The sequence below is a fragment of the Desmodus rotundus genome, chromosome X (genome assembly GCF_022682495.2).
Source record: "Desmodus rotundus isolate HL8 chromosome X, HLdesRot8A.1, whole genome shotgun sequence".
Classification (NCBI taxonomy): Eukaryota; Metazoa; Chordata; class Mammalia; order Chiroptera; family Phyllostomidae; genus Desmodus; species Desmodus rotundus.
This window is the reverse complement of record NC_071400.1, coordinates 27,382,502-27,526,680: the sequence shown is the minus strand read 5'-3', so window position 1 is coordinate 27,526,680 and position 144,179 is coordinate 27,382,502.

Genomic DNA, 144,179 nt, shown 5'->3' with positions numbered 1-144,179 from the left:
GCAACCAGAAAGAATATTAAGTTCTAGAGGTAACTTCCTATGGGCAATTAATGTGGTAGCAGATTACATCCTGTTTGGAAAACAAGCTTGAGCTGAAAAAGAAAGCTTTTAAGATTTGAAATACCATTTTTGTCAGAATGATTAGGGCAGGCAATTTGGGCCTCAAGTCCCTTCTCTGTATTGTATGTCTTGTGGTTGTAACATTAACAAGCCCTGCTTTAAATATTTTAGTTAAGGAAAGGAAGGAAATCAACATATATTAATCGCCTACTTGAACCAGGTACTGCGCTGCTTTTACATATAAACTCACAATAATCATGGCAGGTGGGAATCAATAGTCCAATTTTTAAAGACAAGAACAAACATAAGGGAAGTTAAGTATCTTATGCAGGATCACACAGCTGTTAGGTGCCAGAGCCAAGATTTGAATTCAGCTCCAAATTCCAATTGGCAAAAATAAGGTCATGTTCAAAGGCAAGCACATGTTTTTGGAGGGTGGACACATTTACATGTGGAAAATGTTTGAATTTCATTCTGATTTACTTGGCGCTGAAGTAGTTGTGTCCTGCGTAACAGCTTGTGGTGCTTAAGGTTAATCACTGTATTACACAGCCATAAATTCCCTTTACAAAGAGCTGTCTCAGTGGATTTGCCAATCTTATCAATCCTTTCTAGCCACTACTTAATCAGGTCATGAACACAGTAGCCAAGACCAGGGCCAAACAGAAACATGTCAAAATGTTTTGACTGTCTTAACATGACTGAAGCACGTGTGCAGTGAAACATTTTGAGAATATCCACGGCTGTCAAAGTACCAGGTTAGTGTGATTTCAAACCCTCCTTACTCTCATTCCCACACCTACATTTCCAACATGTTTCGGGCTATTGTACAGGCTGTGTTACTGGAGTGGAAAAGGCTTTTAAAGAAAAGGCTGTGCATAAAGGTGACTCACTGACAGCCAATTAGGAGACTTCTGCTGGAGGTCTGAGCTGGACTGACAGCAAAGCTGTAAATCCAGAGTAATCTGGCCAGGTTGAAACATTCCCCTAGGGACACTCAAAATAAGCTTTGGGTGGTGGTGGGGGGTAACCCAAATTGTAGAAAGTTCAGTTGGTTAGTTTTTGTTTTAAGTAGAAAAGAAGAGGCAAGGAAAGGGGATTTCATGATTTCTTACCTCTGCTTACATCATTCTCTTTCTAGATGGAATATTTATTTGCTCTTATAAAGAAACACCACTTCTCCATGATGCCTCCCTCCACATATAGACATAGCCTCATTTAGGACTTCTTCATATGATGAGAGGTGAATACCTACTTTGAACACATGCTTATTTTATGGGAGGTAGTGTCAACAATTAGTCATAGAATGTCTTCTGATTAAGATTGGTTGTCTTCTCTTGAAGTTAAGAACAATGTAACAATAGCAAGGGCGGGGGTGGGGGGTGGGGGCGGGGACAGTGGGTACAGGGGATTACAGGAACTACTATAAAGGACACATGAACAAATCCAAGGGGGAGGGTGGAGAGGGGGGAGGGAAGTGGGTTCACCTGGGGTGGGGTGAAGGGATGGGGAGAAAAGGCATACAACTGTAATTAAATAACAATAAAAAAAAAAAGATTGGTTGTCTTCTCTACATTATAAATCATAATCCCATGACATTTATCATAGTCATCACTCTACACCTGGAGCAGAGAAAGATATTTGAGAGAGGCCAAGTGACTCTTTCAGAATAGAGAATCCTTTTGTCTCAATAATAGAAATAGTATTAGAGCAGCTATTTCCAGGACAAGAAAAAGGAAAAAATATGATGATGATGATGATGATGGTGGTGGTGATGATGGTGATGATATTAACAATGATAATTATGTCCTTACCTTTCTAGCCCCCATATATTCAAGAAGAAATTTCTTTAGAGAAGTTCCTTTTTTAAATTTTATTTATTTATTTATTTTTATTGTTCAATTACAGTTGTCTGCATTTTCTCCCCACCCCTCCACCCCACCCCAGCCAAACACACCTCCCTCCCCTGTCTCCACCCTCCTCCTTGGTTTAGTCCATGTGTCCTTTATAGTAGTTCCTGAAAACCTCTCTCACCACTGTCCCCTCCCCACTCCCTTCTGGCTATTGTTAGATTGTTCTTAACTTAAATGTCTCTGGTTATATTTTGTTTACTTTCTTCTTCTGTTGATTATGTTCCAGTTAAAGGTGAGATCATATGGTATTTGTCCCTCACCTCCTGGCTTATTTCACTTAGCATAATGCTCTCCAGTTCCATCCATGCTGTTGCAAAGGGTATCAGCTCCTTCTTTCTCTCTGCTGCATAGAATTCCATTGTGTAAATGTACCATAGTTTTTTGATCCACTCCTTTACTGATGGGCACTGAGGTTGCTTCCAGTACTTGGCTATTGTAAATTGTGCTGCTATGAACATTGGGGTGCATAGGTTCTTTTGGATTGGTGTTTCAGGGTTCTTAGGGTATAATCCCAGCAGTGGAATTGCTGGGTCAAAGGGCAGATCCATTTTTAGTTTTCTGAGGAAATTCCATACTGTTTTCCACAGTGTCCGCACCAGTCTGCATTCTCACCAACAATGTACTAGTGTTCCCTTTTCTCTGCATCCTCTCCAACATTTGTTTGTGGATTTGTTTATGTTGGCCACTCTGGTGTGAGACGGTACCTCATTGTGGTTTTAATTTGCATCTCTCTGATGGCTAGTGATGCTGAGCATCTTTTCATATGTCTCTGGGCCCTCTGTATGTCTTCCTTGGAGAAGTGTCTGTTCAAGTCCTTCGCCCATCTTTTAATTGGGTTGTTTGCCTTCCTGGAGTAGAGTCTTGGGATTTCTTGATATATTTTAGAGATCAGACCCTTTTCAGAGGTATCATTGGCAAATATGTTTTCCCATACTGTTGGTTCTCTTTGTATTTTAGTGCTTTTTTCTTTAGCCATACAGAAGCTTTTTATTTTGATGAGGTCCCATTTGTTTATTCTTTCCTTTATGTCCCTTGCTCTAGGGGACATATTGATGAAAATATTGCTGCTTGGAATATCTAAGATTTTCCTGCCTATGTTCTCCGCTAGGACTTTTATGGTGTTACGATTTATATTTAAGTCTTTTACCCACCTTGAATTTATTTTTGTGTATGGTGTAAGTTGGTGATCGAGTTTCATTTTTTTGCATGTAGCTGTCCAGATATCCCAACACCATTTGTTGAAGAGGCTGTTTTTGCTCCATTTTATGCTCCTGCCTCCTTTTTCAAATATTAATTGACCATAGAGACTTGGGTCTATTTCTGGGCTCTCTGTTCTGTTCCCTTGGTCTATGTGCCTGTTTTTATACCAGTACCAAGCTGTTTTGATTACAGAGGCCTTGTAATACAATTTAATATCAGGTATTGTGATCCCTCCTGCTTTGCTCTTCTTTCTCAAAATTGCTGCAGCTATTCAGAGTTGTTTATGGTTCCATATAAATTTCTGAAATGTTTGTTCTGTATCTGTGAAATATGTCATGGGTACTCTAATAGGGATTGCATTCAATCTATAAATCACTCAATCTATAAATCTATAACACCATTTTGATGATGTTAATTCTTCCAATCCATGTGCATGGTACATGCTTCCATTTGTTTGTGTCTTCCTTAATTTCTTTCTTCATTGTTTTGTAGTTTTCTGAGTTACACATCTTTTACCTGCTTGGTTAGGTTTATTCCTAGGTACTTTATTTTCCTTGTTGCTATATCAAATGGGATTTTTTTTTCTTGATTTCTCTTTCTGATGTTTCATTGTTGGTGTACAAGAATGCCTTTGATTTCTGAGTATTGACTTTGTATATGGCTGTTTTGCCAAATTCATTTATTAGGTTGAGTAGTTTTTTGGTGGAGTCTATAGGATCTTCCATGTACACTACCATGTCATCTGCAAACAGTGACAGTTTCATTTCCTCCTTTCCAATTTGGATGCCTTTTATTTCTATTTTTTTTTTTTTGTCTGATTGCTGTGTCTAGGACTTCCAACACTATGTTGAATAGGAGTGGTGAGAGAGAGCATCTTTGTTTTGTTCCTGATCTTAGTGGGAAAGCTCTAAGTTTTTGTCCATTGAGTATAATGTTGGCTGTAGGTCTCTCATATATGGTCTTTATTATGTTGAGGAATGCTCCCTTTATTCCCACTTTGCTGAGTGTTTTTATCAGAAATGGGTGCTGTATCTTATCAAATGCTTTTTCCACATCTATTGATGTGATCATGTGGTTTTTGTCTTTGCTTTTGTTTATGTGGTGTATTATGTTTATTGATTTGTTAATATTGTACCATTTTTACATCCTTGGGATGAATGCCACTTGATCATAGTGTATGATCTTTTTAATGTATTGCTGGATGCAGTTTGCCAATATTTTCTTGAGGATTTTAGCATCTATGTTCATCAGCAATATTGGCCTGAAGTTTTCTTTCTTTGTTATGTCTTTATCCATTTTGGGGATTAGGATGATTTTGGCTTCATAAAATGAGTTTGGGAGTCTTCCATCTTCTTGAATTTTTTGAAGTAATCTGTGGAGGATGGGAGTTAGCTTTCCCTTAAATGCTCTGTAGAATTTAGAGAAGTTCCTTTAAAGATGGAACTTCATATCAATTTTTCCCACTTATTTTCTTGTCGTGGCAGAAAGGACTGCTCACTGCTTATTTGTATCATTTACCAACTCTATTTTACATAGAGTAAAAGGAAAGTACTGCTAACTGCCAAAATTGAACTGACTGCCCCAGACCCCTCCTGGCCCACTAAATGTTGAAGGTGGTCAATATCTCAGCAAACCTATAACCTTTACACACACATTAAAAAGCTGTCCAATCTAGACAATAGTTGAAAAAGATCATCCTCCTGATTCAGACCCACATAAGTTTTTCCAAGCAACCCAATATACATACATCTTAAACTACCTTAGAGATCATCATTAATAAGTTGACAATGTCTTCAATTTACTAAGTTTAGTTGAAGCGGCTTTGTCTTTTTTCCTATTGAGTGCTATGGTTATTGGCATCTTGAAGGTCCTTGAGAACCCTATGTAAATAGTTTGCTACACTAATTGTATAAAGATAATGTGACAAGCTCCTCATTCAGTCAGAAAGGTGAACCGTCTAAGTTATTCTCCTAGGAACAGGATGGGTTTTCCCTGATCCAGCTATTCTCTCTCTAAGGGACTTATGAGATATCAGGTGAAAATGGGAGTACAGACTCTTACAACAGAAAAATCAGCTAGTCTTTGTTCATACTGTCTCCTCTGGCAAAAGTTTCTTTTTTCCTTTTCTCCATTCTGGAAATAGCTACTCTAAACTTAGGCCCGATCTACTTCAAGAAATTTTTCTTAGTCACTACTATACTATGTATATTCTATCACAGTATTTATCACACCATGTAGTAGATGTCTCTCACTGATGTCCTCTACATTGTGAGCTCCAAAAGGATTGTACATACCCTCTCCCGAGGTTCCCAGCTTAGTCAGAAAAAAAAAGTTGATAAAAGTTAGTTGATATATGAACTAACCCATATAGAGATCAGAGTTCACAACGTTGGATTTATTTATATCATTTACCAACTCAAAATGAGAATACAAACTATTGGGTCGGCCAAACAGTTTGTTTGATTTTTTTTCCTGTAAGATGACTCTAGTAGCTCTTGTTGTCTTTAACTTCATTGGAAACAATTTTGTTAGATTTTATTGTGACAGCTGTCATATCACCATGCAATAAAAAACATCAAAATTGGTAAATTTTTTCTGTAGCCATTTTAATATCGAAGACAGAGAAAATATGCAACATTTATGGCATATTATGCTTTATTATTTCAAGAAAGGCAAAAATACAACTGAAATGCAAAAATAAAGATTTGTGCAAGTGTATGGAAAAAGTTCTCTGACTGATGGTACATGTCAAGAGTGCTTTGAGAAGTTTCGTCCTAGAAACCTAAGTGCCGTCAGTAAACGAATGGATCAAAAAACTATGATACATCGGAACCAAGATGGCGGCGTAGGTAGACACACTGCGCCTCCTCGCACAACCAGAACTGACAGAGAATCAAACAGCAAGGGGGACCAACACCAAGAAAATAGAAAATAAACATTCATCCAGACTGGTAGGAGGGGCGGAGACGGGCACCGGGGCGGAGAGGACTCTCGTGGCTGTGGCGGGACTGAGACTGGCAGAGTGTGGGACAAATGGCGCAGGCAGTCTGAGCACTAGCAGACCCTGTGGTGTTCCCCGGACCGGCCCCACATTTGCACAGATAAACCCAGAGGGCCGGACTCAGAGTGGCGGAGAACGGGGCAGGCAGAGCAGCGGGTAGCACCCCGAGGCACCACATTCGCCCACAGATAAACCGGGTGAACGGCAGGGAGCGAAGCAGACCGAGTAACCCAGGGCTCCAACTCAGGGAAATAAAGCCTCAAACCTCTGATTGAAAACACCCGTGGGGGTTGGGGCGGCAGCAGGAGAGACTCACAGCCTCACAGGAGAGGGCGTTGGAGAGACCCACAGGGGCCTAGAGTGTGCACAGGCCCACTTACTCGGGAACCAGCACCAGAGTGGCCCAGTTTGATTGTGGGTAGAGGAGTGAAAGATTGAAATCCAGAGGAGAGTGAGGCGGGCGCCATTGCTCCTACTTGGCCCCTCCCCCATGTACAGCATCACAGCACTGAGACCAGCATTACCCCGCCCTGGTGAACACCTAAGGCTCCGCCCCTTAAAGTAACAGACACGCCAAGACAAAAAAAAAAAAATGGCCCAAGTGACAGAACACTTCAAAGCTCCAGAAAAAATACAATTAAGCGAGGAAGAGATAGCCAACCTATCGGATGCACACTTCAAAGCACTGGTTATCAATATGCTCACAGATTTGGTTGAATCTATTCGAAAAACAGATGAAAAAAATGAAGCCTATGCTTAGCGAAACAAAGGAAAATGTACAGGGAACCAATAGTGATGAGAAGGAAATTGGGACTCAAATCAATGGTGTGGACCAGAAGGAAGAAAGAAACATCCAACCAGAAAAGAATGAAGAAACAAGAACTTGGAAAAATGAGGAGAGGCTTAGGAACCTCCCAGCCGCCTTGAAACGTTCCAACATCCGAATTATAGGGGTGCCAGAAGGAGAAGAGGAAGAACAAAAAATTGAAAACTTATTTGAACAAATAATGAAGGAGAACTTCCCTAATCTGGCAAAGGGAATAGTCTTCCGGGAAGTCCAGGAAGCTCAGAGAGTCCCAAAGAAGCTGGACCCAAGGAGGAACACACCAAGGCACATCATAATTACATTACCCAAGATTAAACGCAAGGACCTACATCCAAGATTACTGTATCCAGCAAAGCTATCACTTAGAATGGAAGGGAAGATAAAGTGCTTCTCAGATAAGGTCAAGTTAAAGAATTTCATCATCACCAAGCCCTTATTATATGAAATGTTAAAGGGAGTTACCTAAGAAAAGGAAGATCAAAAATAGGAACAGTAAAAATGACAGCAAACTCACAGTTATTAACGGCCACACATAAAACAAAAACGAGAGCAAACTAGGCAAACAACTAGAACATGAGGGTTGTCATTAAGGGAGTGGGAGGGGGAGAGGGGGGAAAAGGTACAGAGAATAAGTAGCATAGATGATAGGTGGAAAATAGACAGGGGGAGGGTAAAAATAGTGTAGGAAATGTAGAAGCCAAAGAACTTATAAGTATGACCTATGGACATGAACTATAGGGGGGGAATGTGGGAGGGAGGGGGGTGGGCAGGATGGAGTGGAGTGGGGGGGAAATGGGACAACTGTAATAGCATAATCAATAAATATATTAAAAAAAAAACTATGATACATGTACACAATGGAATACCATACAGCAGAAAGAAAGAAGGAGCTCCTACCCTTTGCAACAGCATGGATGGAACTGGAGGGCAATATACTAAGTGAAATAAGCCAGGTGGTGAGGGACAAATACCATATGACATCACCTTTAACTGGAACATAATCAACAAAACAAACAAGCAAGTAAAATATAACCAGACATATTGAAATTAAGAACAATCTGACAGTAATCAGAGGTGTGGTGGGAAGGCATAATGTGGGTAAAGGGGGAAGGGTTTTCAGGAACAATTATAAAGGCCACATGGACAAAACCAAGGGGGGGTGAAAGCAGGGGAGGGAGGCGAGGATGGCTTGGGTTGGGGAGAGTGGTGGGAGGTAAATTCAGACAACTAATTGAACAACAATTTTAAAAAAAAAGAACTTTCATGCCAGAGATTTCTCACTGGACAATGCTCCACAATCAATTAATGTTATAGTACATGGGAGATAGCCAAAATACTCAAAATATCCAATCCAATAAAGTTATTGGTGAAAATGAAAAATGTGTCTTTTATGGAAAAAAACTAAATGAGCTTTTTGGCCAACCCAATACTATGTAGCAAGTGCTTCTTTTGTGTCAGATGCTTTATGCATATTATGTCACATGTCCCCTCCCCCAACAAGATGAGATGGTGTTACTAGTCCCATATTATAAGAAGCTTAGGAGAAGGGGTAAGTGACTTACCAAAGGGAAATGGTGAGGACAATGTTTCAAACTTAGTTCTGGCAGACTCCAAACACATTGCTTTTATCCATTCAACCTCAGTATTTTTTTCCAAATTGTTTATTCCTAACTGGTCCATTGGTACAGAGCAGACACTTTAATAGGCAGGGCATTGTCACACATTGTAGTTTGGTATTATGGGGAATTATGATTATGTATTATAATTATCCAAAGATGAAACTGCTGCAGTAAGGCAAAGAGGCTCAAAGTATTTTTGAAAACTGCCTGGTGAAGAATGGGTAGAAGGATAAAACCCAACACATATTATCTCATTTAATAGTCACAATAACTCTGTGAGATAGGTACTATTATAACTCCCAATTTAGAGATGAGAAAACAGAAGTTAGGAAAATCCAAGATGACAGAAATTATAAGAACACTTTATTTTAATGTCTCCAGTTATGTTTTGCTTGCTTGTTTGTTTTGTTGATTAGGTTCCACTTATAGGTGAGATCATATGGTATTTGTCTTTCATCACCTGGTTTATTTCACTTAGCATAATGCTCTCCAGATCCAAACTGACAGTAACCACAGGGGAGTGGGGAGAGGAATAATGGGGGAAAATAGGGGAGGGGTCATTAAGGAACATGTATAAAGGACACATGGACAAAACCAAAGGTGGTAAGATAGAGGGCAGGAAGCAGGGATGGGTGGGGTGGGGAGAAAATGGAAACAACTGTACTTGAGCAACAATAAAAATTAAAAAGTAAATAAATAAATAATTGGAAAAAAATTTATACTTTTTGTTTTCCAAATTCATTTTATAAACTTTAAAAGATCAGAGAGGGAAGCTACTTTTATTAAAGTCACACAGCTAAGTATCAGAATCAAGACCTTAACCCTTCTAACTCTAAATCTAGTGCTCTACCAACTATTTCAAGCTCTTTTCTTCTCCACCATAACCTAATCCCTCTACCTCAAATATGTCCCTTTACTCTTTATCTCCAATTTGTCTGTAGAATGTTATTTAATATTTTTAGCTTATATTCATTCATTTATTCAAATAGCATTTATTGAGTGTCAGGACTGTGATAGGCAATGGAGCCTAGAAAAAGGAATAAAGTGCACAGGACAAAATTCTAGTTCTGTTAGCATATAAAGTCTACTGAGCAACACGGGCATTAAAGAAATGATCAACAGAGACATAACTACCAATTATGAATGCATTTAAGGAGTATTAAAGGGTATGAAAGTATATAACAAGGGGAATAATTTGGTTTTGTATGTTCAGAAAGGCCCTTTCAGAGGAAATGAATATTAAGCATAAATTAGAAATAAGTAAATGTTGTTCAATCAGAGTTTAGTATTACCACTTTGTGCTCTAATGTGTTTGAGGTTTAATTCATTTGATCAAATGTAGTTTTTATCCAATTAAATATCTTTATGTGGAAGAAATCATTTCATTTTTAGCCATCTAGTATCAGGTTATGATCAATCAGATGCTTCAGAATAGTGTTCTGATAGTAATTATGGAAAAGAGTCAATCTCAAAGAGAGCAAGTGAATGATTATCTCAAACACTGATCAGTTAGCTTTACCTAAAGAATTATTGGCAAACAATTTACAAACTGCCTTTCAAGTAAGGTCATGACTTGAACAAAGGCACTAAAGTGTTCCTTCACAACTTCCAACTGAAATGACCAAACAAGTCTATATAATGGAATTCCTAACAATCTCAATTGCCTTCCCATATATTTCTGCCAAATGAATAATGGCACTAATTTAAACTTATATCTATTAGCCATTCAGGTTAAAGTATGATAAGATCATCATAAAAGCACACAGCTAAATAAAAAACACAAAAGGAATCTACCCACATGTTTGAGTGGCATATATCAAGCTGAGACAAATCCTTATCTTTCAAAAATGACTTCAATGGTCTTGAAATCAACATAGGGTCAATGAAATACTGCTACAGCATAAAAAGAAATAGGTGAAAAAAGTGAAACAAGTGGTGGAAGAGGACCATACTTTTGTAAAAAATAACAATAAAAATTAAAAAGTAAATAAATAATTGGAAAAAAAAATTATACTTTTTGTTTTCCAAATTCATTTTATAAACTTTAAAAGATCAGAGAGGGAAGCTACTTTTATTAAAGTCACACAGCTAAGTATCAGAATCAAGAAAGAAACAGAAATTAATTTAAAATAGTATCTTCTTTGTATAGAATAAAATCCAAGGAAATTTTAACTCTTATTGCAGACTGGTAAAAAGACAAAGCAATTAGATTTAAAAAGGGCATTAGCTGACCCAAAGAATATAAGGAAGGAAATAATGCTACAACAGATTTCTAAGGGTGATATTAGATTTTCTTTTGACATTTAATAATTAATCTCCTCTTAAATATCATTTACATTACTTCCATAAAGATATGAATGCAACAAAAACAAAAACCCTAAAACTAAATAAGGATACTTTTCTTGACTAGCAAGAAAATGTGCAAATGTATATACCAGTTGGGGAAATGATAATAATATCTGTGAGATCATTGTCAGTGGGTTAAGTACTAAAAGATTGACAGCAATTTTAATACCTTTTAACAAACATAATGACATAATCATTGTCATTAAAATTATCCCAAGGTTAGAAGTTACATTTCATAGGTGATAAGACCAATCTTTTCAAGGTAAAATATTTAAGAAGAGCTCTGCACAAATAAACTAATCAAGAATACAATTTTATGGTAACAAGATACAAGTTAGGCACTGATTTAACATTAGTTAGTCCTTTATCACACCCAGCTAATACATTTTTATTTCTTATACCTGATTTATAAATATAATCTAGTTAGACCTTATTTTTATAACAAATAATGATATGTGTCCCAGCTCTTAGCATTCTTAAGAACTCTTTTGCCACAACCTTATAAAAAATAGGAAAGAGAAATAAGTCAGTTCATACAAAAAAAGCACATGCTCCTGAAACATTTGAAATATAAAAAATGAAAATTAAAACCAATCAAACTGTCAAAAATACAAAAGTTTAGTAACATCATTCTGTTGGTGGGATTATAGGAAAGCAGACACTCTTATACATGGTTAATGAGATTGCAAGATGATACACCTCCTATAGAAGGAAATTTGGTAATATTTAGGAAAAAATACACATATATTTACTGTTTGACACAGCAATCCCACCTCTAGGAGTCTACCTTAAAGATATGTCATTAAAAATATAAGATGATATATACTGAAAGCTATTCAATGAAAGACTACAGTTGACTCTTGAACAACATATGAGTTAGGGGCACTGACACACACAGTCAAAAATCCAAAAATTTTGACTCCCCCCAAAATTTAAGTTATCCCTTAGTATTCATAGGAAATTGGTTTTAGGACCCTTGTAGATACCATAATCTTAGAGTTTAAGTCCTCTCTATAAATGGTATATATCAATGAATACAGTAAGCCTATCACCCCATATCTCTACATAGGCTTCCAACACTGGTTGGAAAACTACAGGGATTTATTGAAAAAAATCCACATATAACTGGAATTCATGAAGTTCAAACCCCTGTTGTTCAAGGACTAGCTGTATTTTTAATAACAAAAGATGGGGTAAACCACAAATGTGTATTAGTAAAGAACTATTTTAATTAACCTGAACATCCACACAATGGAGTTTCTGCAGCCATAAGAAAAAATGAGGCAGAGCCCCTTATGATACTATGAAGCAATCTCAAGAATATATTGTTTTGTAAAAACAGAACTGCATGTTATAGTATGTTTATATAAGAAAGTGAGAAAAGTTTTAAATTGTAGACCATTATATTTATATATTTTAAAAGTGAACACTGGAAAAATAAGCCCAAAATTATTTTTAAACATGTTTATCTATAACAGGGAGAGAAGGAACAGGATGGCAGGGAGAGGAAGAGAAACTAGATATTTCTTTTAATATAACTTCCTTTTTTACATTGGAAACATGTAAATGTTTTCAATAACTAAAAAAAATAAATGAAAAAGCAATTATTAAGAAAGAAAATAATCAGACAAGAAAGACAAATGAAAGGCATTGGAATTAGAAAGGAAGAAGTAAAACTGTCACTGTTTTTTCACATGATACGATAGTGTACATAGAAAACCCCATAGACTCCATCAAGAAACTGCTTGACCTAATAAGTGAATTTGCAAAAGAGCAGGGTTCAAAATCAATATTCAGATTTCAAAGGCATTTTTATACACCAACAATGAAAGATCAGAATCAGAAATCAGTAAGAAAATCTCATTTGCTATAGTAACAAAAAAATAAATAAAGCACATAGGAATAAACCTAACCCACAAAGTGAAACGACTGTACTCAGAAAACTACACAACTATGAAGAAAGAAATTAAGGAAGACACAAACAAATGGAAGCATATACGTGTTCATGGATTAGAAGAATTAACATCATCAAAATGTCCATATTACCCAAAGCAATTTATAGATTCAACACAATCTCCACTAAAATACCAATATGAAATATTTCATAGATATAAAACAAACATTTCAACAATTTATATGGAAGCATAAATGACCCCAAATAGCTGCAGCAATTTTGAGAAAGAAGAACAAACAGGAGGGACCACCATACCTGACATCAAACTATATTCAAAGGCCACAGTAATCAAAACAGTCTGATACTGACATAAGAACAGACACATAGGTCCAGGGAACAGAATAGAGGGCCCAGAAATAAACCCAAGTCTGTATGGTCAATTAATATTCAACAAGGTGAGCAGAAGCATAGCCTTTTTAACAAATGGTGTTGGAACATCTGGACAGCTATATGCAAAAAATTGAACTTTGACCACCAACTTACACCACACACAAAAATAAATTCAAGGTGGATAAAAAGACTTAAATATCAGTTGTGATACCATAAAAGTCCTAGAGGAAAACATCGGCAGGAAAATCTCAGATACTTCACGCAGCAGTATTTTCACCAATGTGTCCTGCAGAGCAGGGGATATAAAGGAAGGAATAAACAAATGGGACTTCATCAAAATAAAATGCTTCGGCCATGGCTGTTGTGGCTCAGTGGATTGAGCACCACTCTGTGAATCAAAGGGTCACTGGTTCAATTCCCAGTCAGGACACATACCTGGGTTGTGAGCCAGGTCCCCAGTTGGGGACATGAAAGAGGCAGCCACACATTTATGTCTTTCTCTTTCTCTTTCTCCCTCCCTTCCCATTTCTTTAAAAATAAATTAAAAAAATATTTTTTAAATTAAAAACTTTTGCACAGCTAAAGAAAACATCAAAATGAAACGGGAACCAATTATATGGCAAAATATATTTGCCAATAATATCTTGGACAAGGGTTTGATCTTCAAATATATAAAGAACTCACATGACTCCACAGCAGGAAGAGAAACTAATTAAAAAATAGGCAAGAGACATGAACAGACACTTCTCCAAGGAAGACATACAGAGAGCCCAGAGACATATGAAAGGATGCTGAGCATCACTAGCCACCAGACAGATGCAAATTAAACCCACAATGAGGTATGACTTCACACCAGTCAGAATGGCCAACATAAACAAATCAAGAAACAATAAGTGCTGGCAAGGTTGTGGAGAAAAGGGAACCCCAGTGCATTGTTAGTGTGAATGAAGACTGGTGCAGCCACTGTGGAAAACAGTATGGAATTTCCTTAAAAAACTAAAAATGGAACCACCTTTTGACACAGCAATTCCACTGCTGGGATTATACCCTAAGGATCCTGAAACACTAATTCAAAAGAGCCTATGAAACCCAATGTTCATAGCAGCACAACTTACAATAGCCAAGTGCTGGAAGCCACCTAGGGGTCCATCAGTAAATGCATGGATCAAAAAACTGTTGTACATTTACACAATCAAATACTATGCAGCAGAAAGAAAGAAGGAGCTCTTACCCTTCGTGATAGCATGGATGGAACTGGAGAGCATTATGCTAAGTGAAACAAAGCCAGGAGGTGAAAGACAAATACCATATGATCTCACCTATAAATTGAACCTAATTAACAAAACAAACAAGCAAGCAAAATATAACCAGAGACATAGAAATTAAGAGTAAATTGACAGTAACCAGAGGGGTGAGGGGAGGGAAATGATGGGGGAAAGATGGGAAAGTCTCATCAATGAACATGTACAAAGGACCCATGGACAAAGCCAAAGAGGGGCAGTATTGAGAGAGGAGGTGGGGGTGGGTACAGCAGGGGAAAGTGGAAGTGGCAAAATGGAGACAAATGTATTTGAACAACAATAAAAAATGTTTATTAAAAAGGCCTTTTAACATTTCTTGTAATACTGGTTTTTTGGTACAAACATCTTTAGGTTTTTTTTCTTCTAGGTTTAGTTTCTAGGGAAACTATTTGTCTATCACTTTTAAATGATAGCCTTCCTGGGTAAAATAGACTTGGTTGTAGGTCCTTGATTTTCATCACTTTGAATATTTAATGCCATCCCTTCTAGATTGAACTGTTTCTATTGAGAAATCAGATGAATTTCTAATGGGAGTTCTCTTGTAGGTGACTAATTGTTTTTCTTTTGTAGCTTTAAGATTTTTTTATTGTCTTTAACTTTTGTCTTTTTAATTATGATGTGTCTTGGTAGTGGGCCTTTTTGAGTCCTTCTTGTTTGGTACTCCCTGCATTTCCCAGACTTGTGTGTCTTTTCCTTCACTAGGTTAGGGAAGTTTTCAGTCATTTTTTCTTCAAATAAGTTCTTGATCCTTTGCTCTCTTTCTTCTTCTTCTGGTACCCCTATGATATGGATGTTGTTATGCTTCATGTTAACCCAAAAGTCCCTTAAACTATTGTCATTTTTTAAAATTATTTTTCTTTTTCCTGCTTTGATTTTATTTTTTCTGCCTTGTCTTGTAAATCACTCATTCGACCTTCTTCTTCAACCTACAGTTTATTCCTTCCAGTTTATTTCTCATTTCAGATACTGTATTTTTCACTCCTGATTAGTCTTATTTTATATTTTCTATGTCCTTTTACATGCTGTTAAACATCCTTAAAACCATTACCTTGAATCTATCTCTGATAAGTTGCCTCCAATTAATTCAGTTGTTTTTTTTTTTTTCTGGAGATTTCTTCTGTTTTTTTTTTTTTTTTTTAATTTTGGTCCTGTTTTGTTGTCTCCACTTTTTGGTTGCCTCTGTTTGTTTGTTCCTATTTACTGGATAGATATGCTGTGACCTCCAGTCTTCATAGGATGGCCTTATGGAGTAGTTGTCCTGTGTGTGTGGGTCCAGTGGTGCATTCTCCTAGATCACCTGAACTGGGTGCTCAGAAATTGTCACTTGTGAGGGTTATGTGGGCCTTTTTGTTGTAATTGAGTTTTGATTGCTATTGGCCCATTTGTCTGTAGGATTGACCCTCAGGCTGGCTGACTGTGAGCCTGAACCTTGACCATCACACATAAGTTCCTATGCAGGAGCTGATCACATGAAGAGAAATTCTCTTCAACAGGTTTTGGTGCCTGCCGAGATCTCCCTTTGGATATGCTGCTTCTGAAGCTTATTGGATCCTGCTCTTTTTTTTTTTTTTTTTTTTTTTTCTTCTGAAGCTGGCCACTGAGTGTGTTGGGACTGGGCATTTTGGGAGGGACTCTGCTGCAAAACAGTGCTATACGTTGCCTGTGACTGGTCCTGGACAACCTGTTTGGAGCTACAAGTGATCCCGTTTGTGGCTGCCTCTTCTGGGCCTGAGTGTGCATGGGAAGAATCAAACTACACACCAAGACTGGTTTTAACATCGGGCCTGGAGTCAGTTCAGCATAAGTTCAAAGTCACCCTCAGATTTTCCTCTGCCTGTCTTTGTCTGCCAGCTGCCTGCTAGGCTCAGTCACAGAAAGAACTTCTAGCTGTACTCTTTAGCAAGGCAGAAGCCCCACAAGGTGAAGTGAGATGGAGTCCAGAGGATGGGACTATTGCTTTTCCCCAGGCTGGTGCCACGTGGAGGATAGTGCTAAACCCAAGAAATATGGTATCTGTGAATATGACAATTTGAAAATCCTTTGCAGATTAAAAAATATTTTGCTCTTAGACTGCATACCACTGGGGATATATAATCAAACTACTGAAAGAGTATTTTTTAGTTATACCAATACTTGATATATGATTAAGTTACATTTTTTATTTCATTTTTCTTTTTCTATTGTTGTTCAAGTACAGTTGTCTCCATTTTCACCCTACCTATCCTCACCTCCCACCCTCAAACATACCTCCATAGCTTTGTCCTATGTCCTTTATACATTTTCCTTGATGTCCCTTGCTCTATTATCCCCTATTATCCTACTCCTCCCTCCTTTCTGGTTATTGTCAGTTTGTTCTTTATTTTAATGTCTCTGGTTCTATTTTGCTTGCTTGTTTGTTTCATTGATTGGGTTCCACTTTCAGGTGAGATCATATGGTACTTGTCTTTCAATGTCTTTCACTTAGCATAATGTTCTCCAGTTCATCCATGCTGTCATGAGGGGTAGGGGCTCCTTCTTTCTTTCTGCTGCATAGTATTCCATTGTGTAAATGTACCACAGTTTTTTGATCCACTCACTTACTGGTGGGCCCCTATGCTGCTTCCAGCACTTGGCTATTGTAAATTGTGCTGCTATGAACATTGGGGTGCATAGGCTCTTTTGAATTAGTGTTTCAAGATCATTAGGGTATAATCCCAGCAGTGGTATTGCTGGCTCAAAAAGCATTTCCATTTTTAGTTTTCTGAGGAAATTCCATACTGGTTTCCAAAATCCTGCACCAGTCTCCATTCCCACCAACAGTGCACTGGGATTCCTTTTTCTCCCCAACCTCTTCAAAACTTGTTGTTTGTTGAATTTTTTATAATGGCCATTCTGACCAGTGTGAAGTGGTATCTCATCGTGGTTTTAATTTGTATCTCTCTGATGTGTAGTGATGCTGAGCAGGTTTTCATTTGTCTCTGTATGTCCTCTTTGGAGAAGTGTTTGTTCAGGTCCTTTGCCCATTTTTTAATTGTGTTGTTTCTCTTCCTGGAGTGGAGTCCTGTGAGCCCTTTACATATTATGGTGGTCAAACCCTTGTCCAAGGTATCATTTGCAAATATATTTTCCCATTCAGTTGGTTCTCTTTGCATTTTAATGCTGTTTTCTTTAGCCATGAAGAAGCTTTTTATATTGATGAGGTCCCATTTGTTTACTCTTTCCTTTATGTCCCTTGCTGTAGGGGACATATCGGTGAAAATAATGCATGGAATATCTGAGATTCTCCTACCTATGTTCTCCTCCAGGACTTTTATGGTGTCGTGACTTATATTTAAGTCTTTTATCCATCTTAAATTTATTTCTGTGTATGGTGTAAGATGGTGGTCAAGATTCTTTTTTTTTTCCTTGCATGTAGCTGTACAAATGTCCTAACACCATTTGTTGAACAAGCTATTTTTACTTGTTTTTATGATTCTGCCCCCTTTGTTGAATATTAATTGACCATAAAAACTTGGGTTTATTTCTGGGCTCTCTATTCTGGTCCATTGACCTGTGTGTCAGTTCCTTTGCCAACACTATACTATTTTGGTTATCATGGCCTTTTAATATAGTTTGATGTCAGGTATTGTGATCCTTCCTACTTTGTTGTTCTTTCTCAAAATTGCTGTGGTACCTGAGGTCATTTATAGTTCCATATAAAGTTTTGAAATGTTTGTTCTATAACTGAAATATATCATTAGTATTTTAACAGGGATTGTGTTGAATCTATAAATTGCTTTGCGTAATATGGACATTTTGATGATGTTAATTCTTCCAATCCATGAACACAGTATATGCTTCCATTTGTTTGTGTCTTACTCAATTTCTTTCTTCATACTTGTGTAGTTTTCTGAGAACAGGTTTTTTACCTCCTTGGTTTGGTTTATTCCTAGGTACTTTATTTTTCTTGTTGCTATAGGAACTGGGATTTTCGTCCTGATTTCTGTTCCTAATATTTCATTGTTGTACAAAAATGCTTTTGGTTTCTGAATATTGACTCTGTATACCTCTGTTTTGCCAAATTCACTCATTAGGTCAAATAGTTTTTTGGTGGAGTCTATAGGGTTTTCTATGTACAGTATCATGTCATGTGCAAACAATGTCTGTTTTACTTCCTCCTTTCCAATATGTATGCCTTTTATTTCTTCTCTTATCTGATTGCTGTTCTAGGACTTCCAATACTATATTGAATAGAAGCAGTGAAAACAGGCTTCCTTGTTTTATTCCTGTTCATAGTGGTAAACTTTTAGGTTTTTCTCTGTTTAGTATGATGTTGGCTGTAAGTTTTTCATATACAGCCTTTATTATATTGAGGTATGCTCCCTCTATTCCCACTTTGCTGAGTGTTTTTATCATAAATCGGTGCTGTATCTTATCAAATGCTTTTCTTGCATCAATTGATATGATCATGTGATTTCTGTGTTTTGTTTATGTGATGTATTACTTTTATTGATTTGTGAATGTTGTACATACAATACTTGCATCCCTAGGATGAAGCCAACTTGGTCATGGTGTATGATCTTTTTGATGTATTGCTGGATGTAGTTTGCCAGTACTTTGTTGAGAATTTTCGTGTCTATGTTCATCAGTAATATTAGCCTGTAGTTTTCTTTCTTTGGTGCGTCTTTTTCTGGTGTGGAGATTAAGATGGTGCTGGCCTCATAAAAAGAGTTTGGGAGTCTTCCCTTTTCTTGGATATTTTGGAGTAGTCTGAGAAGTATACGGGTTATCTCTTCCTTAAATGTTTTGTAAAATTCTCCTGTGAAACTGTCTGGTCCAGGGCTTTTCTGTGCCAGGAGTTTTTAATTACTGCTTCCATTTCATCAGCTCTTATCAGTCTCTTCAGGCTTTCCTCTCCTCTTCATTCAGTTTTGGAAGATTATATTTTCCTAGAAATTTGTCCATTTTACCCTGGTTTTCAAATTTTCTGGTATATAGTTTGTTCATAGGAATTTCTTACAGTTCTTTGTATTTCAGTGGTATCAGTTGTAATCTCTCCTCTTTCATTTCTGATTTTGTTTATTTGGATCCTTTCTCTTTTTCTCTTGATGAGTCTGTTTAAATGCTTGTCGATTTTGTTTGTCTCCTCAAAGAACCAGCTCCTGGACTTACTGATCCTTTGAATTGTTGTTTTAGTCTCTATGCCATTTAATTCTGCTCTGATCTTGGTTATTTCCTTCCTTCTACTTGCTCTGGGCTTCATTTGTGGTTGTTCCTCCATTTCTTTTAGATGTAGGGTTATGATGATCATTTCAAATATTTCTGTGTTTTTTAGGCAGGCCTGTATTGCTATGAACTTCCCTCTCAGTATTGCCTTTGCTGTGTCCCATAGGTTTGGGGCTGTTGGGTGTTCATTTTCATTTGTTTCCAGAAACTTTTTGATTTCTTCCTTAATCTCATTATTAACCCATTTATTGTTTATAGCATTCTACTAAATTTCCTTGATTTTTAATGTTTTGAATTTTTTTCTTTAGGTTGGTTTCTACTTTCAAACCCTTGTGGTCTGAGAAAATGCTTGTATGATTTCAATTTTCTTGAATTTGTTGGGGTTGATTTTGTGTCTTATCATGTGGTCTATCTTTGAAAATGTTCCATGTGCACTTGAAAAGAATGTGTATTTTGCTTCTTTGGGATGAAAGGTTGTATATATATAATCAGTCAAGTCCACTTGATCTGGGCTGCAATATCAGCCCAATACTGCAATATCTTTGTTGATATTTTGTTTGGAAGTTCTATCCATTTTTGACAGTCAGGTATTAAAATCCCCTGGTATATGTATATGTATGTTGCTATTTATACCTTTCTTTAAGTCCTTCAAGATATTCCTTATATATTTGAGTGCTCCTATGTTGGGTACACATATGTTTATAATGTGTATGTCTTCTTGGTGGATTCTTCCCTTGAATATTATGAAATGTCTTTTTGTGTCTCTTTTTATGCCCTTTATTTTGAAGTTTAATTTGTCAGATATATATATTGCTACCCTGGTTTTTTTTTCCTGTCCATTCACTTGGAATATTTTTTTCCAACCCTTCACTTTCAGTCTGTGTAGGTCTCTTGTTCTGAGGTGGGTCTCTTGTATGCAGAATATGTGCAGGTCATGTTTTCTTATCCATTCAGCTACCCTATGTCTTTTGATTGGAGCATTTCATCCATTTACATTTAAAGTTATTATTGATAGGTACTTATTCATTGTAAAAGGCCTTCTTTTTTTTTTGCTTTGTATTTTTAAAATTTTTATTGTTATTCAATTACAGTTGTATGCCTTTTCTCCCTATCCCTCCACCCCACCCCAGCTGAACACATCTCCCTCCCCCACCTCCACCATCCCCCTTGATTTTGTCCATGTGTCCTTTATAGTAGTTCCTGTAATCCCCTCTCCTCATTGTCCCCTCCCCACTGCCCCCTGGCTATTGTTAGATTGTTCTTAGCTTCAATGTCTCTGGTTATATTTTGTTTGCTTTTTTCTTCTGTTGATTATGTTCCAGTTAAAGGTGAGATCATATGGTATTTGTCCCTCACCGCCTCTTCTCCTTCTGGCACCCCTATAATTCGGATGTTGGAATGCTTAAAGATGTCCTGGAGGTTCCTAAGCCTCTCCTCGTTTTTCCGAATTCTTGTTTCTTCATTCTTTTTTGGTTGGATGTTTCTTTCTTCCTTCTGGTCCACACTGTCGATTTGAGTCCCAGTTTCCTTCGCATCACTATTGGTTCTCTGTACATTTTCCTTTGTCTCTCTTAGCATAGCCTTCATTTTTTCATCTAGTTTGCGACCAAATTCAGCCAATTCTGTGAGGATCCTAATTACCAGTGTTTTGAACTGCACATCTGATAGGTTGGCTTTCTGTTCACTGCTTAGTTGAATTATTTCTGGAGCTTTGAAGTGTTCTGTCATTTGGGCCATTTTTTTTTTCTTGTCGCATCTGTTACTTAAAAAGGCGGAGCTTTAGGTGTTCACCGGGGTGGGGTAATGCTGGTCGCTGCACTGTGATGCTCTACCTGGGGGGGGGTCCGAGAGGGAGCAACAGCGCTTGCTACACTCTCCACCGGATTTCAATCACTGCCTCTGCTACCCACAATCAAATTGGGCCCCTCTGGTACCGATTCCCAAATGGGTGGGCTTGTGCACGCTCTAGGCCCCCGTGGGTCTCTCCAAGGACCTCCCCTGTGAGGCTGGGTGTTTCTCCTGCTGCCACCCTGACCCCCATGGGCATTTTCAATGAGAGGTTTGAGGCTTTATTTCCCCGCAATGGAGCCCTGGCTTGTGTGTTCTGCTTCGCTCCCCCACTGATCGTCCTCGTTTATCTATGTGCGAATGTGGGGCCGCGGGGTGCTACCCTTGCTCTGCCTGCCCCATTCTCTGCCACACTGAGTCTGGCTCTCTCGGTTTATCTGTGCATGAATGTAGGGCCACAGGGTCTGCTAGTAGTCAGACTGCCTGCCAGTTCATCCCACACTCCACCAGTCTCGGTTCCGCAATGGCCAAGCGAGTCCTCTCCGCCAGGGCCACCTGTCTCTGTCCCTCCTACTGGTCTGGATGAATGTTTCTTTTTTATCAACTTGGTGTCGGACTTCCTTGCTGTTCAATTTTCTGTCAATTCTGGTTGTGCGAGGAGGCGCAGTGTCTCTACCTACGCCTCCATCTTGGTTCTCCAGGAATGTATGTTGAGGCTTGTTTTGTGTCCTATCATGTGGCCTATCTTTGAAAGTGTTCCATGTGCATTTGAAAAGAATGTGTATTTTTCTTCTTTGGGATGAAATGCTCTCTCTATATATATCAGTTAAGTCCATTTCATCTAGGGCTGTTCAATGCCACAATATCTTTGTGGATATTTTGTTTGGAAGATCTGTCCATCTTTGACCGCGGGGTATCAAAATCCCCTACTATATTTTTGTTGCTATCAATCTTGTTCTTGAAGTCCTCCAAGATTTTCTGTATATATTTGGGTGCTCCTAATTTGATTGCATATATATTTACAATGTTTATGTCTTCTTGGTGGATTCTTCCTTTGAGTATTATGAAGTGACCTTCTAAGTCTCTCTTTATGGCCCTTAATTTGAAGTTTATTTTGTCTGATATGAATATTGCTACCCTGGCTTTTTTTTTCCTGTCCATTTTCTTGGAAAATTTGTTTCCAGCCCTTCACTTTCAGTCTGTGTAGGTCTTTTTTCCTGAGGTGGGTCTCTTGTAAGCAGCATATGTGTGGTCATGTTTTCTTATCCATTCAGCTATTCTATGTCTTTTGATTGGAGCATTTCATCCATTAATGTTTAAGGTTACTATTGATAGGTATTTATTCATTGCCATTTTTTTCATACCTGTATTCCTCTCTCTTTCTCTCTCTCTTTTCCTTCCTTTCCTTAAAGCAGTCCCTTTAGCATCTCTTGCAGGGCTGGTTTGGTGGAAGTGTATTCTTTTAGACTTCTTTTGTCTGAGAAACTCCTTATTTGGCCTTCCATTTTAATTGAGAACCTTGCTGGGTAATCCTGGTTGCAGGCCTCTGGTTCTTATTACTTGGAATATTTCTTGCCATTCTCTTCTGGTTTGGAGTATTTCCATTGTGAAGTCAACTGCTAACCTTATCAGGGCTCCCTTTTATGTTACTTCTTGTTTGTCCCTTGCTGCCTTTAAGATCCTCTCTTTGTCTTGGAATTTTGCCATTTTAATGATGATGTGTCTTGAAGTGGGCTTCTTTGGGTTCCTGTTGATTGGGACTCTCTGTGTTTCCTGGATTTGTGTGACTTTTTCCTCTCATCAAATTAGGGAAGTTTTCCATCATTACTTTTTCAAACAGGTTTTCTATTCCTTGCTCTTCTTCTTTTCCTTCTGGTATCCCTATTATATGGATATTATTACATTTGATGTTGTCCTGCTTTCCCCTTAGTCCCTCTTCATTCTTTCTGAGCCTCTTTTCCTTTTCTTACTCTTTCTGGGTATTTTTTTCTACCTTGTCCTCCATCTCACTGATCCAATCCTCTGGTTCATTGATCCTGCTTTTGATTCCTTCTACTGTGTTCTTCAGTTTAGAAATTGTATTCTTCATTTCCTCTTGGCTAATGTTGATAGTTTCTATTTCCTTTTTCATATTGATATAGTTTGCAGTGAGTTCGTTGGAGTTTCCCTGTAGTTTCTGGTAATTCTCTGTGAGCTCATTGAGCTTCCTGATAACCATTGCTTTGATTATGGTTAACCACTCATTATCTGATAGTTGACTTGCCTCTGTTTCATTTAGCATTCTTTCTGAAGCTTCCTCCTTTCCTTTCATTTGGGGATTGTTTCTTTGTTTCCCTATTGTTTGTAAAACTCTTCTTGTTAGTCTCTGCTTCTTAAATTGATCTGTTCTCACTCCCTTGGTCTGGTGTGAACTTCTATGGTAGAAAACCTGTGAGATTCAGTGGTGCAGTCTCCTTGATCTCCTGAGCTTGCTGGTCTTCGGCTGTGGTTTATGTTGGCCCTCTGTATGTCTTTGGGTTTTGATTGTTGGGTCATTTTTTGGTGGGTCCTTCCCTCCAAGTGGTTAACTGAGAGTCACACCCTCCACCACTTCTTCTATTCTGTTGTGTGAGTGTGGACAGGTTGTATTGAACCTGGTTCTTCTGTCTGTATGAGGTTTTGAAGCTTCTGTCTCGCTACTGTTTAGTTGTTTGTTGTGGGTAATTTCTCCACCACTTAGTTGTATTTCCAGATCAGTCCTGGGTGGAGGTTAGTGTGGCTTCTACTCCCTCCTTCACCTTCTTCCTGTCTTATCTGTTGATGGGTTTCCTCTTCCAGCAGGTATACTGGTGTTCACGGCTCCCACCTACTCTTTTTTGTGATCAGATGTAGGGGGATGGCAAAATGGTTTAAGGCAGCATTATTGTATTCTAAGGTATTTAAAGTACCAACCTGTTGAGAAGAGATAGGAACTCCTTTGGATATGTTTATTGTTAGCCATGATATTTCACCCAACTAGCCACTTTTTAGAAAGGGTCTAAAAAATATAAGACTCTTGTTAGGGTGGGGGAAGGATTGTGAGTTGGATCTATAAAGCAGTGAGCTTGTGGCAGTCAGATTATGAGGTGAAGTGAGAGTAAAGGGTAGAAAATAGGTGTAGTATGTGAGAGAATAGAGTTAACCACAACAGTAATAAAGGTCCAGAAACAGTGAGGTAAACTAAGATTCGGGAGGGGTGCTGTGTAGTATTTACAATTTTATGGAACAGCAATTATTTCCAACTATCATATGACAGAATCTATGTGGTCTAAATGACATGAATAGGAAGTACAGGACCTAGAGTAGTGTGCTATTGGAACACAAGTAAACTGAAAGATAGAAAATTAAAAATACACTATGAAATAGAGAACAAGGGAAACCAGTGAAACAATGCAATTTAACAAACCAAGTGAAGAAGACTAAACAGAAAGAAGAGAAGTACAAAAATACTAATAAAATAAAAGATGTAAGAATAATGAAAAAATAATTATAAAACAAATATACAATAACTTGCAAGTTCTCCGGAGTAGCAAAGTGAAGTCTGTCTCACTATCTCAGTTGTTGCAATGACCCCTCTTTGGGTTTTATTGTCTCACTTGTGGGAATTGAAAAAAAAGGGATGGAAGGATGAAGGAAGGAAAGATGGAAGAAAGAAAGAAAGAAAGAAAGAAAGAAAGAAAGAAAGAAAGAAAGAAAGAAAGAAAAAGAAAGAAGGAAAGAAAGAAAGGAAGAAGGGATTAAAGAAAAGAAGAAGAAACCTCCTGCTGACTTTAAACACTCCAAGCAATTTCCACTGGTCTTCCTGGCTGCAGCAGGCTGAGGGGGGATGGTTTTGCTTTTCTCCCTTTCTGTGGTTTTGCAGGGATGGGGGCCAGGTCTGAACCGCATTCTTGGGAGTTGCCCAGCCTCCAGCCCAGTTCCTCAGTTTGCTGCCAGGCTCCCAGCGCCATTCTGCACCCGGCCTTCACCTTCAGTCCACTGGTTGTGCTGTCCTTGAGGTGCACCAATTAAGAGCAACTCATACACCACTCTCTTACTCTTTGCTGTCCTAAATGCTAGGGACTTTCAGGGTCTCTTCAGGGTAGGTAGTTCAGACCCTCCACTGAATTAAGTCTTTATGGGGATTGCTGACTCCCTGAGCCCTGCTGCTCTCCTCTGCGGGGGCATATCCACCGTCCTCTTAGAGAGCCAGTTGGCCCTGTAAGGTCAGGTGCTGCTGTGGCTGCCATGGTGAATACAGACATGTGCCTCCTTTGCTGCTGTGCCAGGGATGGTGGGATTGGGTGCGAGGTTCCTCTGGGTGGTGGGGTCAAGTGTGCTCCATTCCCCGAGGCTGTGGGTATGAGTGCTCCGCCTTGCTGCTGGGGTAGGAAAGGCAGCTGCTGGACCACTGGGTCAGGTGTGCACCATCCCTGGGGCTGCGGTCATGATCACTCCGCCTCTGATGCTGGGGTTGGATTGGCAGCCTCTGGGCCACAGGTTCATGTGCGCACCATCCCCAGGGCTTCAGGTATGAGCATTTGGCCTCCACTGCTGTGGTGGCCAGGGCAGCAGGGTCAGGAGATTTCTGCCCCCAGGGCTGTGGGCATGAGGGCTCGGCCTCTGCTGTTGCAGGGGGAATGCAGTCACAGGGCAGCAGTGTCATGCATGCCTGCCTCCACTGCCTTGGTGGCAGTCGCTGTGAGGTGGGGGGCAGCTAGGTATGTGGTGCACCACTGGTGTCGTGGAGCAGTTGAGCACCATCTGCCGCTTTAGCCGGAAGTAGGGGTGCAGTCATGGTCCTGGCATCAGAGGTGGGTCCACTGCTGAGGCAGCTGAGGCTGTAGAGGCTGCACGTGCTGGGGGAGTCAAGGGAGGCTTCTGCAGGAGAATTCCCCAAGCAGCCACTGAGTGCCTCTTTTTATTTTTGAAAAATTCCTCCTATTCAAGCCTGCCACTCCAAAAAAGTGCCTGGCCTCTCACACAACCCAACTCTCCAACCATACTGGAGACTATTGGGATCAGGGTCCATCACAGCCCAACTCTTCCCAGCCCTGTCCACAGTCTCAGCGGGTGCACACCACCCCTGTGTGTTTGCCACTTTGCCCTTATTTCCCCCAGACACTTCAAGCATCCAGGCCCATCCTGGTGCTGCTCAAACTTCCCTGTTTGGCAAGGGAGGGAGCTGTTGACCTGGGTCTCTCCCAAGAATTCTGTGGCAGACCCAGTGGGCGCTGGGCCTGGGGCTACAGGTGCCCTGGTCCCTGCACTGGTCACAGGGACCTTATTGACCCAAAGCACTCTCCTACTGTCTGATTTTTCAATGGCCTCTACCGTTATGGCCTCCAATCTTCATATATGCTGGGATAACATTGGCTGTTCACTCTGTTCCTCAGAAGGTCAGCTAGGTGTTCCACCCATCCACAGGGGGAAGTGGACTCTGCTCCCACCTATCTTGCTGCCATCTTCCCCTTCTCCTCATAATTTTTTAGATAACAACCAATTTAAAAACAATAAATAACCACAACGACCAGAAAATCAAACTGCGTGGAACTCTGACAACCAAGAAGTTAAAGAAACATTCATCCAGACTGGTAGTAGGGATCAAGCCAGGAAGCCGGGCAGAGGGGATGCAAGAGGACACAGGGCAAGGTGGTGGCTGGAGGACCAAGTGGGTGAGGCAGGGATGGATGACTGGGAAACTAAAGACTCAAAAACTCTAGTTGTACAATACTATGGGGGTTGCAATGGTGGGAGAAACTCCCAGTCTCACAGGAGAGTTCCTTGGAAAGTGGGGCTAGAGTGGAGCTAGCAAATGGCATTGTTCCCTCTGTGGCCCTCCCTCACAGACAGTGCCACAATGCAGCAAAGAGAGTTGCCCCACCCTAGCAAATACCTCCGACACAGCTCCCTTACAATATAACAAGTGCACCAAATCAAAGAAATATAGCCCAAATGAAAGAACAGATCAAAACTCCAGAAAAAGAGCTAAGCGACAAGGAGAGATACAACCTATCTGATGCAAAGTTCAAAACACTGGCAATCAGGATGCTCACAGAAATGGCAGAGCTCAGTGCAAAACCAAGGAAGAAATGAAGGCTATACAAAGTGAAATTTAAGAAAGTATACAGGAAACCAAGAGTGGAGGGAAGGAAACTGGGCCTTGAGTCAACGATTTGGAACAAAAGAAGAAATAAACATCCAAAAGAACAAAATGAAGAAACAAGAATTCAAAAAAATGAAGAGAGGCTTAGGGACTTCTGGGACAACTTTCAGCATTCCAGAATGCGAATCATAGTGGTGCCAGATGGAGAAGAACAACAGCAAGAAATTGAAAACTTTTTTGAAAAAATAATGAAGGAGAACTTCCCCAGTCTCGCAAAGGAAATAGACTTCCAGGAAGTCCAGGAAGCTCAGAGAGTCCCAAAGAACCTGGACCCAAGGAGGAGCACACCAAGGCACATCATCATTACATTCGCCAAGATTACACAGAAGGAAAGAATCTTAGAAGCAGCAAGAGAAAAGGACACAGTTACCTATAAAGGAGTTCCCACAAGACTGTCAGCTGATTTCTCAAAAGAGACCTTACAGTCAAGAAGGGGCTGGCAAGAAGTATTCCAAGTCACGAAAGGCAAGAGCCTACATCCAAGATTACTGTATCCAACAAAGCTATCATTTAGAATGGAAGGGCAGATGAAGTGCTTCTCAGATAAGGTGAAGTTCAAGGAGTTCATCATCACCAAGCCCTTATTATATGAAATGTTAAAGGGAGTTACCTAAGAAAAAGAAGATAAAAAATATGAACAGTAAAAATGACAGCAAACTCACAGTTATTAACAACCACACCTAAAACCAAAACAAAAGCAAACTAAGCAAACAACTAGAACAGGAACAGAACCACAGAAATGGAGATCACAAGGAGGGTTATCAATAGGGGATTGGGAGGGGGAGACAGGGGAAAAAGGTACAGAGAATAAACAGCATAAATGAGAGGTGGAAAACAGACTGGGGGAGGGTAAGAATAGTATAGGAAATGTAGAAACCAAAGAACGTATAAGTATGACCCATAGATATTAACTATAGGGGGGAATGTGGGAGGGAGGGGGTGGGCATGATGGAGTTGAGTGAAGGGGGATAATGGGACAACTGTAATAGTATAATCAATAAATATATTTTTAAAAAACACAAAACAAGCCTCAACAAATTCAAGAAAATTGAAATCATATCAAGCATTTTCTGTGACCACAAAGAATTGAAACTAGAACCCAACCCCAAGGAAAAAAACCCAAAACACTCAAAATCGTGGAGATTGAATAGCATGCTATAAAACAAAGAATGGGTGAAGAATGAGATTAGGCAAGAAATCAAAAAGTTTCTGGAAACAAATGAAAATGAACTCACAAAAATCAAAAACTCATGGGACACAGCAAAGGCAATCCTGAGAGGGAAGGTCACAGCAATACAGGCCTACCTATAAAAGATAGAAATACTTCAAACAAACAGCTTAACCGTATGCCTACAAGAACTCGAGGAACAACAACAAAGACAGCCCAGAGTAAGTAGAAGGAAGGAAATAACTAAGATCAGAGCACAGTTAAATGACATAGAGACTAAAAGCACAATTCAAAGGATCAATGAATCCAGGAGCTGGTTCTTTGAAAAGATAACCAAAATTGAGAAGCCTTTAAGTAGGCTCATGAAGAAAAAAAGAGAGAGGATCCAAATAAACACAATCAGAAATGAAAGAGGAGAGATTACAACTGATACCACAGAAATACAAAGGATTGTAAAAAATTACTATGAAAAACTGTCTGCCAAGAAATTTGAAACCTACATGAAATGGACAAATTCTTGAAAAACATAATTGTCCAAAACTCAATGAAGAAGAAGCAGAGCCTGAACAGGCCAATAATGCTGATGAAATTGAAGCAGTAATAAAAAAAATAAAGCTTATGACAAACAAAAGCCATGGACTGGACAGTTTCACAGGAAAATTTTACAAAGCATTTAACAAAGAGCTAATCCTTATTCTTCACAGATTATTCCAAAAAATTCAAGAAGGTGGAAGACTCCCAAACTCTTTTTATGAAGCCAGCATCATCGTAATCCCAAACCAGATAAAGACATAACAAAGAAAGAAAACTTCAGGCCAATATCACTGATCAGCATAGACACTAAAATCCTCGACGAAATGTTGGCAAACAACATCCAGCAATACATTAAAAAGATCATACACCATGATCAAATGGGATTCATCCCAGGGATTCAAGGATGGTATAATATTCCCAAATGAACAAATGTAATATGTCACATAAAATGAAAGTCAAAAATTACATGATAATATCAGTAGATGTGGAAAAAGCATTTGATAAGGTACAGCACCCATTTACGTTAAAAAACACTTAACTAAGTGGGAATAGAGGGAGCATTCCTCAACAAAATAAAGACCATATATGAGAGACCTGCAGCCAACATCATACTCAATGGGCAAAAACTTAGAAGTTTCCCACTAAGATCAGGAACAACATAAGGATGCCCTCTCTCACCACTCCTATTCAACACAGTATCAGAAGTAGTAGACAGAGCAACCAGACAAGAAAAAGAAATAAAAGGCATCCAAATTGGAAAGGATGAAGCCAAACTGTCATTGTTGCAGATGACATTGTAGTGTACATAGAAAATCCTATGGACTCCACCAAAAAACTGCTTGACCTAATAAGTGAATTTGACAAAACAGCCATATATAAAGTCAATATTCAGAAATCAGAGACATATTTGCACACCAACAATGAAATATCAGAAACAGAAATCAAGAAAAAAATCCCATTTGATATAGCAAAAAGAAAAATAAAATACCTAGGAATAAACCTAACCAAGCAGGTAAAATATGTGTAACTCAGAAAACTACACAACAATGAAGAAAGAAATTAAGGAAGACACAAATAAATGAGAGCATGTACCATGCTCATGGATTGGAAGAATTAACATCATCAAAATGGCCATACAACCAAGGCAATTTATACACTCAATGCAATCCCTATTAAAATACCAATGATATATTTCACAGATATAGAACAAACATTCCAGAAATTTATATGGAACCATAAACGACCCTGAATAGCTACAGCAATTTTGAAAAAGTAGAACAAACTAGGAGGGATCACAATACCTGATACCAAACTGTATTACAAGGCCACTGTAATCAAAAACACCTGGTACTGGCATAAGAACAGACACATAGACCAATGGAACAGAATAAAGAGCCCAGGAATAAACCAAAGTCTCTATGGTCAATTAATATTTGACAAAGGCAGAAGAAGCATAAAATGGAGTGAAAATAGCCTATTTAACAAATCGTGCTGGGAGATCTAGACAGCTACGTGCAAAAAATTAAATTCTATTTCCAACATACACTATACACAAAAATAAATTCAAGGTGGATAAAAGACTTAAATATAAGGCATGACATCATAAAAGTTCTAGAGGAAAACATCGGAAGGAAAATCTCAGACATTCCATGCAGCAACATGTTCACTTATATGTCCCCTAAAGCAAGGAACATAAAAGGAAGAATAAACAAATGGGACCTCATCAAAATAAAAAGCTTCGGCATGGCTAAGGGAAACAGCATTAAAATAAAAAGAGAATCAACTGTAAAGGAAAACATATTTGCCAATGATACTTCGGACAAAGGTTTAATCTCCAAAATATATAGGGAACTCACACGACTTCACTCCAGGAAGACAAAAAAAAACAATGAAAAAATGGGGAAAAGCCCTGAACAGACACTTGTCCAAAGAGGACATACAGAGGACCCTGAGACATATCAAAAGATGTTCACCATCACTTCCCATCAGAGAGATGCAAATTAAAACCCAATGAGATACCACTTCACACCTGTCAGAATGGCCAACATAAACAAATCAACAAACAAGTGCTGGCCAGGTTGTGGGGACAAGGGAACCCTAGTGCACCGTTGGTGGGAATGCAGACTGGTGAGGCCACTGTGGAAAACAGTATGGAATTTCCTCAGAAAACTAAAAATGGAACTGCCCTTTGACCCAGCAATTCCGCTGCTGGAATTATACCCTAAGAACCCTGAAACACCAATCCAAAAGAACCTGTGCACCACAATGTTCATAGTAGCACAATTTACAATAGCCAAGTGGCCAAAGCAACCTAAGCACCCATTAGTAAATGAGTGTATCAAAAAAACATGGTACATTTACACAATGTAATACTATGCAGCAGAGAGAAAGAAGGAGCTTATACCTTTGCAACAGCATGGATGGAACTGGAGAGCATTGTGCTGAGTGAAATAAGCCATGTGGTGAGGGGCAAATACCATATGATGTCACCTCTAACTGGAACATAATAAACAAAAGAAAAATGTAACCAGAGACACTGAAACTAAGAACAATCTGACATTAACCAGAGGGCAGGTGGGAAGGGATAATCAGGGGAAGTGTTTTCAGTAACTACTATGTAGGACAAACAGACAAAACCAATAGGGAGGGTGGAAGGGAGGGAGGGGATTTTGGCTGGGTTGGAGGATAGCAGTGGGGGGAAAATACAGATAACTGTAATTGAACAACAATAAAATAATTTTAAAAATAAATAAACTGCTTATCCTTGTTTTGGTTGTGCGAGGAAGCAAAGTGTTTCTACCTATGCCTCCATCTTGGCTGGAACTCCTCCTGACATTCTTTATTACAGTCCTTTCAGTGATTTTAACAGCTTTTCATTCCATGGATCACTCTCTATTTGTACTTCTCTTAATATGCAAAATACCCAAATGGCTTTTTCTTTTTTGAATTGACAGTGATTGATACATGATTTAGTATCAGGGTATGATGATACATGCCTGCCAAGAGATGCCAAAACCAACAGAATTTACTAAAAGTGATTGTACATTACTGTGTGGGCTAACATTCAATTTTTCTTTAAGTACTTCATTAGCAGTACCTGTGTTCCTCTATGTCAAGAGCTCTGTATGAGCATCTGTAAAGAAATAAAAATTATCTGCACTAATCAACCGTATGCACTTCAAAACAACCCACCCAGCAGACATGTACCTAGATAGCAATGTTGAATTTGAGTGTCTTTGGGACTCTGCTGAGGAAAAATTGGTCTTAATCCACTGAGGCTTGCAGTGAACAGATCTGGCTTGTTTTTACAATAATTATCATTGTTATTATTTGTAAACAGCTTTTTAAAAACAGACTTAAATTGAAGATAAGATTGAGCAGAATTCCAACTAAGTCAAGTTGAAAGACTAGAAAAAAAGGGCCAAAAGGGAACAGCAGTGAGAGATCGTAATAATAATAATACCTTGGATTTATATAGCTCTCATCCTCCCACTCCCAGAAGCACAATGTGAATGTGGACAGCATATATAAGTGAATAAAGAAGTAAATGCAGTTTTGGTTTTTCAAGTATGGATTTAAAAAACTGTGGTTGAAGAGACTAGCAAATCAAGAATCAAGATCTTCACACCAATTTGGAAAAGTTCCTCATGGAAACACATTTCTTTTTTTTAATATATTTATTGATTATGTTATTACAGTTGTCCCATTTCCTGCCCCCCTCACTCCACTCCATCCTTCCCACCCCCTCCCCCCCACATTCCCCCCCTATAGTTCATGTCCATGGGTCGTACTTATAAGTTCTTTGGCTTCTACATTTCCTACACTATTCTTACCCCCCCCTGTCTATTTTCCACCTATCATCTATGCTACTTATTCTCTGTACCTTTCCCCCCCTCTCCCCCTCCCACTCCCCTATTGACAACCTTCCATGTGATCTCCATCTCTATGGTTCTGTTCCTGTTCTAGTTGTTTGCTTAGTTTGCTTTTGTTTTTGTTTTAGGTGTGGTTGTTAATAACTGTGAGTTTGCTGTCATTTTTACTGTTCATATTTTTTATCTTCTTTTTCTTAGGTAACTCCCTTTAACATTTCATATAATAAGGGCTTGGTGATGATGAACTTCTTTAACTTGACCTTATCTGAGAAGCACTTTATCTTCCCTTCCATTCTAAATGATAGCTTTGCTGGATACAGTAATCTTGGATGTAGGTCCTTGCCTTTCATGACTTTGAATACTTCTTGCCAGTCCCTTCTTGCCTGTAAGGTCTCTTTTGAGAAATCAGCTGACAGTCTTATGGGAACTCCTTTGTAGGTAACTGTCCCCTTTTCTCTTGCTGCTTCTAAGATTCTCTCCTGTTTAATCTTAGGTAAACACATTTCAAAAATTATTCTATTTCTGTTAAAGGGACAGCATTCTCAAAATAAAGCCAAGACTTATGTGTCAAAGAGAATGGAATCAAAAGAAATGAACAGATAAGAGAGACTAATCAGTAAGTGTCCTTCCGTTATGACAATTAAAATACTACCTTGTTCAGGAAATTTTCCTAAATGTCCTGAGCTACAAGTGATCTCTGAACTCCTAAAAGGGTTTTGCTTAGGTTTAATGGGCCCACACTTAGCACATTCTACTTTTGTTGGGGTTATTTATATATACTCCTATCTCATCAGTCCACTATTCATAAATTTAGTGTTCTTTAAAATTACAGTAGAAATGAATTAAAATCTAGTTTTGGGGGCCTTATTCTCAGAGATTCATATTTAGTGAGTTGAGTCTTGGGTAACCCTTGAAACTGGCATTTTTAATATGCACTTTTGGTATTCTGGTGTGGGTGCTTGATGCCTAGACTATGACTTCTTTGAGGGCAGGGACTTCATTCCACATGAAATACATCTGGAAATTATTGAAGCATTTTATATAATGTTCTGCACATAATAGGTTGCTCTATGATTATTTGTAAAATGGAGGAATGAACCTGAAATAACTAAATGTACCAGGTTATCTATTTAAAGGATAAAAGAAGTGGTATAGTTTTTAAGTGCTATGAAGCTCAGAAAGAGGTAATCTTATGGGTTAAACTGACAAAAGTTTTCCTGGAGGTAGGGGTATCTTAAGTGGGTTGCTCAAGAAAATAAGGTATTTAGAACTGGAAAAGAAGGAATGGAAGGCAGTAAAAATAGCAATGCTACAAAAATAAGAATATATGGAGTATGTTTAGAAAATAGTTATTAAAAATTACAGGCTATATTTCTTCTTTTTTTCAAAGTCAGAGGTTATAGATTCCTTTATTTTAATGCATAATCAACAGATTTTTACCTGTGCTTTCATAAGAGTTAAGTTACTTCTCTTCCACTTAAACATCTCAACTTCTTAGCATGTCATACATAGGCTTTCAGGATCTAGTCATTTCACATATTTACCCTCCTGAACACACACAAATGCCGCCAATATGCACATTGCGTCTTTTTCAATTTTGCCAGACTGCCTTCAGTTCTGTTTTTTTTTGTTTTTATTGTTATTCAATTACAGTTGTATGTCTTTTCCCCCCATCCCTCCACCCCACCACAGCCAAACCCACATCCCTCCACCGCCTCCACCTTCCCCTTGATTTTGTCCATGTGTCCTTTATATTAGTTCCTGTAAAACCTTCGCCCCACTCTCTCCTACCCACTCCCCCCTGCCTATTGTCACATTGTTCTTAACTTCAATGTCTCTGGTTATATTTTGTTTCCTTTTTTCTTCTATTGATTATGTTCCAGTTAAAGGTGAGATCATATGATATTTGTCCCTCACCATCTCACTTATCTCACTTAACATAATGCTCTCCAGTTACATCCATGCTGTTGCAAAGGGTATAAGCTCCTTCTTTCTCTCTGCTGCATAGAAATCCATTGTGTAAATATACCATAGTTTTTGGATCCACTCGTTTGCTGATGGGCACTTAGGTTGCTTCCAGTACTTGGCTTTTGTAAATTGTGCTGCTATGAACATTGGGGTGCACAGGTTCTTTTGGATGGGTGTTTCAGGGTTCTTAGGGCATAATCCCAGCAGTGGAATTGCTGGGTGAAAGGGCAGTTCCATTTTTAGTTTTCTCAGGAAATTCCATACTGTTGTCCACACTGGCCTCACCAGTCTGCATTCCCACCGACAGTGCACTAGGGTTTCCTTTTCTCTGCAACCCTCTAACATTTGTTTGTGGATTTGTTTATGTTGGCCACTCTGACTGGTGTGAGATGATACCTCATTGTGGTTTTAATTTGCATCTCTGATGGCTAGTGATGCTGAGCATCTTTTCATATATCTCTGGGCCCTCTGTATGTCTTCCTTGGAGAAGGAAGGACTTCCTGTTCAAGTCCTTTGCCCATTTTTTCATTGGGTTGTTTGTCTTCCTGGAGTGGAGTCGTGTGAGTTTTTATATATTTTGGAGATCAGGCCCTTGTCTGAAGTATCATTAGCAAATATGTTTCTCCATACTGTTGGTTCTCTGTACTTTGGTGCTGTTTTCTTTACCCATGCAGAAGTTTTTTATTTTGATGAGGTCCCATTTGTTTATTCTTTCCTTTATGTCCCTTGCTTTAGGGGACATGTCTGTGAACCAGTTCCAGAGTGGAATGTGTGAGATTTTCCTGCCAATGTTGTCCTCTAGGACTTTTATGGTGTTATGACTTATATTTAAGTCTTTTAACCAGCTTGAATTTATTTTTGTATATGGTGTAAGTTTGTGATCCAGTTTCATTTTTTTGCATGTAGCTGTACAGATCTTCCAACACCATCTGTTGAAGAGGCTGTTTTTGCTCCATTTGATGCCCCTGCCTCCTTTGTCAAATATTAATTGACCGTAAAGACTTGGGTTTATTTCTGGGCTCTCTATTCTGTTCCATTGGTCTATGTGCATGTTTTTATGCCAGTACCAGGCAGTTTTATTTAGCGTGGCCTTCTAATAGTTTGATATCAGGTATTGTGATCCCTCCTGCTTTGTTCTTCTTTCTCAAAATTGCTGCAGCTCTTCGGGGTCATTTATGGTTCCATATAAATTTCTGAAATGTTTGTTCTATATCTGTGAAATATGTCATGGGTATTCTAATAGGGATTGCATTGAATCTATAAATTACCTTGGGTAGTATGGCCATTTTGATGATGTTAATTCTTCCAATCCATGAGCATGGTACATGCTTCCATTTGTGTCTTCCTTAATTTCTTTCTTCAGTGTTGTGTAGTTTTCTGAGTACAGGTCTTTTACCTCCTTGGTTAGGTTTATTCATATGTACTTTATTTTTCTTGTTGCTCTATCAAATGGGATTTTTTTTCCTAATTTTTTTTCTGCAGTTTTGTTTTTTGAATACAGGAATGCCTTTGATTTGTGAGTATTGACTTTGTATCCAGCTGTCTTGCCAAATTCATTTATTAGGTCGAGTACTTTTTTGGTGCAGTCTATAGGATTTTCCATGTACACTATCATGTCATCTGCAAACAATGACAGTTTCATTTCCTCCTTTCCAATTTGGATGCCTTTTATTTCTTATTCTTGTGTGATTGATGTGACTCGGACTTCCAATACTATGGGAAATAGGAGTGGTTAGAAAGGGCATCCTTGTCTTGTTCCTGATCTTAGTGGGAAAGCTCTAAGTTTTTGTCCATTGAGTATGATGTTGGCTCTAGGTCTCTCATATATGGCCATTATTATGTTGAGGAATGCTCCCTTTATTCCCACTTTGCTGAGTGTTTTTATCAGAAATGGGTGCTGTATCTTATCAAATGCTTTTTCCACATCTATTGATATGATCATGTGATTTTTGACATTGCTGTTGTTGATGTGATGTATTATGTTTATTGATTTGCAAATATTGTACCATCCTTGCATCCCTGGGATGAATCCCACTTGGTCATGGTGTATGATCTTTTTAATGTATTGCTGGATATGGTTTGCCAATATTTTGTTGAGAATTTTTGCGTCTACGTTCATCAGCAATATTGGACTGAAGTTTTCATTCTTCATTGTGTCTTTATCTGGTTTTGGGATTAGGATGATGCTGGCTTCATAAAAAGAGTTTGGGAGTCTTCCATCACTTTGGATTTTTTTTGAATAGTCTGTGAAGTATAAGGGTTAGCTATTCCTTAAGTGCTTTGTAGAATTCTCCTGTGAAACCATCTGGTCCAAGGCTTTTGTGTGTTGGGAGTTGTTTGATGACTGCTTCAATTTCGTCTGCTGTTATTGGTCTGTTAAGGTTTTCCACTTCTTCCTCATTCAGGTTTCGAAGATTATATTTTTCTAGAAATGTGTCCATTTCATCTAGGTTTTCAAATTTCTTAGCATACAGTTCTTCATAGTAATTTCTTACAATCCTTTGTATTTCTGTGGTATCAGTTGTAATCTCTCCACTTTCATTTCTAATTGTGTTTATTAGGATTCTCTCTCTTTTTTTCTTAATGAGCCTACTTAAAGGCTTGTCGATTTTTGTTTATCTTTCAAAGAACCAGCTCCTGGATTCATTGATCCTTACAATTGTGCTTTTAGTCTCTATGACTTTTAACTCTGCTCTGATCTTGGTTATTTCCTTCCTTCTGCTTGCTCTGGGCTGTCTTTGTTGTTGTTCCTCCAGTTCTTGTAGGTGTAGGGTTAGGTTGTGCGTTGGGAATGTTTCTATCTTCTTAAGGTAGGCATGTATTGCTATGAACTTCCCTCTCAGGACTGCCGTTGCTGTGTCCCATAGGTTTTGGGTTGTTGTGAGATCATTTTCATTTGTTTCTAGAAAGTTTTTGATTTCTTCCCTAATCTCATTCTTGACCCATTCATTGTTTAATAGCATGCTCTTCAGTCTGCATGATTTTGAGTGTTTTGGCTTTTTTCCTTTGGGGTTGGTTTCTAGTTTCAGTCCCTTGTGGTCAGAGAAAATGCTTGATATGATTTCAATTTTCTTGAATTTGTTGAGGCTTGCTTTGTGTCTTATCATGTGGTCTATCCTTGAAGAAGTTCCATGGACACGTGAAAAGAATGTGTATTTTGCTTCTTTGGGATGAGAGCTCTCTCTATATATATCCATTAAGTCTGTTTCCTCTAGGATATTGTTAAGTGACACAATATCCTACTTGATATTTTGTTTGGAAGACCGGTCCATTTTTGACAGTGGGGTGTTAAAGTCCCCTACTATAATTGTGTTGCTGTCAATATCTTTCTTGAAGTCCTCCAAGATTTTCTTTATGTATTTGGGTGCTCCTATGTTGGGTGTATATATATATTTACAATGTTTCTGTCTTCTTGGTGGGTTCTTCCTTTGAGTATTATGAAGTGACCTTCTGGGTCTCTATTTTTCTTCCTTCTTTGGAAGTCTATTTTGTCTGATATGAGTATTGCTACCCCTGCCTTTTTTTCCTGTCCGTTTGCTTGGAAAATTTGTTTCCAGCCCTTCACTTTCAGTCTGTGTAGGTCTTTTGTCCTGAGATGGGTCTCTTGTAGACAGCATATGTGTGGGTCATGTTTTCTTATCCATTCAGCTATTCTATGTCTTTTGATTGGAGCATTTAATCCATTTACATTTAAGGTTATTATTGATAGGTAGTTATTCATTGCAATTTTATCCTTCCTGTGTTCCTCTCTCTTTCTTTTTTCCTTCCTTTCCTTAAAGCAGTCCCTTTAGCATCTCTTGCAGAGCTGGTTTCGTGGAAGTGTATTCTTTTAGACTTCTTTTGTCTGGGAAACTCTTTATTTGGCCTTCTATCTTGACTGAGAGCCTTGCTGGATAAAGTAGTCTTGGTTGCAGGCCTCTGGTTCTCATTACTTGGAATATTTTTGCCATTTTTTTCCAGCTTGGAGCATTTCCATTGGTAAGTCAGTTGCTAACCTTATTGGGGCTCCCTTGTATGTTACTTCCTGTTTCTCCCTTGCTGCCTTTAAGATCCTCTCTTTGTCTAGGAATTTGCCATTTTAATTATGATGTCTTGCAGTTGGCCTCTTTGGGTTCGTCTTGCTTGGGAAGCACTGTGTTTCCTGCATTTGCATGAAGTTTTCTCTCCTCACATTAGCAAAATTTTCCATCATTACTTTTTCAAACAGGTTTTCTATCCCTTGCTGTTCTTCTCCTTTTGGTATTCCTATTATACAGATATTGTCACGTTTCATGTTGTCCTGCATTTCCCTTAATACCTCTTCATTCTTTCTGATCCTCTTTTCCTTTTCTTGCCCTTTCTGGGTGTTTTTTTTTCTACTCTGTCCACCAGCTTTCTGATCTGATCCTCTGCTTCATCAAGTCTGCTTTTAATTCCTTCTACTGTGTTCTTCAGTTCAGATATTGTATTCTTCATTTCCTCCTGGCCCTTGTTGACTGTTTCTATTTCCTTTTTCATGTTGATATAGTTTGCAGTGAGTTCATTGGAGTTTCCCTGTAGTTTCTGGTAGTTCTCTGTGAGCTCAGTGAGCTTCCTGATAACCATTGCTCTGAACTCAGTAGCTGATAGTTGACTTGCCTCTTTTTCAGTAAGCATTCTTTCTGAGGCTTCCTACTTTCCTTTCATTTGGGGATTGTTTCTTTGTCTTCCAATTTTGTGTGTGAGACTCTTCTTGTTAGCCTGTGCTTCTTAAATTGATCTATTCTGACTCCCTGGTTTTATGGTATGAACTTCTATGGTAGAATGCCAATGGGATTCAGTGGTGCCATCTCCTTAATCTCCTGTGCTCACTGGTCTTGAGCTGACATTTATCGGTCTTACATGGTCTAACTCTCATCTTTTCAGCACTCTGAGTTTTATTGTCTCACCTGTGGGAAAAAGAGAAAGGGGGGGAGGGAGAAGGGAAGGAAGAATAAAGTTAATAGAAAAGGAAACAAGGGGAAGATGGCGGCAACATAGGTGGGAGTGGAGTCCACTTCCCCTCAACACCAGGGAAATACCTAGCTTATCTGAGGAGCAGAGCGAACAGCCAACAGTATTCCAGCATATACGAAGATCAGAGACCAAAGATAGAGGACATTGAAAGATCTGACGGTAAGAAGAGTGCTCAAGGACAATAAGGTCCCCTGGACCCGGGACTGCGCGGTACAAGGGTGGCAGAAGCGCCAGCCCTGGCGCAGGGGCTGCTGCAGGAGTCTTGGGAGAGGGCCAGGCTGAGCTGTGAGCAGCCAGGTGCTTGATTGGACCAGGGGGGCTTGAAAAGGAGGAATTTCTCAAAAAGAAAAAGAAAATAGAGACACTCAGGGGCTAGTTAGAGAACTCTAGGTAGCAGCCGAGGCCCCTGGCGCCCCTCCCCCCTCCGCCCCTGGACTGCGAGGGCGGGGTAAGCAGCACCGGAGCCATGGCGCTCACCTGAGGTCCAGTCGCGTGCGCACGCAGATTAGCGAACAGGGCCCATACATGAAACCCCGGAGGGGCACCCACACCTGAAACCTCCGAGATCATCTGGAGCAGAGGCTAGCTGCTCCACCCACAGGCCCAAAACCTCTGAACCAAGTGCCGCGTGATTCAGTCCCAGGGCGGCCCCCCCCCCCCCATCCCGAGAGACTCAAGCCCAAGGGGGCTGGATCGGCTCCCCAAGCACAGGGCCTCTGGCTTGGCCGGCTGCGCGCTCACCAGACGCAGGGCCGGCTGGATGCGCGTTTTCCAAGCATAAAGCCGCTTGTGAGCTTCATAACCCCAAGGCAGCTGAATCCCCCGCCTGCGCGCTAGCGTCCCAAGCCCAGGCGGCTCGATCAGCTGGCTGCGTGCTCCAAGCACAAAGCCGCTTGAGAGCGTCACAAACCCAAAGCACCTGGATCCCCCTGCTGCTACTGCAAGCGTCCCAAGCCAAAGGGGCTAGAGCCACCGCTTGCGCAACCCAAGAACAAAGCTGCTGGATTGGCTGATCAACGGCCTGATTGCCTGCCAGGGACCACAACTACAACGCCTACCTAACACTTGCACACCCTGCAGGGCCTACTAGCTCTCTAGGACAAAGGCAGAACACCCAGCAAACGGGAGCTGCAGTGATGGGGGAGTCTGCAGGCTGAACAACAGCAAAGAGTGTGGCCCAGGAAGGGAGAAAAGTGAAACCAATCCTTCCAACCACCCCCTCCCATTGCACAGACAGGACACCAGCAGAACTAACCTGACCGGTTTAAAGGCAGCAGAAGATTTTTTTTTTTTCTTTTTCTTTTCTTTTTTTTTTCTTTTTTTTTTCCTTTCCCCCTGAATTCCTTCTTCCTCTCTATTTTTTTCCTCATTCCTTCTTTCTCCCATCCTTTACCATTTTTATGTCTTCTTCCTGCCTTCTTTTATCTATTTCTATGTTTTAATTTTTGTTAAAATTCCTTCTTATCTTGCCTCCGATCTTTCGTTATTCCTTCTTCCCTCCTTCTTTCCTTTCCTCCTTTTCTATTTCCTTTTTCCCTCCTCCCCATCTTTGTTTTGTTTTTGTTTTTGTTTTTGTTTTTCTTTTCTTTCTTCCCCCCTTTCTGTTTTTCCCACAGGTGAGACAACAAAACCTGGAGTGCTGGAAAGACTAGAGTTAGACCGTGTTAAACACATAAACGTCAGCTCAAGACCAGTGAGCACAGGAGATTAAGGAGACAGCACCACCGAATCCCATTGGCATTCTACCATAGAAGTTCATATCATAAACCCAGGGAGTCAGAATAGAGCAATTTAAGAAGCAGAGGCCAACAAGAAGAGCCTCACAAACAATGGGAAGACAAAGAAACAATTCCCAAATGAAAGGAAAGGAGGAAGTCTCAGAAAGAATGCTAACCGAAAAAGAGGCAAGTCAACTATCAGATACTGAGTTCAAGCAATGGTCATCAGGAAGCTCACTGAGCTCTCTGAGCTCAAAGAGAACTACCAGAAACTACAAGGAAACTACAATGAACTCACTGCAAACTATATCAACATGAAAAAGGAAATAGAAAATATCAACAAGAGCCAAGAGGAAATGAAGAATACAATATCTGAACTGAAGAACACAGTAGAAGGAATTAAAAGCAGACTTGATGAAGCAGAGGGTCGGATCAGAGAGCTGGAGGACAAAGTAGAAAAAAACACCAGAAAGAGCAAGAAAAGGAAAAGAGGCTCAGAAAGAATGAAGAGGCAATAAGGGAAATACAGGACAACATGAAATGTAACAATATCCGTATAATAGGAATACCAGAAGGAGAAGAAGAAGAGCAAGGGACAGAAAACCTGTTTGAAAAAGTAATGATTGAAAATTTCCCTAATCTGAGGAGAGAAAAAGTCACCCAAATCCAGGAATCACAGAGAGTCCCAAGCAAGAGGAACCAAAGAGGCCAACTGTAAGACACATCATAATTAAAATGGCAAATTCCAAGACAAAGAGAGGATCTTAAAGGCAGCAAGGGAGAAACAGGAAGTAACATACAAGGGAGCCCCAATAAGGTTAGCAACTGACTTCTCAATGGAAACGCTCCAAGCCACAAGAGAATGGCAAAAAATATTGGAGGAAATGAGAACTAGAGGCCTGCAACCAAGACTACTTTACCCAGCAAGGCTCTCAATCAAGATAGAAGACCAAATAAAGAATTTCCCAGACAAAAGAAGTCTAAAAGAATACAGCTCCACCAAACCAGCTCTGCAAGAGATGCTAAAGGTACTGCTTTAAGGAAAGGAAAGGAAAGAGAAAGACAGAGGAACACAGGTAGAAAATAATGGCAATGAATAACTACCTATCGATAATAACCTTAAACGTAAATGGATTAAATGCTCCAAGCAAAAGACATAGAACAGCTGAATTGATAAGAAACATGACCCACACATATGCTGTCTACAAGAGACCCATCTCAGGACAAAAGACCTACACAGACTGAAAGTGAAGGGCTGGAAACAAATTTTCCAAGCAAACGGACAGGAAAAAAAAGCAGGGGTAGCAATACTCATATCAGACAAAATAGACTTCCAAAGAAGGGCCATAAAGAGAGACCCAGAAGGTCACTTCATAATACTCAAAGGAAGAATCCACCAAGAAGACATAAACATTGTAAATATATATATACACCCAACATAGGAGCACCCAAATACATAAAGAAAATCTTGGAGGACTTCAAGAAAGATATTGACAGCAACACAATTATAGTAGGGGACTTTAACACCCCACTATCAAAAATGGGCCGGTCTTCTAAACAAAATATCAAGTAGGATATTGTGTCACTTAACAATATCCTAGAGGAAACGAACTTAATGGATATATAGAGAGAGAGCTTTCATCCCAAAGAAGCAAAATACACATTCTTTTCATGTGTCCATGGAACTTTTTCAAAGATAGACCACATGATAGGACACAAAGCAAGCCTCAACAAATTCAAGAAAATTGAAATCATATCAAGCATTTTCTCTGACCACAAGGGACTGAAACTAGAAACCAACCCCAAAGGAAAAAAGCCAAAACACTCAATATCATGGAGACTGAAGAGCATGCTATTAAACAATGAATGGGTCAAGAACGAGATTAGGGAAGAAATCAAAAACTTCCTAGAAACAAATGAAAACTATTCACAACAACCCAAAACCTATGGGACACAGCAAAGGCAGTCCTGAGAGGGAAGTTCATAGCAATACAGGCCTACCTTAAGAAGTTAGAAACAGTTCAAACAAACAACCTAACCCTATGCCTGCAAGAACTGGAGGAACAACAACAAAGACAGCCCAGAGCAAGCAGAAGGAAGGAAATAACCAAGGTCAGAGCAGAACTAAATGACATAGAGACTAAAAGCACAATTGTAAGGATCAATGAATCCAGGAGCTGGTTCTTTGAAAAGATAAACAAAATCGACAAGCTTTTAAGTAGGCTCATCAAGAAGAAAAGAGAGAGGATCCAAATAAACAGAATTAGAAATGAAAGTGGAGAGATTACAACTGATACCACAGAAATACAAAGGATCGTAAGAAATTACTATGAAGAACTGTATGCTAAGAAATTTGAAAACCTAGATGAAATGGACACATTTCTAGAAAAATATAATCTTCCAAAACTGACTGAAGAAGAAGCAGAAAACCTGAACAGACCAATATCAGCAAAGGAAATTGAAGCAGTCATCAAAAAACTCCCATCACACAAAAGCCCTGGACCAGATGGTTTCACAGGAGATTTCTACAAAGCATTTAAGGAAGAGCTAACCCCTATCCTTCACAGACTATTCGAAAAAATCCAAAGTGATGGAAGACTCCCAAACTCTTTTTATGAAGCCAATATCATCCTAATCCCAAAACCAGATAAAGACACAACGAAGAAAGAAAACTTCAGGCCAATATCGCTGATGAACATAGACGCTAAAATTCTCAACAAAATATTAGCAAACCGCATCCAGCAATATATTAAAAAGATCATCCACCATGACCAGGTGGGATTCATCCCAGGGATGCAAGGATGGTACAATATTCGCAAATCAATAAACATAATACATCACATCAACAACAGCAAAGACAAAAATCACATGATCATATCAATAGATACGGAATAAGCGTTCGGTAAGATACAGCACCCATTTCTGATAAAAACACTCAGCAAAGTGGGAATAAAGGGAGCATTCCTCAACATAATAAAGGCCATATATGAGAGACCTACAGCCAACATCACACTCAATGGACAAAAACTTAGAGCTTTCCCACTAAGATCAGGAACAAGACAAGGATGCCCTCTCTCACCACTCCTATTCAACATAGTATTGGAAGTCCTAGCCACAGCAATCAGACAAGAAAAAGAAATAAAAGGCATCCAAATTGGAAAGGAGGAAATGAAACTGTCACTGTCTGCAGACGACATGATAGTGTACATGGAAAACCCTATAGACTCCACTCAAAAACTACTCGACCTAATAAATCAATTTGGCAAAACAGCTGGATACAGAGTCAATACCCAGAAATCAAAGGCATTCCTGTACACCAGCAACGAAACTGCAGAAACAGAAATCAGGAAAAAAATCCCATTCGATATAGCAACAAGAAAAATAAAGTACCTAGGAATCAACCTAACCAAGGAGGTAAAAGACCTGTACTCAGAAAACTACACAACACTGAAGAAAGAAATTAAGGAAGATACAAACAAATGGAAGCATGTACCATGTTCATGGATTGGAAGAATTAACATCATCAACATATCCATACTACCCAAAGCAATTTATAGATTCAATGCAATCCCTATTAGAGTACCCATGACATATTTCACAGATATAGAACAAACATTGCAGAAATTCTTATGGAACCATAAACGACCCTGAATAGCTGCACCAATTTTGAGAAAGAAGAACAAAGCAGGAGGGATCACAATACCTGGATATCAAACTGTATTACAAGGCCACTGTAACCAAAACAGCCTGGTACTGGCATAAAAACAGGCACATAGAACAATGGAACAGAATAGAGAGCCCAGAAATAAACTCAAGTCTATACGGTCAATTAATATTTGACAAAGGAGGCAGGAGCATAAAATGGAGCAAAAACAGCCTCTTCAACAGATGGTGTTGGGAGATCTGGACAGCTACGTGCAAAAAAATGAAACTCGATCACCAACTTACGCCATACACGAAAATAAACTCAAGATGGATAAAAGACTTAAATATGAGCCGTAACACCATAAAAGTCCTTGAGGAAAACATTGGCAGGAAAATCTCCGACATTCCACGCAGCAACATCCTCACAGACACATCCCCTAAAGCAAGGGACATAAAGGAAAGAATAAACAAATGGGACCTCATCAAAATAAAAAGCTTCTGCATGGCTAAAGAAAACAGCACCAAATTACAAAGAGAACTAACAGTATGGGAAAACATATTTGCCAACGATACCTCAGACAAGGGCCTGATCTCCAAAATATATAAAGAACTCACACGACTCCACTCCAGGAAGACAAACAACCCAATTAAAAAATGGGCAAAGGACTTGAACAGACACTTCTCCAAGGAAGACATACAGAGGTCCCAGAGACATATGAAAAAATGCTCAGCATCACTAGCCATCAGAGAGATGCAAATAAAACCACAATCAGGTATCATCTCACACCTGTCAGAATGGCCAGCATAAACAAATCCACAAACAAATGTTGGAGAGTATGTGGAGAAAAGGGAACCCTCGTGCACTGTTGGTGGGAATGCAGACTGGTGAGGCCACTGTGGAAAACAATATGGAATTTCCTCAGAAAACTAAAAATGGAACTGCCCTTTGACCCAGTAATTCCGCTGCTGGGATTATACCCTAAGAACACTGAAACACCAATCCAAAAGAATCTGTGCACCCCAATGTTCATAGCAGCACAATTTACAATAGCCAAGTACTGGAAGCAACCGAAGTGCCCAACAGCAAACGAGTGGATCCAAAAACTATGGTATATTTACACAATGGAATTCTACGCAGCAGAGAGAAAGAAGGAGCTTATACCCTTTGCAACAGCATGGATGAAACTGGAGAGCATTATGCTAAGTGAAATAAGCCAGGAAGTGAGGGACAAATACCATATGATCTCACCTTTAACTGGAACATAATCAATAGAAGAAAAAAGCAAACAAAATATAACCAGAGACATTGAAGTTAAGAACATTCTAACAATAGTCAGGGCGGGGGTGGGGGGTAGGGGCGGGGACAGTAGGTAGAGGGGATTACAGGAACTACTATAAAGGACACATGGACAAAACCAAGGGGGAGGGTGGAGAGGGGGGAGGGAAGTGGGTTCACCTGGGGTGGGGTGGAGGGATGGGGAGAAAAGGCATACAAGTGTAATTGAATAACAATAAAAACAAAAAACAAAAAAACACACAAAAAATAAAGGTTAAATAAATATTTTTTCAGTCAAAAAAAAAAAAAGAAAAGGAAACGAAGGAAGGAAGGAAGAAGGAATAAACAAGGTATAGGATGTAAGTTAGAAGGAGTAAAAAAAAGAAAGGACAGAAAGGAAGAAGGAATTCAGAGGGAACGTAGGGGGAAAAAAAGAACTGTTCTGCTGGCTTTAAACTGGTCATGTTAGTTCTGCTGGTCTTCCTGTCTGTGGAACAGGAGGGGGTGGTTGGAAGTTTTGGTTTCACTTTTCTCCCTTCCTGAGCCACTCTCTCGGCTGTTGTTCAGCCTGTAGTCCAGTGCCTCAGGGTCCTTTTGCTCCCCACTAGGCCTTTAGTTCACCAGTTGTGCTGTCCCTGAGTTGCACCAATTAGGGGCTACTCACATTCCCCCTTCTTGCTCTTTGCTGTCTTAGATGCTAGGGGCTCTCGGTCCTGCTATGGGGTAGTTCAGCCCCCTACTGGTTTGAGTCATTCTGGGGAATGCTGTCTACCCTAGCCCTGTAGCTCCCCTCTGCTGGGTATTTTGCCTTCGCCTAGGGAGCCAGTAGGCCCTGCAAGGCTCTGTGTGCAGCGGCTAGGTAGGAGTTTTTCAGAACTGGTGCTTTTAGGTATGGTCGCTCATAGGCAGCCAGTCCGTTGATCAGCTGGTCTGCCGCTTTAGGTCTGGGTCACGCGGGTCTGGCGCTTTGGGCCTGTGCGTGGGTCAGCTAGCCTCTGCTCCCCGTGCACACCCACCAGAGGTTTCAGGTGTGGGCGGCCAGCTGGGGTTTCAGTTGTGGGCCCCCAGTCCGCTAATCTGGGTGTGCGCAACCAGGCTTCAGGTGAGAGCTGGGGCTGCTTATCCAGCGTTCACTGTCAAGGGGCTGAGGGAGGAGGGGCTCCAGAGGCCGAGGCTGCTGCGAAGAGTTCTCTAACTAGCCGCTGAGTGCCTCTTATTTTCTTTTTCTTTTTGAGAAATTCTTCCTATTCAAGCCCCCCTCATCCAAACAAGCACCTGGCCCCTCACACAGCCCAGCCTGGCTCTCTCCCAAGAATCCTGCAGCAGACCCTGCTCCCGGGCCAGGGCTTCAGCTGCCCTGTTCCCCACGCAGGTCCCAGGTACCTTATTGTCCTTAAGCACTCTTCTTACTGTCAGATCTTTCAATGTCCTCTATCTTGGGTCTCCAATCTTCATTTATGCTGGAATACCATTGGCTGTTCACTCTGTTCCTCAGATCAGCTAGGTGTTTCACTGGTGTTGAGGGGAAGTGGACTCCGCTCCCACCTATCTCACCTCCATCTTCCCTAATCTCTGTATATTTTCTTATGCTAGGCCATGGTGTTTTGATTACTGTAGCTTTATATTAATTATTGAATTGAGAAATGTGAGTCCTCTCACTTTGTTTTTTCCTGATGATTGTTTTTTTTTTTTTTTATTTTGTGTCCCTTGCACTTTCATATGAGTTTTAGGATAAGCTTGTCTATTTCAGCACCAAAAAAATGCAGTAGGAAATTTAATAGGAATTGTATTAAATCCATAGGTAATTTTCGAGTTATGCCATCTTACCATCTATGAACATGGTATGTCTTTCCATTTAATTTTTTCCACAATGCTTTCTGGTTTTCAGTATTTAACTCTTAAACATCCTTTAATAAAGTTATCCCTAAGTATTTTTTTCTTTTGAATGTTATCACAAATAATATTTTTCTTAATTTAATTTCTGGATTGCTTTTTGCTAATGTATAGATATACAGCTGCTTTTTGTAAACTGATCGTTTCTTGCAACTATGTTGAACTTGCTTATTAAGATATTTTTTGGGAGAACCAAGATGGAGGCGTAGGTAGACACACTGCGCCTCCTCGCACAACTAGAACTGACAGAAAATCAAACCGCAAGGAAGTCCGACACCAAGTAGATAAAAAAGAAACATACATCCAGAAAGGTAGGAGGGGCGGAGATGGGCACCGGAGTGGAGAGGACTCACGTGGCCGTGGTGGGACCGAGACTGGCTGAGTGTGGGACCAACGGGGCAGGCAGTCTGACCACTAGCAGACCCTGCGGGCCCACATTCGCGCACAGATAAACCCAGAGGGCCGGACTCAGAATGGCGGAGAACGGGGCAGACAGAGCGGTGGATAGTACCCCTGGGTCCCACACTCATGCACAGATAAACCGGGCGAACAGCGGGGATCTAAGCAGACTGCGTAACCCAGGGCTCCAGCTCAGGGGAAATAAAGCCTCAGACCTCTGATTGAAAGAGCCTGTGGGGGTTGGGGCGGCAGCTGGAGAGACTCCCAGCCTCACAGGAGAGGTCATTGGAGAGACCCACAGGGGCCTAGAGCATGCACAAACCCACCCACTCTGGAACCAGCACCAGAGGGGCCCAATTTGATTGTGGGTAGCAGAGGGAGTTACTGAAATCTGGCAGACAGTGGAGCGGGCACCAATACTCCCTCTGGGCCCCTCCCCCACGTACAGTGTCACGGAGCAGCAATCAGCATTATCCCGCCCAGGTGAACACCTAAGGCTCCACCTCTTAAAGTAACAGACACGCCAGACAAAAAAAAAAAAAAAAAAAAAATGGCCCAAATGACAGAACACTTCAAAGCTCCAGAAAAAATACAACTAAGCGAGGAAGAGATAGCCAGCTTATCAGATGCACAGTTCAAAACATTGGTTATTAAGATGCTCATGGAATTGGTTGAATTTGGTCGAAAACTAGATGAAAAAATGAAGCCTATGCTAAGAGAAACAAAGGAAAATGTACAGGGAACCAAAAGTGATGCGAAGGAAACTAGGACTCAAATCAATGGTGTGGATCAGAAGGAAGAAAGAAACATCCAACCAGAAAAGAATGAAGAAACAAGAATTCAGAAAAATGAGGAGAGGCTTAGGAACCTCCAGGACATCTTGAAACGTTCCAACATCCGAATTATAGGGGTGCCAGAAGGAGAAGTGGAAGAACAGAAAATTGAAAACTTATTTGAACAAATAATGAAGGAGAACTTACCCAGGCTGGCAAAGGAAATTGACTTCCAGGAAGTCCAGGAAGCTCAGAGAGTCCCAAAGAAGCTGGACCCAAGGAGGAACACACCAAGGCACATCATAATTACATTACCCAAGATTAAACAGAAGGAATCTTAGAAGCAGCAAGAGAAAAGGACACAGTTACCTACAAAGGGGTTCCCATAAAACTGTCAGCTGATTTCTCCAAAGAGACCTTACAGGCAAGAAGGGGCTGGCAAGAAGTATTCCAAGTCATGAAAGGCAAGGGCCTACATCCAAGATTGCTCTATCCAGCAAAGCTATCATTTAGAATGGAAGGGAAGATAAAGTGCTTCTCAGATAAGCTCAAGTTAAAGGAGTTCATCATCACCAAGCCCTTATTATATGAAATGTTAAAGGGACTTATCTAAGAAAAAGAAGAGAAAAAATATGAACAGTAAAAATGACAGCAAACTCACAGTTATTAACAACCACACCTAAAACCAAAACAAAAGAAAACTAAGCAAACAACTAGAATAGGAACAGAACCACAGAAATGGAAATCACATGGAGGGTTATCAATAGGGGATTGGGTGGGGGAGAGAGGGTGTAAAGGTACAGATAATAAATTGCCGAAATGATAGATGGAAAATAGACAGGGGGAGGGTAAGAATAGTGTAGGAAATGTAGAAGCCAAAGAACTTATAAGTATGACCCATGGACATGAACTATAGGGGGGGAATGTGGGGGGGAGGGGGTGGGCAGGATGGAGTTGAGTGAAGGGGTGGAAATGGGACAACTGTAATAGCATAATCAATAAATATATCAAAAAAAAAGAACAAGTGGACAGTAACCAGAGGTTAGGGGAGAGAGGGATAACAGGGGAAAATAGAAGGGCCATCAAAGAACATGTAGAAAGGACATATGGACAAAGCCAAAGGGTATGACGGGGGGAGGGGGGGATGAGTGGCGCGGGGAGCATGGCTGAGGGAAAATGGGGACAACTGTATTTGAACAACAATTAAAAATAAATAAAAATAAAAGAGAAAAAAGGTATTTTTTGATTTTATAAGAAATTTTATGTAAAAGGTCATGTCAACTGCAAGTAGACATAGTTTTACTTCTTCCTTTCTGATTTGGATAACTTTTTTTTTCTTTTTCATACCTAAACACCATGACTAAAATTTCTAGTATAATATTGAATACAAGTGGTAAGAGCAGACATCACCTAATTGCTGATATTAAGGGGAAGGCTTCTAGTGTTTCACCACTAAGCATGATGTTAACTGTAAGTATTTCATAGATGCCATTTATTATTTTGAGGAAACTCCCTTCTATTTCTAGTTTATTAATTATGTTTATCATTGGAAGCTATATGATTTTGTCAAATGACTTTTCTACATCTAATGAGATGATCATATAGGGTTTTCTTTATTCTATTAATCTGGTTGATTACATCAGTTGAACTTTATAAGTTGAACCAGCCTTGCATTCCTTGGATAAAGCTCATTTTGGTCATGATATATAATCCTTTTCATGTGTTGCTAGATTTGGTTTTCTAGTATTTTCCTGAGAATTTTTTCACTAATATTCATAAGAGATATTGGTCTATAATTTCTTTTCTTGTAATATCTTTGTCTGGATTTGGTATCAGAATAATATTGGCTTCATAAAATTAATAAGCAATGTTTTGTGTTTTTCCCCATCTATATTTTGGAAGAGTCCATGAATGATTGATGTTAATTCTAATTTAAATATTTGGTAGAACTCAGCAGGTCTTGGTTTTTTTGTTTGGAGGTTTTTTATTACTAATTCAATCTCTCATTATAATGTTATTCAGACCTCTACTTCTTGTGTCAGTTTTAGTAGTTTTTATGTCATAAGGAATTTTTCCATTTTTCATCTAAGTTATCTAATTTTTGAAATGTAATTGTTTCTAGTATTTTCTTATAATCACATTTATCTCTACAAGATTAGTTGTTATGACTTCATTGTCCTTTCTGATTTTAGTGATTTGAGTATTTTCTTGGCAAATCTAGCTGAAGGTTTTTAAATATTATTTATTTATTTTATTGTTGACACATTTTAGATTTCTCCCATCCCCCCCCCGTTGCCTTCCTACACTCTCCCCCCCAACCCTCCCAGCCTTCACCACGTTGTTGTCTGTATCCATGGACTATGCGTATATGCCTGTGTGTTCTTTGACTGGTTTCTTTCAGTTCCTCCACCCACCTCCCCTCTAAGATCTGTAAGTCTGTTCCATGTATCCATGCCTCTGGTTTTATTTTGTTCATCCCTTTATTTTGTTCATTAGTTTCCACATATGAGTGAGACCATATGGTATTTGTCTTTCTCTGGATTATTTCACTGAGCATAATAATTTCCAGGTCCAACCATACTGTCACAAAGGGTAAGAGTTCCTTCTTTTTTTACAGCTGAGTAGTATTCCATTGTGTAAATGTATCATGGCTTTTTTATCCACTTATTTACTGATGGGTACTTGGGCTGTTTCCAGATCCTGGTTATTGTAAATAACACTGCTATGAACACAGGGTGCATATATTCTTTCTGATTGGTGTTTCAGGATTCTTAGGATATATTCCCAGAAGTGGGATTGCTGGATCCAATTTTGGTTTTTTGAGGAAATTCCATACTGTTTTCCACAGTGGCTGCACCAGTCTGTCTTCCCACCAGCAGTGCACTAGGGTCTCTGTTTCTCCACGTTCTCACCAGCACTTACTGTGTGTTGATTTTTTTATGGTAGCCATTCTGGCAGGTTTATTATTTTAAACAATAAACTTCTGTGTTTGCTAATTCTTTGTATTTGTTAAAAAGTACCCATTTCATTTACATGTGAGCTAATATTTATTACTTCCTTTTCTCTGCAAAGACAGAAAGTAGATCAGTGATTGCCTAGTGGTGGGTAGGAATTGAGAATGACTTCAATAAGTAAATGGGATCTTTGTTAGATTGATGAAAATGTTCTAAAATTAGATTTTGGTGATAGATGCACAATTCTATAAATTTACCAAAAATGATTGAATTATACATTTAAAATGGGACTTTTATAACATGCAAATTATACCTCAATAACATTTTTTTTCAAATTCCCAGCTCTGCCATTTAGTTAAGTGCTCATAGAAAAAATATTTAATTTTTCTGAGCTTCACTTTTCTCATTTGTTACATGAGAATAGTAGTTTCCACTTTATAAATTGATCTTTAGAGTTGGACATCATGTATATAGAATTAGAGATAATGTCTATAAAGTATCTAACACAACTTTTGGCACTTCATAGATTTTCCATAAACATCAACATCAATTACCTTTGTACTTCTATTGAATTTTGGCATTGGTGGTGACATTGATGATGAAGAAGAGGAGGATCTTATTCTGCTCCGGCATATACAATATACATTTAGCCCATATTTATATGAGAGAACACTAGAGTAGAACCTAACTGGTACTTGAAAAAAAATTGGTATATAAAGTGTGTCTTGAAAAGTACTTTGGTTTTAAAAATGTTGGTAATACAAAACAATTTTGAAGTTAAACTCAGTCTTAAAGAGAACAGCATGTTTTATTCTAGTTATGAAGTGCATAGCATGTTTCAAGTCTCTGGCTTGAGGGAAAGAAAAATGTTTTGGCTTGGGCCTGATTCCATGTCATAAATTGTGGAAGATAATAAAGCCCTCAAAATTTTCACCTTAAGTGTCTTTTCAAGACTTAAATTTCCTTAAAATGGCTATTTGGGTACTATGACCCAAAACACTTTTTGCATTAACACAGTCTCTGCTCCCTGCTCAAAGTCTACAAAGGATAGTAGATTGTAGACTGTTGCAGAGTTCAACTCTAGGCAGTTTGGAAACAAGGCAATCCCATACATTCAGCCTTGAGACTGACTTTTCTTTGGAAATATATGACACAAGATTGTCCTGCATCATCTCAAGTTTCTGGGGGAGAAGCCAAACCTGCTAATTCTATGTTGTTGTGGTTCTGAATGGCTTCCCATTCAGAAATTGGCTTACTCTCACATAAAGATATACAATAAAGGCATGAAGAGAGACACTGAGATATGTTATCACACTAAAATGACCTTTTTCTCAAAAACTACTTAGCGAATGTGACCATCATTTGCATTCTCTCTACCCAGAGGGATATAAAATAAGATATAAATTCTTATAAAATCAAAAATTTGAAGGAGGAAAGAAAAAGAAAGACCTGACACTTTGACACAATGTAAGAAGTATATTTTCAAGATGCCTCCCATTCTCACACTAAAATCCCTTTTCAAGTACTTGTCTCCTTAACTTGGCATTCAGTCATAAATGTACTACTTAGCAGCTATGACTGTGAGCACATAACTGAAACCTTTCTGGGTCTCAGTTGCTTCCTATGTAAATTGGGGAAAATAATAAAATTTATCTTACAATGTCCTCATAAAGACTCCAGGAGGTAACAAAGCAACTACAAAATATCTACTTCAGTGTCTGGCACAAAAATACATACTTACTTAAATTCTTATTGAATCTAAAAGCCATAATAAACATATTTTCCCCTCCATGGTGCATACATTCATTTTAACAATCTTTTACAGTCTCAAGTTGAAAAATTTACTACCAATGGATGTTTCATAAAAAATACAGAGCAATAAAAATGGCTTTTGACAGTGTTGAGTGAAGCAAAGGACCTTTCCACTTTTCTTTGGTCATCAAAACAGTAGTATAATAATTAGTCCCAAATGACCTGTTAGGGTCAAAGTTGTCTTTGCAAGGATGTGAATACAGATGTCACTATAAGGAAGCAAATAATTATGACCAACAATTCCATCTAACACAATAGAAAAAAGTCAGAAAGGGCAGCAAAAACTGGAGCTTAGGTTAATAGCATACATTGGGCATGGGATGGAAAGAGGAACAAGAATTGTAGAGAGAGGAGTTCACAGAAACATCTAATTCAAGGCTATATCATGGACACTTCTGATTTCCAGGCCATAGCATTTAGAATAGTTTAGCTTTTCAATTCTTCACTTAAAAGAAAAATTTGAATCAATGGGAAGTATCTCTATTGCTTATAAACACCTTAACAATTCTTAAAAACTAACTGAAATAGCAAGAAAACAACAAGTATTTGGTGATTTCAGTGTAGGTCCTGATCCCTTCCTGGATCCATCTCTGAGGTGAGTCTTAGTGAAAGAGAAAATTAAATGTCATTAAGCAACAAGTGTATTCATGCAGATGCTGTTGTTTACACATTCTTTTCTGTCATGGCTAAATAAAACACACCATTTACATGCAAATCACCACATTATATTCTACAACACTTCTTAATAACTGAATGGGATATTATTGGGTACAGGCTCTCTAAGTCCCTAGAAACTATAGTTAGCCACACAGTAAAGGTCAGTTGATGGGTTCCATCAAATCAAGAAATGAATGTTAGCAAGACTATGACATCTAGCAGAAAGGACACCTATAAATCACAAGGACCTAAGCAAAGAAGAATCAGAGGCCAGGTAAGCCACAGAAATCAAGAGGTCCCCTTGAAAAGAATACACAAAAAGGAAGAGAACTGCTGTTACTAAGTATCTACAATATATCAAGAACTGGTGTTATTTAGTATCTACAATGTATACAGTGCTATGCTAGGTGTTTTATATACATTATCTCAAGTAATTCTCTTAATAACTTTATGAGATATACAGTATTTTATTCCCACTTTACAGATGAAGAAACTGAGACTCATCAAGCCTTAGTGACAGCAGCTAGTATGCCATAAAAGTGAGCTTAGTTCTCTGAATCCAAAATTTATATCCTTCCCCCACAATATGTTATCTCCAGACAAACAAGATGTTTTGGGAAAATGGCCAAGCAAATGGTACACAGAAGGTTCACAAGAAATACACAGGAGTATATAAATGATGGAGTAAGGTGAGGTGGAGGTACAAGGCAGCAAATAGGAGAAGCAAGAAAAGAAAAAGTAACACAAACAGCAAAAGAACACTGTAAGTTCTCCTTAAATCTCTCTCCTTCAGGTAAGAATCAATCCTTAGTGAAACTGACCTGGAGTCTTGAAGAGGACAAATAAAGACATAAGACTGAATGCTCAGCACCATTAGCTGGTCAGCTGGGCCTTCAACTCAAAGCATTATCTGTCAGAGGCTCTTCATTGATATGGCCTTTATGTAGATATTAGCACAACTGGCTTTTTTTTTTTTTTTGGCCTTTCAATTTAGTGAGTAGCATTTGTAAATATTGAACTGGAGAGAAATGCCATTGTGTGAACTCTGTATTTGTTCCTCTGCTGGCCCACTGAACATTAATGATTGTATCGGGGGGGGGGGAGGAAGCTATTTACAACTGCTTATTCTGGTCCTCTAAGCAAAGAGCACTAGAACTAGTATTTGTATTAGGAAGCTAAAATATTGAGACCCTAAGGAGAAGAGCATCAGATAGAGCTTCTCTTTTTTTCTGGAAATCTGAGATGCTTTTTAAGAGCATTGGCTGAGGGAGAAAATAAAAGAAGCCTAGCATAATTCCAAAAATGGAATTTACCATAAAGTTTTGTGTAATCCAATCTGATGTTGGTTGGGAATCCTTGAATTATAGAAATTGGCCAGATAAAGTCTTTTCTGTTTGCTAGCATGGCTGACCACACACATAAGTGATCTGAGTTAGGGGGTTATCAATTGATTTTAGTCATTTGCTCACTGAAACATAAAATTCATGCTTAAGATTCAACTGAAAAGCATTTTGAATACTGTTAAAATGTAAACATTCTTGGGGAGGTAACTCTTTTATACATTAACTCTTTCATCAGCTGTGTTTTTCTGAATTTTTTAAATCTACAACAGGGTCAGCAAACTTTTTAGTTCTCCCATAACTATTTAATTCTGCAGTTGTAAGAAAAAAAGAAATACACTCCTGTGTAATTCCTGTGGACCTTCTGTGTACTGTTTGCTTGGCCATTTTCCCCAAACATCTTGTTTGTCTGGAGATAACAAACATATTGTGGTAGAAGGATATAGACTTTGGATTCAGAGAGAACTAAGCTCACTTTTATGGCATACTAGCTGCTGTCCCTAGGCCTTGATGAGTCTCAGTTTCTTCATCTGTAAAGTGGGAATAAAATACTGTATATCTCATAAAGTTATTAAGAGAATTACTTGAGATAATGTGTATAAACAAGTGTATAAACAAGTAGGTGTGAAAGTATTCCAATAAAACTTTATTTAACAAAACAAATCAGCAAGTCAAATTTAACCAATCCCAGATCTAAACAAAAGTTCTTTGAGCAGGAAAGCTAAGGTCCCTGGTCAATGGAGGCAAGAGAAAGTGAAAGGCTGTTTTCCAAGGCATCTAGGTGGGCTAACGAAATTGCAGGCCATAATTAGTTCTCCAGATAACCAAAATCCAAAAGAAGATTCTATTTAGAGAACATGGATTTGCCTAAAAAATGTTACTGGAGTATCAAAGACATATATGCAGGAATATTTGATCAGATTTTCAAAAAAATTTATGAGCCCATAAAGGGTGAAGCCCCAGAGCATAGAAGGGATCATCTCATTCTATAAACTTACTTTCTTCAGGCTAGTCCCTCACCCAAGTCTTCCCCTGAAGCTCAGTGACCACTCTTACGGTCACTCACATACCTTTCTGTAATCATCCTAGAGAAAACATCTTTCACATTTTATTTCCTCTAAACTCTTTTTGGGGGCTATTAATTTATATTAATTATAAAAAAGCATACAATTACATTCATCACTGAAAGGTTGAATTTAACGGATTCTACCTATTCTTAAACTGATCTTGGCTACTGAAAACAAAATGATGTACTCAGTTAATGAGCCACTTAAAGTTCTATGAGACACTGGGCCTATCTTTCATCCTTTTATTATAAGCATGCATTGATTCTAGACACACAGAGACATAGTCATTAGAATCAGTTTTACTCAAAATAAGCAGAAGTAGTGAAGTGAGGGGCAGGTTGGGACTATGATTTAGGCCATAGAAAAGCAAGTTTGGATTTGGTTTCACATCATGAAAAGAGCTTAAAATTTATCAGTCTCATCCTTGAAACAAATAAAAAGGTGGACCAAAAATATATAATCAATGACATTTTCTTGGACCCATCACAGAACAAAAGACACAGAGCAAACACTGCCCCAAAATCTAGAGGGACAATGACAGCAAGAGTGACATAACCATCAAAATGTGCTTAGCTGAAACAAAGCCACTAAGACCCTTAAGCTAGTAGGGAAACTTAAATGATCATTTTGACAGATTTCTGAAGGTTGAGTACAGACTACGTGGGAGTAAGAAACTCCCGGGTGCTGCTGTCATCAAAGGAATCCTCAAAGTTATGTGGGCTTTCACTCCAAATATTCACCAAGTTCTCACAGTGAGGATCTGAAAAAGATATCCTCATGGTCATGGCTAATAATTACTAATAAATAATTAACATTGTGTAAAATTTTTTAAAAAGAAGTCTCAATGACATTCCAAGAAAGGAGATAAAATCACATGTACTGAAAACCAAAGAAGGCAGAAAAAAAGTGGGGAAAAGAAATAGAGAAAATAGGAAACAAATACAAAACTGTTACAAAGATGCATAGTATACACTGACTATGTGAATGAGCAATTTAATTTTGAATGGTTTAAATACACCAGTTAACAAAGTGGGACAGAATGTAGGGAGACTTTGTAATATTCTTGTAACTCTTTTGTATATCTAAAACTATTCTAAAATTAAAAGTTTACTATTAAACATTACTTTAAAATGGCAAACTTTATCACAAAATGTATCTCTCCAACCCACTACTACAGAATCCAAAGTGCCACCATAGAAAGCTACCACCTTTAATTCATATTTTGTAAAGGAAACCCTTCTGGGTATCATGTTAAGTATTATTGTTATCTTGATTAACACTTGAGGTGGGTGCTTTTCTCGCCTATAAGTAGAGGCAGGTGTTTTTCCCTTCTATAACTAGCTACGGAGGGGAATGAAGGAACTAGGCTTTTATTGAGGAGAAGGGAGCATTACTATGGAGCTAACATGGCCAGAAAGGCAGAGATAAATAGGTTACCCCAGCAGGGATTACCAATCCTGACGGTCAAGGCCTTGTGTTTGTGAAAACCTACAGAATGAACACAGTAAATAGAGACACAAATTGAATCAGGTCCAACTTGCATGTGGTGAGGAGGTCCTGCTGGCTCTTGCTGACTTTTGCCTCAAGGGCCTCAGTTTGGTGTCATAGTACATCTTCTAGTGGCACTCTCTCAAAGCAGTTCACAGCACCTCAAATTAAAAACAGGTTCTCCCTGGTGATTTTTATTTTAGAACTCTACAGAAATAGTGAGGGAATCTCAGTAGCACTTGATTGCCTATTTTGTAACAAGTTATAGGAAGACTGAAAAGAAATACTTAGGGTATGGGTAAATATGGAAATGGATAAAAACTCAGACATTTTGCCTCCCAGACATGTTCCAATTTATGCCTGGGTTCAGCTTATCATATGTGAAATCTCACTTAGCCAAATCAACATGCTTGTAAAAATATCCAGGGGGTGAGGGTGAGAGAATCAACTGTTTATCCAGCAAGTGCTATTTTCTCCTTAGGTTCAGTATTACTTCAGAAATGTTTTATATGCATATCTCCTGGATGCTCAATGTGCTATGATCCTTAACACAAGTTATAAATCTCTCAGCCTCCTCCTCTAGCTTTTCTGTCAACTATTTAAATGTAATTCTGTAAATAAATAATTAAAAATAGTAGGAAAGCCTCTTATTTAATGGTTTGCCACTGTAACTCCTTTTCTTTAAACTAAGAATTCTGAATATGTGAATTACCCTCAGTCTCACTGGAGAGTTCATTGGAAAGTGGGGCTACAGCACTGAGGGCCCAGCATTGTTCCCTCTCTGACCTCTCCCCCACAGACAGCACCACAACCAGCAAAGAGGGTTGCCCCACCCTGGCAAATACCTAAGGCTCCATGCCCTTACAATATAACAGGTGCACCGAGTCAAAGAAATATAGCCCAAATGAAAGAACAGATCAAAACTCCAGAAAAAGAACTAAGCAACGAGGAGATAGACAACCTGTCTGATGCAGAGCTCAAAACACTGATAATCAGGATGATCACAGAATTGATTGAACTTTGTCACAAAATGAAGGAAGAAATGAAGGCTACACAAAATGAAATAAAGCAAAATGCACAGGGAACCAAGAGTGAAGGGAAGGAAACGGACTCAAATCAATGATTTGGAACAAAAGGAAGAAATAAACATCCAACTGGAGCAGAATGAAGAAACAAGAATTCAAAAAAAGGAGGAGAGCCTTCAGAACCTCTGTGACAAAAGCACTCCAACATCCATATCATAGGGGTGAGAGAAGGAGAAAAACAACAGCAAGAAATTGAAAACTTATTTGAAAACATAATGCAGAACTTCCCCAGTCTGGCAAAGGAAATAGACTTCCAGGAAGTCCAGGAAGCCCAGAGTCTTAAAGAAATTGGACCCAAAGAGGAACATAGCAAGGCACATCATAATTAAGTTACCCAAGATTAAAGATAAGAGAGAATCTTAAAAGCAGCAAGAGGAAAAGAGACAGTTACCTACAAAGAAGTTCCCATAAGACTACCAGCTAATTTCTCAAGAGAAACCTTGTAAGCAAGAAGGGGCTGGAAAGAAGTATTCGAAGTCAAGAAAGGCAAGGACCTACATCCAAGATTACTCTATCTAGCAAAGCTATCATTTAGAATGGAAGGGCTGAACAAGCTTTTAGAATTACAGCTCTAATTTTTAATTGAGCCCAATAGGGTCATTCATAGTATGGGTTCTGGACTTCTAAGGACCCTGGTTATGTGTAAAGAATCTCTAAAGGAGCTCCAAGAGTTACTTGATTGATACTAAATGTAGCCCTGAAGATCTTCCAATTTTTCATCCCAGTTAACCTTACACTGGACTCACCATCTTGGCCAGTAAGCTACCCAGACACAAGGCAAGGGAGCCAGGGAAAATAGTCTGTTAATAGTGCTGCTCACAGCTTCAGAGGGCCTATCAGAAAACTCATGACTTTTAACATAATTCAATTCCATAAATGCCAGAGAAAATGGTATAAAGTTTATCTCAATCCAAAATCCTTCAGATGAGATAAAATCCTGAATCTTTCAATTGGGACAAAATTTTTTGTTCAACTTTTAGCACCTGCTGACAGGAATAAAGATACAGCCACATGCTTATTGCCTAGTATCTTAAAGTGGAAAGACCAAATTAACATGGTAGTGGTCAGTGGGCTCACTCAAGCTCTGTGGAAGGATACTTCTCTCTCTCCTTCCTATTTGGGTCCTTATTTTACTTGGTCTCACTCAGATAATTTTTTTACTTGCTGTATCTTCTTTGCTGCCGGTTTCCCAGTTATCTGGAATTATCATTTCTGCTGAAACAATCCTCTTTTTCTGGCTGAACCACAGGCACAGGTTTCTGTTTGGTTTGGGGGTAGTGATTCTTTTTTTTTTTTTTTCTTGTGTAGGTTGGCAAGAGGAAGCGAGGATATTATTTTGGTCCCAAAAGCATAGCGCGAGTTTCTCACACTATAAAGCTAACCAGCTTCATAAAACATCACGACAACATCCTTGCTTCTTCTGCTGAAAGCCCATAAATAACAGAAGAGTCCATGGGAAGCTCATTTCTTCCAAAAGCATACAAGTATTCTTTTATAATACTGTTTCCAGAGGTTAGGAGCCACACCCAAATATATGACACTACTGAATGACATAGTTAGGTTGTGGAGACATGGTTTGATGGGTGCTGGTGCAAACTGCCATTGTTGCACATTGTCCTTTACCTGAAAAAGGTATTTCTCTTCACCAAATGAGGCTACCATTCCAGGAAGCTATAAAGTCTGACCACCCACAGTATCAGCACAAATTCACTATATACCTGTATTGCCAGAATGGATAGACCTTTTTTTTCACTGTTTGGGTCACCATTGTCATAATTATAAGAGTCAGAAAAAACCCTTGGTACTAAAGGTTCTGATCATTCTAATACACATCCCAATGGCTAATGGGCCCTGGTGGGGAGGAAGGTGGAATGACCTTGAAAATAATCTTTCCTCAGATACAGTACTTTCTATAGTCTAGACTTTCTCTGTGTTCTAAGTCCTCAAAGGGCACAATCTGAAATAGAGAATAGGTACCCTGTGCAAAATGCCTCAATTCTCAGGCCAACTGCATAATATGTTAAGTTAACCAACATAACTACTTACCTAACAAAGACTTTCAATCCTTTCTGCTGGAATTATTTAGTCCCGTGCTTCAGCCTATGGGTCTTTCACAAAGGAGCCTTGTACAGGCAGAGCTGTTCAAAAAGAGAAAGAGCTGTTCCAATCTCTAGGATCAGTCAGAATCCTAGTCTGGGAGAATTTAAGAAACTTGGAACCAGTATCCTCTACTGCAGATCCTCCACTGGTTAATGGTTTGTTACTTCTGACCAAGTTCTGTATTATTTCCTTATTCCAAAATCTGGGTCCTTTTTGTTTTCCAGGGCCTAGTACCTGAGATTCCCAGGAGTATCAGCCTATTACCATGAACTACACTATTCCCATGTTCTATATGTTTATTCTGTGGCCTACTGCTAAGAACCTCCAGAATCACTTTCTGTTTCCCAGTAGGTCTACTTGGACCCTAGGTCTTAGCCTTCTTTGTTCTAGCTTATCTCACTATCACACAAGACCCAGCCTAGAAAGTTGCAGAGTAATTAAAATCTCATTTGGAAATACCTATGGCCCATAGCTAATCTTACCCACTATTAGTGTCCAATAAGCTACTTGGCCATCTAACTGCCTTCTAAGAGATGTGGGAGAAGGGTATGGGGATTGTTTGGCGAAGGGGCAAGGAAATCTTCAGTTTTATCCAGAAGACAATTATGTTGTCCTTGGGTCTTATATAAATAACCTAAGGCTTGTTTTCATGACCCCTGGGTGTAAACGAGATCCTATCATTTATCCTGTCATCTGCTTTGGGACAGTAGTGATTCTATAAAAGGACCTAAACACAAGGTAAAGACATATCCTCATTGCCTAGGTTCGGCTTGGGTCTACTAAATCTCTATCCAGTTTAGTCAGATCTTATCACCTCACTCTATTGTAATGACACTCCTAGTCTGATTATCATTATAACCATTTAAATATGAAGGTATACTCCAGGGTGTGAATGTCCAGAAAATGTCATATATCTGATGGAAGTCCAGAATTACCAGTGACTCTCTTTTGACTCAGATCCTGAATGCAAGATCAGAAACTTCTCTTTCTGAGGGACTGAGGCATGTCCCCTGGTGCAGAAGAAATTCAACATTTTGTTTCTCATATCTTAAATGCCAAAATAATGACTCATAACCCTTTGGTTCAGATATGAAACACTGATATAAAACTCATAGCTCCTGTATTCATTCATTCATTCATTTGACAAATATTAAATAACTAATATAAGCCATTCACTGGGAATTCAGCAGGAAATAAAAAATAGTCCCCACTGTCATGAAGCTCAGAGTGTCACAAGAGTAGGCAAACATTAAGCAAATGAAATTAACTAATTAATAACACATTGTGATAAGGGCTATAAAAATAAATCAGGTCAAGAAAGGAAATGGTGTGCTGTGGGAAGGGGTTTTAGTTTTAAATAGAGTGGTCAGGTTAGGTCAGTAATAATGTGGCATTTGAGCAAAGACCTGAAGTAGACCACGGAGTGAACCATGTGGATATATGAGGGGGAGAGCCTTTCAGGCAAAGGTAAAGCCAGGACAAAAAACCTGGAGCAGGATGTGCTTGGTGTATTCAAGGAACAGCAAGGAGGCCAGTGAGGTTGAACTGTTGTGAACTAAGTGGGGAGTAGCAAAGGGATGAGATAAGGAACTTGAGTCCTGACCATAGTCTACTGTGAGGACTTTGGATTTTACTATAAATGAGATTGGAATCCATGGGGATTTTGAGCAGAAAAATGACAAGAGTTGACTTACATTTTAATAGTACAACTCTGGCAGTTTTGAAGGGGGGCAAAGGGAAAATCCAAGAGATCAGTAGTAGATTATCACTTTTGTCCAGGTGAGAGGGGACAGAGGCTCATCTTCAGTAATATTGTTAAAGGATTGTTGCCTCTGATGACTAGCACATGAGTGAGAATCCCTGAGCTGCCTCTGCTGACCTTACTGCCACTTAGGTTTATAGACCCCATCTTCCTTTGCTGTTCTCTCCAAGCCCAACCAATGAACAGTTATCTCTTTGACAATCCAGCCTTAGGCCAGACCTAGACAGTTCAGGGCTTGTCTCTGTTCTGTGCCTGGAGACTGATAAATATGCCGTAGTTGTGTTCTTTAGCCAGAAAACTAGAACCACACTTGCCCTCATAAACCAGAGACGAATTCACGAAAATTAGGTGTTGGCCCACAAAAACTCAAGAAGCCACCTCCACTCCCATAGCACAACTGAGTGACATTGCCTTCAATAGTCCTAAGTAGAGAAGCTATACCATTGTAATATTATTTTGAGTGCTTGTTATGTGGCAAGCATTTTGCAGAATTCTCTAATGGACTATTTCATTTAAACTTTTTCAACATACCTAAGACATAGATTTTATTATTACTCACTTGTGATGGTTTGTTTTATGTGTCAACCTGACTTGACTATAGTACCAAGTTATTCAAACTCTAATCTAGGTATTACTGTAAACATATTTTGCAGATGTATTTAGCATGTACAATCAGTTGACTTTAAATAAAGAAGGTTATTCATGATAATGAGAATAGACCTCACCCAATCAGTTAGAAGTCCTTAAAAGCAAAACTGAATTTTCCCACAGAAGAAATTATGCCTCAAGACTGCAGCATCAACTTCTGCTTGAGGTTCCAGCCTACCAGCCTGTGTATCAGATTTCAGACGTGCCAGCCCCTACAATCAAGTGAACCAATGAACCAATTCCTTGAAATTTGAATTTATATATATATACCGGTTCTGTCTCTCTGGAGAACACTGACTTATAGACCACTTTGACAGATGAATAATGAGATTCAAGTAGTTAAGCAAGTTGCTCAAGGTCACAACAGCTAGTACAAGTATGGAGAATCAGACCTGAATAGACTGACTCCAAACCATTATCCCATCCTCTGCTTTCTCTAAGATGTCTGAATCCACTTTTAAAAATTATCTGAGCCCTGGCTGGTGTGGATCAGTGGATTGAATGTTGGCCTGTGAACCAAAGGGTCACCAGTTCAATTTCAAGTCAGGGCACATGCCTGGGCTGCAGGCCAGGTCCCCAGTGGGGGGCATGAGAGAGGCAACCACACATTGATGTTTCTCTCCCTCTCTTTCTCTCTCCCTTCCTCTCTCTCTAAAAACAAGTAAATAAAATCTTTAAAAAATAATAAAAATAAAAATTGTCTGAGCCTGAGAAATATCATAGGAGTACTTCAAGTGTCTATATGCTTATTATATTATAACATGAATGTAGCTTATGATTAGTGTATATACTTACTATATTTGTATACTTATTCTTAACAGTGATATTTATAGCTGTCATTTATTAAATAATTCTTGTATGCCAGGCATTGTGATGAACATTTTGCATTCATACTTATCTTATGTTACCCTCATAACAACCATGTAAGTAATTTAAAATTACCATCATTTAAGCCAGAGTGTGAAAGACAAATGCCATATGATCTCATCTATAAGTGGAACCTAATCAACAAAACAAAGAAGCAAGCAAAATATAACCAGAGACATTGAAATAAAAAACAAACTGACAGTATCCACAGGGGAGGGGCAGAGGGATAATGGGGGTAAAAAGGGTTGTCAAGGAACATGTATAAAGGACCCATGGACAAAGCCAAAGGGGGGAAGGATTGAGAGTGGGATGTAGGTGTGGGTGTCATGGGAGAAAGTAGTGGCTGGAAAATGGAGACAACTATACTTAAACAACAATAAGAAATGCAAAAAAATCTGTAACAAAAAAAATTACCATCATTTTGTAGTCAGTAAATATGAGGATAAGAGATGTTAAGTAACTTGTCCAAATTTACACAGCTAGTAAAAGGAATAGCTAGGATTCAATATCATTGCTATGGCATTACTTCTCCTGAACTATTGCAAATAGAACCAATGATTACCCCACCCTAAACTTTATGGAGCCATTTTTAACCCACTGAATCCTGTAGGGTCATTTCTCTATTTGTTTGGGGACCTTGGCTTGCAACCTACCTCCAAAATCAAACTTATAAAACAGTTCCTAAAAGTAGCTACCATTACTTGTTCTTGCCCTAGGTGCGCATGATTTATAAGATCAATGTCTCTTATAAGGAAGCATTTAAGAATAGAGAGGCCAGGTTGTCTGACTCCATGGAATAAACTTTGTAGTCAGAACACTTAGGTTCAAATCTCTGCTCTGTGACCTTGAGCACATCAGCTAACTTTTCTGGACCTTAGTTTGTTCAACTATAAAATGGAAATGTTCAATAATTGCTATTGGATGGTTTTAAGGATCAAAAAGGTAATATGAGGGAAATATTAGGCCAGAGTATAGCTTCACCAAATGTGAGCTATAAACAACAATTACAGAACCTTCAGCCCTGGCTATTGGGACCTCAGGATGAACTGAGCACCTACCTCAGAAGCCACCTTGGGAGCTCTGACTGGGCTCCAAACTGGAATAAACTGCTCAAGCACAAACACAGCCATGTCTATACAGTTTACTTGGTAGAGCTTGTGCTCATCAAGTGGCATTTTAAAGCCAAATAGTCCATAAACAGTTAGAGAAGAAACCAATGGTGTATGTTCTCACCATTTCAGTACTATTAGTATTGTGTAGTAAGAAGAGACCGCCAAGTCATTAGTTTAATTCAACTCTCATTTTTGAGCATCTACTCCATATCAGAATCTGTGTTAGGTATTGGGATTATAGAAAAGAATAAGGTATCATCTTGCTATCACTCAGCTGCTAGTCTAAAGGATTTGCAGGAGTTGGAGAAAGAGAAGAAATTGGCAAGAGCATTTTACTGATCCAATAATTATGTGGCATTTTTTGTGCCATATACTCTTTCAGTTACCCATTAAAGTCTCATATATACACAATGAAGTAGTTAATATCATTATTATTATTTATATTTTACAGATGAGGAAGCTGAGACAATGACACAGAGTAAGTTTTTCAAAGTCACGCTGCTAATAAATAGCAGAGCCAGGATTTTAACATACCCTACTATACTACTGTATTCCAACAAGACTGTTGTTACAGATACACGGATGAGAGAACCTCCTGGGGATGACTGAGAGAGTCCCAAAAGACTCCAGAAACTGTAGTCTATTGGTGAATGTTGTTATACTTTAATAAATGGCAAAATCCCTGATCACAAATCAGAGGATAAACAAGATATCAAATATGAATTTTGGTGAACCTACCCATAGAATAGGCAAAAATATGGGATTTTTTCTCTGTATTAGTTATCTTTTGCTGCATTAATTACCACAAAATTCAACAGGTTAGATAACAAACATTTATTATCTCATAGTTTCTGTAGGACAGGAATTTATGCATAGCTTAGCTTGGTGTCTCTGTCTCAAGGTCTTTTATGATGTCACAGTCAAACTATCAGCCAGGGATGCAGTCTCATCTGAAAGCTCAACTGAGGGATGATCTGCTTCTGAGCTCACTTATGTGGTTGTTGGCAGGATCCAATTCTTCACAGACTATTGGTCAGAGGGCTCAAGTCCTTGGTGGATATCTTCCTCAGTTCTTTCCTAAGCCTCTCCCATAGGGCAACTCACAAGGTGGTTGATGGCTCCCTTAAGAGTGAGTAAGAAAGAAAAAGAAAATAAGTGTCTAAGGGGAAAGTCATAATCTTTTTATAACCTAATTTAGGAAGCTGATATCCTTTAACTTCTGACCTGTTTTATTTGTTAGAAGAGAGTTCCACTTATACTAAAAGGGAGAGGGGATTACAAAGGACATGAATACCAGGAGTTGGGGATCTTTGGGTATCAACTTAGAAGCTTTCTAGGACAGTCTCTAACATCACTCAAAAACAGGACGCTCTGCAATAGCTCTGCCAGTAGGTCATTAGTCTGAATTGTTGCCTTAAGGTACTACAGTACTATATACCATTGAATTCAGAAGAGATCCCTGAGTATCAGACACTAAGTCTAATAATATAAGCTATATTATGATTTTACTTGCACTTCTATGATTTTCATTAGTGCCCTTACTTCTAGTTTTTGCCAGACAGGTTTTTAAAAAGTGCTATAAAACTAGACTGTTCCTTCCTTAATTCTTCACCATTTATGTTTCATCTTTCAAAAGCTACCTCTTGACTCAGATCTGGGAAGATTTTCCTAACTAATCTTGCCTGGCATAAGAGGATTTTCTTGCCTGAGACCCAAATCAGTTCCTTTAAGACACATATATAGGCAAATAATAGCAGATTATGGGGAGAATTTTAAATACATAAGGATGATGACACTTTTTTCCCTGCTGTAAGTAAAAGTAGATATACCCACAGGCCTCTAAACATTTATTACATATATAATTAATACTTGTGAAAATGGGGTTATACTCATTGACAAAAAGATCAAAGTGGGGTGGGTTCTACCCCAGACATGTGTTTATATCAATTTTTCTTGCTTATTATTAATATTTTTAATTTTCTGGACTATGGGCCTACATGGATCTCAACTCTTTCTTCCTGTCTTAGCTGGCCTAACACATATTGACCTCTGAGCTAGTTAGCTGTTTGCCACTACTGCCTTTGGTTAATTAAGCTTGCCTACCAGCAAAGTCAATTTGATTTTTCTTAGACAGTTTGTTCTTCCAGATTGCAACTTTTTGTGGATTTCACTTTATCTAACCAAACAAGAAGTTCTGGTCCTTCCTAGCCATCCTCTGTCTTGCTACCACTTATTCCATATTATAAAAACTATGCTCTTTCACTTTGAGCAAACTCTCTGCCTCTATCAGAATAATGAAGACTTTGGGCACATACTCCTTGTTACAATCTTACCAAGCCTGTCCTGTATAATCTCTGTATCAAACTTGAAAATATTATTTCCAACTTCCTACATCTATCATCAAATTTACCTGTTGCCTGGCCAATGTTCTCTATACTCTATACCTGATAAGCTAAGTCATGCTGAGTTGTTGATCACTGAGAATGCCTTAATAACTTACCCTATGCAAAAAGATTCCCACTTCAGTTAATAAAGAAAAAGCTGCCAGAGCACAAAGTGAATAGCTATGGTAGAATTTCTGGCTCTCTAGTAAAATAGTGAGATTATTACTTGCGATAGAAAGACATAATAGTGGTACCCTTAAAGTGACACTCTTGGTGACACTCCCCTTGTTCCACTTATGCAAAGGGCCAACCCTTCATAGAACATATACAGTAGTCCCCTTTATCCATTAGGGATATATGTTCCAAGATCCCCAGTGAATATCTGAAACCACAGATCTATACCCTATAGATACTGTGTTTTTTTCCTATACATACATACTTTTTTTCACTTAAAGGAAGCACTTTAATGCTTCTCCTTGGCATATCCAAATTGCCAGCATCACTATTATGATTTGGGGCCATTATTAAGTAAAATAATGGTTACTTGAACACAAACACTGTGATATCATAACAATAAACCTGATAAGTAAAATGGCTACTAAGTGACTAATGGGTAAGGAGCATGCATATGGAGGACATAGGGATGATTCATGTCCCAGGAGGGACAGAGTGGGATGGCACATATTTCATCACAATAGTCAGAATGACTCACAATTTAAAACTTATAAATTATATATTTCTGGAATTTTCCATTTAATATTTTCATACTGAGGTTGGCTGTGAGTAACTGAAATCATGGAAAGCAAAACCACAGATAAGGGGGTGGGGGAGACTATTGTATACCTATGTAGGTTCAAGACAACCTTAGGTAAAGTCTTAGTAGATAGAGTTATTAAGAGAAACTAAGGATATTATGAGATGGGGGGGAGTGGTGGAGGGAAAATGGAGACAATTGTATTTGGACAATAAAAAAAGAGAAACCAAGGATATTCAATGTTTCCTTAAAATTTGAGATGGATAACCAAGAACAACTAGTCCCTACTACTTTGGGGCTCAAACATGTAGAACTTGCAAAGCAACTTGAAACTAGGTAGATGATAAAGAATGGCTGTACTCAGCCTACCTTGTAGGCCAGAAACAATAGCTGCATTTAATTTAGATGTACATTTACGGCCCAGTCAGGTAATGGGTGACATGGTGCAAATCACTGTGATATATGGAATATGTGTGACCTATAAGAACGCTGTGATTACATTGTTCATCTGGAATTTGTGATAGGCATGTAAGAGTCATGTCCTGGACAGGTGAATGTATAGAAGAGACCTGTGCAGGACAAATTTGTCATTTGCTAGCATTGGCCAAGTTGCTTCTAGATAAAAATGATATTTGCCCATTAATATATGGCTTAAATGGAATTCTTTCATTTAATAAATAATTTTTATTATATGATATTTCCTTTTTATTTTTCTCTTGCTTATCCCCATGGAAATGCAAGCTTCACAAGAGCAGGGATCTTGTTTTTCTTGTTTCCTGTGGTAATGCTAGCTCCTAGACAGGTGCTTTTTGCATAGAGGAGGTCAGTAAATATTGATTCAGTGAACATAAAGACTATTTGCCTTCAATGATTCTTGCCAGTCTATTTTTCTGGTCAGTTCTTTCTCCTATCCACCACACAAGTTATTTGTCTCTAACCCCTTCATTCTCCTTTAACCTCCAATGTTTTCATATATATTCTCACTCTTAGTAAAAGATGCCAACTCTTACATTTTAGAAAAAACAGAAGGCATCAGTGGGGATTTCCTCAATAATCTTTCTCTTTAAACCCGCAAACTTGCATTTGCTGCATCACTCTGATCTCTCCCTCTGTTTCCCCATGGCATTCTCCCTGTGTGTCTCTGTCTTTATATGCCATTTTATTCTTCTTATGAGGATATTTATCATGTTGGATGAAGGGCCAGCCCTACTCCTATATGACCTCATCTTAACTAATTACATCTGCAATGACAATTTCCAAACAAGGTTACATTCTTAGGTACTAAGGGTGAGGACTTCAACATACCTTTTTGGGGGACACAAGTCAACTCACACTGCCTTCTAACAATTGCCTTGTATCACTCTCCTCCTCTTAATCCACACTTGATGAATGAGGTATCTGTACTCACTGTCTATACTTACACTCCTCAATACACTTAAATAAGCTCCTATTATCATCAGTCCTCTATCTACTTTTACTAACTTCCTTGTACCATGTCCAATGGATTCACTTTTCTTTTAAAATTTATGAAATGTTTATTTCTGGAACTTTTCATTTAATATTTTCTGACTGTAGTTGACCTTGTACAACTGAAACCATAGAAAATGAAACCATGGATAAGAGGGGACTACTGTATAAGCTAGAAAGTAATTGTGTGAAAAAAAGCATCTTATTACATTGAGCTGCTGAAGCTGTTTTTATATATACAGCTCTAAATATGTTTAGAAAACCAGGAGTTTCTCTAAAAGTCATTTATTGTTTTTTTAAAGTAAATGGACAATAGTATATTACATGGAAAAATGTACAACTTTACCTATTGTCCAGACATTCTCTGACAGGTGCCCCTTTTAGACCTTTGAAAGCATAACCATTGCCAGCTAAGAAGTTACCATGGTATATAAGATTACCCAAAAGTATCATAAGTATTGTATCATCTATATTATGGATAAAATTCAAGTACAATTTTATATGACATTATTTTCAAGGCACAATATGTTCTAAACCATGAAAAATTGCTTGGTAAATGATATTTCGGAAATCAACTCTTTTGCAAGTTAGGAATTGCTTATGTTATATATGTGGCATTTTCCCAAGTTTTTAAACATCACGCTAGAAAAGATCTTGTGGTTCTTTTCTAATCAAAAGAAATCCAAATAATTTCCATGATGTTATTTGCTTCATCTCACCAACATATAGTGAGAGACATACAACACTAGTTCCACACGGGGTATAAGAATGCTTTGGTGCATCACAAAAATATTCTCAGTAGGCCAGTGCATATTGAACTGTCTCAATCTTTCTTGCCTCTCTCATGTACACATTTTCCCAGGAGACCCATAAATAAACAAAATCTATCTCAAAACTCCAAGAAAATGGCATTATTACCATTCCCTTTCTAAGAAAAGGGAAGGAACAAAACCAAAACTGGTATTAAAGGTTTAGTCAGGGGATCTTATCACCACACAAATTGGTCTCTACCTCCTCTCCTTGGTGCCTGGAGAACAGACTGATCTTCTTAGCCTGACTTACATGGACTTTCACAACCAGGCCCCAGTTAAACTTTCCAGGCTCTTCTCTCTTCCTACATGTAGATCCTCCATACCAGATAAACATTCTCTTCATTGGTCCTTGAACACCAGTTCCTGTGTGACTTTGTTTGCCTTATCTCCCGTGCTTGAGTGTCTCAGACTGCTTCTTTTTCTTCACTAACAAGAGACAGTCTGGTATGTTGAAAGGAGAATGAGTTTTAGAGTGTCACAAGTCCAGGGTTTAAATCCAGGCTCTGCCATTTAAGTCATGAGCCTTTAGACAAAGTTTCTTAGTTTCTTTTTTAATTGAGTTTATTAAGGTTACATTGGTTAATATTTTTTCATATACAGGTTTCAGGTGTACAATTCTATAATACATCATCTTTTTATTGTATTGTGTGTTTACCACCCCAAGTCAGGCCTCCATCCATCACCGTTTATGCCCTTTACCCTCTCCTGACTACCCCCACCCACATTTTTCTCTGGTAATGACTGTACTGTTGTCCATCTATGAGGTGTTTTTTCCTTAATCTCTTCAACTTTCTGACCTAGTTTCCTTACCTGAAAGCTGAGGATGATGATGTTGCCTACCTTATAGAAATATTATGTGGGTTAAATGAAATAATGCATGTAAGGCACTTAGCCCATATTACCTTTCCAACAAATAAGATATATCATCATTATTATTATCCTTTTTTATTTTTTAAATCATAGTTCATGGCTCAATCTTCAGCCTAGCTCATGGAGATATCCAATTTTTCTGAACTCCAATATCTTACTGCATCTATATAATGTCTCGTACTTTAGTAGTATTCGTTTTAGTTGTAGATGCAAATATTGTATCAACCCAAGTACACTGAAAGCTCATTTAGGGCTACTATTAGGTCAACCTTCTCTATATTATTACAGATAAACTTTTATATGGAAGTAGAACCCCCAAAATATATGTTCATTATCTAAGATTATAGGTATAGAATTAGTAGGTGCTGATTGATAGGATGATGACATAGGGCTTGAAGGATAATAAAATTAAATAAAAAATAATGTTGTCTACAACTAACATTTTGTTGAACACTTACAATTAATAAAAAAAAACACAACAAGTATTTATTATACAGAAGACATTCTACCAGGCACTTGACAGATATGACATTTCACCCTTACAACTTTGTGATGTAGGTATTATTAGCTCCATTTTACAGATGAGGAAACTGAGTCTCACAGAGGTTATAATTTTTTTCTGGAGTTACATACCTCTGGGAACCATGACCTAGATCATTTGACTCTACATTCTGAGTTCTAAACCTATTGGCATAATGCCCTACTAAGGGGCAGATACCATCTTAAGGACTTTACAAATTATCAAAGGCCACTTTGCTATTGATACTTACACCACATCTTGCTAAGGTGAAAAACTGTACATAATAAAATGATTTTCAGCATTCATGGTTGAAAAGAAAACAGGGAGTTCTAGTTCACTAGACCATAACCACACTCATTCACTCCATGTTATTTCTAATCATTCTTCAACTGAGGATCCAATCTATGTGGAGGAAAAGGGGAGGGTGATCAAATGCAGGCAGATAGATGGACAGATGGCTGGAGGAGTAGATGGCCATGTGGGAGAGTACAGGGACTGTTGCCTGCTGTGTGCCAGGAAGGCTCAGTGTCCATCAAGGAGAGAAAAGAATTGGGAAATACTTCACAGTGCCACACACCAAATTGAATAAGGGACTATTCATCTCCTTGGAGCAAGAAAAAAAGTAACAGTGCCCACTGCCTATGTGGGTGTTCTTGGTCTTTTCCAGCAAGGTGTGCATTTAAAAAAAGATTAGTACAATAGGGCACAAACAGTCCTATTGAAAACAGCCGCCTGCATAGACTTGGCAGATTTGTACTGTGGAACAGTTCTGTCTGACATTTAAAATGTGGCAAAACTACTTAAATTAAATTTAAAAATAAGTTTTCTATAGCCCCTTATTTTCTTCTTATAAGCATGAGTTCAGTGAACATGTCATCATGAGCTTTAGAGGATGCCCCCAGAATGAATGCTTGCCAAAGACAAGAATATGTGGTGTTACGGGATGACAAGCTGATTAGGCTGCAATGATTCCCAGGCTCGTGCCTGATAAGACTACTGTCTCAAGGATGTAGCTCCAAACCCATGCAGCCAATATCACAAATAGGACATAAAATCAAGATTTGCTCTCTGGTAAAGAGTGATTCATTTCAATTAATAAATGGCAAAGAGTAAAGGGAATAGAAAGGGACATTTTCTGTATTGTCACTGAGAGCTCAGTGACTTGGGCCTGTATCCTGATTTCTTCACAGTGGTTTAACTTGGTGAAATGGATTATAAAACTCTGGTTGAATAGGTCATGTGACATAGCTACTGACTTACTCATGTTCCACAGCATAATGATTGGAAATGCTTTCTGTGGAACTCAATAGACAGACTTTTTTTTTTTTCTTCACTGAGATACTGGCTCAAAAACACCTATTCACGTCCTCCAAATTAAGCCTGTTTTGTTTTTTTGGTTTTTTTTTTCCCTGATGCTTTCTGCTAGTACCATAGCCAGGAGCTATAATACATACTATCACTATACAATAAATCATTCTTGTTTTGAGTGTTACAGATTCCACCCTTCACTCCAAACTTCTACCTCTGTCTGTCCCCTTAACTACATCTCCACAAGGGAAGAGGAGTTAATATGCTTATTGGTTGAAAGCCCAAGACATAGTTTCGTTCACATTTGATCAGTGGATATATTTATTGTTCCAGAATCCAGTCATAACATTCTCTCACTTATACTTCTAGAAACGGTCCATATATTTGCACAGATTTAAGTTATCTTCTTTTTTAAAAAATTTTATTGTTATTCAATTACAGTTCTCTGCATTTTCTCCCCATCCCTCCACCCCACCCCAGCCAACCCCACCTCCCTCCCCCACCTCTACCCTCCCCCTTGATTTTGTCCATGTGTCCTTTATAGTAGCTCCTGTAAACCCCTCTCCCCACTATCCCCTCCCCACTCACTATTGTCAGATTGTTCTTAACTTCAATGTCTCTGGTTATATTTTGTTTGCTTTTTTCTTTTGTTGATTATGTTCCAGTTAAAGTTGAGATCATATGGTATTTGTCTCTCACTGCCTGGCTTATTTCACTTAGCATAATGCTCTCCAGGTCCATCCATGCTGTCACAAAGGGCATAAGCTCCTTCTTTCTCTCTGCTGCATAAAAATGGAACTGCCCTTTGACCCAGCAATTCTGCTACTGGGAGTATACCCTAAGAACCCTGAAACACCAATCCAAAAGAACCTGTGCACCCCAATGCTCATAGAAGCACAATTTACAATAGCCAAGTACTGGAAGCAACCTAAGTACCCATTAGCAAATGAGTGGATCAAAAAACTATGGTACATTTACACAATGGAATTCTACGCAGCAGAGAGAAAGTTATCTTCTTCTTTTACACCATCCTCTTTCTTTTCTTTGTTTTTACTTTATATCTCATTTTCTTTTTCTTTTTTTTCTTTTTTTAAAATTGTTGTTCAAGTACAGTTGCCTCCACTTTCCCCACACCACTCTCGCCCACCCCACCCTCAATAGTACCCCCTTTGGCTTTGTCCATGTATGCTTTATATATGTCCCTTGATGACCCTTCCCCTTCTCTCCCCCATTAGTTCCTCCACCTCCCCTCTGGTTAATGTCATTTTGTTCTTTATTTCAATGTCTCCGATTATATTTTGCTTGCTTGTTTGTTTTATTCATTAGGTTCCACTTATAGACGAGATCATATGGTATTTCTCTTTCACCTCCTGGCTTGTTACACTTAGCATAATGCTCTCCAGTTCCATCCTTGCTGTCACAAAGGATGGGAGATCCTTCTTTCTTTCTGCTGCATAGTATTTCATTGTGTAACTGTCCCATAATTTGTTGATCCACTCATTTACTGATGGACTCTTAGGTTGCTTCCAGCACTTGGTTATTGTAAATTGCACTGCTATGAACATTGGGTTGCCTAGGATCTCTTAAATTGGTGTTTCAGGATTTTTAGGGTACAATCTTAGCAGTGGAATTACCAGGTCAAAAGTCAGTTCTATTTTTAGTTTTTTGAGGAAATTCCATACTATTTTCCACAGTGGCCTCACCAGTCTGCATTCCCACCAACAGTGCATTAGGTTTCCCTTTTCTCCACAACCTCTCCAACACTTGTTGTTTATTGATTTGTTTATGATGGTCTTTCTGACCAGTGTGAAATGATATCTCATTGTGGTTTTAATCTGCATTTGTCTGATGTCTAGTGATGCTGAGCATCCTTTCATATACCTCTGGGCTTTCTGTATGTCCTCCTTGGAGAAGTGTATATTCAGGTCCTTTCTTAAATTGGATTGTTTATCTTTCTGGAGTGGAGTCATGTGAGCTCTTTATATATTTTGGAGATCAAACCCTTGCCTGAGGTATCATTGACAAATATATTTTCCTTTTCACTTTGCTGATGTTTTCCTTAGCCATGTATAAGCCTTTTATTTTGATGGAGTCCAATTTGTTTATTCTTTCCTTTATGTCCCTTGTTCTAGGGGACATATTGGTGAAAATATTGCTGCATGGAATATCTGAGATTTTTCTGCTTATGTTCTCCTCTAGGACTTTTATAGTGTTGTGACTTATATTTAAGTCTTTTATCCATCTTGAGTTTATTTTTCTGTATAGTGTAAGTGGGTGGTCAAGTTTCATTTTTTGCTATACCTTCCTCTTTCTTACCTTCCTACCTCAGGAACAAACTTGATATTCTTTTTGTCTTCTCTCTGTGCCACTCCATGTAGTCAGTTAGGTAAATGGACTCAAAGCTGTTCTTAAAATCTGGCTTCTCTGTCTGCCTCTCCCACTCACTCTCTAATTATCCTTACCCTAAGCAAGCACATTCAGGTACACACATCTCAAGTTTAAGATTAAGGAGTACAGGTGAATAAGAGACTCTATTGAACCTCCATCCAAAACCCCATCATCCCATTTAGTTTTGCTCAAAAATTATTGAGTACTGGCTCAGTTATTAATGAAATCATAATTAGATTCCCATTTGGTTATTGTTCTTTACACATAGCTTCCTTGATACAAAACCCTACAAGAAGGGGGGGGGGGTCACTGGACAGACAGGCACCAATTTAGAGTACAGGGTTATAATATCAATCTGAGTCTATCAAAACCCTTCCTATAACTACTATTTTGGAATTGGAAATATATATTGACTGGATTACTAAAATAGACACTTGACTATGCCTCCCATCTCTATCTATACCTTCTATTGCTCATCCTTCCTATTATAAATAGAATTAACTCCTTAATTTAAAAATATTTGCATATTACTCTTTTTCTTAAAACCATTTGTTTATTTGTTTATTCTTAGTACGACTTTGCAAACTCTTGCTAAAATAGCCCTGGTAAACTATAAATGAGCGATTCTCAAAATTTGTGTCAACCAGTTAGTATTTTTGTCTTACCCAGAAACATATTCAGTAAGTCCGAGGAGAAGCCTGGAAATTTGCAATGAACACATGCCTTAGATTATTCTGACACAAATATTCTGAGAACTACACTTTGAGAACCATTTCCTTGTGGTGGTACAGACTGACCTGCCTCATCATCTTCTTCTCCTTTTCAGTGGACTCCATATACTCTTACTTAAATATTGTGTTCATAGATTGATGCAATCTTGAGTTAGAATAAACCTTAAAGATTGTTGAAGTTCCTTTCACACTCTGTGTAGGCATCCTCTCCACAAGTTGTGTCATAGATAAATCTCCAACTTCTGTATCTGGTCACACTGTTGAATGGCTGTAAAAAGTCCAAGTTTCCTCCAATAAGAGAAACATCCAGGAGTAGTGGAAAGAGGACTAGATCATTAGGCAGAATTTAGATCCTCACTGCCACTTTTTAGCTTTGTGACTTCAAGTAAATCACTTGATCTGTGTCCAAGTCAGTTTCATCATCTGTAGGAAGGTGGTAATGTAAAAGGCAGTGTAGTACAACAGTTGATAGCATGAACTGGAGCCCAGACTGAGAGGAATCAAATATTGGCTCTGCTACTTGCTAGATGTATGACCTTGGACATGTTACTTCACCCCTCAATGCTTCAAGTTAGTAAGGTGTACCTGATAATAAGTATAACTAACTCATGTGGTAAAATGTAAATGAGTTCATATGCACAAGTGGCACATAGTAAGCACAATATAGATGTTAACAATTACTGTATTCTATTACACTGGGGTAAAGTTACTACAGTAACTACCTCAAAGGATTGGTATAAAAATAAAAAATACATGAAATGATATATAATAAAGTGCTCAATAAGCTATAAAATGCCATATAAATGTAATCATTTAGTTGATTTAGTTTAAATCTGTTAGTTCTAAAACTAAACTCAGACTGCACAAAGTTTAATACCTCATCTACATAACAATATCTGAAGAAAGCTTATCATCTCGCCCCAGTCTTAACAGCTTCAGTGTTTTCAACAGTTTCTTATGTCACATAGCTCATGGCCTCTTCATCATCTTGGTCATAATTTATGGATGTGCTATATTTGGTTATTCATTTTTAATTCATCAATCATTTTATGAACACCTACTATAATCTAAGCACTAGGCTATGTATTAGAGATTCAACAATGACTAAAACACAGTTCTAGCCTCAAAAAATATTGTCCAATGGTCAAACACTTCTGAAAATATGACATCACAAACAGATGTTAAGTAAAGGATTGGCTGGGTCAATGCACATGTCCTCTTCTGCATAGTACATTTTTATCAATATAGCCCAAAGCCCCATTAGGATGTTTGATCAGTGTTGATTCACAATGTGCATATGATCAAGTAATCCTCTGGAATTTACACATAAAATCTTCTGTTAGACCAGATACTGCACCCTACATTCATACAGTTCATTCGAAACTCAAAAGTTAGGACTGGAAATTTACACATTAAATGAGCTATTATCATTTTCATCCCACCTTTCTAAACCGTAAAAACTTTTTAATATCTACAGAGTTAGTAGGCATGCTGTCTTCACCTTCACAGCATTGTGGTTAGACAATCATATACTTTACAAAGTGTTTTGGAACTGTATCTAAGGACTTTGAAATAGTACCTAGTAATTGATCAATAAACATTAGCTATTATTGTTTGGATGTCTGGAATGTGAGCTGTATGGCACCAAAATAATAATAGCTAGCTAATGTTTATTGATCAATTACTAGATATTGCTTTAAAGTCCTTAGATACTGTTACAAAAGTTTTACATAATAAACACAGCTTACCTTCACAACAATTCCATGAAATAATTGCTACTTCTGTTTGATTTTATAAATCAAAACCTGGAGAACTGAGAGATGATGTCAATTTTCTTGAGATTTCACAGCTAGTACGTGGTGGAGCTGTGATTTTAAACCTGAAGTCTAGTGCCAGAGCCCATATGCATTCAGTGAGATATCCCTTTACTTGTTATTGAACAAATAAAATGGAATTAACTTAACCCTTAGTGACACTATACTAGGTATTTGTGATCATCACTGCCTTTTCTTAGTGTTTGCAACTATTTTTGTTTTAAGGATTCACTAAAGATTTTCAATGAGGATTGATGTCAACATCACTGGCCTATAATTTCTAGGATCTGACCCCTCCTTTTAAAAAAATCAGATTAGCATTATTTTTATAATTGCATTCATTCAGGAACCCCTCTCATTGAATTAATATTGTTTCTCTGAACTATGACTAAGCAGCCTGCTTCCATATCATAATTAAAAGTTAACTTCCAGAATTTCATTAAATATTTAATTAGTGTCCGCAGAAACACAGAAAGCTTAACTAAAATCTAAAAAATGGCTCTTTAAACCCATTGACTGGGAAATAAAATGAAGCAGAAGAAAAAAAAAGTTTATATTCCAAGCAGACACTGATAATTATCACTTTGGACCACGCATCTGTCTAGCCACCTTCTGTTCACAAGATGAAATTAAAACTGTTGGTGTGCTGGCTTGCTATTCCTGTTAGTTACAATCTACTCTTATATGCCTGCAGGTAGAGATCCTCTGCATTGCTATTTCATTTCACTGACATTTTGAGAAACTGGAGTGAAACTTCTGTTTTATTTCCTTGTCCTATTAGGGTCTGTTACCAGTTCGCCCACAGAAAAAAGCTATTTATTGCTTTCTCCTTTTATGGTTCTTCTTTTTATCTTCCTGAAAACTTTCTAGGCAGAAACTTTATGTGAGCCTTCGATTAGGCAGAGAATGGGAAAGTGGGAAGCAGGAAAAACACTGGTGACTTTTATTCTTAGATATGCACTATGGCAACATTTTAGTCAAAATTGTTCAGGTCCCTATCAATTTTATGGGACATTATTAACCCTCAAAATTAAAAAAGTAAATCCTGAAGAATATGATCTTCATTTTCCAACTTATGTACTGTGGACCATGAATGCAGAGTTAATTTTAAGTGTGTATTTGGAGGAGGAAGTTGTATGCTCAAACAAGAAATTTTTATATTTTCTACATAAGTGGACATTATTTACAATTTCAATGAATGTTAGTAATTTCAATTTTTTACAATTTCAATTTAGCAAATGTTTGTTGATGACCCTCTGTGTTTCAGACACTATTGCAGGATCTGGAGATAGAATGCCCTAATGGAGCTAACATCCTAGATGGAGAGACAAAAAATATACAAGTCAATGAATAAATAAATTAGATAATCTTAGATAACAGTAAATGCTTTGAATTAAATAAAAGACAGTTATGAGACTGAGCATGGCAGGAGGATATGTTGAAACAACTTTAGATAGACTTTTCAGGGAAGGGCTCTCCAAGTGGGTGCTATTGATCTGAAATGCCCTGAGGCAGGAAAGTGTTTAGGGTGTTCAAGGAATAGCAAGGAAGCTGAAGTGGTTGGAGCAGAGGGTTAAGAGAAAGGTGAAGTTGAAAAAGAAGGCAGGGGCCAGTTCATGTAGGGCCATGTAAGCTGTGGTAAAGATTATATGGTTTTGAAGAGAAAAGTGGCGTAACTCAATTTACATCAAACTTTGAAAAGCTCCACTTTAAAGAAATCTGCTTAGCAATTTTAATCCAGTAATTCCCAAGCACATTTGATCATTAAAGACTTTTATCCATATAGGACACATTTTAAACATATTGCATAACAGTATCCCATAGCACTCCAGTTTAGGAAATACTTGAGCTAAATTTGTGAGTGAAATATCCATTTTGCAATATTATGGGATGTTTGAGGATATACTGAAAATACAGATACATAGATGAATAGAGACAGACAACTGATAGAGAAAAGTAAAGACATTCCTCCCCCCTAGTTTTAGACAAGGTACACCATACATCATAGAGTTGAGCTAGGTTTGGATAGGAGGAAGATTAAGGTTCTTATATTCTTGCAAAATAATCACATTTTCTCTTCTTAAACACTGACACTAATTGTTGTCAGGAGGACTTCTGTTTTACCTGTCTTCTCCCCAAGATTTGCTCATAGAGGGTTCTGGAGGAAAAGAAGTTGGACCTAGATCCATGTTTGTATGGTTCATGTTAAAAAAACAAATCAGTAATACACCATTATTTTCCACAATATGCATCTTTCAGAATAGGAAAGGAGAGGTGGGGAAGTGAGTAAGAAGAGACAGCTGAGTAGTAGGTAAGAGAAAGGAGATGTTCAAGTTGAATCTGTGGGGCTCAAAACATGATGGGTGCCAAGGTCTTTCCACAAGCAATGTCATCTCCTTGTGGAATATTAGAAAGGTATTAGAAAGATAAACTTGAGGTGAAGAATGAGGACTTGATGGGAGACAGTCAAGTTGAGTAGTTAAAAGCATGGACATTGAAATCAGACTTGGGTTACAGACTCAGCTCTGCCAGTTACTAGCTGTGTGGTTTCAGACAAGTTGTTTAATGTCTCTGAAACTTGTCTTTCTCATGAATAAAATGAAGATGATCAAGGTATCTAGCATATAAGAATGTTGAGGGAATTAAATAGTATAGTATGCATTCTAAAATGTTTCCGTTGTCAAATTTATTAATGTCTAGGCCTTTGAGAGGAAAGAGAATAGAAATGTAGGTCATTGCTGTCTACTGGAAGTTTCTATAACAATGAAAATATCCTTTATCTGAGCTGGAGTAGCTTAAACACTAGTCACAAGACACCATTTAGCTCTTGAAATTTTTCTAGTGCAACTAAGAAACTGAAATATTAATTTTATTTCATTTTAATTAATTTAAACTTAAGTAGCTGTAACTATCTACTGGGTACTGTATTTAATGGTACAGATCTAGGTGCACAGAATTCTAGGACTGAAGGAAGAAAAAAATATTTGAAATGCCTCTGGGTTTGGAAGGGGAGAAAGCAAAGAGAAGAAAAGAGGGTAGATTAAAAGGTGAGACAGAAGAAATGAACTTCCAAAAGAATTAAAATGAGAATATAAGAAATGCTATTTTGGTTCTATCATCCAGCTGAATAGGAACCCTACAGGAGGATGCCACGTATAGCATCATTTTAAGAACTTGAAAGCTAGGCCCTCAACCACATGTAGCTTTCCGTTGGTTCTAGAATTCAAAAATTTCTCTCAGCACTTGACCATTTTTCTATTTTCAGACTGCATTACGTCTTAAGGTAATGGGTTTTATATGTTTACTACCTTCTGGATAAAGAGGTTTTCTACTTTATTGCTTTCAAACCATCTCCTCTAGCTCCAAGTAATAGTACTTGTTTTTGATTAGTTCCAAGTGCTCTAAAGATATCCTCCAAATAACCTAATGACAAGTGAACATCTCAATTCTTCTCCTGAGACTTTGGCTAATGTAACTGCATCTTGTCCTCAGGGAACTCTGGGTCAGATATGGCACACTAAAGTGATTTTTCCTAGCCTGCCAAAGCACTTAAAACCCCTCTCATTAGGGTTTTCTTTTAGATAAAGGTTTTGCTTTTAGAAACCCATTAAAATGCAAGTATATCACACTGGAAGCCAGAAGCAACCACTAATCTTCTTGACTTGTTTTCTTCACATTGCATTCTGAGGACCCAAGACTATGTTAGCTGGGTTTGCAAAGAGTATATGTGGACAGGCCCAGATAATGGAGGGTCTGCTGCCTAGCATGGAGTACCACAAAAGAATAAGTACATCTGCCCTGTACACCTATACAGGAAACAAAAAGAGACAGCCAAATAATGGCATCAAATACAGCAATGTCAACAATATCTTAAGGTTTTACATCCTTCACAATGGAACTCTTTTTGTTGCTTCTTTGTTTCACAATGGTTGGACCAAGTTACACAGTCCAGAAGCCACAAGATAAAGCTGTTATTACTCCCTTCAACTGACAATTGACTGAAATGATTCACAGGTGGTAAACAGTAAAGAAAAACCTAATGTTTCATTGAACTAATCATCTTCCTAAGAACTTTATTTGGCCTTTGAGTGTTTGCCAGTCAATCTTCTTTATGGGAGGACTCTAATTAACTCCATGAAGCCCTCATATTGGCCTCTTTTGACTCCATCCTCCCTGAATCTGTCAGTAAAATAGCAATACATAATTTTGTCCATGACCTACATCTTGTTAATGACACTGGCACAGTACAAACTGAGTTCAAATGTAATCAGTATTCAAGTAATGACACTGTTTATAGAACACTATGTCTTCCATTAAATTTAGCAAACAGTTCTTGAGCATAAACAATGTAGAGCTGTAGGGACATGAGCTTAAATTTAGAAAGAAATTCCTGACTTCTGGGAAAGATGGAGGCATAGGTAGATACACTTTGCCTTCTCACACAACCAAAAGAAGGACAACAACAAATTAAAAAACAAAACAAAACAAAACAAAAAAACAGACCTGCCAGAAAATCGAAGTGAAGTGAAGCCCAACAACCAAGGAGTTAAAGAAGAAACACTTATTAAGACTGGTAAGAGTGGGAGAGATGGCAGCCAGGGCAGAAAGGATACATGGCAAGACAGTGGCTGGCAGACCAGGCAGCCCCAGATTTGTGTGGGGATAAACCAGGAGGAACGACTATGGAGTAAGACAGACCAAGTAACCCACGGTTCCAGCACAGGGAAATAAAGCCTCTAAACCTCTGACTGTAAAAAAAAACTGTGGTGGTTGTGGAGGCAGGAGAAACTCCCAACCTCACACAAGAGTTCTTTGGAGAGACCCACAGAGTCCTAGAATGTACACAAACCCACCCACCTGGGAAACAGCACCAGAAGGGCCCAACTTACTTGTGGGTAGCAGGAGAAGTGACTGAAAGCCAGCCAAGAGTCCAGGAAGCAGCATTGTTCCCTCTCAGACCCCTCCCCCATGTATAGCACCACAACAGAGAGAAGCGAGGAGCCCCACCCTAGAGAATACCTAAGGCGCTGCCCCTTACAATGTAACAGGCCCACCCAGACATATATATATATATATATATATATATATATATATATATATATATATATATATATATCCCAAATGAAAGAACAGATCAAAGCCCCAAAAATAAAACTAAGCAATGAAGAGATGAACAACCTATCAGATGAAGAGTTCAAAAGACTGTTAGTCAGGATGCTCACAGAAATTGTTGAGTATGGTCCCAAAATGGAGGAAAGAGTGAAGGCTATACAAAGTGAAATAAAGAAAAGTATACAGGGAACCAACAGTGAATGGAAAGAAACTGGTGCTCAAACCAACGATTTGGACCAGAAAAAAGAAATAAACATTCAACCAGAAAAGAATGAAGAAACAAGAATTCAAAAAAATGAGGAGAGGCTTAGGAACCTCTGGGACAACTTTAAACTTTCCAATATCTGAATCATAGAGGTGCCAGAAGGAGAAGCACAAGAGCAAGAATTTGAAAACTTATTTGAACAAATAATGAAGGAAAACTTCCCCAATCTGGTGAAGGAAATAGACTTCCAGGAAGTCCAGGATGCTAAAAGAGTCCCAAAGGAGTTGGACCCAAGGAGGCACACACAAAGGCATATCATCATTAAGTTACATAAGATTAAAGCTAAGGGGAGGATTTTAAAAGCAGCAAGAGGAAAGGAGAGAATTACCTACAAAGGAGTGCCCATAAGACTATCAGCTGATTTCTCAAGAGAAACCTTACAGGAAATAAGGGGCTGGAAAGAAGTATTCAATGTCATGAAAGTCAAGGACCTGCATCCAAGATTACTCTATCCAGCAAAGTTATCATTTAGAATGGAAGGGCAAATAAAGTGCTTCCCAGATAACATCAAGTTAAAGAGGTTCATCATTACCAAGTCCTTATTATATGAAATGTTAAAAAGGACTTATATAGGAAAAAGAAGATGATCAACAATGTAAACAATAAAATGACAACAAACTCACAACTATGAACAACTGAAACTAAAAACAAAAACAAAAACAAACTATGCAAACAATTAAAACAGGAACAGAATCACAGAAATGGAGATCACATGGAGGGTTATCAGTGGGAAGGGGTGGGTGGAGAATGGAAGAAAAGGTATAGGGAATAAGAAGCATAAATGGTATGTACAAAATAGACAAGGGGAGGTTAAGAATAGTATAAGAAATGGAGAAGCCAAAGAACTTATATGTACAACCCATGGACATGAACTAGGGGAGAGGAATGCTAGTGGGAGAGGGATGCAAGGTAGAGGGGAATAAGGGGAGAAAAAAATGGGGCAACTGTAATAGCATAATCAATGAAATATATTTTAAAAACAAAATAAAAAGAAATTCCTGTCTCAAAAAAGCACATGATATAGAATATAATCTTCCTCTCCTCTAGGTCATCCAGCATTTATTTATCACATTCCAATTTATTATCTATTATGCTATAAACTCTGCTAGGAATTGGTTAGGTGATAGAAAACAAGAGAGCAGATTCCCAGACCTCAGAAAGGAGTCATTTGTAATTTATTTTGGTGTGAGACTGAGCATAGCTTAGTTTACCTAGCATGAAAGACTTGTATTTGGGTATTTGTGTTATATCTTCCTTAACAAAGTCATGAAAGGAAGAGACAATATATAACAGAAGTTTGGAAGGATTTTAGCAAACACATAGGAAAAAGAGGGATTTGAGCACAAGAAAACAGTATAGAGTTCTGGATACATTTTTTTTTTCAAAGATGTGGAGATGGTCAACTTTGGGAGAACAGTAGAGTGAATAATCCAGAGGTGGATAACAAAAAACAAATCTGAAAAAAAGTATATCTGGAATAATAGATTGGTAGAATACAAATGAGAACTTGGAATGCTAGGGTGAGAATTCTATACTTAATTCAGTTGACAGGTTTCAGATATATAGGGCCACACATATATTCTTAGCTTAGAATCTTTTGAATGAAGAAATGATATGACCAAATATGAACTCTCAGAAAATTAACCTACCATCCTGTATATTCAATGGCTAGGAGCTGAGAAAGACAGGAAACAAGGAGATGTGTTAGAAGGTTTCTGTAAAAGTCCAGACAAAATATCCCAAAGCCAAATAAAGAAAAAAGAAAGAAAGAAAACTACAGGCCAATATTGCTGATGAACATAGATGCTAAAATCCTCAATAAAGTACAGGCAAACTGCATCCAGCAATACATTAAAAAGATCACACACCATGATCAAGTGGGATTCAGCCCAGGGATGCAAGAATGGTAAATCTTCACAAACCAATAAACGTAATACATCACATAAAAAAAAGCAAAGACAAAACTCACATGTTCATAAATAGATGCTGAAAACACAATTGATTAGGTGCAGCACCCATTTATGATAACACTCAGCAAACTAAGAATAGAGGGAGCATTCCTCAATGTAATAAAGGCCATATATGAAAAACCTATAGCCAAAATCAGCCTCAATGGAAAAAAACTAAAAGCTTTCCCACTAAGATCAGGAACAAGACAAGGATGCCTGCTTTCACAACTACTATTCAACATAGTATTAGAAGCCCTAGCTACAGCAATAAGACAAGAAAAAGAAATAAAAAGCATCCATATTAGAAAGAAGGAATTAAAACTGTCATTATTTGCAGATGACATGATAGTGTACATAGAAAGTCCTATAGACTCCATGAAAAAACTACTCGACCTAATAAGTGAATTTGACAACGCAGCTATATACAAAGTCAATATTCAGAAACCAAAGGCATTTTTCTACACCAACAATGAAAGATCAGAAACAGAAATCAGGAAAAAATCGCATTTGATATAGCAACAAGAAAAATAAAGTATCTAGGAATAAACCTAACAAAGGAGGTAAAAGACTTGTACTCACAAAAATACACAACACTGAAGTAAGAAATCAACGAAGACACACACACACACAAAAGGAAGCATGTACAGTGTCCATGGATTCAAAGAATTAACATCATCAAAATGGCCATACTACCCAAAGCAATTTATAGATTCAATGCAATTGCTATTAAAATACCAATGACACACTTCACAGATATAGAACAAACATTTCAGAAGTTTATATGGAACCATAAATGACCCTAAATAACTACAGCAATTTTGAGAAAGAAGAACAAAGTTGGAAGGATCACAATACCTGAAATCAAACTGTATTACAAGGCCACTGTAATCAAAAAAGCCTGGTACTGGCATAAAAACAGGCACATAGACCAATGGAACAGAACAGAGAGCCCAGAAATAAACCCAAGTCTCTACGGTCAATTAATATTTGAAAAAGGAGGCAGGAGCATAAAGTGGAGTAAAAATAGCCTCTTTAACAAATGGTGTTGGGAGATCTGCACAGCTACATGCATACAAAAAAATGAAACTTGATCACCAACTTTCGCCATACACAAAAATAAATTCAAGGTGGATAAAAGACTTATATATAAGTCATGAAACCATAAAAGTCTTTCAGGAGAACATATGCAGGAATCTCAGATATTCCACTGATACAATATTTTCACTGATATGTCCCCTATAGCAAGGGACATAAAGGAAAGAATAAACAAATTGGATCTCATCAAAATAAAAAGCCTCTGCATGGCTAAAGAAAATAGCATTAAAATGAAAAAAAGAACCAACCACATGGGAAAACATATTTGCCAATGATACCTCAGACAAGGATTTGATCTCTACAATATATAAAGAACTCACACGACTCCACTCTAAGAAAATAACTAACCCAATTAAAAGATGGGCAAAGGACTCGAATAGACATTTCTGCAAGGAGGACATACGAAGGGTCCAAAGACATATTAAAAGATGCTCAACATTGCTAGCCATCAGAGAGATGCAAATTAAAACCACAATGAGATACCACTTCACACCCGTCAGAATGGCCATCATAAACAAAGCAACAAACAAGTGTTGGAGAACATGTGGAGAAAAGGGAACCCTAGTGCACTGTTGGTAGGAATGCAGACTGGTGCAGCCACTGTGGAAAACAGTATGGAATTTCCTTAATGAAGATAGACCTGCCTTTCAATCCAGCAATCCCACCACTAGGACTATATCCTATGAATCCTGAATCACCAATTCAAAAGAAACTAAAACTGGAAGTGCCTTTTGACCTGGCAATTCCACTGCTGGGATTATATCCTACAAACCCTGAAACACCAATCCAAAAGAACCTATGCACCCCAATATTCATAGCAGCACAATTTACAATACCAAGCGGCCAGAGCAACCTAAGTGTCCATCATTAAATAAATGGTTCAAAAAACCATGGTACATTTACACTTTGAAATACTATGCAGCAGAAAGAAAGAAGGAGCTGCTACCCTTTGCGACAACATGGATGGAATGGAGAGCATTACACTAAGTGAAATAAGCCAGATGGTGAAGGACAAATACCATATGATCTCACCTTTAAGTGGAATCTAATCAACAAAATAAACAAGCAAGCAAAATATAACCAGAGAATTGAAATTAAGAGCAAACTGACAGTAACCAGAGGGGAGATGGGAGGGGATAATGGGGGGAAAAGGGTGAAGGGTTTTCAGGAACAACTCTAAAGGACACATGGACAAAACCAAGGGGGGGTGGAATCAGGGGAGGAAGGTGGGGGAAAGAAGGGGAAGTGTCATCAGGAATATGTATAAATGACCCATGGACAAAGCCACAGGGGGGTAGGTTTGAGGGTGGATAGAGCAGTGGAGAGTGGTGTGGGGAAAATGTAGAGAAGTGTACTTGAACAACAATAAAAAAAGAAATAGATAATAAAATAATTATTGATTTAATATATATTTAATGACTGTGTACTGTGTTCCAGACTTCTGTGGTATGTGCTAAAAATACAACAGTGAGCACAACAGAAAAAATCTCTACCTTCATTGGAATTAGAGTATAAGAGACTGAACCCTCAAAAGTAAATGAATACATATTATTATTTCTGCTAATTAAATTATAGCATAATAATTGCTATTGAAAACAGAACTAGGTAAGAGGAGACCATGGGAAAATATCCAGGGGAAGACCTCTCCAAGCAAAGGAAGGAGCAAGTACCAAGGTCCTCAGAAAGATAATACAATGGCAATTTCAAGGGAAAGAACAGAGCCAGTGTGTCTGGGGTAGAACGAGAGAGGAAGAGAAGTAGGTAGGAGAAGGCTCATTAAAGGTTCTATAGGTCATGGTAAGGACTTCTATTTTACCCTGAGTGTACTGAGGGTTTTAAGAAGTAAGTAACATGGCTTAGTTTACATTTTTAAAAGGATTACTCTGGCTGCTGTGCTGAGAATAGACTCTAGAGGGGCTGGAATAGAAGCGGGGGGATTTGTTAGGATGCTATAAATACACATGTATATCTCTGTGCCTCTTGTCTTTTTCAGTCAAAATAATGTTACTCCCTTATGAAAAAATAGAACCTATAATATACTTTCTTATCACTCATAATTTTTTCCAAAGTAGAACAATAAAACAATCATTCAAAGTAAGTAGTAAAATATTATGTCAAATTTAGCTATTTAGGCAATTCATTCATTCTTTCAAGAAATATTTATTGAGTGGCTACTAAGGACCACGCACCTTGTTAGTCCCCAGGGATACAAATCTGAGCAAAACAGAAATAATACCTTCTCTCCTGGATTTTTTGATGTGTGGAAGGTGGATATCTATGAAATAATTATACACATACATAATCACAAAGCATGGTGAGTGCTATGAAGGGAAAATAGGCTGCTATTCAAGGCTTATTTCTTATATGAATGTATTTGCAATGAGCATGTGGTTACCTGCATTGCCATTTAAGAATAGAACACATGAAAAGGGTAAACTCAGGAAAGACCTTAAATTAATATTTTAATAATTAGGTATCCATTGTCAAGTATTGATTATAACCGCATTCCCAATATGAAGAAAAGAATGAAGTGTAACTGACTACATTAAAAAAAAGGAGTGACCTCAAAATGGAAATACAACAATGCAATAGAGATCATGCTCAATACACAGCACAGAGATGGAATGTTCTGCAGGGGAACACTGATCAAACAAGGACTCTGTCCTAAAGAACTTACAGTGTTGTATTCTCCTGTCTTACAAGAAGCCTTTCCTAAATGTCCTTACCATTTCATGTATGGGTAAAACACCCTTTTCTAGGGTCCAATGGCACTTACTCTTCACTTTGACTCTTTGATTCTAGACTTTATGTCCATTGCTTTCTAATTTGCCTTTCTTCCCTGACTAGACAATGAATTCCATAAGGCCAGTGACATTGGCCAACATGTTTACTAATATATCCCCACATTTCAAGTAGAAATGACACATGATGAGCATTCAATAAATGATGAATCAACAATACAAGGTAAAAATAATAAAAGTACCATCAGTGTCTTTGATAAGTTGATATAGTCATTTATTGGAAGCAGAGGGCACTTCAGAGATGAATTAGAGAAAGGTTGATAGAAGTTTTGTTTTTTTTTTGCTGGTCTATGAAGATAAGACAAGTTTGGATGGGAGCATGAGGGAAGACATGCCCAGTGAAGTAAACAGTGTGAATAAAGGCAAGGAAATAGAAAACTGCCAGACATGCTTGTTAGACTAAAATGTACTTAGTGTGACTAGATGAAGAGAACATGAGAAGCAATGTTGGGAGGTGAAGCTGGAAACGGAGGTTAAGGGCTGAAGTATGATGGGCCTTGATTGTCAGACTTACAGGTTTGACCATCTGACACTTAGTTTAATTCACTATGACACACAGGATTTGAAATTAGAAGATACGGATTCTAGTCTTACTTCCGCCATTTGTCATCTATGTAGCTTAAGAAAAACTATTAAACTCTGATGGGCTGAGCCTGTGAAAAATTGACACAATATACAAAAATAAGAAATACACCAAAAAAAGGCTAAGATGATGAGTATGTTTTAATATCTGCCAAATTTGAGGGCCCCATATGATATCCAAGTGAAGATGCCTAATGAACAGTACAGCTATTTGAGAGATTTAAAAGTAGAAGGTCCATATAAATTTTTTAAAAAATATTTGTTCTAGTTCTGTGAAATACATCATTGGCATTTTGATACAAATTGCATTGAGCCTATAGATTACTTTGTGTGGTATGGACATTTTAATGATGTTTCTTCATCCTATCCAAGAACATGGTATGTGCTTCCCCTTATTTGTATCTTCTTCTATTTCTTTATTTACTGTCTTATAATTTTCCAAGTACAACTCTTTTACATCCTTGGTTTATTCCTAGCTATTATATCCTTCTTATAGCAATTGTGAATGAGATTGCTTTCTTAATTTCCTTTTCCATTAGTTCATTAATGACATATAAAGATGCAATGGAGGGGATTTGTTCCGGAATCACCTGTACAACAGCATACAAGACATGATGGGCAGAGTGATCCTCAGTCTCCAGCTGGCTAGAAGGACCCACCAAGGGACAACCCAACAACAATCAACACCCAATTACATCCAGAAAACCAACATGAACAGCATAAAGGACATTCCAAGATAATCAAGTTCAGAACATCAAGGAGACTGAACTGCTGAATCTCACAGGTCTCCTACCATAGAAGATCACACTACAAAGTCAGGGAGTCAAAAATATCAATTTAAGAAACAAGCAAACAAGAAGACTCTCACAAATAATGGGAACACAAAGAAACAGCCCCAATTGAAAGGAAAGGAGGAATCCTCAGAAAGAGTGCTAAATGAAACAGGCAAGTAAACTATCAGATACTGAGTTCCAAACAATGGTTATAAGGAAGCTCAGTGAGCTCAGTGAGAATTATCAAACACTATAGGAAAGCTATGAAGAACCTACTGCAAACTATATCAGCATGAAAAATGACATAGAAACTATCAACAAGAGCCAAGAGGAAATGAAGAGTACAATTTCTGAATTAAAGAAAACAGTAGAAGGAATCAAAAGCAGGCTAGAAGAAGCAGATAATTGAATCAGCAAGCTGGAAGGCAAGGTAGAAAAAAAATTCCCAGAAAGAGCAAGAAAATGAAAAAGACTCAAAAAAGAACAAAGAGGGTTTAAGGAAAATGCAGGACAACATGAAATGCAGTAACATCCATATAGGGATACCAGAAGGATAAGAGAGGAGCGAAGGACAGAAAGCCTATTTGAAAACATAATGATGAAAAACTTCCCTAATTTGATGAGAGAAAAAGTCACACAAATCCATGTAGCTCAGAGGGTCCCAAAGAGGCCCACTACAAAGCACATCATAATTAAAATGGCAAACTCAAAAAGAGAATCTTAAAGGCAGCAAGGGAGAAACAGGAAATACATACAAGGGAGCCCCAATAAGGCTAGCAGCTGACTTCTCAAAGGAAACACTACAAGCCAGAAGGGAATGTCAAGAAATATTCCAATTAATGAAAAGCAAAGTGCTACAACCAAGAGTACTCTACCCGACAAGGCTCTCATTTAAAATGGAAGGTGAAATAAGGAGCTTTCCAGATGAAAGAAGGCTAAAAGAATAAACCTCCACCAAACCTGCATTGCAAGATATGCTAAAGGGACTGCTATAAGAAGATGAAGAAAAAGAATGAGAGAGAGAGGACACAGGTATGAAGGGGGTAAAATAGAAATGAATAACTACCTATCAAAAGGAACCTTAAATGTAAATGGATTAAATGCTCCAATCAAAAGACATAGAGTAACAGAATGGAATGGATCAGAAAACATTACCTTCCCATATACTACCTACAAGAGACCCACCTCAGAACAAAAGACTTCCACAGGCTGAAAGTGAAAGGTTGGAAAATAATATTCCAAGCAAACAAACAGGGAAAAAAAGAGCCAAGGTAGGAACACTTATATCAGACAAAACAGAGTTCAAAAATAAAAGGCCATAAAAAGAGAGACAGTTCGTATTACTCAAGGAAAGAATCCATCAAGAAGACATAAATATTGGAAACATAACTGCACTCAACAATGGAGCCTTCAAATATATGAGAAAAATCTAGGAGGACTTCAAGGAAGATATAGACAGCAACATAATTATACTAGGGAATTTTAATACCCCACTGTCAACAATGGATAGATCTTCCAAACAAAATATCAACAAGGATATTGTGGCATTGTACAATGCCCTAGATCAAATTAACTTAATGGATATATATAGAACTTCCATCCCAAAGAAGCAAAATACACATTCTTTTCAAATGCACATGGGATATTTTCAAAGATAGACCACATGATAGGACACAAAACAAGTCTCAACAAATTCAAGAAAATTGAATCAATCAACCATTTTCTCAGACAAAAAGGGCTTGAAACTAGAAACCAACCTCAAGTAAAAAACTCAAAATTTCAAACTCATAGAGACTGAATAGCATGCTAGTAAACAATGGATGTGCTAATCATGAAATGAAGTAATAAATAAAAAGGTATCTGGAAACAAATAAAAATGAACTCACAACAGTTCAAAACTTATGGGACACAGCTAAGACAATTCTGAGAGGGAATTTCATAGCAATACAGGATTACCTAAGAAACATAGAAACATTTCAAATAAACAACCTAACCCTACATCTGCAAGAACTGGGGAAACAACAATGTACAAAGCCCAGAGAGAGCAGAAGGAAGGAAATAATAAAGATCAGAACAGAATTAAATGGCATAGAGACTAAAAGAATAACTCAAATGATCAATAAATCCAGGAGCTACCTCCAGCCAAGATGGAGGCATAGGTAGATACACTTTGTTTACTTGCACAAACAAAAAAAGGACAACAGCAAATTTAAAAACAAAAACAGCCAGAACTGCCAGAAAATCGCACTGTATGGAAGTTGGACAACCAAGGAGTTAAAGAAGGAATATTTATCCAGACTTGTAGGAAGGGCGGAGACAGGGAGGATGCCTGGAAAGGTGGCAGCTGGAGGACAGGGTGGGAGTGTCAGTGGTTGGCAGTTCCATATTTGCATGCAGGTAAAGCAGGAGGATAAACTTGCAGTTCTGGTTGGTTTGTTTTTCTTGTTTTGTTTTTAAATTTGTTGTTTTCCTTCTTCTGGTTTTGTGAAGAGGCACAGTATGTCTACCTATGCCTCCATCTTAACAGGAAATCTCCCTCTTTCTTGTTCTTGATCTTAAGAGGAATGCTTATAGTTTTTACCTGTTGAGTATGATGCTGGCAGTTGGTTTGTTATATATGGCATTTATTATATTTAGTTATATACCCTCTAATCCCACTGTGATGAGATTTATTATGATAAGTGGGTACTGGATTTTATCAAATATTTAAAAAAAATATATGGAACCACAGAAGGGCTGATATTAGTGACAACAAACCTGGGAAAGAGGAACAAAGTTTGAGGAATCATGCTACCTATCATCAAACTATACTATAAGGCCATAGCAATCAAAACAGCCTGGTATTGGCAGAAAAATAGACAGATCAATGGAATAGCATAAGGATCCCAGAAATTAAACCCACACCTTCATACTCAATTGATATTTAACAGAGAATGCAAGCACATAAAATGAGCTAAAGATAGGTTATTCAATAAATGGTATTGGGAAAACTGTACAGATACATGCAGAAAAGTGAAGCTAGATCACGTTCTTACAACCCTTACAAGAATACATTCAAAATGGATCAAAGACTTACACGTTAGACCTTAAACCATAAAATTCCAAGATGAAAACAAAGACAGCAAAATCTCACACATTGTTCATAGCAATGTTTTACAGGATATATCTCCCCATGCAAGGGAAACAAGAAAAAATAAATGAAACTACAAAAAACTAAAAAGTTTTTGCACAGCAAAGAAAATCATCAACAACAAAAAAAGAAAACCCACAAAATGCGAGAACATATTTGCCAATACATCTGATAAGGGATTAATATACAAAATTTATAAAGAATTACAAAACTCACCCCCCCCAAAAGTCATGCAAACCAATTTTAAAAATGGTCAAAGAACCTGAAAGATGCTTCTTCTCCAAGGAGGACATACAGATGGCTATTAGACATATGAAAGATGATCAACATCAGCAATCATCAGAGAAATGCAAATTAAAACAAAAATGAGACAATCATCTCACAACAAGTGCTAGTGAGGATGTGGAGAAAAGGGAACCCTTTTGCACTGTTGATGGGAATGCAGACTGGTGCAGCCACTGTGGAAAGCAGTATGGAGATACCTCAAAAAATTAAAAATGGATATGCTGTTTGACCCACCAATCCCACTTCTGGGAATTTATCTGAAGAAACTGAAAACACTAATTTGAAAGAACATGAGCACCTCTATATTCATTGCAGCGTTATATACAATCACCAAATATGTAAGCAGCCAAGGTGTCCATAAGTAGATAAGTGGATAAGACATCTATGGGACATTTACCCAATGGAATACTACTTGGCCACAAAAAATAAGAATATTTTACCCTTTGCAACAGTATGGATGGACCTGGAGAACATTATGCTAAATGAAATAAGTCAGTCAGATAAAAGCAAATACTGCACAATTTTACTCATATGTGGAATCTAATGAACAAATTGAACTAACAAGGAAAATGGGGACAGACTCATGGATGGCGAACAGGATGACAACTGGTGGAGGGAGGGGATGGGGTACAGGGATTGAGCAAAAAAAGTAAAAGGACTCATGGACATGGACAACAGTGTCATGATTACTAGAAGTAGGAGAGTATAAGGGGGCTCAGTGCTAATGGACAAATACAATAAAGATTAAGTAAAAAAGAACATTAACAAAAATTTAAATAAGTAGAAGGAAGTTAGAAATTTATTTATTACTCATAAATACAGATCTGATACTTGAATTCATGATTTTTTAAAAATATGTTTTCTTTTCTTTTTTATTGTTGTTTTATTACAGTTATCCCAATTTTCCCTTATTGTTTTTCCCCTTCCTTGCCTACCCCTGGCTCCCACAGTCAATCCCCACCCTGTTGTCCATGTCCATGTGTCATTTATACCATTTTTCATGACTTTTAAGTAAAGAGAAATAGTAAGCAAAGTCAATATGTGAGAAAGAATTTTGTTCAAAAATGTTTTTGATCAATTTAGAATCAGTTCGAGAAATGTATTTGAAGAGCAAAAAATTCTCAGGCAGTCATTTCACTATTAGCCTTCTGCTGCTGCTGGATACTTTTGTAGCCATAGAGATATCAGCTCCCCAAACCAATTCCAAACATATGAAACCTTTTTTTTTATCCAGTCAAACCCTGTGCCTCTTATCACAGAAGTCAAACATCAAACATCTATAATCAGAGAATTCACCAGATTATATAAACAATTCTCATTTTTCATGATTGTTATCTGAAGCTCACCCATGCTTTTTGAATGACATAAATTATTTGAATCTCAAAAAACTGTTTAAAAATACTTTCAAAAAGTAACAGTGTTCTCTCCATTACTCTGTTTATATTAGGGAGTTCATCTTATCAGAAGTAGCTGGATAAAGTTGGGCCTCTCAGACTTCCATCACTCACACTATGCTCTACCTCTTGGGACGATCATGGCACATGTTTAAAGTGTCACCTTCAAGTCATCTAGTCCATTTTTCTGCTTCTGAGTGTGTGAAGGTGGGTGCTAAATAATATCTTGCAGACACTGTATGAACCTCAGCCCCATGTGACTGGGATCCTGATTCCCTGTTGAACAATTGTCAACTTTTTTCTTTTATTTGGGGTTTAAATTTTGTTTTTGTACTTTCAGCTACAGCCTAGATACTTGCTTCAAACCTAAAGGGTTTTTCAAACTATAGTCCTGTCTCTTGTATAACTAGGTGTCACTAACTCCTTACTGCCAAGTTCTATCAATGAGATCATACTTGAGTATTAATGCTGACTATTAATGGAGCCAAAATTCACCAAACCACATCACTTTGGACTTTAGGTCCTCTCTCACAGAGTACAAAACCACAGGTGTGTCATTTACAGGTCTTAGGACTGCCACCTTCCAAACTTATTCTCTTCACCCATGTGTCTGGGCTGCTGACATACTACTTTGCACACCAAACAATTGAGCCATTAGAAATTCATCAATAACTGTGTGGATGAGTCAGTATCAATCTATTCCCCACTATTAGAAGAACAATATGTATGGCATTTATATTTACCACACTGATGAGGCTAAGCCTAAAATGCATCTTAATTGAATAATCAGTGGTGAATCAGTTCTTTTTATATATACATTTATTGATTATGCTATTAAAGTTGTCCCATTTCCCCCCCTTCACTCAACTCCATCCTGCACGCCCCCTCCCTCCCACATTCCCCCCCTATAGTTCATGTCCATGGGTCATACTTATAAGTTCTTTGGCTTCTACATTTCCTACACTATTCTTACCTCCCCCTGTCTATTTCCACCTATCATTTATGCTATTTATTCTCTGTACCTTTCCCCCCTCTCTCCCCCTTCCAATCCCCTATTGATAACCCTCCATGTGATCTCCATTTCTGCGGTTCTGTTCCTGTTCTAGTTGTTTGCTTAGTTTTCTTTTGTTTTGGTTTTAGGTGTGGTTGTTAATAACTGTGAGTTTGCTGTCATTTTTATTGTTCATATTTTTTATCTTCTTTTTCTTAGGTAACTCCCTTTAACATTTCATATAATAAGGGCTTGGTGATGATGAACTCCTTGAACTTCACCTTATCTGAGAAGCACTTCATCTGCCCTTCCATTCTAAATGATAGCTTTGCTGGATACAGTAATCTTGGATGTAGGCCCTTGCCTTTCATGACTTAGAATACTTCTTGCCAGCCCCTTCTTGCCTGTAAGGTCTCTTTGGAGAAATCAGCTGACAGCCTTATGGGAACTCCTTTGTAGGTAACTGTTTCCTTTTCTCTTGCTGCTTGTAAGATTCTCTCCTTCTCTTTAATCTTGGGTAATGTAATTATGATGTGCCTTGGTGTGTTCCTCCTTTGGTCCAGCTTCTTTGGGACTCTCTGAGCTTCCTGGTCTTCCTGGAAGTCTATTTCCTTTGCCAGATGAGGGAAGTTCTCCTTCATTATTTGTTCAAATAAGTTTTCGATTTTTTGTTCTTCCTCTTCTCCTTCTGGCACCCTTATAATTCGGATGTTGGAACGCTTAAAGATGTCCTGGAGGTTCCTAAGCCTCTCCTCATTTTTCTGAATTCTTGTTTCTTCATTCTTTTCTGGTTGGATGTTTCTTTCTTCCTTCTGGTCCACACCGTTGATTTGAGTCCCAGTTTCCTTCACATCACTATTGGTTCCCTGTACATTATCCTTTGTCTCTCTTAGCATAGCCTTCATTTTCTCATCTAGTTTTCGACCAAATTCAACCAATTCTGTGAGGGTCCTAATTACCAGTGTTTTGAACTGTGCATCTGATGGGTCGACTATCTCTTCCTCACTTAGTTGTATTTTTTCTGGAGCTTTAAAGTGTTCTATCATTTGGGCCTTTTTTTTTTTTTTTTTTTTGTCTTGGTGCGTCTGTTACTTTAAGGGGCGGAGCCTTAGATGTTCACCGGGGCGGGGTAATGCTGATTGCTGCTCTGTGACACTGTACGTGGGGGAGGGGCCAAGAGGGAGCAATGGCGCTTGCTCCACTCTCCACCGGATTTCAGTCACTCCTTCTGCTACCCACAATCAAATTGGGCCCCTCTGGTGCTGGTTCCCAAGTGGGTGGGCTTGTGCACACTCTAGGCCCCAGTGGGTCTCTCCAACGACCTCTCCTGTGAGGCTGGGAGTCTCTCCTGCTGCCACCCCAACCCCCATGGGCTCTTTCAATCAGAGGTTTGAGGCTTTATTTCCCCACTCTGGAGCCCTGTGTTACGCGGTCTGCTTCGCACCCTGCAGTTCATCCCGGTTTATCTGCATGAGTGTGGGGCCGCAGGGTCTGCCAGTGTTCAGACTGCCTGCCCCGTTTGTCCCACACTCCGCCAGTCTCGGTCCCACCACGGCCACGCGAGTCCTCTCTGCCCTGGCTGCCTGTCTCCGCCCCTCCTACCAGTCTGGATGAATGTTTATTTTTTTATTTCCTTCGTGTCAGACTTCCTTGCCGTTCAATTTTCTGTCAGTTCCGGTTGTGCGAGGAGGCACAGTGTGTCTACCTACGCCGCCATCTTGGTTCTCCCACTTGCTTGTTTTTCAAGTGGTGAAAGACAAATACCATATGATATCACCTAGAAGTGGAACTTATCTTAACCACAATTCTATTGAGAAATCATATTCTCCAATAGCATAGGTACAGAGCAACCATATTATTTCTATAGATAAATTATAATTCAGTACCAGATGAGAACTCAGCTTGCCAGAAGCTTCCTTAAAAAGTTCTATAGGTACAACTTTCTCTCATCAACAAATCTGCATTATATTACCCATGCATGAGTTATAACAGATTCATATATTGTAAACTTACCATGTGCCAGGTACTCCTGCAAATGCTTTACATTTGTTAACTTATTTGCAGATATAGGAACTGAGGCACAAAGAGATTAAGTACCTTGCCAAAGCCTACACAGATAATGGTGGGGCCTGGGTTTCTTCAGGCAGACTGGCTCCAAAGCCATAAACCTAACAATTATCCTATGCTGTCCCATACTTATTTGCATTATTTAGTCTCATACTCAATCAATCCAATTCTAACAGGAATTTTGATGTTCAAATGGTAAAATATAATTATAGGGCCAAATTCCTTCATTCTTTCTTCATGAAATCAGAAGTTACACTTTGTAGCATTAGCTGCCATCAGCATTTCCACAATAGTGTTTGTTAGAGTAACTGAAGAGGTGGGAGCAGTGGTTAAAGCACACTTGTTTGCTTTTCAGCATGTGGGATCACTCAGATTTGTATTGAGAACATCACAAGGAAAAGAGGAAACATTTCATAACTCTTCAAAATTGAGAGGGAGAATGTAGTGTGAGTACATATATAATATCTATCACTCAAATGCCTCACTCAAAAAAATAAAATCTGTTTTTTAATATAATACTCTTTAAGGTTCTTCAGTCAGGAAAATGATTTAGTCTAATATATTATTAAAGAATGTATTAAACTGGGTTGAACTAACAGCTGTAAAGGAAGATGGAGAGAACAGTTATTTTAAAGTTGGAAAATCACTTAATATACAGGAAATGTATCAACCTTGCTGAGTTTACTAAACCCAAATAAATGGAACTGGTTAAAGACATTAAAGATGATGCATGAATAATGCAAATTGATTCAAGTTTATTACTTTTTTCTCATTGTTTTCCTAATAGCCCAACTTTCAGCTGCAGATTCACACTGCTATATAAGGCTGCATTTCAACAGTTGATTCTATAGTAATTACAGACATTATGGATTCAACACACTGAGGAAATATCTCACTGAGACAGGCTCCATGAGACACAGTTAGAAGATCCTATACATAAACACTGGTCATATTTTTATAAATTATATGTGATATGAAAGAAATGCACAAGTAGTGAAATAAGACAGAAATATTGACTTCAGATAAAAAGAAAATGCTAATAACAACCAATACTTGCTATGTTCCAGGGACTGGATTTACTACGTGAATTTTATTATATAAGTTTTTTTGTAGCTAATATATGCAAAACCCCTGGGATGTAGGTATCATTATTAATCCCATTTTATCTGTTAGGAAACTAAAACACAAAATGATAAAGTAACTTTCCCAAGGTCATAGGATTTAATAAGTGTGAGAGCTGATACTTGAAACCAGTCTGGCTCCAGAGTATGCTCTTAGCTACTCTCTTATACTACTTCTCATAGCAAGAGATATAAATATTAAAACATCACTCAACAAACTTTTATTGAATATCTTCTATGTATTCCCACTGTGATAACCACTGAGAGTGTAAGAGAAACATGGGATCAAAGAGAACACATACTAAAGATTTCTTGATAGCTTGGAGATCAGAGGGTTCCAAGGTAATCTCAACACAAGCTTCTAAAAGATCATGGAAAAATTGGAAAATAGCATTCATTGTATCATAAAATTAGCCTTTATTGGACTCTGCTTCCACAAAAATATCTTATGTTAAAGTCTTTAAAGATGACATGCAATTACTACAGCAAAAGCAAAAAAAGAATCTCCAGGCAAATTCTAAAATCCTTAAGATTCCCATGGAAGTTCTCATGCTTAAGGAGTATTTCAGACCATTTACTTTTATTTTCATCAACTTTGTCTCACTTTAAATTACTCAATCCATAAGTACGTTTGAGTATCTCACACAATATCAGACATTAGGAAGGGTACAATTGTCTTAACAACAAAGAATCTATAACCTAGTTAATTGACAAGAAATTCCCGTGAAACAATTACTAGAAAAAACATTTTATGAGAAATCCCTCATTTATGCAGTATAAATATTTAAGGGAGTCAGATAAGAGAGAGAAACTGAATTGAATTGTTCAGAGAAGGCTTCATGGAGACTAGGAACCTAGTGAGGCCTTGAGGGATGGAGGACTTGAAGTAATAGGAGAGGGAAGAAGCAAAAGTATTCCTAGTCTAGAGAAGCAGTTGAAACAGGCCTTATGGGGCAGTAGTGTGATACAGGAACCTGAACAGAAATCAGAGCCATGTCATATTAGGACCCAAAATCAACAAATTCAATCTGAGAAGTAAATGTGTTAATTAAAGGCATGAATCAAGCTAAAAAGCCCAGAAGCTAGACCATAGGAGGAGGCAAGTATTGAGAACTGGAGAGTGCCAACAGCTACAAGGACTCCAGGTATTTATTTCTTGGCTGGACTGAACTAGGTTTGAATTTTACTTTTCCACATATTCTCTATGTTAGCTTTATCAACTTATCTAACTCTTCTGAGCCCATTTCCTCATACCTACAATGTGGTATGTTATTGATGAATTAATTGAGACCATATATATGTAAGAGTTTTTATATTGTGAAGCTCTATGTATATGAGAGTCAGTTAATATTAGCTCTTGTTATATGTAGACAGGACCGAATCTTGGAAGAATTTGTAGTCAGGAAAGTTGACAGTGATTCTCAGTGTAAGATATGAGCAGCTGTCTACAGAAGTGAATCAGAATCTCTGGGGCTTGTTTGTTCATTTGCTCCTCCTTTTGTTTTAAAATACAGCTCCTTTACATTCTGACAAATTTTCCTTCATACATATCCACATAATATTTACTATAAACAGGGAACCACTTTACTGATAAGCTAATAAGAGTATGTCATATCCTCACTGTCTTCAGGCAATAAAAAGGTTGAAGTTCCATTGAAATAGGAACTCATTTTAGTGTGTTGACTATGAGGTGATGAATGGTAGCAGTAGCAATAAAAAGAAAGGAACAAATTTGAATATTATTGTGAAAGCAGATGAAATTAGATGGGAAACATTTTTTCATACTAACTGCATGATATATTACTATTCAGGAAAATGAGCTAGTAATAAGCAGGGACAGAATTTGAACCTAGTTCTAATTGACTCCAAAGAAAGAGAGAACTCTATTCTTGCAACATATGTGAAGAAAAAAATGAGGAGAAGGAAAAATGGCTATAAAGTTCTTTAAATTGAAAGATTGAATAAACCAGAAATAAACAAGCTGAGGAGGTAAACTTATCTACAAGAGAACATGGTATGAGTTCTCAAGTATATGACATCAGAATCATAGTAATCAAATCTTTTTCAGGGGGATTGTAGTTATTTATTTATTACTAAAGTATAGTTGGAATACAATATTAGTTTCAGGTGTACAACAACATAGTGATTCGACATTTACATATCTTATGATGTGCTCACCATACTGAAACAATTTACTCTTAAACTTCTGAAAATATTCTCAGCAATTCTCCCCTAAGTCAGACACCTCCTGATTCATCTGTGATGCATGGAACACACTCTGGCCCTTTTGGTCCCCATCAATAGTGCCTAGTAGAGCAGTTAACTCTGTGCTAACTAAGATATCCCCTTTTTAACTGAGGGTGTACATTTGGAGGACAACCAGAGAGGGCAAATGTGCCATCATGAATCCGTGAGAATTCACATTATAGGCAGCCAACAGGATTACCAATATAAAATTGGTGGACTAAATGCAAAAATGACTGAATACTTAGTTTATAATCCATATGATTTTTACAGTGCATTCTTTTATTTGGCTTATGGAAGTTCTGAGTCAAGTTTGAATAAAGATATAAAAGTCATTTTGTTGTTATTTTAGTTTGATTTTTCATTGATGATTGCTTTTATTTTGTTTTATTTTGATATTTTGTAACTGTTGTTTTATTTTTCTGCCCAAGTTTATAAAGCTGTGGAAGAGAGTTAAGACAGAATTAAGATTCAAATTATTCATGAAAGGAGGGAGATGGCAGAGTAGTGAATGGAAGTCATACTAACCTCCTCTCCGGAACAGTCTGGAATTACAACTAAATTGTGGAGAAATCACCTGGAACAAAGAAACTGGGCAATAGCTGCTGGGATTATACCCTAAGAATCCTGAAACACTAATTCAAAAGAAACTATGCATCCTATTGTTCATAGCAGCACAATTTACAATAGTCAAGCGCCAGAAACAACTTAGGTGAGTGAGAGTAAATGAGTCAGTCAAAAAATTTTGATACATTTACACAATGTAATACTACACAGCAGAAAGAAAGAAGGAGCTCTTACCCTTAGAGACAACGTGGATGAAACGGGAGAGCGTTATGCTAAGTGAAGTAAGCCAAGCAATGGAAGACAAATATCATATGTTCTCACCTGTAAGTGGAACCTAATCAACAAAGCAAACAAGCAAGCAAAATATGACCAGAGACATTGAAATAAAGAACAAAGTAATAGTAACCAGAAAGGTGGGGGAGGGATATAACAGGAGAAAAATTGGAAAGGGTCATTAAGGAACATGTGTAAAGGACCCATGGACAAAGCCAAAGTGGGGAAGGATTGAGGGTGGGACAGGGGGAAGTGGTGGCAGAAAAATGGAGACTACTGTACTTGAACAACAATAAAAAATGTTAAAAAAGTCAAAAAATAAAATAAAATAATGAAAAATAAACAAATTATTCAACAGAATACAAGTATCCCAAATCAACAGAGTCAAATTAAATATGATTCTTCTGCATATTCAAAAATCAAGTGAACAAAGTCAAACTGAGAGAAGACTTTTCAGAAATTCACAAACAAAACAGACTGGAAGGCTGTATTGACCACAAAGTCAATATGGACCAAATTGTGACATAACTGGTAAAAAGCCCAAAGATATCTTAGGTTTATTTACTGAAAAAAATTTCTTATGCATCTACTATGTATCAGGTACTATATCCTGGGTTCAGGCAACAAGGGAGTATATCATCAGTAAAAAAATTTTAAATAATGATAACACTGATTTTAGCAGTTATTTTTTATTGTTAACATGAGCTGGTAATTCTCAACATGTCAGAGAAGTAATTTTTCTCCATGCCCAGAATGATCACTCCTACAAATCAATCTTCCTTCCACCTCAAACCCTGGGTACTTCTGGAATCCAGATTTGTGTGACTGTAAAATTCATGCTTTTTTCCATTACAGCACTGTCTTTCAAACTCTTTTGACCATAGGCCTCAGTAAAAAATGTATTTTATGTATGGTCAAGTACAAGCACACACACATGACACACATATGACAGATACATAGATATCCACACACGCAGAGGCTATGATCATATAACTTACACAAAATTTCATAAAATAATACTACCATTACTGTGGGCAATGCATTCTAACATTTTCCACTCTATTCTGCTTAAGTTTAAAAAAAGGAAGAGGAAAAGAAAAAAAAAGAGGTGGGTCTTTTCCTACCAAATTTATTTCACAACCCCCTAATGGGCTATGACTCAAAGTTTGAAAAATAGTGCATTTTCACTTTCAGATAAAGGTAGACAGAGTGCAGGATGGCAGGGAGTTGTTAACCTGGAAGTAAGCATTAATTATAGGAATTCTCAAATTAGAAAAACTACAGGACTACATCTGCACATTCTGCCTCTGAATGTGTGTGTGTGTGTGTGTGTAATGCCCCAAATAGATTTTATTCACCTAACCAAAAACCTTGAACAAAAAGTTGGCATTTTTGTTTTGTTTCATTTGATTTGTTTTTTGTGGGGTTTTTTTGTTTGTTTGGTTTGGTTTTTTGCAGTCTACCTACAGTATTCAACTTACATTATGACATCCTTCTGGACTGCAGTGATATAGTTAGCTTTTGAGGGAGAAGCAAAAATCTTAATTTGCTTTTCTTTGAGCAAAATATATATATTTGAAATTTATTCAGGGCAGGAACTGGGCAGTGGAGAAGGATTTTATACTGTAATCCTTGGATAGAACATGAATTAATGTTTCTTCAGGATATAGGTACTCTTCTGTTGAATGAAAGCTTTTAAGATCACATAGGAAGTTGTAACCTTTTTTTTTTCTTTATTACTTTTTTTGTTATGTTGTTTTGAATATTTGGTTTTATACTGGCATTGCGGGGTGAGCAATATAGCATCCTGACTATGTAGTAACATTTTCCTTGGTAGATTTTATTAAGCAAGGTCTTTTCCAGTATGGGAAGCTGAAGAAACCAGATCACACTTGTTACACATTTGCTTCAATAATGTAATAATTTCCCTTGACCATCTTAGACTTTCATAGACTACTTTATTCACTAACTATGTCTATGATCCTTTATTTATTAGAGCTAAAAAATGCAGCCCAATCTAAGTGTATCTTTATGAAGCTACACAATTGATTGGTTAATTCAGCCAGAATTATCTGTCAAATCCAAAATAAATCAAATTCAAAAATGGACTAAATTTATGCAGGGTTGGATGATACTTGGACACATATTGGCAAGCAATCGTGACTGTCTTGCTAGATTCACTCAGTTATGTCGACCAAAGTTTGCCCCTGCTCCCAGGTGAAGTTTGTTATGTCCCTTAACTAGCTTATACAGCTCTTTAATTCAAAGCACTTCCTTGACTAGTTTTGACTGTCTTGACCAGCTTAGGAAGGTTTGAAAAGGTTAGTAAGAACTAAGATGAATAGTGGTTTGATTAAAATGACTAGCTTGCCTGAATTTCTTGGTTAATGCACTAAAATTAGTCAGCTATTTGACCAAATAAGTAGTTGTCTTAAAAAAAAACTCATAGACACAGACAACAATATGATTACCAGAGGGAGGGGCATTTGAAGAGGTAGGCAGAAGACAGTATAGGGTGGAGAAATCGTGATGGAAGGAGACTTGACTTTGGGTGGTGAACACACAATACAATATAGATGATATAGAATTGTATGCTTGAAACCTATATAATTTTATTAACCAACTTCACCACGAGAATTCAATAAAAATTTTTTATAAAAATTTGAACCCTGGAAAAATTATTAAATTAAAAAGTCTACGTAAAGTGTTTAGCATAATGCCAAGTTCATAGTAATTGCTATAGATGTGTGTGTTTAAGTTTGTAAGTATTAAATATATTAATAAATAAATTAAATTTATATAATAAATTAATTTTAAGTAAAAATATCAGTATTTGCCTAAATAATCAGATAATTCAATAGTTAAAATATTCTATGTAGAAAAACCTGAAAATATTATTTATTTATTGTATTTTTCCCATATCATTTAGCCCTGTTACATCCCTCCCCTGCAATCACCACACTGTTGCCCATGGCCATGAGTCCTTTCATATTTTGCTTGGTCCCTCTACCCCTTAACCCCCCATAGTTATCATTCTACTCTCCATGAGTCTCTCTATTTTGCTTGTTAGTTCAGTTTGTTCATTAGATTCCACATAAGAGTGAAATCATGTGGTATTTGTCTTTCCATGATTGGCTTATTTCATTTAGCATAATGTTCTCCAGGTCCATCCATGCTGTTGCAAGGGGTAAAACTTTCTCTTTTTTATGGCTAAGTAGTGTTCCATTGTGTAAATGTCCCACAGTTGTTTTATCCACTCATCTACTTATGGACACTTGGGCTGTTTCCATATCTTGGCGATTGTAAATAATTCTGCAACAAACATAGAGGTGCTTATGTTCTTTTAAATTTGTGTTTTGGGTTTCTTCAGATAAATTCCCAGAAGTGGGATCTCGGGGTCAAAAAGAAGATCCATTTTTAGTTTATTGAGGTATCTCCATATTGCATTCCACAGTGGTTGCACCAACAGTGCGAAAGGGTTCCCTTTTCTCCACATCCTCACCAGGACTTGTTGTCTGTTGATTTATTGATAATAGCCACCCTGACTAGTGTGAGGTGATATCTCATTGTGGTTTTAATTTGCATCTCTCTGATGATTAGTGATGTTGAACATCTTTTTATATGACAATTGGTCATCAGTATGTCCTCTTTGAAGAAGTGCATATTCATGTCCTTTAACCATTTTTTAATTGGATTTTTTGGTTTTTTGGTGTTGACTTTTGTAAGTTCTTTATAAATTTGGGACATTAACCCCTTACAGGATGTATTGGGGAATATGTTCTCCAATTCCATGGGTTGTGTTTTAATTTTATTGATGGTTTCCATTGCTGTGCAAGACTTTTAGTTTGATGTAGCCCCATTTGTTTATTTTTTTGTTTCCCTTGCCTGAGGAGATATATCCAATAAAATATTGCTATAAGTAATGTCTGAGATTTTGCTGCCTATGTTTTCTCCTATGATTTTTATGGTTTTGGGTCTAACACTTAAGTCTTTGGTCCATTTTGAGTTTATTTTTGTGTGTGGTGTAAGAAGGTGGTCTAGTTTCATTTTTCTGCACGTATCTGTACAATTTCCCCAACACCATTTATTGCACAAACTGTTTTTAGCCCATTGCATGTGCTTGCTTCCTCTGTCACATATAATTGAGTACAAAGGTATGGGTTTATTTCTGGGCTTTCTATTCTGTTCCTTTGATCTATGAGTCTGTGTGCAAATACCATGCTGATTTGATTACTATGGACTTACAGTATAGTTTGATATTAGGTAGCATGATCACTCTAACTTTGTTTTTCTTTCTCAGGACCACTGTTGCTATGTGCAGCCTTCTGTGATTCCATATAAATTTTTGAAATATTTTTTCTATACCTTTGAAATATGTCATTGGCATCTTGATTGAAATTGCATCGAATCTGTACATTGCTTTGAGTAGTATGGACATTTTAATGATGTTAATTCTTCCTATCCATGAACATATTAATTTTTCCTATCCAATAGATGTTAATCCTTCCTATTCATGAACACAGTATGTGCTTCCACTTATTTATATCTTCTTCAGTTTCTTCCTTCAGTGTCTTACAAGTATGGGTCTTTTAAATCCTTGGTTAGGTTTATTCCTAGGCATTTTATTCTTTTTGTAGCAATGGTGAATTGGATTGTTTCCTTAATTTTTTCCTTCTGTTAGTTCAGTATTGTCATATAAAAATGAAACTGATTTTGGGATGTTAATTTTGTATCCTGCTACTTTGCTGAATTCATTTATCAGTTCTAGTAATTTCTTGGTGGAACCTTTGGAGTTCTCTATAGTATAATGTCATCTGCAGATAAAGACAGTTTTACTTCTTCCTTTCCAATTTGGATGCCTTTTATTTCTTCTCCTTGTGTGATTGTTATGGCTAGGACTTAGGTTAATGTGGACATCCTTGTCTTTTTCCTGATCTTAAGGGGAACACTTGTAGTTTTTGTCCACTGAATATGATGCTGGGGTCGTATATGGTCTTTATTATGTTTAAGTATGTTCCCTCTATTCCCACTTTTCTGAGAGTTTTTAGCATGAATTGGTGCTGTGTTTTACCAAATGCTTTTTCTGCATCTCTTGATATGATCATGTGGTTTTTATTCCTCATTTTGTTTATGTGGTGAATCACATTTATCGATTTGCAAATGTGTACCAACCTTGCATTCTTTGAATAAATCCCACTTGACCATGGTGTATGATCTTTTTGATGTGCCACTGTATTCAATTTGCTAATATCTTGTGAGGACTTCACTATCTATGTTCATCAGGGATTAGTACTATAATTTTCTTTATTTTTCAGTTTCTTTATCAGGTTTGGGAGTTAGGATTATGCTGGCATCATAAAATGAGCTTGGCAGTCTTCTCTCTTCTTGAATTTTTTGAAATAGTTTGAGAAGGAGAGGTGTTAGTTCTCAGAATGTTTGGCAAAATTCATCTGTGAAGGTATCTGGTCCAGGGCTTTTGTTTGATGGGGGTTTATTGATTACTGCTCCAATCTCATTCAGTGTAATCTATCTATTGGGATTCTCAATTCTTTCTGATTTAGTTTTGGAAGATTTTATGTTTCTAGTAATTCATCTATTCCATCCAGTTTGTTCAATTCATTGGCATATAGTTCATAATATTTTCTTACAATCCTTTGTATGTCTTTGGTGTTACTTGTTATTTCTCCTCTTTCATTTCTGATTTCATTTACTTATGTCCCCTGTCTTTTTTTCTTGATGAGTCTTGTTAAAAGTTTGTCAACCTTGTTTATCTTTTCAAAGAACCAACTCCTGGATTTATTGATCTTTTATATTTTTTAAGACTCCATTTCATTTATTTCTGCCATCATCTTTATTATTTCCTTCCCTCTACTCATTTTGGACTTTGTTTGTTGTTCTTTATCAAGTTCCTTTAAGTTTAGAGTTAGAGTGTTTATTTGAGCTTTTCTTGTTTTTTGAGATAGGCCTGCAATGCTATGGATTTCCCTCTTAAGATTGCTTTCCCCTGTGTCTGACAATTTTGGAATGTAGTGTCCTTATTTTAATTTGTTTTAAGGTATCTTTTGATTTCTTCCTTGATCTCATTGTTGACCTATTCATTGTTTTATAACAGGTTGTTTAGCTTCCATGTTTCTGTACGTTTTCAGTGTTCATCTTGTGATTGATTTCTAGTTTCATAGCTTGTGGTCAGACAAGATGCTTGATATGATTTCAATATTCTTAAATTCATTGAGACTTGTTTTCTGTCATAATATGTGGACTATCTTAGAAAACATCCCATGTGCACTTCAAAAGAATGTATATTCTACTGTTTTCAGGTGAAATGCTCTGTAGCTATCAATTTTATTTAATTTATTTTTTATTGTTATTCAATTACAGTTGTATGCCTTTTCTCCCCTTCCCTCCCCCCACCCCGGCTGAACCCACCTCCCTCCCCCACCCCCTCCATTCCCCCGATTTTGTCCATGTGTCCTTTATAATAGTTCCTGCAATCCCCTCTTCCCACTGTCCCCACCTCACTCCCCCCTGGCCACTGCTAGACAGTTCCCCCCCTCAATGTCTCTGGTGGTATTTTGTTTGCTTTTTTCTTTTGTTGATTATATTCCAGTTAAAGGTGAGATCATATGGTATTTGTCCCTCACCACCTGGCTTATTTCACTTAGCATAATGCTCTCCAGTTCCATCCATGCTGTTGCAAATGGGCATAAGCTCTTTCTTTCTCTCTGCTGCGCAGAATTCCATTGTGTAAATGTACCACAATTTTTTGATCCACTCATTTGCTGATGGGCACTTAGGTTGCTTCCAGTACTTGGCTATTGTAAATTGTGCTGCTATGAACATTGGGGTGCATAGGTTCTTTTGGATTGGTGTTTCAGGGTTCTTAGGGTATAATCCCAGCAGCAGAATTGCTGGGTCAAAGGGCAGTTCCATTTTTAGTTTTCTGAGGAAATTCCATACTGTTTTCCACAGTGGCCTCACCAGTCTGCATTCCCACCAACAGTGCACTAGGGTTCCCTTTTCTCCGCATCCTCTCCAACACTTGTTTGTTGATTTGTTTATGTTGGCCACTCTAACCAGTGTGAGATGGTACCTCATTGTGGTTTTAATTTGCATCTCTCTGATGGCTAGTGATGCTGAGCATCTTTTCATATGTCTCTGGGCCCTCTCTATGTCTTCCTTGGAGAAGTGTCTGTTCAAGTCCTTTGCCCATTTTTTAATTGGGTTGTTTGTCTTTCTGGAGTGGGGTCGTGTGAGTTCTTTATATATTTTGGAGATCAGGCCCTTGTCTGAGTTATCATTAGCAAATGTGTTTTCCCATACTGTTGGTTCTCTTTGTAATTTGGTACTGTTTTCTTTAGCCATGCAGAAGCTTTTTATTTTGATGAGGTCCCATTTGTTTATTCTTCCCTTTATGTTCCTTGCTTTAGGGGACATGTCTGTGAGGATGTTGCTGTGTGGAATGTCTGAGATTTCCCTGCCAATGTTTTCCTCTAGGACTTTTATGGTGTTACGACTTATATGTAAGTCTTTTATCCACCTTGAATTTATTTTTGTGTATGGCGTAAGTTGGTGATCGAGTTTCATTTTTTTGCTCATAGATGTCCAGATCTCCCAACACCATTTGTTGAAGAAGCTATTTTTGCTCCATTTTATGCTCCTGCCTCCTTTGTCAAATATTAATTGACCGTAAAGACTTGGGTTTATTTCTGGGTTCTCTGTTCTGTTCCATTGGTCTATTTGCCTGTTTTTATGCCAGTACCAGGCTGTTTTGATGACAGTGGCCTTGTAATACAGTTTGATATCAATTCTCACCTTTTTTTAAGGTTTGCAATTTTAATTATGATGTATCTTGGTGTAGGCCTCTTTAGGTCCATCTTATTTGGGACTCTCTGTGCTTCCTTGGTTTGTGTGTCACTTTCCTTCACCAGACTAAGGAAGTTGTTTTGGGTTTTTTTTTCCCCCATTATTATTTCTTCAAATATGTTCTCAATCCCTTGTTCACTCTCCTTTCCTTCTGGTATTCTCATAATATAGTTGTCACACTTCATGTTGTCTCATAGTTTTCTGAAGCTCTCCTCATTTCTTTTAATTCTTTTTTCTTTTTGGTGCTCTAATTGGTAGTGGGTTTCTTTTCACCTTGTCTTCTAAATCATTGATTTGATCCTCTGATTCATCTAACCTATTGTTTATTCTTTCCAGTGTATTATTACTTTAGATTTTTCATTTTATAGGTCCGACTGGTCCTTTGTTTATTGTTTTTTATGTCCAGAGCCACCAGGCCCAGACTCTCCTCAAGCATATGCAGTCCATTTTGCCCTCACTTTGCCAGTGCCCAGGGTAAGTGGCTGCAAGTGAAATTTTTTGTGTTGGCCCTCTAAGAAACTCTCTGCATCTCTAGTCATCTCTCCCTGACAGACAGAATCCCTGCTACTTTTCACAGCCAGATGTTATTTGGATTACTTTCCTGATTCTAGTACTGTATGCTGGGGAGTCCAGCTTGGGGTTTAGATCCCACACTTCTCACTGAGAACACCCTGGCCTCTGAAATATCCCTCTGGAACTTCAGCTGCCATCCATGGGAGCCCAGCCAGCCCTCTTGTGCTCTTCCACACTCCCTACCAGTGTTGTTGTGATGAAGCTGTTTCTTTAGCCTGCCCTTGGTTATAAGACTTCTCTCCAGCTCTTGTTCAGTTGGTTATTCAGGATGATTTCTGTACAATTTAGTTGTAATTCCAGTTTGTTCCTGGGAGGAAGTTAGTGTAGATTCTACTTACTCCACCACCATCTCCTCACCCTGAAAATATTTTTTACTGCATTTTTCTAATTATATACAGTCTTATCATTTTTCAGAAAAGAGTAAACTATCTGTATTATACAACATTTTCAAGTGAAACAAAACTAATATATCCATGGAAGACAAACATTGTAACTCATCATCATTGACATAAGTTATTTTGTATAAATTTTCATATTATTTAAGAGTTCCCTTTGTAAATTAGAAATGGTAAAGTTTCAAGACAGATCTAAGTCATGAGTATAGCTAAAATGTGTATGTGTATGGAGGGGAGATAGTTGGTCCTGATGCATCTTGGGGACAACTAAGGGCACTCAGCAATAGGGAAGCTCCAGAATACATAAAAATAGTACCCAAAGGATAAATGGGAAGGAATCAGAAACATACTATTTTATCATTTTGTGAACTTGTTTTGATTGTTGATTAATTTTTGGTCTTCGTTGGGTCAATAGATACCCACAGGTGCTACTATAATATTTTGTCACAGTTTCTCTGAGGTCTCCAAAATGACTTTGGAATACATTCAAAGAATTGATTGTATGACAACATAAATCAAAAATAGCAAAGGAATTCAGTCAATAACATTTTCTGTGGCTCATTTCTATGTTGTGGTGAAAAGTAAAGACTGATAAACTTTAGTTTGCAATTGCTGAGCTGCATGGAATCAATCTGGGTACTTGCATGCAAATCAAGTCTTCTTTCTTAAACCCAATATGCAACTTCCAGTAACACTGTCACTTCATCCATCTTTTCTCCACTGCTAGAAAACTTTCTAAGGCTCAGTTATGTTTGTGAGGCCTTTATTTATGTAAACATCTTTGTCTTTGTGCATGGGAATTAGAAGATTCTCTATGGTTAACATAGGCAGAGTGCTCATAGCTTTGGAAAGCTCATTCTTCATGGGAGGGGCACACAATAAAATTGGCCAGTGCTCCTAAAATCATGGAACATTAGGGACGCAGGAGGAGTTTGTTCTTCTGATATATTTTCTGTTCTTTTAATTAATGATTGTCCAAACACAAGCATTATACAAAACCCAGCAAGTCTTACCCAAAAGACCTACCATAAGTAAAAATTAAGTTATTTCTGCCTCTTTACTGGCTGGTTTAAAATGTTTTGCAAATGATCAAGTGATATTAATTACCTACAACAAATTGGAGGACATTCCTCAATGAACTGAAAGGTAGAGTGTGGCCAAATATATTACTCAGAATGAATTCCCAGTGAGCACTAATAGTCTATAAATTCAGCAGCAGAGGCTGTGTAGGTAAATACAGCAATTAGTTTACGCCCAGTAGGAGAGAGCCCAGTGTGCAGAATGGAAAGTATTTGTGTCTTTTTCATTCAAAAATGATTGAGAAGAGCAAAAATTGGGATAGTAAAAGGGAACAGGGTGGCCACACTGAGCAATTCTGTGAATGCATTTCAAAATCATCTTGAAAACCAGAGATAGACTGTGACAAAATATTGTAGTACTACCTGTGAGTATGTATAGATCATGTGAAAAGCAAAAGTTAATCAACAATATCAAGATCATACATTGGCAAAATTCTCCCTTAGTTGAGTGCCTGATGAATGATTGTTTTTTTCAATTACAGTTGACATTCGATATTATTTTATATTAGTTTCAGGAATACAGCATAGTGGTTACATATTTATAGAATTGATGAAGTGATAGCCCTGATAAGTCTACTACTCATCTGGCACCATGCATAGTTATTACAATATTATTGACTATATTGTATATGATAAATTTGGAAAAGACAAAATATCATCATTGTAGGAGCCACCTTCTCATTCCATAATACTTTTGCTGCTAAGAAGGAAAAAAAATACCAGCCCTGATATCCAGAAACAAATCTGATATTTAGGCTTCAGTGTTGTTGGAGCAGGCCTGGTGCTAACAATTAGGCCAGTTGTTCTGTTGAGCATAATCTCACAGAATACGAACATCAGACAAGGATACTCTGTAACCACATAAAGTGGGAGGAAAAGCATGCTTCATAATTTGCATCTAAGAACAAACAAAAACATGAATATTTCCCAAACTCCTGGCTAATCTGAGTCTCTGCTGCTTTTTTACGAATTATAGCCTTACCCTCACTGTATTCTACCCTCTCTATAGATAAAATTTAGTGAGATATCCAATGGTAGAGTCATCCAAGTTTCCTGACACCATCCAATCTAGAGAGAATCTCTGCTTCATTGGACTCTCCCCCAAATCACCTAAGCATGGCCTAAATCTTGTAATATGTCCTTTTTAATTCTCTCTCACTGAGGTACCTCATGGTTTGTGTTTTCCTTCATTGGAATAGGTATTAAATCCTACATATTCAATTACAAGTGTGTTCCCGGTGGTCTTTGGCTAAACAAGATATCACCTTCAGAAAGAAGGGAGGAATCTTCAGAGGCAAAGGTCAGTATGGTGGCTAAAGCAATAAACCCTGATCCCCCTATTTTTTGCTTTTCTCCTTTCATAACTTCCAAATCAATAAGAATCTACACAAAATTGAAATGAATAACAAAACTATAATAAATATTTTTGTTATTCTCTCTTGGAGATTCCCAGCCAATAAGACCTTTTGGCAAACTTTATAGCCATTAGTGTACAGACTTTTATAAGAGAATGTACACTTTCCAGGGAACTTTGCCTTCAGGTGTTGTACTTATATCAGTTACTATATGCAGCAAGCCTATCCTAGTATATTTTCACTCAGTAGTTTTAAATTTATGGTTTATCTACTGGTAAAATATCCCAACGAGACTTTCTTCCAGTTATTTTCTGCATATTATCCCATTCTTATTGAGCACCCACTATTTACGAAGCACAATTTAAGTTCTGGAAACACAATGGTAAATAAGAAAAAGTATTTGCCCTCATGGAGCTTACATTCTAGTGAGAGAGACACAAAATAGACAAGTAAACAAACACTTCAAGTACCACTTCATTTTTCTTGACGACCCAGTCCAATTCAACACCTCTTCCTCTGAACTTCTATATTAATGACTGTTTGTGTCAGAAAATTCTGTGCTTAATTACTCATTGTCTTAGAATTGTTGAAGGAACAAAATATGGTTTTCTTTAATAATAAGAGAAGATTCCACAATACATAGCTGCTATTTCCAATATCATGTGGAAGGAAGAAGTATACTTCTGATAAGTGGTCTCTCCTCAGTGGCTACTCCAGGTAAGCAGATTTATGCCCTACATAAGCAACTACCTTCTAAAAGTCAGCTGTCTGCATTCCTAGTAAATGACCTCCAAAATTAATGAGATTTCTGTCAGTATGAAAATTCAAACAGGTACTGGGTAACCTCTTGATTGATGTGACTTAGGAATATTTAAGCATCAGAATGTAGGTTGAAGAAGATGTTTTTTAAGTTTTGTCCCTTAAGGTTCTAAGACTCAATGATTTTGTGCATTGTTCTCTACTATACCTATGTACATTCACACCCTTTCCATTACACTAGGAACTAATTGTGAGCAATAATCTTGCCTTTCTTATTATTTTATTCCCCAGATCCCTACTGTGTATAATACAGTTCTGGACCTACAATGAGAGCATAATAATTACTTCCTCACTTTAATATTTCCACTACAAGAAGGCCACAGCTAACTGGGCCACCACCCTCTGGGATTTCCAGCTGTAGTGGACAAGATCAGAATTGAAAACAGCTGTGAAGTCATTATGTCATTCTCCTTTATTTTTTTCTTTTAAGATTATATTTTTAAGGACACAGTTTTCCATGATAATAGGCCATATGTGTATTTTCACAGACTCATTGCCATGTTCACACAAGTTTCCAAGCTCTCTTAATATCCCTATCTTACCTACCAACCATAACCTTGACCCTGACCCTGACTGTGGTAAGCCTTATTATTCTTTTCTCTATTTGAATTCTTTCCATTCTATATTCACATTTGCCATTGTGCCAGAATCACATTCTTGCCTTATTCCACCAGAATAAATAAAGAAGCAGCCATGGTACTTAGATTGATATTAACCCAAAGTGACATGGGACTACAGAGGCACTAGGCTAGGTCCTCTTCTGGACTAAGCAAGCAGATAAGTGTGTGTCTACCCAGCTGATTGATGAGGGGCCCATTAATTGGCAGCTTAAGGCCAGCACCCAGGAAAAACCATGGCCCATGAACAAAGCCTATGATTCATGATTACCTCACAGGAGACCACTGTAGTAAGCTTGTTAAGTACTGAAAAACCATTTGAAGAAGTAGATTGAAGAGATTTTTTTTTTATGAAGGGAGACTTAACACTTGCTTGAGAAACAAATTATGATTAAGTGAATGAAAACCTGAAGCCAAACACAACATTCACAAAACAACTAAATGCAACTGTGTTCCTTCCTTCTGCCTCAAAGCACCAGCTACAATCACTCTTTTTCCTTTTTATTTATTGACCTGTAATAAAATCTTGTTGGATGAGCCTAATAGAAATTTGCAGAGTAGAGGGACTGCATAGTAGGTGAGTATACAGATAGTAATCATCTTTATTTATCTATGATCCTGAAGTCACACCTACCCAAAGATAACCACCAAAGAGACTATTAGCTTCTGTTCTGTCTTCAAATCTCAATAGCAATAAAAAGCTCCTTCTGACACTTGATCAATCCTTGAAATGATCCTCTAACACTGTGTTTTATCTGGCCTCATATTTTACCAGGTTTGATATTGTCTGGGAGTTCAATCCTTGAGTTGAATGAACTAACATGAGGCTTTTCATGCTTCCAATTTGGCTTGTTGATAGTGACTCAAGGAATTCAATCAAAGTTCAGTAGCTTGGGAAATTTTGTTAACCGTTATTTATTTTGAATACCAAAGGCTATGTCTACATGTGTAAATCAGCTGGCCAAATTAAGAAAGCTGAAAGGTTGAGTTGAACTAGCTAAAGACAGTGAGTGGAAAAGGGTGGAGGTAATTTTAATAAATGCCAAAAATCCAGTTTGGTTGAATTGTTGAACCCATTCAACACTTGTTTCAGGTGTTTATAGGTAAAACTAATGTCTGCATTAATACCTTTCTTTTCAAGAAAAAATGTACAAAGGAATAAATTGGGGTGATCTTCATATAGCATCCCCCACAATAGCAGGCATACTAGAAGCATTCAAGAAATAATTATTGAACAATTAAACTGCCAGAATACCTCTTTAAAATAATAACCTAACCTCTCACAACCCCTCTAACAGCCACTCCAGAAGCTAGCAGTGGAGTTGGGAGAGGCTTACTCATATTTCTAGGGACAAAAGTAAAACAGTCTTTTAGGTTTCTTGTTTGTTTTTCTAGAAGCACTTCATTATCTCTGCATCGGGTCTGCAACTTAGTGTTTCATCATGCCTGTACTTTTGTGTTAGCCTGTCAATTAGACTTCATGAAGATACAAATCAAAGGATCAAGAATTTCTTTAGATTAAAAAAAAATGCATCTCTCTGATGGCTAGTGACGCTGAGCATCTTTTCATATGTCTATGGGCCCTCTGTATGTCCTCCTTGGAGAGGTGTCTGTTCAAGTCCTTTGCCCATTTTTTAAATGGACATAGGCAGGAAAATCTCAGGTATCCCATGCAGCAATATTTTTACCAATATGTCCCCTAGAGCAGGGGTGTCAAACTCATTTTTACCAGGGGCCACATCAGCCTCATGGTTGCCTTCAAAAGGCCGAATGTAATTTTAGGACTGTATAACTGTAACTACTCCTTAACTGTAAAGGAGTTGAAATTACATTCAGCCCTTTGAAGACAACTGTGAAGCTGATATGGCCCCTGGTGAAAATGAGTTTGACACCCCTTCCTTAGAGCAAGTGACATAAAGGAAAGAATAAACAAATGGGACCTCATCAAAATAAAAAGCTTCAGCATGGCTAAAGAAAACAGCATTAAAATGAAAAGAGAACCAACCATATGGGAAAACACATTTGCAAATGATACCTCAGACAAGGGTTTGATCTCCAAAATATATACAGAACTCACATGACTCCCCTCCAGGAAGACAAACAACCCAACTGGTTGTATTTTGCTTGCTTGTTTATTTTGTTAATCAGGTTACACTCATAGGGGAGCTCACATGGTATTTCTCTTTCACTGCCTGGCTTATTTCACTTAGCATAATGCTTTCCAGTTCCATCCATGCTGTCCCAAAGAGTAGGAGATCTTTCTTTCTTTCTGCTGCTTGGTATTCCATTGTGTAAATGTACCATAGTTTTTTGATCCATTCATTCACTGATGGGCACTTAGGTTGCTTCCAGCACTTGGCTATTGTAAATTGTGCTGCTATGAACATTGGGGTACATAGGTTCTTTTGAATTGGTGTTTCAGGGTTCTTATGGTATAATCCCAGCAGTGGAATTGCTGGCTCAAAAGTCATTTCCATTTTTAGTTTTCTGAGCAAATTCCATACTGTTTACCACAGGGGCAGTACCAGTCTGCACTCCCACCAACAGTGCACTAGGGTTCCTTTTTCTCCACAACCTCTCCAGCACTCATTGTTTGTTGATTCATTTATGATGGCCATTCTGACCAGTGTGTAGTGGTATGTCATTGTGGTTTTAATTTGCATCTCTCTATAAAGAATAAACTGACAGTAACCACAGCGGAGGGGGAGAGGGATAATGGGGTAGAATAGGGGAAGGGCCATCAAAGGACATATATAATGGACACATGGACAAAGCCAAAGGAGGTAGTTGGAGGGTGGGAGATGTGGATGGGTGGGGTGGGGTGAAAATGGACACAACTGTACTTGAACAACAATAATAAATAAATAAAATAGTTCACATCTTGAAAAAAATATCTGACACATGTAGAAATGTTCCCAATTGCCTCCAAAATATTTTTATGGTTGTAACTCTAAATTAGAATCCCAATAAAATTGACATTGAATTTGGGAAAAAATGCAGAACATGTATAAAGGGCACATGGACAAAACCAAAGGAGAGTAGGATCAAGGGTGGGAACTGGGGATGGCTGGGGTGGGGTGGACTGGTGAGGGGGAAATGGAGACAACTGTACTTGAACAATTTGAAAAATGTGAAAAAAAGAAAAAAACACTTTATTTCAGCAGTGTCATGATTTACTGGATCTTTAATAATATAACTTTTGCAGAATGAAGAAAGGTCAGACTTCTATCCCCTAAATCACCTCTATGATAATGAAAGTTTTTGTTCTTTCTTCCCCACTAATGTGAGATCAATCCTAGCCACATAGAGGTCAATGTTTTCATTTTTTAATACTAGGGTATTATTTAGATGCCTTTTCTTATATATCTAGTGTTTTCTCCCAGATATTTTCCCAAACTTTGAATAACATGATTATGGACAAAAAGAAATTTGGAGTGCATTTCCCTCAGCCTCCCCTTCATCGCATGTCATACAAAATAAGGTGCAATTGATAAGCTGCCTATACTCACAGGAGCTATGATGAATGAATCTTAGATGTACTAAAAACAGATGATTTTTTAAAAGTCTACCACCCTGACTTCTGTACTCAGAACATATTTAAACAAAAGTAACAATGGGGTTCATAGGTATGTGAAAACTGTTTAAATGCATTGAGAAACAGGAGCATCATCCAATAGCACTCAACCTATACTAACTTTAGTTTAAATAGCTATATTTTGGATGCCACACTATGTACATAGTACAAACTATGAGAAAACTCTAGGGAAGGAACCTACTTAACCTGACTATGTTTATCCCATCTCAAGACTTGCCTAAATGAAGGAGTTAAGGAACACAAAACACTAATTCAAAAGAATATAAGCACCCCTATGTTCACTGCATCATTATTTACAATCACCAAGATATGGAAGCAGCCCAGGTATCTACCAGTAGATGAGTGGATAAAACAACTATGGGACATTTACACAATGGAATACTACTTGGCTGTAGAAAAGAAAAAAATACCCTTTATGACAGTATGGATAGACCTGGAGAACATTGTGCTAAATGAAATAAGCCAGTCAGAGAAAGACAAATATGCACGATTTCACTCATTTGTGGAATCTAATGAACAAACTGAACAAACAAGAAAAATAGAGCAAGACTAATAGATAGAGAGCAGGATGACAGCTAGTGGGGTGAAGGGATTGAGTAAAATGAAAAAGGACTCCTATACATGAGCAAGAGTGTGGCAATTGCAGGGGGTGGGGGGAGAGTATAAGGGGACTAAATGGTAATGGAAAAAAATACAATAAAAATGAAGTTAAGTGGATTACTTCACATGTCTGTAGTTCTCAAACTTGAGGATAAATAGCACCTAGTAGGTATGTTAAAAAGCAGATCCCCAGGTTTTGCCCTCAAAAATCTGAATTAGCTAATTTGGAAGAGAGGTAATTGGTCTACATTTTTAATACAGCCCTTCAAGTGACTTCAGTGTAGCTGATTAGTAGGCCACCCTTTGAGAAACACCAGCAAACACAGTGTGTGTGATTAGAGTGGCCTAAAAAAGTCTTTGACCTTTCATTAATGCTAGAAATTTGTCATTTGAAAGTTAGAATGTAAGGTCAGATTCCCCTGGAGTACCACAGCAGACACCTTGCCAAAGGGTGTAAGATTCTTTCCGCTTGACAGCAGATTTGGTTGGGAGAGACACACCAGATACTTGAAAGGCAAACTCTATAAATCTAATTTGTTGCTTATATCCTATCCTATTCTTTCCAATAGACTACATGGTCCCTGAAGGCATGGTCACATCTAAGAAAAAATTTTCAAAGGTAATTCTTCAAAATGTGTTCACTAGAGAGAGAACAATAACATGCCAGATACACAGAGGTACTGAAGGACCATGGAGTCCAATCTAATTCTTTGATGTCTACCCTCACTCTCCACTGGGTTGCTCCTTGGTTGACTTTCCCCTTTGTCCTAGAAATTGATTCCTTTTGTCTCACTTTTATAATCTCACTTCTTGATTACTGTCTTTGATAACCTCTATGGCCCTAGCCACTTTCCAGCCCCAGTTTGCAGTAGTATAACTTAGCTGCTGTTTAAGAACTTGCTTGATCATTGATCCATCTGATTTACCAGCCACTGATCTTCCACTACTTTGGTTAATCCTCTAGTGCTCTGGTATGACATTCTACTATGATTTTTTTCCTTAACACCTTGTAGAAACTACATTGGATTTAATTACTCTCTCTGTATAAATGAGAGATAGTAAAAGGCCTCAATTCCCATGGAGAATAGGGTTCTAGGAGCTAGGAATGCTACTCCTCCATCCCTAGTTTCTTGATCCTATCTATGACTCCTGGTAAATGGTTTCATATAATCCCATTGATCAAATACTTGGATTGCTGCCCCCAACGCTCTGGGCCATGGCTATAAAATCACTGCTTTTTAAGGATTCCTACCCTCTCTAATAAGACAACAAACTTTCAAAGATCCACATTTTACTTAGAGACTATTTCATGCACTTAGCATTTGAAATGGTTGATCACTTTCTCCTCCTTGAAACACTTGTTTTCCTTTGCCTTCCAGCACAAAACTTCCATGCTTTTTTTTTTTTTTTTGGTAAAAATGGAGTTTCTCAGATTGAAGCAGAGGTAGGAGTTGTGTAAAATGAACCATGCTCTCTGATCCTTCCACTTTCATTTTCTTACCCATAGTGGCCTTCTACTAACTCAGTATAATCCAATGGCTTCTAGAAGTTTTATAAGTACAAACTGTTAGAAAACATGTCCTAAGAACATTTCTACATGACACATATATTACTTGCATTTTAGAGCACTCAGAGATGAATTAAATTCTGTCACAAAAATCAGATGACTATCACTAATCAAAGACTTAAATGTGTTTTACACACATACACAAATATGTGCATCAAGTTAGGAAGTACATATTTCCATTTCCACTAGGAAAGGGGGATAATAATGGCAATAATAATTAGCAACTAACATTTATGGGGCAAAGACTGTTAGGCACCATATTTAGTGCTTTACCATCTATGCCTCATTTATTGTTCACAACAACCATGCAGGATAAGTGTGACTACCCCCATTTTACAGATGATCAATCTGAGGTTGGAGAGGTTAAGCAGATTGCCCAAGTGACAGATTTTCACACAAACCTCACTGATCCTAAAGCCTTTTTTTTTCTTTTTAACATACCATGCAGCACTGAAATACTGGCTCCGTAGACTCTCTAAAAAGAATTTCCTTGAAATTCTGTATTTATCACCAGCAAAGACAATACAGCAGTAAAGCAAGAAGATTTGAAAATAAAAGCTGAGCCAAGTAGCATTGGGAAAAAAACATAACAAGTTGGATGTTTCAAAGCAAAGGAGTCCAATGTGCCACAAATTTTTTCAATATTGAACCACTCAAATGTTCTCTCTAATCAGCATCAATGCAGACATTTTGGGTTTCACTTTTGATATGAATGTGAAAACTCTGCGTCTAGTATCTCAACACAGCTGTTCCAAGGCCCCAAGGGAAGGGCACTGAGAAAGAAGGCAGTGTGGGCATCCTGGAGATTTTGCCAGATGGTTCCTCTCCACATTAGTCTCTCCTCAGCATATTTTATTTACTTAACCCTATCCTGTCTGGTCCCTCTCTCTCTAACACACACATACCAGTTTTCTTCCAAAGGCAATTTTCCCCCAGATCTTTGCAGAACTTCACATAGTGTATTCTAATTTCATAAATAATAGGTCAGCTTTTTTATACCCACAGTCATTTAACTGCTTCTCCAGCAAGGATTTTTCCTGCAGTTTATGCTTTATTTATTTATATAACTTCTTGACCTGAGGTTGGCACTTCACTCACTTCTCAATCTGTCTCTTTGTCTCTCTTTCTGTTCCTCCTTCCCTCCCTCCCCACTTCATACTTGTTTATGTCTATTCCCTAGGTCTTATGGAGTCTTCTGATTTCTAACCTTCTAATGACCTTCCTTTTTATCATTTACAGCATGTCTGTACTTCTCTCTGTTTATTTGATGTTGAAAGTATAACCTAAACCTTCCTTCTTTGTAGGAAGCTATGATTGAATTGCCTGTATGAGTCTGACTCATATCCATGTCTACACATTCCCTCAATATATAAATGAGTTTCCATTCCAGAGTACTCTCACTATTCTTTTCCCCAGCTCCATCCTTGACCATAAGTTTTTTGAGCCCCACCTGAGTGCCCTGTGCCCCTGTGTTAATCCTCTACTTGTGATTTTCTAACTACTACAAGTTTTGGGAGTTCTAATGAGTTACTCTCGAGCCATTATGGAGGAAAAGGGAAACCCAGGGGGCATTACTCAGGGACCCCCAACAAAAAAACCTTTAATAATAGTAGCTCCATGTTTATCTTTTAAAAAATATTGAGTATCACAGAAAATTTCATTTGCAACATATAATCTGTGAAAAAGATTTGAAATCTATACATCTACTATTTATACCATTACTCTAGATTTAGTAACTCTACCTTCAATTTATGAATGAACAAACAAAACAGAAACAGACTCATAAATACAGAACAAAATAACAGTTGCCAAATTGAAGAGGGTTTGGGGGGTTGGATGAAAAAGTTGAGGTGTAGCTCAAGACATGGCCCCAAATGACTGCCTGGTCAGAAGCCATAAGGAATGAGGAAAACAGGCTATACCTGTAATCCCAGCCTCCTCAGGGCCCCTGTGTTTATCACAACCCTGTAGCATTTTCACATGCTGCTGCAGCTCCCACAGCACTGCCACTGCCACCTCCCTAGCCCTATAAGTAGCACCAAGGCTGTAGGTAGGGTGCCGTCTCTACTGCCCAACCCACCACCTTCAGGCACTCCCCTGTAATGCAATAAATGGCATGTCCACAGCATGTTCACATCTTCTGGTCCTCTGAGCATCTTTTAAAGAATATCATGAACACTAAAGCAGCTCCCCAGTTTGGAGCTTCTGCATAACAAAAGTAAATGGATTGAGATGTACAAATTGACAGTTACAAACTAGTCACAGGGATGTAAAGTACAGCACAGGGCAGGGTTGTCAAACCCATTTTCACCAAGGGCCACATCAGCCTCCTGATTGCCTTCAAAGGGCCAAATGTAATTTAGGACTGTATAAATGTAACTACTCCTTAACTGTTAAGCGAGAGCTCGGTGCTGCTGCCAGGTAGAAGAAGGTGCCAGGCAGAAGCAGGTGCCAGGCAGATAAAACAAAGTAGAGGGCCAGATTCAGCCCAAGGGCCTTGTGTTTGCCACCTGTGGCATAGGGAATATAGTTGATGATACTGTAATAAATATGTATGGTGCCAGATGGGTACTAGACTTATTGAGGGATCACTTTGTAAGTCATATAAATGTCTAACCACTATACTGTATACCCAGAACTAACACAAAACAATATTTAATGTCCACTGTAATTAAAAAAAAAAACATGCTACCCACTCTTCTTCCTGAAGAAATCCAGTCTAGAAAGCAATTAGAACATGTGGCTCATGAATGGTTACCCTGGAAGGATTCAGGACCATCAATCTGCCAAAGTGTGGGGGTGAAAGGGAGCACTTATATCATATTTCCAGGGTGGTGACAGGCACTTCACATACTTTGTCACATTGGATTCTTACAAGAACTTTAGGAGAAATTAAGTGACCTAAAGGCCAATGCAGCATGCACTCCCAAGTCTATTTCACATTGTTTGAATGTATACTTATTCTACAACATTCTCCAAGAAGTTGTTACTCTTTTTACAAAATCTTAACTATAAGTTTACCTTGCTGTCATTTAACTCCTTTTCTAAAAAGCAAAAGCAAGAAAAAAATTGTTACCTGAATTCTATTTAAACGAGATTCTACTGAAATGAAATTATAAGGACTAAATGAAGAATAAACTCCAAATGAGATAACAAAATGAATACATATATTACACAGGACATTGTCTTTAATTATAGACATTTATTTAGAATCTATTGTGTGCTAGGAACTGTGCTAAGTACTCTATATGTAGTACCTGCAGGGTCCAAGTAGGAAACAGAAGGCACAGTCAAATAGAATAATTAAGAGTTTAATGAAGAGACTATTCGCAACAAGGTAAGCAAGCTTAAAGAATGATGCAGTACTGTAGGGATAGTAATAGCCGGAAACTATTTACCATCTTTGCTAAAGTGAAAAGAGAGAAAGGGTATTTACTGAGATCAGAAAATAGGTTAGCTTTAGCTGTAGCTCTAGGAGAGAGCCATCTACAAGGAACTATAACCTTAGATAGAACACAGCCACTGTCAACTCATGACAAACCATTGTAGAGGGAAATACATACCCACACTCTCCTCCTGACCTCTAAGTTCCTGCTGGCTGAACCCAACCAGAAGCTACAAGGCAAAGGAACCCCTTTATGCAAGCAATACAAGCCAGACTCTCATGACACAGAGCAAGGAAGACCAGAGATTTAGAGGGGAAATGGGAAACTATTCAGCACTAGTGTTTGAATCTCTGCAACACTGGCACAAGTTAGGGTTACTATTATCCTCACTTTACAGATCAATAAACTGAGGTTTAGAGAGATGATTTTCCTGAAGATCCCAATGACATTGACTGGAGTTAAGACTCATACCACAGTCTATCTGAATCCAGAGCTGGTGCTCTTAACCACCACCCTAACTGCACAAAAGTCACCCATGGAGCACTGTAAAATTACATCACCCAAGAACACACCAAAAAGCAACTGAATCAAAATTTCTTGGGGAGCTCAGGAATGTGTACTTTTTCAAGTTCCATAGGTGACTCTGATATACACCAGGGTTGAAAATAATGGCTTGTGTTGTACAACTCCTCAGTAGTGAGTTTCAGTAAGTCATTAACCACTTTGAGCCTGTTATCTTACCTGCAAACTGTGGGTAAATTCTAGCATTAGGTTCTGTTGTTAAAACTAGGATGATCTATATAAAACACTTAGCATAGCTCCTGACACATAAAAGGTGCTCAAAAAAATGTCAGTTCCATTTTCTTTCCTATTTCTTTCCATTGTCCTGAAGCCTGCCTTCAGAGTAACTGATCCAGTCATCAAAAGATACGATGATTTTACATTTTTGTAGTGCTAAATCTTTCAAAATCCTGATCCTTGACCCCAAGAAGGTATAGTATAACCATTATCTAGCACAAATCACTAGTCACAAATCACTGTCTTTGTATCAAATAAAATAATAAAAATGCACAAAACACCTAAGAAATAAAATAGAAACAAATACAAACATTAAAAATGCTAGTGATCTTATAAATCATGTGTGATTTTACAAAATAATATTATTTTCTTTGTTTCATGGAAGTTTTCAGCAGTAAAAAATTTCTTCAATCCCTCTTCTCTCCCTGAATATCACCTTATGTATGTGGCATTACCACTTTTATGCTGATGGCTCACAGATCTATATATTCAGTCTTGAACTCTCTTATAAGTTCCAGACTCAAATGAATATTCAAATGCCTACTATACATATCTACCTAGATGTTCCATAAACTCCTCCTATGCATGTCCAAAACTAAATTCACAACCACATCTCCTCTGTTCCTTTTCGTAGCTAATAGTACCAGCACCCACCCAAGCTAGAAATCTGGAATTCATATATTTCATTCAATTGGTTACCAAATTTTATAAATCTTTGACTATACAATAATTAATTATCCCTTCCCCATTTAATGAATATATAGGTTTTCCCAATTTTTGTTATTAAAAGAGATATTGTGATAGACATTCTTTCACATATTTCTTTGCTTTTTCAAAAAGTCATAACATCATGATCTTGCTTTTTAATTTACTTACTTACATAATGACACTGACATGGCTCAAAAGTCCCACCCATCACTTTTTTTACCTAGCCCCACAGCTCTTTTTATCCACTCATCTACTGATGGGCATTTGGGCTGTTTTCGAATCTTGGCTATTATAAATAATGCTGCTATGAACATAGGGGTGCATGTATTCTTTTTAATGTTAAAATTAATTTTTTAATTAAAATATATTTTAACAAAGTTTTGTGTGAGTTGACCATGAGAGCCTAGTTCTAGAGAATGGAAAACCTAGACATGAGTAAGAAAAATGAATAACAGATGGATATGACTAGGCAAATTTCACTGGCTCTTGTTAAGTGAAATTAAATATTTTCTATCATCCACAATGAAAGGCTTCACAGACCTTTACAAGTGCAAACTAGTTAAGGATTTTAGCAATTGATAGGCATATACATGGAACTATTATTACGTTAATTGTCTACAATGTACAATTGAAAAACATAAGAGTAATGTAGGACCACCTAAATCATTCTACATTAAATTACACACTACTGCCATGTGCACTGATTGGCAATATTTCTTAATTATGCTTGTTAAAGTGTTTTGTGGGGAAATGGTAGCCCAGGGAGATGGAGAATGAAAGACCACTTTCAGTTCATGCAAGAGTCACTTTGCTCAGTAACTATGAAACAAACTACCTATAAAGATAAAAGCAAACTGCAACAACTTTTGGGGAAAATCATTTGATAAATGCATCATAAGCATTGAAAATAATGTGTATAATTCTTAGCCCAGTAAGGTCATTCCTAAGGCTATAAACCAAAGTGAAAAATAATTTAATAGAAATTATTATTTTACAAAGGCAAGATTTGAAAACAAATGTCTATAAATGAGGTAATCAATACATTTTGATACATCTGTAAAAGGAATATTATTGTCATTAAAAATAGTGTTTACAAAAATAAACATGGAGAACTTATCAAATAACTTTAGGAAAAAATACTATACAAATATTGTGATATTTGAGAGATTGTTTTCATGGCTGATTCATTAAAAATATTGGCAAGCACATATATATAGGTTCCAATTTTATTACAAACATTAAAATTAAAGGAAGGGAATATATGCAAAGAAAAATAGGGTATTCATAGATGTTAGCATTATGAGTAATTTTTATTTTAATCATTTATGTATTTTATTGAATTTGTTGGGGTGACATTGGTTAATAAAATTATATAGGTTTCAGGTTTATAATTCTATAATACATTATGTGTATATTGTATTGTCTGCTCACTACCCCAAATCAAGTCTCTTTCCATTATAATTTATCACCCCTTTACCCTCATCCACCCCCCCACTCCCTTTACCTTCTGGTAATCAATTTATAATTTTTGATTATTTTGAATTTTTATAAAAAGTATGTATTATTTTACAGTCATAACAAAGTTAATTTTAAGTAAAAATTGCACACTCTTAGGAGAAAATATTTTGAAATAGTCAAGTAATAAACAACAACAACAAAAAAACTTCCCTGGCCATCATGGACTAGTTTGTAGTAGATCAATCCCCTACTCTAGAACGACTAGAAAAGTTGTTTCTCTTCTGCATTTGACACTCTAGACCAATCGCTTGCTCCTTCATTGTCTTCTGTTCATTCTCTAGGGTCTACTCCCAGCTGTACTACCACTCCTTCTCTTCCACCTTGGCCGTTTCCTTTTCCCAAAGTTTGGCCCATCCCTCTCTGTATACTCTTTCACTGAAGAGTTTTCCAACGCCCCCTCCCAGCTTAACTATCACTTTTATGAAGTATCTTTACTTCTTTTTAAAAATTTTTATTGTTGTTCAATTACAGTTGTCTGCATCTACCTCCCACCACTCCCCCGTACCCCAGCCAAACCCACCTCTCTCCCTTGCTTCCTCCCCCCCTTGGTTTTGTCCATGTGTCCTTTATATTTGTTCCTGAAAACCCTTCCCCCCATTATCTCTTCCCACCTCCCCTCTGGTTACTGTCAGATTGTTCTTAATTTCAATGTCTCTGGTTAAATTTTGCTTGCTTTTTTCTTTTGTTGATTAGGTTCCTGTTAAAGGTGAGATCATATGGTATTTATCCCTCACCACCTCGCTTATTCACTTAGCATAATGCTTTCCAGTTCCATCCATGCTGTTGCAAAGGGTAGGAGCTCCTTCTTTCTCTCTGCTGCATAGTATTCTATTATGTAAATGTACCATAGTTTTTTGATTCACTCATTTACTGATGGGCACTTAGGTTGCTTCCAGTACTTGGCTATTATGAACAGCACAGTATCTTTATTTCTAAGTCCAACCATTCTCCCAAGCTCTAAGCTTATGTATCTGCCTATCTGCTAGACATCTCCACCTGGATTTTACAGAAATCTTAAAGTAAACAAATTAAATTCAATATTTCTTCCACCAACTTAGGAATTCATCATTTCTGTTGAAAGTACCATATGTCACCTTAAAACTTCAATGATTGTGTAGTCTTCATTATTTCTCCCTCCCTATATTCACTCAGTTGCCTAAACCTGTAAGTTGGCTATTTATAAATCTTTCTCTTTTCATTCTCTTTCTTGACATTCTCAATGTCATCTCTGTAGTTCAGGTCCCAATCCTCTAATGGCCAGATGACTGCTTCAAACTCCTAGTTGCCCTGCCTACCTCTAAAATCTCTTCCATAATTCATCTAACAAATGTCTATTTGTTTAATATTACTAATTACACCATTAAAAACTTCCATAGCTCTACAAACTACAAATTAAAACCTTACTTTACTTCACATTTAAGTTCCCCATAGCATAGTCTTGACCTGCCTTTCCAGTCTTATTTTCCATTAATCCCCACTTTGAATCATAACACCCCCAGAAAAAATTTCCTATTCACTTTTTATCCAAATGCCTTGTGCCTTCTTGTTTTTATGACTTTGATTGTAATATTCTCTCTTTATATGCTTTTTTCTCTTTGCTTACTAAACTATGAGGTGCAGTTCAAATTTAATATTTTATCTGATCACTTCTTTCCTGATGTAGCCAGGCTTTCTTCATTGACACATCAGTTATAGTGCTTATTTGGCATCTATCTTATAATGCACTGTTTCATACTTATATAAGCATGTATCTCATATACCCACACTAAATTATAAGCCCTTTAAGCTTACAATGTCCTAGCAAAGTGCCTGGGACAGGGTAGGACTTTAAGACATATATGTCAAATACAGGATCTGGCACAAATAACACGTTTTATTAAAAAATCTTTTATTATAAAATTATAAGCATATACTTTTATAACATAACAATATCACACTCAAGCACACCTATAACATTTTAATTGAAATGTTCAAATTAAAACTATGAATTATTACACCCATATTATTACCCTGCCAAACACATTCAAACAGGTTTAATTCTGTCAGACCATGTAAATTAAGTAATTTACTAAAAGTAAATGATGTGGTTTTGGTATAGAACATTCCCTTCAAAAGATATAACCTTTTTAAAAGATTTTATTTATTTATTTTTAGAAAGCTGGGAAGGGAGAGAAAAAGAGAGGGAGAGAAACATCAATATGTGGTTGCCTGTCAAGTTCCCCCTACTGGGGACCTGGCCCACAACCCAGGCATGTGCCCTGACTGGGAATTGAATTAGTAACCCTTTGGTTCACAGGCCGCCACTCAAGCCACTGAGCCACACCAGCCAGGGCAAGATTTAACTTTTATGCAAAATGTATCTAGCCAAGTAACTCACCTGTTCTATTTATTTATTTATTTATTTATTTATAGAGAGACGGGAAGAGAAGGAGAAAGACAGGGAGGGAAACATCTATGTGTGGTTGTCTCTTACATGTCCCCTACTGGGGACCTGGCCTACAACCCAGGCATGTGTCCTAGACTGGGAATTGAACCAGCGACCCTTTGGTTTGCAGGTCCATGCTCAATCCACTGAGCTATGCCAGCCAGGTCACCTGTTCAATTCTAATCAAAGAACTAATTTAATGCCATGTGATCTTGACCCCCTAAGATTTTCAGGAAATTTGTAAAGAATTCCATCTGATAATTTATACAGATTTGAGAGAGTTCTCAGAGAGAGATGGATATAAAATTTCTCTTAGTTTGAGTGTTTCCCAGAAACGAATAGCTACACTAATACAAGAATATCCTTAAATGCCTACATGCCTACAACTTCTGTGGATGTATAATTAGTTTTCTCAGGGCATGGAGCTATAAACATGAGGTCTGTCTTATTTATAAGCAACAATAATAGTAGGTTGATTCTTGTGTTCATATACCAACCCTCTGGCATTCCTTCTTAAGAGCTATCCTCCTAGGCAGAACTACACATTTCCAATACCAGTTACATGAATGGCTTCTTGTCAGAAGCCACATTTCCATGGATTTCTTGAAGTCAACACTAATCAATCTTTTAAAATGGTATAACCTCATTGAAATATACAAATTACAAAAGCACATGAGGCCAAAGTAACCTAGATGAATATCAAAAGATGAACTAGGGATAATATTGTTGTAGGAATTAGCAACACATCAGAATCTCTGGTACCTAGATATCATCTCCTTAGCCCAGTACTGTCCTTCAATTTCTCCCAAGGGTATTCCTCTGCCCTGGAAGAAAATAAGATGAATGAGTACTTCACAAACAATACCAGCCCACGATCAAGAAAGTTTGGAAGTGAGACTTCCGGCCAAGATGGAGGCACAGGTAGACACACTGTGCCTCCTCACACAACCAAAACAAGGACAACAACAAATTTAAAAACAAAACCAAAAAAAAAAAAAAAAAACCCAGAACCGACAGAAAATCGAACTGTATGGAAGTCCAAAAACCAAGAAGTTAAAGAAGAAACTTTGATCCAGACCTGTAGGATGGGAAGAGATGGGCAGCAGGGCAGAGAAGACTCCCAGCAAGGCAGCGACTGGAGGACTGGGGCCAGCAAGGCAGTGACTGGTGGACCAGGCAGTCCCACATTTGCATGCAGATAAACCAGAAGGAACAACTGTGGAGAGAGACAGACCATGCAACCTAGGGTTCCAGTAAGGGGAAATAAAGCCTCAAAGCCTCTTACTGAAAACACCTGTGGAGATTGAGGCAGTAGTGGGAGAAACTCCCAGCCTCATACAAGAGTTCAATGGAGATACCCACAGGGTCTTAGAACTTACACAAACCAACCCACCCAGGAATCAGCACCAGAAGGGCCCAATTTGATTGTGGATAGTGGGAGAAGTGACTGAAAACTGGCAGAGAGTGGACCAAGTGGCATTGTTCCCTCTTGGACCCCTCCCCCACTTACAGTATCACAAAGCAGTTAAGTGAGTTACCCGCCCAGGCAAATACCTAAGGCTCTGCCACTTACTACATAACAGGTGCGCTGAGACAAAAAAAAAAAAAAAAAAAAGACCCAAATGAAAGAACAGATCTAAGCTCCAGAAAAAATACAACTAAGCGACGAAGAGATAGCCAACCTATCAGATGCACAGTTCAAAACACAGGGAATCAGGATGCTAACAGAATTGGTTGAATGTGGTCGCAAATTAAAGGAAAAAATGAAGGCTATGAATAGTGAAATAAAGGAAAATGTACATGGAACCAACAGTGACAGGAAGGAAACCAGGACTCAAAACAATGGTTTGGAGCAGAAGGAATAAAGAAACATTCAACCAGAATAGAATGAATAAACAAGAATTCAAAAATATGAGGAGAGGCTTAGGAACCTCCAGGACACGTTTCAACATTCCAACATCCAAATCATAGGTGTACCACAAGGAGAAGCGGAAGACTAAGAAGTTGAGAACTTATTTGAACAAACAATGAAGGAGAACTTCCCCGATCTGGCAAAGAAAATAAACTTCCAGGAAGTCCAAAAAGCTCAGAGAGTCCCAAAGAAGCTGGGCCCAAGGAGGAACACACCAAGGCACATCAAAATTGCATTACCCAAGATTAAAGATAAGGAGAGAATCTTAAAAGCAACAAGAGAAAGGAGTTACCTACAAAGGAGCGGCCATAAGACTGTCAAGTGATTTTTCAAAAAAAACATGACAGGTGAGAAGGGGCTGGCAAGAAGTATTCCAAGTCATGAAAGGCAAGGACCTACATCCAAGATTACTCTATCCAGCAAAGCTTTCATTTAGAATGCAAGGACACATAAAGTGCTTTCCAGATGTGGTCAAGTTAAAGGATTTCATCATCACCAAGCCTTTATTACATGAAGTGTTAAAGGGACTTATCTAAGAAAAAGATCAAAAATATGAACAGTAAAATGACAACAAACTCATATTATTAACAACCAGACCTAAACAAAAACAAAACCAAAAGCAAACTAAGCAAACAACTAGAACAGGAACAGAATCACAGAAATGGAGATCACATGGAGGGTTATCAGTGGGGGAATGGGAGGGAAAGAGAGGGGGAAAAGGCACAGGGAATAAGTAGCATAAATGGTAGGCAGAAAATAGACAGGGGGACATTAAGAATAGTATAAGAAATGGAGTAGCCAAAGAACTTATATGTATGACCCACGGACATGAATAAAGGGGGGAATGTGGGTGGGAGGGGGTATGCAGGGAGGAGGGGAATAAAGAGAGGAAAATGGGACAACTGTAATAGCACAATCAATATAATAAAATAAAGGAAGTTTGGAAGTGAGACTACTATTAAAATTGGAGTAGTATCCAATTAAATTTTGAACATTGGAAAAAAAATCACCTCACTGCACTGAGGACCAGAATTTATTAAGTGTTTAGTTTATTTGTTTGGAAGCTTCATAAGGAAGTGATGCTACAATTTAACATTAACTAATATTGCTGATAAAATTTCCAGATAAACCTTGGAAAACCCAAACATATAACTTTCTACATAAAAGCTTATGAGAGGTTCAAAACAAGATGGAGGCATAGGTAGAAAGGCTTCACTTCCTTGCACAACCAAAAGAAGGATAACAACCAATCTAAAAACAATAAACAACCAGAAGTGCAAGAAAATCAAACTGCATAGAACTCTGACAACCAAGGTGTTAAAGAAACATTCACCCAGACCAACAGCACCACAACACAGCAAAGAGGGTTGCCTCGCCCAGGTGAATACCTAAGGCCCAGCCCCCTTACAACATAACAGGCGCACCAAGAGAAAGAAATATGGTCCAAATGAAAGAACAGATCAAAACTCCAAAAAAAGAGATAAGCAACAATGAGATAGACAACCTCTCTGATGCAGAGTTCTAAACACTGGTAATCAGGATGCTCACAGAACAGATTGAGCTTGGTCGCAAAATGAAGGAACAAATGAAGGCTACCCAAAGTAAAATAAAGCAAAATACACAGGGAACCAACAGTGAAGGGAAGGAAACTGGGACTTAAATAAATGATTGGGAACAAAAGGGAGAAATAAACATTCAACTGGAACAAAAAATGAGGAGAGGTTTTCGAACCTCTGGGACAACTTTAAACTTTCCAATATCTGAATCATAGAGGTGCCAGAAGGAGAAGCACAAGAGCAAGAATTTGAAAACTTATTTGAACAAATAATGAAGGAAAACTTCCCCAATCTGGTGAAAGAAATAGACTTCCAGGAAATCCAGGAAGCCCAGAAAGTCCCAAAGAAGTTGGACCCAAAGAGGAGCACACCAAAGCACATCATCATTAAGTTACCCAAGATTAAAGATAAAGAGAGAAACTTAAAAGCAGCAAGAGGAAGGGAGAGAGTTACCTACAAATGAGTACCCATAAGGCTATCAGCTGACTTCTTTTTTAAATTAATTTGTTTATTTTTATTCAGTTACAATTGTCTGCATTTTCTCCCCATCCCTCCTCAAAAGAAACTTTGCAGGCAAGAAGGGGCTGGAAAGAAGTATTTGAAATCATGAAAGAACAACCTACATTCAAGATTACTCTGTCCAGCAAAGTATCATTTAGAGTGGAAGGGCAGATAAATTGCTTCCGAGATAAGGTGAAGTTAAAGGAGTTCATTATCACCAAGCCCTTATTATATGAAATGTTAAAGGGACTTATCTAAGAAATAGAAGATCAAAAAGTATGAACAGTAAAATGACAACAAACTCACAACTATCAACAATTGAACCTAAAAAAAATGGAAAAAAAAACTAAGCAAACAACTAGAACTGTAACAAAATCAGAGAAATGGACATCACAGGAAGGTTTTCAGTGGGAAGGGCGAGGGGAAGAATGGGGTGGGAGAGGTACAGGGAATAAGAAGCATAATTGGTAGGCATAAAATAGATGGGGAGAGTTTAAGAATGGTGTAGGAAACAGAGAAGTAAAGAACTTATATGTACAACCCATAGATATGAACTAAGTGGGGGGAATGCTGGAGGGTTCGGGGGTACAGGGTGGAGGGGGTATAAAGGGGGAAAAATTGAGAAAACTGTAATAGCATAATAAAATATACTTAAATTTTTTTAAAAGCTCATGGGAGAGGGATAATTTCCTAAACATATATGTCCCTTTTCCTCTGAAACCCCAACTGTAATATAGTAAACAAATTTTCAAAATAGATAAACTCACAAGAACAGGAAAAAAAAGAAACAGTAGACTAGACATCCTAATGAAATTTTTTCAGGCTGAAAGTAAATGGAAAGGAGGTAATTAATTCAGGAAGATGTTACAATCTAAAAACCTACATAGGGAGATGACAGTCTTTAGAGAGAAATCAGTTTTCCCTGCAAAACAAAGCAAATGTCATATCTTGGAGACAGAATTTACCACAGACGGCGGGGATGAAGCACGTATATTACAGGAAACAGTGAGATTGATTCAAAGTCTGTCTCCTGAGAAAGTGGACCTCCAGGTCCCAAACCTCTACTTTGAGCAGCCAAGTCACTACCCTCACCACCAAAACCACACAAGAGATTTACTCATTAAAGGTACCGAACATGAGAGGCTTAGAGTGTGGTAACACTAGACATCATGGAAGATGAAGATGAGGTATAAGGGTGAAACCAGGGAGATTAAGTGAAAGTCTACCTGCTTATTTAATAAGTGAAATCAGAGTACAAAAGCTGACATTAATCTCCCCAAAGTGGTGGAGTAGATCTCTAAGGAATGAAACAAGCAAGAAATAATCTTATCATATCCATCAGCTCTATCTCCTAATCACCTTCTGGATCACAGTTTAATTGACCACTACCTGCCCAACTAGGCATCTGGTACTAGGCAGCCTTACAATTAGGTATGAGTTTACTCTCATAGTCACTTTTTTAAATGATAAAGGTAATAATTGAAGAAAGATAAAGTTCATGGGTTTAACCTAGATTCTATTCCTGACTCTACCTTCATCTAGATGCATGACAGAGAGCAATTTAACCTCCCAGAGTCTCAGTACCCACCTATAAAATGGGAATGATAATTATAGCATCACATTCATAACACTGTAGTAAGATAAAAGATTTATCAGTGTCTACCAAGTAGTCGAGACTCTCTAATGTAAGCTACGTGCATGGTTATCAGCACAGTTGAAAGAATTTATTAGCATTTTATTTCAAGATGGTGTGCAGATCCACAAATCAAATTTACTGTGCATCTTGCTACCTTTTAGGCTTGGCCTTTGACTACAGATATAAATTATAGTGGTTTATGGCCACAGCCCTCTTCTGAAAAGAACTGCTGTCTCTAACCACCCCCCAAGACCATGTGAAATCACTCTCCTTTCACTACTACCACCATCTCAACCATGGCTGATTGGACCAAGTGGACACTTGATTCAAAGCAAAGCAATTCAATGACTTTCCACAATCTAATCAAAGTTTTTCCTATGTCAAGATTTAAACTAAGAGACACAAAAACCATAGTTTTTAATGTGCATTGGACCTGGAAGTTTAGACAGACAAAGATCTCGTAGTACAATCTGGGGATTGGATGGCAGAGAGGGAAGGAGAAACAAGGATGAAAAATATAATTCAGACCTGTTTCCATGATCTATTTGCCACAATATTTCTGCATAATAAATAACCAGAAAATATTAGTAACACACAACAGTATATATCTAATTTTGCTCTTGACTCTCTGTGTAGGCTCTGTAGTTATTTTGATCTGACTTAGGTCAACTGTGTGTTGGCTAGATAGCTTTGCTAATATTAGCTGGACTTTCTCACACATTTAGAGCTTCAGCTGAGACAACTGAGTGTATCTATGTGTATAATTGTTCCACAGGCTCACCTGGGCATGTTCTCATCACAAAATCAGAGGAATAAGAGAGAAAATGTGTAAACACTTTTCAAGTATGTTAATATCTCATTGGCCAAAGTAAATCAAATGGCCAAGCCCAGATTCAGAGTGGGGGCGGTGGGCACTTCAAAGTTACAGGGCACAGGATGAGAAGAATACTAATAACTAGAGCATAAAACAGCCAATCTTCCACAGTCCCTGAGAAAAAGAGATTGGTTTTGGCTTAGCAACCTTCCCAACTCCACTTCCCAGGAGTTGTGACTGTACTCTGGTTTTTAAGTATGTGACATTGGGTACAGTTTTCTTATAACAAATCTTCCTTATCTGTACTTTGTTGAATGGATTTATTTTCTTTGCAACCAAGAGGTCCTTTATTAAGAGCCCCAAACTTTGTGTAACTAATTAGGAACAACCCAATACATAATATGGTACAAAATGGCAAAAAGTTGGAATAAAACGGAAAACTCACATTAGTCAACTAAATCAAGTACTTGCATCATTAAGCACTGATAAACAGCTGTTTAAAGATAACCTTTTCCTTTTTAATTTTTCTTTGCTTTGTTTTCCTCCCAATATACTGGATTTCAGAAGAATTCAGTAATTTTATGTTAAAGCACCAAGACATGGCACATTTGACAATTTCTGTGTGACTTTTTAAAATTTTTCTGCCCTGCACAGACAAACTCCGTACTGCCAGTTATCTGTTTCCAAGCTGCCTGTTTCAGGATATAGAGAGAGATATCTGGGAATATTTCACTCGCTTCAGAACTTCCATAAATATTCAATGAGACTGAGTGACCAGAATAGATCTGCACATTTTTCATCTTTGCAGAACATGTAAAGAGTGGGGATACATTGTGCTGATTTCCAGCTTTGATTCAGAAAAATCTTGGCTCTCAGAGCCTTGAGCATCTGTAGCTCCCCACCCACCTGAGCTAATCTTGAATCATCTGCTAAGACACATCCAAAGCTTTGAACACTCACATAGATTCACTGAAAGCTTTTCACATGGGCATTCTTGCCATGAGTTCTTACTAATGTATCATTTAATAGAGACTGCTATAGGGTTTCTAAACATCCTCCACTGCTGTGAGTTATCTAAGTGTGATAAACTTTCTAAGGGGTCTAAATTCTGGGAAATTTTTCTTTATTACCATTAATGAGACAATCTCAAGTTAATTGGTTTGGGCTGTGCCGCCTCCTGAACTTAAGTCCCATTGGGTATCATAAGCCAACCTGAAATTAGCCTAGCTGAGAAATAATATTTTCCAACAAATCTAGAGTTTTCTCACAAAAGAATTCAGATTCACTAATAGCTTTAGCTGTAATATCTGAAACTACAGCATCATGGAATGTTATAGATTCTTGCATTTTCTGCTTGGTACACATCCCACTGATTTGATTGGTTACCCACAGCCTCATCGACATAGTTCTGTGATAAAGAGAAAGCACAAGTTACACCGTGCAAGACAGAGTGTATATTTTCATAAATGATATATTGGCAATTATTTCAAGCCATATGCAAAAAGAGCCCTTTCCTTTAATTTACAGACTATTTACTTCAGTAACTTTGATCAAGAAGACAATAAAACATCTCTTCAGTTAAAGTTACAAGACTTTGAAAGAAGTGTTAATATTATTAATCAAGTCCTATGATCGCATATAAAATCTCTTGTCAAGATTAAAGAATGTAAAAAAAGGTGCAAAGATGAGGGAACACTAGAACCTTTTTTTTTTTCTATTTTCATGGAGACGGAAGATGAGAGAATTCACATCAACCATTTAGAAAAATCCTAGGATACCAAAGGTCCAAGAGTTTTATCAAAACTTTTCTGAGCAGCCTTTTTCTACTGCAATACTAGTGGAAGTGAAGCCCAAATGCTTGGATGTTCTAACTGGCTTGCGGCAGATATCTGTGTCAGATGCAATGACTGAAACTAACCTTTTTGGTTTTCTTAAAAGACCTATGCACCCCAATGTTCATAGCAGCACAATTTACAATAGCCAAGTACTGGAAGCAACCTAAGTGCCCATCAGGAAATGAGTGGATCAGAAAGCTATGGTACATTTACACAATGGAATTCTATGCAGCAGAGATAAAGAAGGAGCTCATACTCTTCACGACAGTATGGATAGAACTGGAGAGCATTATGCTAAATGAAATAAGCCAGGAGGTGAGGGACAAATACTATATGATCTCACCTTTAACTGGAACATAATCTACAGAAGAAAACAACAAACAAAATATAACCAGAGACATTGAAGTTAAGAACAATCTAACAATAGCCAGAGGGGAGGGGGAGGGGATAGTGGGGAGAACGGTTTTCAGGAACTACTTATAAAGGCCACATGGACAAAACCAAGGGGGAGGGTAGAAGCAAGGGAGGGAGGAGGGTTTGGCTGGGGTGGGGTGGAGGGGTAGGGAGAAAATGCAGACAACTCTAACTGAACAACAATAAAATAATTTTGAAAAAATAATAAAGTAATAAAATATTTTAATTAATTCTAAAAAAATAAAGATTTTATTTATTTATTTTTAGACACAGGGGAAGGGAGGGAGAAAGAGAGGGAGAGAAACATCAGTATGTGTTTGCTTCTCGCATGCCCCCTATTGCAGACCTGGCCCACAACCTAGGCCTGTGCCCTGACTGGGAATCAAACATGTGACACTTTGGTTCACAGGCTGGCGCTCAATCCACTGAGCCACACCAGCCAGGGCTGAAACTAACCTTTCTATTTAATAAGTGGTAGATTGGAGACAATTTGTGGGCATTGCTACCCCTTAAAGTTTTTATTGGCTGAAGTAAAAACTTTATTTTGCAATGTACATGATTATTACATCAGCAAATAGCACTGCTGATGCACCATAGCTCCACTCAAAAGAAATCTTCAGTGGTTCCCAACACACTTCAGGATGTAGTCCTTATTAAACATATAAGGTCCTTCACAATCCTCCCTCCTACTTTACAACCTCATCTGCTGCTATTTCCCCAAACTTCCCCCCAAATACTTGCCTCCTGAAATGCTGAAATACCTTCCAAACTTCAAACACGCCAGGCACTTTGAGGCCTCTTTCTTCACACCTGCTCTTTCCCCTATTCTTCCCCTCTTCTCTACTCATCATTTAAGATTTAGCCTTGGGAAACAATCCCAGCATCACCAGGTATAATCATTCTTTGGCCCTGTTTACCAAGCACTGTAGCAATTCCAACATAATCTAACACTGTGTTTGTATGTCACATACATTAGAGAACATACTATGTGAGTTCAGCCATCATATGCACATACATATGTCCTTGGAACTAGAACCCATTTCATAGGCATTTCATACTCCTAAAGGTTCAGCAAAATGCTTGGCAAAGAGTAAAGACTCAGAAAGATGGTGGAATTTATGACATTTGTGGGTGAGCATGGATTTGCCCTCAGTACACAGAATGTTGCATAGACCTCCTTGTGAGTGACTGACAACATTTTGGCCAATTGGTGTGTCTATATTAGGAGTAGACTATGGACAAACAAGGAAAAAAAGGTAAAGCTGACTGGTCCTGTTGGGAAAAAAAAAATCCTTGACCATAACTTTAGACTTACACAGTAATCACATTAACCTGTACCAAGGACGAACTTTTTTAATATGAGAACCTACTCAGATGCAAGCAAACTGTTACAATTCTCCCATCCCTAGGCTTTCGTTTTCTTGGGACACAAACCATGATTTTCATTAGATTCCAATTTTTAGGGGTTTTTTTTCTGAACTTCATAATCCACCCCCCATTTATAGAGTTATTTAGGATGATTTGGCAGATACAAACTCTCTGCCATGACTCAACTGGCATTTTAAATTATTTTAATTTCAAGAGAGGCAGCAGTGACACAACCATTTTTAACCACTAACTACATAGAAACTTCCTTACTTAGGCAAATCCATTCTTGCAAATAGAATTCAGTTCATGATGAACTGAATCACCAACCACATGTCAAACCAAAGAGGCAGTTCTTTCTACCACATTGCATTAATATTGCAAAAAAAATATTTTTCAGGTAACTTAGAAAGCTCTACTATTGTTAAAGGAAAAAAATCTAAATCACCATTCAGCCAAAGGATGGTAAGAAACAAATTATGATGAACCTGTAGTTGTGATGATTGCCTCTTCTTCAAAAGATCATTCTATCAATAGAACCAGTGAACAGACCTTGGAGAGCAAAGGGAAGCCCTGGGCTTCCTTGGGTCTTGTTTAAAACATTAAACCCCAAAGAAGTCAAGAGATAGCAGGAACTAACCACAAAACCCACTGGACTATAATATGATTATTTATATTGTCTACAACTGAAATAGAAATAACCTCTCATTCCTACTACCCCAACCCCATGAAGAATTAACTTCCTTAACTGACTCAGATTTAGAAAATATGTATGAAATGATCTCTTTAGTTTTTTCTTTTTTTTTCTACTATATCCCTCCACCACATAAAATTACCTTTTACTGTGGGGGATCTTTGCCCTCAGAGCCCCCCATCCACTGCGGATGAAAATAAGTCTACCAAGACATGATCTGCTTGGGGAGGAAAGGTGGCCGATCTCTCAAAGGAGAAGGACCTGGAACCTGTTCCTCAATGGGCTTTTATTGGGTTTAATTTGCGTAGGAATACAGGGCGTACATGTAAAATTCATCAATCATTGTCAGGCAGAAATGATCAAATAATAGATAACATTCAAAGAACTCAGAGCTTGTTTAGAGTCAGAGTCAGATAGTTAAAGGGCCATAAAACTTTGGGGAACAAACTCATTCCATGCTTGGACCCTTATCATTTAAATTGGGGGTGTTAACAAAGTGGGCTTCATAGCATTTTAGGCATTCTTTCTTAGGCCTGATTGCCCCAGGGAACCCACTCTTTCCAGCACAGGGCCGCACCCACCTCTGGCATTGTTTCAGGCTTAAGGCAGGCAGGGGAAGTAAGGCAGCCAAGAGATTAGGAGACTTCTAGCAGACAGAATGAGGACTCAGGCTCTGTCAAAGCTGAGGGGCGAGGGTCCATCAGCCCCTTTTTCTATAGGCCCCCAAGTCCTTCCTAGAGGGCCTCTTCATGACCATGCCTGTCTTAGGTGGTCCCTCCCTTGAGGAATCTTACCCGTCATTGGCTAACTGGTCATGAACTGGGGGCCAAGCAGGGTAAAGTAAAGTGGGCAGAGGTGGTGCCCTTGCCAGGGAGATAAGCTTTGTCTCCTTAGTGGTTTATGGTCCCAAGGTCTCTGACTCAGCCTTAGCCATGGGGGTTTACAGCTTCTGAAACCTGGCAGGGAGGTTCCCAACATTTTACAGAATTTATTAGGCACACATTGATCCAAAATGAACAATTGCAGTCACACATGTGCACGCACACACGCACCTCACAAGAGGAAAAGGATTTCTCATTCTAGGAGCTTAAATACAGAAACCAAAAGCAAAATGGCATGACCTATTGAATTAGAAAAATTGACCTCCTCTTTCCCCTGTATGTAGAAATTCACTTAAAAACATAATTGAAAATACAAATACTGGTTAACAATGATTATTTTATAGAGTAGAATCTGATTGGGAGAGGGATTGAAGTTAGGCTTTCATCTTTTACTTTATATTCTTCTGTAGTCTTTCATTATTTTTATAATAATTATGCATATAGACATTATTTGTACAATAAAAAGGAAAATAATAAAAGTGAGAAAAATAACAGCTTAAGCTACTAATATCTGTGTCACATGTATTAGAGATAAATTGTGCTAAAGTTCCCCTTCTTTATTCAAAATTCTGCATACCTGTAACTCTGCTAGGACTCATTATTTGATGCAAGAAATTACCTTTATTCATCCCATTAGACATTCACTACTATGGATGAATATGAAGCCACTCTCCTCATATACATTCTAACATACAGGAACGTGTGCACGTGCATACAACCCCCCACACACTTGCCTTCTTACCGTCGCCTTCAAGCCACTTATCAAAAATCATCAGTGT